This window comes from Quercus robur, chromosome 6 (genome assembly GCF_932294415.1).
Source record: "Quercus robur chromosome 6, dhQueRobu3.1, whole genome shotgun sequence".
NCBI lineage: Eukaryota > Viridiplantae > Streptophyta > Magnoliopsida > Fagales > Fagaceae > Quercus > Quercus robur.
This window is the reverse complement of record NC_065539.1, coordinates 45,352,012-45,473,907: the sequence shown is the minus strand read 5'-3', so window position 1 is coordinate 45,473,907 and position 121,896 is coordinate 45,352,012. Positions and strand designations below refer to the sequence as shown.

Below are 121,896 nucleotides of genomic sequence, written 5' to 3'. Positions count from 1 at the left end.
AAAATCTCAAAACGTGACACTCTATCTTTTTACATTAAAATAGCAAAACTTGATCTATTGAGATGTTATTTTTCATTTGGGTCCAATTGAACTTTCTGTTAAGTTAAAGAATATTACAAAAAACTAAGATCGTTTAGGATTATCAGAATCGTACGATCTTACCGATCTTGAACGATCGCAAAGATTCTTAAAAGACCCGAATCATTTTGAACATATAGATTTATAAGATCGTAAGATCTAAATCGAGATTTTGACAATAATGAGTGTATCAATTCAGCATTCAAGTCCGATTGGATCCAAGATTAATCATTGAGTTGGTTTGGGTCTGTCTTAGTCTAATCGAGTCAAATAAGTCAGGTAAGGGCTACTGATTGATATGTCATAGGCAGTACTCCAATTAAGGTTAGCATGGTGACATGGCATAATGCTAATGTCACTGTTAACATATGTGGGGCTGAGTCGGCTGACCCAAAAAAGTGATATGTGGCACTAGCAAAAGTGCCAAAATCCAACATAAAAATAAATGGGGAAGGATATCATCAAAACGCATCTAGAGACCTTTTAATTGGTATACTGCTAGCTACCTCCTACTTTGGGGGGTAGAAGAGTTTTATGGCACATTTAGCAGTTGTGTACCTGTAGGTTAATCTAGTCAGCTATGAACTCATTTTTCTTTTCTTAATGTATGATCCTTTATGAAGATTTTTTTTGGGTGATAGTTCATGATAATAGTTCTTTCTCAAAAAAAAAAAAAAAAAATGATAATAGTTTTGAACAACATTTATGAACAACAAATTAGGTTTGGCTAGCTCACAACATAGAATGCCACTTTTTTTATTATTATTATTATTATTATTATTCTTATTTTTTAATCCCATAGATATCATCTGCATAGCTATTGATTTGGCTGAGCTCAATTAAGTCACAGTCTAACCTTAGGAACATAACTCTGCCATCCATTATATTGTTTTGATAAGAAGGCTAAGTGTGGAAAGATGGATAAGGGTATAAGGAAATTGCGGATGAATTGTATGTTTTTTCTGATCCCATGAGGAGGAGAAGGACTTGCCTTTTGGGTTGAAAATGATGACTTTGATTCCAGATCCATATTAGGCTTTGAGAACTGCCAGATCCATGTCAAATACCTTGACTAGGGTTTAGACCCTAAGATTTGAGAAGGGACACCGCCTTTGTTGCTGAAGGAAGTAGAAACTTAAAAGAAAAAAACAAAAATAAATGAAGCTATTTTGAGTTTTGAAGCAAATGCATGAAAATGCTGAAGAAAGTAAAGCTTGCTTTTATTAATACTAGTCCCCGACCCGCGCGTTAAGCGTGATAATATTATTATTTTAGTTATTATTTATTAATAGTTGGTTTTTCATTATCTTTTAAGTTAATAAAAACCATACATATACTTTTTCTTAAACCTTTATATATATGTTCTCCCCCCTCCCAAAAAAAAAAAAACCTTTAAATATATATTATTTATTTTATGTGAATCTTTACATATATAAACTCTATATATTCCATTTCTTTATATACATAAAACCATAGATGTGTGTGTATAAATATATATTATTTACTTAATGTGAATGTTTACATATATAAACTCTATATATTCCATTTTTTTATATACGTAAAACCATAAACTACTACTTCATAATGATAGTGACTAATTAGTTTTATCATTTTTTATAATGCAATATGTTGAATAAAATAATATGAGAAAAAAAAAGTAAAAATAAAATATATAACAATAACACCAAATTAATTATCTCTATTAATTATATTACAATTTTATTTATTTGAATTCAAACAAAATATTATATGTCTAATTTTTTGAAATAAAAAAATAAGAAAGCATAAATAATTTAATTATATAGAGGATGTGGCTGAGTTTAAATATTGAATAAAATAACATGAAAAAAAATGTAAAAAAATATATAAAAATAAACACTAAATTACCCAAATCATGTTATGTAATAGAATAATATCTATTTTATTCATATATATTATCTTTAATTTTTTATAACGCAATAGGATAACATTTAACAATGAAAGAGAACAAAAAAACTTAAAACACAAAACTAAATCACATCAACCCAAAGTAGAGTTATAATGAACACAAAAATTTATCAACTTGAAGTAAAGATGTAGGAAAAGTAAATAAAAAATACTCCAAAAAATATTGAGAGAGAGAGAGAGAGAGAGAGAGATAACATTTTTTTTAGGGAAAATTATGCAAAGAATGGAAGAAAGAAGGACAAATTTATAGTAAGATGATGCGAATATGAAGAGACAAAATAAAGGAAGATGAAGGGAAAGATGAATAGTGATATTAAGGTTGAGGGTAGTGGGGAGATGAAAAGGTAAGGGAGGGAAAGATGAATGGTGATATTAAGGTTGAGGGTAGTGGGGACTAGGGAGATGAAAAGGTAAAATAAGGAGAAATATTGGAGAAAGTGTAATTAATAATATAAAAAAAGTAAACGTTAAAAAAAATTATAGAAAAATTGGAAAGAAAAATGATAATGATGTGGATGCTGATGTGGCTCAATTGGAGCCCAACAACGATAAATGCTACGGTTCAACTTTTAGATATTATTATTATTATTATTATTATTATTATCTAAAAATACCCAAAACAAACAAGCAAAAAACCATAATTGTGTTTAAAGTTGAAGACTTTTTGTGGATAAAAAACAGTTACCTGCCTGTGAGAAGAGGAAGACACAAGAAGAAGTAAGTGAAAGCTAGGCAAGCCATGCTCTGTGTAAAGTTGTGATATTCAATTATGTTTTGTTGGCTTTAATTCTGTTTCAAATTTGATTGTAATTCATCAATCATTTCCCTATATATTTATGAGATTCAATGTAATGGGTTTAGTGTGTGTCGACATTGGTGAAGAACTGTGAAGACAAATCATCTCACGACTGGCTTGTGACTGACTCGCGAGTGGAGCAATCAGTGAAAGGTCACATGAGGAGCACATGCTATAAGTTGAAACGTTTTGTGCTTGATGGCATCTCGCGAGTGGCTCGCGACTTGGCCAACTCGCCACCTGACTCGCGAGATGCATTGCTAATTCTTTTGTGTGCCTTTTCTCATTGCTTTACCCATACTATAAAAGTCCACATTACCCACGAAATTGTAAAGAAAATTTCAGAGAGAAAACCCTAGAAATCCATTGGAGAGTTAGAGATTGCTTACCTACAATCCTCTACACATTTCTCTTAGTTTTCCTCATACTCATACCTCTCTAATTCCATATCATTTAAAAGGTTCTTAGTCCAAACACATATTTCACCCATTCTGAGTGTTGTGAGTTGTTTTGGAGCTCTTGGGAAGGTGGATGCAATTGTTGATAATTGTGAGATTTGGAAAGCTAGTGAAGACAAGATTTGGTGAATCTCGTTGGTAGTTGGGACTTGGAAGGTCTAAGTATAGAGGGTAGTCTAAGCTTAGAGGGTCTAAATTGTAATTCTTATACTCCAACTTATTCACTAGTAGATTGATTTGGCTTGAAGGGCCGTGGAGAGGTTTTTATGCTAAGCACTTCAGTTTTCCTCTTCGATAACACATCGCTGTGTTATCTTGTGTTTGCATCTCTCTTCCCTTACTTCTTGTGTTTTATACTTAATTGTTAATTATGTATGTCCATGCACTAGGTAGTAGTCCTGGTTAATTGCGCATTGATTACTTTTATTCCGCATCTAGTTGAGTAGATTAAAAGAAATTAAGTCGTAATTTTAAAATTCGGGCTCTTAATCAGCTCTAGTAGTTTTACTATTGAGCTTTCACTTTGGTTTTCAAAGAAACATTTGATCAAATCAGCTATGGGGTTTATGATGGGGAAAATTAATTTTATAATATTTTAATTAAAAGAATGCTACATTAGTTAAATATATGTCATGTCTTGTTAGTCACATAAATATTAACACTAATCGGAGTTAACAAAAGGATTAATAGTACTTATTTTTATACTTGAGGGACCATTGCACTCAGAGTGTGAACTTCAGGAACCAATAATTTAGTTTTGCCTAAAAAAATTACTAATGAAGTGATGGTGTACATTAGTTGCAGAGGCAATTATGTAATTAAATTTTTTTTCTTTGGTTTTTTTTTTTTTATTCTTTTGTTATCCATAATTTTTTTTTCTTTATTAGATCTTATAAAAATCAATAATTAAAAAAATATAACTTTTGTGAAATTATACTAGCGGTAACTTGAACCAATCTCAAAATTAACCATCAATTTTTAAGATTATAATAAGAGTAATGTGTATTTAAATAATGTGAAAATAAAGGTATAATGGAGGAAGGTTTAGAAGTCAAAGATATAGGCTGAACTACACCTGGAAGAGGAGAAAATATATCATATGTTAGATACCGCCTCCGGATGGAGGAGGGCTTAGAAGTCAAAGATATAGGCTGAATTTGTCGATTTGAGCATCCTTTTAAATGCTAGTAACGTGAAGGCGCGCACAGATATAAAAATAAAATAAAGGACATTAACACAAAACTAAGCTAGAGTACAGGCGGAAAAACAAGACAAAAAATGAAAAAATAACAAAGAAGCAGAGGATGAAAGAAGAAGAGGCAGACAAAGAAGACAAAAAATAAAAAGAAGAAGACCTGCTGCAACGTGGTGCTGACCTGATGGGTCGAGATCGTTCAACTTGAAAACACTGGTATGCTTCATTTCTATTACTTCTCATTTTAGCTCAAACAAGATTACTTATATATATATATATATATATATATATAAGTAAGAGAAGTTGATGATCAATTCAAATGATTCAACAGCGATTCTTACCCTTGACCACCTGGGAAAGTTGATGATCAATTCCAGCGGATTTGGAGGTGATCCTTTTGTAATATATTCTGGCGGTCCAACTGAAAACACAATTAGTGCTACTCTACTAGATACAGGAAACTTAGTAGTAAGAGAAGTGAACTCCAATGGCTCTATTGGAAGGTGGTTGTGGGAAAGCTTTGATCATCCCACTGACACACTTCTGCCTGGGATGAAATTAGGTGTCAATCACAAAACTGGGCGTAATTGTTCTCTTACTTCATGGTTGGCATCAGATGATCCTGCATCAAGAGCCTTCACACTTGAGTGGGAACCCAAGACAAGCCGATTGATTATCAAGCTGCGAGGGGTGCCTTATTGGAGCAGTGGTCTGATTGTGAAATGGAATAATGTATTATTGTTTGATCATATGGACTACAGTAAAACTCAATATTACATTATCAATAATGTTACAGATGCGGAAGGGGAGTACTTCACTTATTCCATTGACGCTAAATATGAAACGCTTCTATACCTGCAGAGCGGAGGAAGATCGACATGGCAGTTACAATACTGGGGCCCAATAATGGATAGAAATGTAGGAATTATGAACTTTGGTTTTTGTTATGGTTACGGTATGGAAGATGAAGGATGCGAGAGATAGAATCAACCAAAGTGCAGGAGTCACAAACAAAATTTTCAATTAAGGTCTGGAGGCTATGCAAATTCTCAGGAAGAATATGCTTCCAGTATGCGGGCTGATGACGACACTGCAAATCTTAGTCCTAGCGATTGCAGAGAATATTGCTGGAATGACTGTGATTGTTTGGGCTATGTTGATGATTCCTCTGGACCTGGATGCTATATTTGGAAAGGAAAATTGCAGTTTGTACAAGATAACAGTGGGAGCTCATCTCGTCAATATGTTATATTTACAGAGCCAAAAAGTAAGAAATAATGCTACTTTACATGGAACTGCAATTGTCTCATTTAAATCTATAATGTTTGTATATTCATTTCAATTGCTTAAAAAAAGCACAGTAAAGATTAGGCACCATTAGTCCAAACATAATTATGTTAGCAGTTGACACAAAATTATCACCGTCACAAATAAAGGGAAGCTAAGAGACAAATTCATATGAAGATAAAATTATTACTGACTACTTAGCGGTAAATGTAGACTTATAGTCCTCCACTTTCTTTCTTTCTTTTTTCTGCTGAATGTAGACCTATATTCCTTTGTTAGCCTTTTACCACTTCATGCATTGCTTGAAAAGTTGACTCAAGGAAAGAGGTTAGCCACATCTACATTATACCCCAAACAAACTAGTGGTCACAATCCACGCTCATTGTATATGCCTGATGTAGGACAGAACATACTCATACAAATATCCAATCAATTTGGGGCATCACAAATATGAAGACAGATCACCTTTGCTTATCTCTAGCTAGATCTAAAATTGCTTCATGTTACCTGTTTAAATTAATTTTCTCTATATAATACAAATGTTGTTACATGGAGAGATAGACCTGCCATACATGAGCTAATTCAAGGGCCAAACCTCCTTGAGCCAAAGAGGTCCAAATTCCTCTCCTATAAGTGTTTCTCTCAGTGAGATCTTTTTAGAATTTTGAGAGTTTCTTGCCTTGATCCTAAATTGTTGATCCCTTAAAACCACAAAGGTTTCAGTGAGTCGCTGTTGTTGATCATCAAAGTTTCGGGTTATTGCGGATGAGGTTCATTCATAGAGAAAGTTTGTGTGGAAGAATTTCATAATTATAGCCTTATAGGGCCAATGCGGTGGAAAGGCAAGTGGTGCATTTGTTGATATTATACGTAGGTTGTTGATGTTATATACAAAGTCTAGTGAATTTTGTAATCAAGTCTTTGAATCTTCTATAATCCTTTGATCATTTTCTTTCTTTTTTCTGTTGAATGACTATAACTTTTTGTCCAAACAATGTGAAAGGAGATGCATAAGGCTTGACTTTTACCATGATGTGAAAGAAAAAAAGAAGATGATTTCATTTATACATAGATAAATACAAACACATAAACAGATGCTATTTTCAAATTGAATGCAGAAAGAAAGAAATGGATTGCACCAGTTATCGCAACTGCTATACTTGTGCTTATCTTCAGCGCCTTCTACTGTTTATGGAGGATATATCGACTGCGAGGTATATCATCACAAATATTATAGATATATATATATATTTATATATTTTGCATTGTGTTCAAAACTTTAAGCATAATTTTATGAATGACTAGTATACTTCGGTATTACCAAACAAAATAGGTGATGTTAAAAGAAGGGAGGAAAAACACCTACTTGAACTCACAACACCGGATAGATTATTAGATGCAAATGAGCTTGAAAATGACCGAAATACAGGAAATAACATAAAAGTGTTCAGCTTTGCAAGTATCGCAGCAGCTACAAATAACTTTGCACCTGGAAGTAAGCTTGGAGAAGGTGGTTTTGGACCAGTATATAAGGTATGTTTCCAAAAAAACAAAAAATTATAAGATGTTTATTAGCTTATTATTCAAATGCTGAATACATCGCTGTTGAATTAAATTAAAGGGAATATCACTTGAGGGGCGAGAAATAGCAATAAAACGATTATCAAGAAATTCAGGACAAGGATTAGTGGAGTTCAAAAATGAGCTTATACTTATAGCTAAACTCCAACACACGAATCTTGTCAAACTCCTAGGGTGCTGCTTTCAAGGAGAGGAGAAGATGTTGATCTATGAGTACATGCCCAACAAAAGTTTGGATTCCTTTCTCTTTGGTTAGCAGTACTCTCACTCTAGTCCTATGTGATTTCAAATATTGTGCATTGAATAAATTATCAAACTATTTCTGAATATAATGAAATAATCAAAAAAAAAAAAAAAAAAAAAGAATATAATGAAATAATCATACTTCACTATTCCTCGCAAGACAGATCCAACTAAAAATGCTCAATTGGATTGGAAAAACCGAGTCAACATCATTGAAGGGATTGCCCAAGGATTACTTTACCTTCATAGATTCTCAAGGTTAAAAGTAATACATAGAGATTTGAAAGCTAGTAACATTTTGCTAGACGAAAACATGTGTGCAAAAATATCTGATTTTGGTATGGCAAGAATTTTCAAGCGTAATGGAAAGGAAGCAAATACTAATAGAATAGTCGGGACATAGTAAGTTAGAACATGTATTTAGTAGTTAGATGAATTATCTATTTTACAACTCCTTTAATCCATTGGTTTTTATATTAGTGGTTACTGTCCCCTGAGTATGCAGTGAATGGCATTTTCTCTGAAAAATCTGATGTCTTCGGCTTTGGTGTTCTAATGCTTGAAATTGTGAGTGGAAGGAAGAACAACAACTTCTATCATGTCAACGGCCCACTAAACCTTGTAGGATATGTAAGTTTTTGAAACTTATTACAGATTTAGCTATCTTCTTTACCATTCATTTTTATCTATTACCAAAATTTTAATACAAATGATGCCTATTTAAGGCATGGGAGTTGTGGCAAAGAGATGCTGGGCAAGACCTAATGGATCCAACTTTAAAAGATTCATGTCCTATGCATCAATTGCTGAGATTCATTTGTGTGGCTCTCTCATGTTTAGAAGATAGTGCGGCAGACAGACCTACAATTCTAGAAGTTATTTCTATGCTTAAAAATGAAATTGTGCCACTTCCTATTCTAAAAAAACCAGCATTTTTCACGGGAAGCAATGTCATTAATGAAGATTTACTGGGAAAAGGGTCAGAAAACTATACATTAAATGGCTTGTCCATTTCTAGAATGGATGCAAGATAGAGGTACGGCCTTCCATAACTATGCATTTCTATTGAGTTACACTTTTTTCCCCTTTTAAAATATGATAAAAAAAATGAAATATTACAAAAATAATTCAAAGGAAATGCAAACTAGTCCTTACATTCCCCCTCGGGACAATTAATTTGTACCCTTGAAGTATAACAAGATGGTGCTCTTTCCTTTCACATGAATGGTGGATCTTATAATGAATTTAATTAGTATGACCCACTCTTCATGTAAGAAGAGTATCACATCATTTTACTACACAAGGAAACCCCGCCCCAAATTTCCTTTGACTTTAAATATTAAGTTATTATTTAAACCATTTATAGAATAATCATATTCAAATTTCTAAAATTTAAATTTTGAACTTTTATTGACCCATTTTTATTTATACCAAAGCCATATTAAATTTTATTTATTAATTGTAAATGAAAATATTAATAATATTACTCTACAACTTAAGTTACATTTCTTAAATATAAATATTTTTGTTATTAGATTTACAACTAAAATAAAGTAGTTTTCCATAAGTTTATTATAGATTCTTTTCCGCAATTTATTATTTTTCATTACCTATCACGTTATATTTTATTCTTAAAACTTTTATATTTGATTTAATTTTATTCATATTTTATATATGACAGGTGCTTTTGAGGATGATTTTTGGACCACGGTATCCAATTTTTATTTTATTCTCTTTTGTGAAATTATTAGAGCAATAAATTGTTAAAATTACTAATTTTGTGTTTTGTTTGTTGTATTGAAAGAAATTCAAAAAGAATTTGTTCAACTTTCTTATTTATTGTTTGTATGTGAAAAATAAAATGTGAATCATACCGGAATATCCGGCCAGTAAAGGAATGGGTATTTATACCTCTCGTTGGCACATGCTAGCAAATTCCCTATGACCATTTATGCTCATTTCAAATTGAGTTAAAAATAAATAAAAAATAAAAAACCTAAAAAAAACTAAAATTTCAAATCAAAGCGTAACTAGAAAATGTATTAAAAAAATAAAAATAAAAATAAAAGGAAAGAAGAAGATGAATTATATATGTACACATACATACATGTACATTGAAGGCAAGGCAATCGAATAAGCTATTTCCCATCTTATGCTCATTTTGGGAGAAAAACTCATGTGAGACGAAACAAGATAGGATGGGTCTAGCTAGTGGGACATTATTACCAACTGGAACATCCCTAAGTCAAAATTGAATTTAAACTTCGCTTACCTGCAACAAAACAAGATTGGAAAGCTAATTTTCTACATAAAATTTCAAAATTCATTGAAGTTATATTACTTACCAAAAAAATTATTTAAAAAGAAAATTCAATGAAGTTATGTGGTCCTATCTGAGTAAAGAATATTTGCTAATAATGAAAATCGAAAACTTGAGAAAATAGAGTTGAAGAATGATAAAATTATGGATCAAAAAAAAAAAAGAATGATAAAATTAAAATTAAAACTATAAAGAAAAATAAATCAAAACCGAAGTTAACACGACAATTCAATTTAGAGCTGTAATGTTCTTGGACTAGCAAATTTCACTATTCGAATATTCAAACTTCACCATTCTATGTCTAGTATGAAAAGTGTTAGAATTGGTAATTTAACATGTCTAGAGCAAGAGAGGGAGTAAGAGTTATGATTAAGTTATTAAATTCATTATTTTCTAATGGCTTAAACTTTAGTAAAAACTGATAATTTAACAAGAAACTCAATATATTAGTTTGAGTTGTCTTTGGAAATGGGTTTTTGAAGCTTGAAGTGGATGGAGTCTATGGATCTTGTAGTTTCACGCTTGTGCTTCCTTGCTTCTTCTAAGACCTCGTGTTTTTACGAGGACACAGCAAGCGAGTCAGACTCCAAAATTCCTTGAGGGTTATGGCATGCAGCTATTCTATTCTGCCATTGATTACAAAGAAATTAAATGCATCTCATGATTCTCATGTTCGACCTGCTTGTTTTCACTTTTAGTATTGAATCCTTAGCTGAGTTCTTAAGCTTGATGTTCCTAAGATAAACCCTTAACGAACTTACATATTTGGTAGTGATCTTATGGCTTCACCTGTGTCTGCTGCTCATTAGAAATTTTGAATCTTTGATATATATGTTTGTCATTGAATCACTTTTTTTGTTTCTTTTGTCAGGTTGAATGACATGATTGAATTGATGTTATTCTTCGTTCTTGGTTTGATAACTTCATTTGGGGAGGGAGGAAAGGCCGGAGAGATCACTACCGAAGTTTAGATTGTTTTATGTTAGTAAAGACCACATGTTCTTCCATGCCAAAGAATTATTGTAGATTTATATATTTTTGGATACGTTTAGAAACTTTAACATTTATCATGTTCAGCAGCGACTTGAATGATTCAAATTTTGTTTTGAAGGGAAATATTTTTGCTTGGGTATATATCTTATTCGTTACACTTTGGCTTCAACTTGCATTTGTTAGGTTCTATATCATAGCTTCAATGAAACTTATTTTGTGCCGAAATTCCTTGCAAGTGGCTGGACTATCAGATTTATGAATATAGAAAGTAAGCAATTCTAGATATTCAAGTAATCAACTCTCATGTTAGATGTTACCTAGAGCTATGCATTTTGGAGGGAGGCGGAATAATAAAAATGAGACGAGCTTGCTCAATTATGGGTTAGAGTAGATCAATTTAATTGCCATGTTTGCACGTTCCTATATGAATCTTTTTCAAGGACTTTAAATTGGATTAAAATTTATCCAAATTTTAAGGTATTTATCAAATATATTTTTGCTGCCCGTGTATATTTTATAAGAGCTCCTGTTCTTGTCATCCAAGGTTACATTTCAATAGCGCTTTCTTTCATTTTTGGATCAATTTTTTTCTTGTTTATCTTTCCTATCTTTGGCATAAATTTGTGATTGTAATGCAACATCAAAATTGTTCAACTTGGAGTAATACAAGAGATTAGAAATAAAAAGCATATAGTCAATTACATTCTCAAACCAATATCAAGAAAAGAAAAATAAATATTTTTACATTCTTCTTGGTTTGTACTCTACATCCTTGTAAGAGGTTTTGTATGAATGAATGGGGAAACTCAACTGTCAAAATTAGCCTTGTTTACTTCAAGATACATGGCCTCAATACATCAAGAAATGCTTCAAAACCTTTTTTAGCAAGATAAAGTGAACTTTTTGGATGGCAAAGGCTAATATTTTTTCCTGTAAACAAGACAACAAGAGATATAGTCATTGCTCCATATAACAGCCTCTGTAAATGAAAAAAGAAAAAAGAAATGCATAAAACAAACTCTTCTGTTCATAAGCTCAATTGTGGCAACCTCAGTGGCAATTTCTGCATTATCCTATAAATCAGTACCATATCTATATAACATAGAAATGCCCAAGTAGAATTAAAGTTCATCTAGAATATTTTGGGGAGGCCATAACATATACTACTTAAAAATTTTGGGTTAAACTTAGTAATCATTCAAGCAAGAAAAAAATGTCCCCACAAGCTCACCCATCAAGAGCCACAGTTTGGATCTTTAAAATGAACTACAACACATTGAAATATATCATCCACCAGCAAAATACACATCTACATAATCCATCCAAATTTAAGAAAAGAACAAGTACCTAAGGAAAATTAAATACGCATAAAGAAAAAGGTCATAAGGAATTTTTAGCATACCTCATGACCAAGCAACAAAATTTCACACACGGTAAAGAAGTTAAAGAAAAAACACCCCTACTCTTGGAACACAAATTTTACACACACACACAATGACATTTTTTGAGTCTTTAGTCTTGACACATTAAAATACGTACTCACATCTAAATCCATTTTGAAATCAACCCAATTCTTAAAAAGCCCATCCAACCACCATTCATTTGAAACCCCAAAATTCAAACAAAATGTATACCCATAAGGCCATAACATGGATTTACAGTAAGGACACATACACAAGCTCACCATCAAACAGAAAATACTCACTCTCAGTTAATTCCAAAGCCAAGAGACCTATACACATAGCAAATACAAGCAGGCCACTTTCCATTCAATCACAGCAAATTCGACCTTAACCAAAAAGACCCATTTTTTATACCCAAGAAAATAATCAAGCTTTACACTGAACAAAGAACATTCCAGTCAATGCAGTCATCAAACTAATTAAATTTGAAACAAAATAAAAGCCAAGAGTTTTTGTCATTTCTAAAAGGCGAGTATAAAGAGAAAAGACAGTAGAGAGAGATGAGGGGGACCTGGCAGCCACTACTGGTGGTGACACAGTAGTAATCACTGCCAATGGCAGTAGTGAGGGTTCAAGAAGAAGCTCTGCCAGAGGTGAGCTTTAGAGAATGAGAAAACAGAGAGAGAAACTGATATGAGAGAGAGACAGAGTAACTTTAACAGAGGAGGACCACACCGGCAAGCACTGCCGATGGTGATGGTGAAGGACATGGTGGCTGCTAGATGTCCATGGGTATCCCGGGAAAATATCTAATGGAAGAGATTGTGAGGGAGTTTTTGAAATATTGGGGGAAACTGAAGAGATATGAGGTAGATTTGGGGTACCTTATTATTATAATAATAGAAAAAAAAATATTTGAAGAATGAACAGTAGCTCATCTGTTGGAGTGTCATTTTGTGGGTTTACTCTCTATAATAGAGAGTATCTCATGTTTAGAGAGCCTATTGGAGATGCTCTAAGTCAAGTAATACAACTAATTCCACAATTTTGCTACAACTTTATCATATGGCGACTTATGAGTGGTGAAATCATGAACCCAAATGGACTTACTATTTTAGTTCCACCACTTACAACTCTCCACGTAGACAAGTTGTGGCAAAAATAGTAGAAATTGTCATGGCACTAGACTTACTCTAAAAGCAACTATTGAGATTGAAATGCAATACCCTAGTATACTCTATTTGTACAAGATTTGAATCCGTAACAAATAACCATCAAAGATCATATGATAAGAGAAATGTTATGTATACAACACTTTCACAACAAATTATAAGTGACAAATTGTTACGAATTGTTATTGGTGGGACAAAAAAGTAATTTCAGTGATAGGTTTAAATTAAAACTAATGATAACTAATCACCTATGATTTATTGTAAAAAAACTGTGGACATAACACTTCTCGTGTGATAAAGTGCACACCTTTTTTATTTATTTATATAAGTCTAAAATTTTTATGTCTATTTTAGCTTTTTTTTTATTTAACACAATCACTTCTCAAAAATACTCACATCAGATTATGTATTATACACTCTATATTATGTAAATAATCATTTTTTATTATTTTATTATTATTATTTTCATTTAAAATCTCTTTTCCTCCTTTTAGATCTAAATCTCTCGCCTCTCACCTCTCTCTCAGTTGTTGCCATTGTCACTAATCTGATAGAACGCATTGAGATTGTATAGCATTATATCGAATACATTAGCATGTGATTGGAATTGCATTGTATGAGGCATAAGCATATGTTGAATAGGTGCTGAACTGATATGCATGCGCTGAATTGTAATTAGACATGTGCTAAGTTGTATTAGGTCATGTGCTGAATTGTTTTGGCAGTTAGTTAGTGTTAGTTAGTTAGAGAGCAGGGGAGTATAAAAGGGGATTGTAATGTGAAGAAAGGGGAATGCATGAATAGTATCAGAATCATTTCACTAGTTCCTAATTCCATTCCTAATCTTCCATCTTTCGTGAGGAGGCCCGGTTGTCCTTGAATTCAACCAGAAATACTTTTCCTTGTGCTAGCCACAGATTGCCTTAGTGAGTCTTAACAATTGGTATTAGAGCAGTAAGTGATCCATGGCAAAGATAAGATCCACCACTAATTGCGAGAAGATTGCAGCATTGGCTGCCAAGTTTGAGGGACATGATTAAACCTTGATCGAGATGAAGCAGTAATTAAGTGTAATTGCCCAGTTTATGCAGAAGGTTGATCAACGATTGAGTGACACAAAATACGAGTTCAAGAAGAAAACCAGAAAGGAACTCAGAATATGGAAACCTCCATTGTTGTGCGGCTTGTGCCAGGTGCCAAGCTCTTGAGATTAGAGTTTCCTCGTTTTTCAGGGGTAGATTCAGCTTCATGGATTTACAAGTCCAATCAGTTCTTTGCTTATTACAATACCCCAGAACACCAAAAGGTTTTGATGGCATCTTATCACATGGAAAGGGAAGCCTTAATTTGGTTTCAAGATACTAAGAATTTTGGGTCGTTCACTAATTGGGAGGCATTTGTTAAGGTAGTGCACGTGAGATTTGGTGCAACTTCTTATGATGATCCTATGAAGTCACTCACTAGATTGAAGCAGACCTTTCGTCTGTTCTTGCTTTTAAGGGGCAATTTGAAGCTATTTCTAATAGAGTTCGAAGGTTGTCTGAGCCTCACAAACTGAGCTGTTTACTTAGTGGGCTTAAGCATGAGGTGAGGCTCCCAGTGAAGATGTTGAGTCCCAAGACTCTCGATGAAGCCTTTGGACTTGCTAAGATGCAAGAAGAGTACCTCTAGAGTTGCATGAAGTATAGCAAAATCTCCTATAATGGTTTAAGACCATCCATTCTTGGAACTTCTAAGCCTGAGAATAACAACTCCACACCAGAATCAAGAACAAGGGTGCCTTTGTAGAGATTGACAATTGCTCAAATGGAGAAAAGGAGGAAGAAGTGTCTTTGTTATCATTGTGATGTGAAGTGGTAGAGTGGACATCATTGTAAAAGAGCAAAGATTTTCCTTTTAGAGGGAGTACCATTTTTCCATGAATTACCTTCCTTTGGTCCAAAACTTGCGGAGTTAGATGCAAATTGGTTTGTTATATTTCCAAAAGTTCAAGAATTTCTACAAGACACACCTGAGATAACATTGTATGAATTAGTGGGCAGCCCTTCCCCAAGTACAATAAGAATTGAAGGTCGAATTTATGGGCAATGCTTGGTGTAGACACCTTATTTTGTACCCATTTAATAAACTTTAGTCTCCGGTCCCAATGATAAGCTTGACATGTCTACAAAAGGTAATTGAAGTTATTTTGATAGTTTGGAAGTAATCACAACTCAAAAGTGCTCAAATCGCTTTAAAAATGATGCTGAAAAATGACCTTTGCTCACTATTTTGGCCATAACTTTTGATATACAAAATTTTTGAGTGATATTTGTTTTATTGGAAAGTAGACACATCCTGGGCTTCAATTTGAACACAAATTTTGCCTAATTTGGACTTAAATTGAGTGAGTTATGACTTTTTGAAGTTTGGCCAATTGGGCTGTCCGATTTTCTAGGTTTTAAAACTTCACTTTAAGGGCCCAAAACATATTGTTTTGATGTGGGCCAGCCCATGGACCCTTAAGAATATCCAAAGATCATTAAAAAGTTTGAAAACCCTAATTTTAACTTATAAATACTCACCTTATGCCTCCAATCAAAACCTTAGCTAGACAGAGTCATTTTTTAGCCTCCATCTTCTCTAAAACCCTAATTCTCTTTTCTAAAACACACACACACAATACCTTTGCACATTTTTAACAAATAAAAAATCTCTCTTTAGTTAGTTCTAAGGCAGAGACTATTTTCGTAATTTGATTTCTCAAAACCCCTTTTAAAACTAATCTTGTTTTTGAGTTGTGATTGCCTATAAACTATTGAAATCTTCTTTTACCTTGATATCTCATTGAATCTTGTTGTATAGGCACAAAGGGGCTAGTTAAATATCTATCAAGTTTGTATTCCATAACAAGATGAGTCTCTCTTCATGGCTTTTCCTTGATTTGGTTCTTTTATAATTTGTGTTTTTGTTATTCTTAGTTAATTTATATGTTATTCATGCTTTGAAATATGTTTTGTTTTGTTTTGTTTTATTTTGTTTTATCTCATCATTTTTTGATTAGGAAGTTGATATGATTTGATATATTGATAAGTATGTTTTGATATGTTAAGTGTTGCTCTTGTTTGTTGTTAGATCCAATGCATGTCTAGGAATAGATTTTTGTTTTGTTTATCTTTGATATCTTTGTTGTTAGTTTAGGTTGTTTAGTTTTATATTAGAAGCATGTTAGGTTTGGTTTGATTTGATTGTTATTTTGTTGCTTGCTTTAAAATTGTGTTTCTGGGCGTGTATACGTGTGCATACTTATGTATGCGTACGTATACTAGAGGCTTGCATACGCATACTCGTGCCAAGAAATGCAAATTTAGAGTTCTTGCAATTTTGATTTTTTTTCTTAGTTCTAATCCTCTATTTAAGTCTTGTTGAGTCTAATTTTCACATGTTTAGGCCTAGGGTTAGTAGAATAACATGCTTCACATGCTTTGATTGTTGAATTGATAATTAGGGTTTTATCTTGGTTGAATCACATGAACATGTATTGATGCATAAATGTTGTGGTGTTATGAGGTAAGTGAGGTAAGTTGTGCATAATTACATGAACATGCATTTGATTGGGATGATGAGCATGATATGGCTTATGAACATGATGAATATGCTTGGCTAATACCATGATGCTATGCTTGGATGTTTGGAATATGCTTAATGTTAATGCCTTGTTGATGCTACCGTATTGTGATATGCTTGCTACCTTGGATGAGATGAGATAGATGTATGCTTGGGTTGTGATATGCCATGATAGATGAGTGATTAGGTTTTGGGATGATTGATGCCATGCTGATTGTTAGATGTATGCTAGCGTGTGTGTGAGTATAGATACAATGTTGAATGTACCTTTAATAGGGTTAAGACATAAGACACAATGGGAGGAAGCCAACCTTAGGGTTGGGCGGTTTTGGGTGCCTAACACCTTCCCAAGACTGTACCTTAACTCCGAACCCATATCTCTAGTAGTAAGATCAATGGTCCTTCCTTGAGAGGACACTATATATATGGTTCCTAGACCATTACAAAAACTAGGTGGCGACTCCCCTTTATGTCCACACTTGGTGATTCTTATTGACACTGGCAGTACCCACAATTTTCTGGATTATGGTTTATGCTCAAGCTTGAAGTTGGCAATTGATCCCGCCTTAGCCTTTGATGTCAAAATAGCCAATGGAGCCACAGTGAGGACACTTGGTGCTTGTTAAGACCGGCAAGTTCAAGTGCAGGGTCATGACTTTTGTACGGATCTCAATGTGTTTCCTTTAGGAGGGTGTGATTTGGTTTTGCGCACTCAATGGCTCAAAACATTGGGATTAATACAGTGGGATTTCAATCTTCTCACTATGGCATTTCATTGGCAAGGAAAATCAGTGCTTCTTAAGGGATTGAAGCCAAATCATTCTTCCTTTCAAGATGCAAACCAGTTCTTCAAGAAACCCGCTAAGAGAGGCTTGTTGTTGCAGATCACAGTCCAACTCTTTACTGCAGAGCCCAGCCAACCTGTACCTGAAATGGAATCCTTATTGGAAGAATTTGTAGCTATGTTTGAGATTCCTCAAGGTTTGCCTCCATCTTAAGGACATGAGCACAACATTACTCTCATGGAGGGCACTCAACCAATGTGTGGAAGGCCTTACAAGTACCCTTATTTCCAGAAAATTAAGATTGAAAAAATTGTTAAGGAGCTTTTGGAAGTTGGTTCTATTAGACCAAGCCAAAATCTTTTCTTATCACCTGTTTTGTTAGTTAGGAAAGCTGATGGATCTTGGCGAATGTAAATAGATTATAGGGCTCTAAACCAAGTTACTATTAATGATAAGTTTCCCATTTCAGTAGTGGATGAACTTCTTGATGAATTATGTGGTTCTATGATCTTTTCTAAGCTAGATTTAAGGTCTAGTTATCATCAAATTAGAATAAAAGCTAAGGATGTTCCCAAAACTGCATTTAGGACTCAAGAAGGTCACTATGAATTCCTAATTATGCCCTTTGGTCTTACAAATGCTCCTTCCACCTTCCAAGCTCTTATGAATGACATTTTCAAACCTTTTTTAAGGAAGTTTGTTCTGGTTTTTTTATTTTATTTTATTTTATTTTTTTATGATATCTTGGTCTATAGCAAGTCCTTAGCAGATCATTTGAATCACTTGAAGGCTGTGCTTAGTGTTTTGCTTCAAAACCAGCTCTATGCTAAGAGGAGCAAGTGTACCTTTGGCTGTTCTGAGGTGACGTATTTGGGGCATATTGTGTCAAGTGAGGGTGTTAAAACTAATTCTAAGAAAGTCTTGGCAATGCAGCAATGGCCTACTACTAGTGTGAAAGCTTTAAGGGGATTTTTAGGCCTCACTGGTTACAATAGGAAGTTTGTCAGAAATTATGGTCTCATTGCTGCACCTTTGACTTATTTGCTCAAGAAGGATTCCTTTAGGTGGACTGCTGAAGCTGATTCTGCCTTTTATCATCTCAATGCTGCTGTGATGCACCCTCATGTCCTAGCCTTACTAGACTTCTCTAAAACCTTTGTTATTAAGTCTGATGCTTCAGGTGTGGGTATAGGTGCTGTTCTAATGCAAGGGCAGAGGCCTATAGTCTTCCACTGTAGTGACCCAAAAAAAGGGGTCTTGCAATGCATGGAATCTCACATCGCCTAGGAAAGCACATGGGGATGTGCTTATAAGGAGTGACCTCCCTTCAATGTGTAGAGGCCTTTTCCCCAGCGCAACCTGAGGAAGAACAAAACCATGAGGTGTATGGGCCCCAAAGTGGACAATATTTACACAGTTGGGATGGGGTCGTTATAAATGGTATCAGAGCCATGCCCAGGGACGGACCCAGTTACAAGGCAAAGGGGGCCCGAGCCCCCCTTGGGCCCAAAAAAAAAAATTTTTAGCAAGTAAAATTTTTCCAAAATAAAAAAATAGGGGCTTGGGCCCCCCTGACATTTTTGCTCCGGCCCCCCTTCCCCTAGCCCATCATCCGGCATGAACCCCCCTTCCCCTAGCCCATCATCCGGCCAGCTCAGAGCAAAGCAGAGCCCATAAGGCCATAACCCATGTCAATCCACAACAAAAAAAAAAAAAAAAAAAAAAAAAAAAAAAAAAAAAGAAGAGAAAAAATCTCAGCCTCAGCAGTCCAAAACCAAACGGAGAAAGCAAAAACCAAAGGAAAAAAAAGAAAAAAAAAAAGAAAAGAAAGGAAAGTTGGAGACCTAGAGGCGAGAGCTACGAGCGAGAGTGCGAGACGGAGAGAGACAGAGAGGCAGCGGTGTCGCCGTGACGCCGTGACTGAGAGAGACAGAGAGCGAGACGAGAGCGAGACGAGAGCGAGAGAGTCCCTGAGTGCGAACCCAGCTGCTTCGAGCGAGACCCACGCCGCCACGCGAGACGAGATCCACTTGCCGCTGCTGCCGCCGGTTGCCATTTCCCGATCTGCCCAGCCCAGATTCGAGCCTTCACAGAATCACAGTTCACAGAATCACAGGTATTTACTCTTTAACTCTTATCTTTTCCTTCAAATTTCAAAACCTTGTGAATCTGTGATCTGAGATTCTGAGAATCAAAGAAACTGTGCAGTTGTGCTTGTGGTGTTTGAGTGTTTCTTGTTTGTGTTTTTAGTTTTTACTGATAACTGATTTGGTGATTTGGTGCTTGTGTTGTGCTGCGGCTGAACTGAACTGTTTTTTTTTTTTTTTTTGTTTTTGTTTTGGGTTTTTGGCTTTGTGACTGTGTTTGTGGCTCTTGCTGCCTTGCATTATATAGATAAAAGAAATAGAATGATAGATAGAGTTAGATGCTTTGTTGACCGGTAGTTGGAGTGTTGGACATTAGTTGGACATAATAATAGGGGATAGGGAAAAGTGGTGTGGAGTTGCTGTTGGGCAAAGACAAGCGACAGGGGAGAAAACAAAAAAAAAAAAAAAAGAAAAAAAAAAAAGGGGTAAAGTTAAGAAAAGTTTTTGTTAGTAGTGCTTGACTGTCTGTAGTGGGATTAATTGGATATTTGGGTTAGTGGGTCAGAATTAGGAAGATGAAGACAAGAGACAATACAAAGATACAAAAAACATAAAAGATATAAATAAAGGAAGAGACAACACAGAGACATAAATAAAGGCAGTTTAAACACAAAGATATTAAAGGCAGACAAAAGACAAAAAGAAAAAAAATAAATCATATAATATAAGAAATTATCACACAAATTTAAAAAAAATAACGGTAATTCTTATATAATTTTTATTTTATTTGTAGATCATGAAAAAATCAACTACAATGCTTGATTTTTTCAAAAGAAAAGGTTCAACTTCAAATTCTTCTGAAGTCAACGTGGAATTGCCAACAACTAATGTTGCTATTCCAATTCCGGAAAATGCGGATGTTCCAATTCCGGAAAATGCGGATGTTCCAATCTCTCAATCACAATTTCAAAGAATTGACCTTGATTCTTTGGATTATGATCCCGGAACACGCAAACAAATATGGGAATATCATGTTAATCAACGTGATGAAATTTGACGGGCTTACATTAAAAAAGGTCCGCACCAACCTCCTCTAGAGACATTCAAAAAAAGTGGAAAGCAGAATCGTAGTTTTCAAGCTTCTTGGTATAGAAATAATTCAAAATGGCTTGAATATTCTCCTACAACAGATGCAGCTTATTGTCTACCCTGCTTTGTCTTTCATAATCCAAATGTGGTTGTGGGACAAAATACATTTATTGTTGGTGGATTTAGAAATTGGAAAAAGGTTGGGGGCAAAGATTGTTCTTTTCAAGTTCATATAGGAAAAGATCCTAACTCAGCTCATAGAGTTGCTGAGCAAATGTGTAAGGATTTGATAAACCAATCGCAGCATTTGCAAAGAGTAGTTGATCATTTCACTACTGAACAAATTGCAAATAATCGGTTGCAATTGAAGGCCACAATTTTTATTGTGCGATATCTTGCCTTTCAAGCTATAGCTTTTAGAGGTCGAGATGAAAGTTTTAGTTCATTAAATCGTGGGAACTTTCATGAATCATTGGGTATTGTGACTTTTTGGAATGAGAAGGTTGCTGAAATAATAGAAAAAGCTCCAAAAAATACAACCTACACATAACCTAGGATTCAAAAGGAAATTCTACATGTTTTCTCAGCCAAAGTGAAGAAGGCCATTCAGGAAGAAATTGGTGATGCAAAGTTTTGCATAATGGTTGATGAAGCTCGTGATGAGTCCATGAAAGAGCAAATGGCTGTGGTGTTTAGATATGTTGATGCAGAAGGCTTTGTGAAAGAACGCTTTTTTGGGCTTATTCATGTTGTTGACACTGCAGCTTTGACTCTAAAGAAGGGGATATATTCTTTGTTATCTCAATATTGCTTAGATATACAAAATATTCGAGGGCAAGGATATGATGGAGCAAGCAACATGCGAGGTATGTGGAATGGATTACAAGCTTTGATTTTGAATGATTGCCCATATGCTTACTATATCCATTGTTTTGCACATCGTTTACAATTGGCATTAGTAAAAGCATCAAAACAAGTTGTTCCCATTAGTCATTTTTTTCTTACATTGCTTTTTCTGATCAAAATTGTTAGTGCTTCATGCAAGCGCAATGAGCAATTGAAAGTTGCCAATGCTAATGAAATAGCACGTTTGATTGATCTTGAAGAGCTTGAGACTGGAAGTGGACTTAATCAAATTGGCACTTTACAACGACCTGGAGAAACACGTTGGAGTTCACATTTTAGATCAGTTTCTAGCTTATTAAGGATGTTTAGTTCAACTGTTGAAGTTTTACAAAATATAATTGATGGTGCAATTGATGGAGAAAATCGGGCAGAAGGAGAGTCAGCTTATGAAGGTTTAACTTCATTTGAATTTGTTTTCATCTTGCATCTTGAGAAGGAAACTATGGAGATCACTGATAAACTTTGTCAAGCTTTGCAAAGCCAATCTCAAGACATTTTAAATGCTATGCATTTAGTTTCATCTACTAAAGCACTTATCCAAAAATTTAGAGATGATGGATGGGATGGCTTACTCACCACTGTGATATCATTTTGTGAGAAGCATCGCATTGATGTCCTGGATATGAATGCTCGTTATGTTGCGAGGCGAGGTCGAGCTCGTAATCAACCAGATAACGTTACAAATGAGCATCATTATCGAGTAAATATTTTTTATGCTACAATAGATTCTCAACTACAGGAACTAAATTATCGGTTTAATGAAGATGCAATGGAGTTGCTTAGGCTTAGCTCAGCTTTAGAACATCGAGAGGCATTAAAATCTTTTAGAATTAGTGATCTTTGTTTGTTGGTAAAGAATTTCTATCCACAAGATTTCACAGATTATGACAAACAAGTGTTGGAGAAGGAGCTTTATCATTTTGAGCATAATGTAGTCCAAGATCCAGAGTTCAAAAAATTGAAAAGTTTATTTGAGTTGTCTCAATGGTTAGTGAGAACTGAAAATTCAGAACAATACAAACTTGTTTATAGAATGGTGATACTTGTGCTTACTCTTCCAGTTTCTACTGCTACTACAGAGCGAGCATTTTCAGCTATGAAACTTGTCAAAACTGAACTTCGAAACAAAATGAAAGATGACTTTTTGAATGACTCTTTGATGTTATACATTGAAAAGGATATAGCTTCGACATTTAGTTTGGATTCAATAGTAGATGATTTTGAAGATTTGAAAGAGCGTCGAATTCCCTTTTCATAGATGATTGTATAAAGAAACAATAGTGTTTCACATCTTTTGTTTTTGTTAGTAGATTGTATCTTAATATATTAAGAAACAATAGTGTTTCGCATCTTTTGTTTTTGTTAGTAGATTGTATCTTAATATACTAAGAAACAATGATTTTTGGGTATTTGTCTTGGTTGATAATTTATTAATACTATATGGATACGTATTTGAAAAAAAAAAAAATTTTGCTTATCTCTAGCCCCCCCCGGCTTAAAATCCTGCATTCGTCCCTGGCCATGCCCTAGCTGAAAGTATGAGCCCCACATGCGAGGACGCGTGTGCCCGTAAGGGGGGTGGATTGTAGTGACCCAAAAAAAGGGATCTTGCAATTCTTGGAATCCCACATCGCCTAGGGAAGCACATGGGGATGTGCTTATAAGGAGTGACCTCCCTTCAATATGCAGAGGCCTTTTCCCCAACGCAACCTGGGGAAGAACAAAACCATGAGGTGCCCTATTTGTTCAACATGTGTTCAAGTTGCATGGTATGCCCAATTCTATTATAAGTGATCGAGATCCTATTTTCGCATCACTTTTCTGGTCTGAGCTTATAAAGTTGCAGGGTGTTCAATTGACCATGTCTTCCTTCTATCACCCACAGACTGATGGCCAAATTGAGGTGGTAAATAGTCTAGAGTAGTACCTCAAGTCCTTTACTAGTGACAGACCTGCTGAATGGGTTGAGTGGTTGCCATTGTGTTAGTTTTGGTTCATTACTAACTATCACACCTCAACCGAGTGCACTCCCTTTAAAGCACTTTATGGTGTTCCTCCTCCAAAACTCCTTGACTACATCCCTAGTACCACTAAGGTTGAGGCTGTGGATAGGTAGCTGCATTCTAGATAGGAGCTACTTGCTCTTCTGAAGCACAATTTGGTGCAGGCTCAAAATGCAATGAAGCTACAAGCTAACCAACATCGATCAGATAGGGTTTTTGAAGTTGGTGACTGGGTTTACTTAAGGTTGCAACCATATAAATAGCAATCCATTGCGCACATAGCCTCTCACAAGTTGTCTCTTAGGTATTTTGGTCCCTTCCAAGTCATCCAGAAAATTGGAATTGAATTGTATGAGGTATAAGCATGTGCTAAATAGGTGCTAAATTGAAAAGCATGTGCTGAATTGTAATTAGACATGTGCTAAGTTGTAGTCATGTGCTGAATTGTTTTGGCAGTTAGTTAGTTACTTGGTAGTGAGTTAGTTAGAGAGCATGAGAGTATAAAAGGGGATTGTAATGTGAAGAAAGAGGAATGCATGAACAATATCAGAATCATTTCACTAGTTCCTAATTCCATTCCTAATCTTCCATCTTTCTTGAGGAGGCCTAGCTGTCCTTGAATTCAACCAGAAATACTTTTCCTTGTGCTAGCCATAAATTGGCTTAGTGAGTCTTAACATGCTCTGCTTCTTCTTTGTTGCCGCTACTTCTTCTTTTGTGCAATTTGGGTTTCATGACTCGTATGAATTTTTATATATGAGTTTGATGAGTTTGGAATCAAAATTTAGGATGGTTTTTGACAAGTAGCATATAAATGCTTGTCCGTATTTGTAAACTATCCATGATAATGACGAGTAAGAGTATGAACGAGCGTAAGTGGATTAATTCCAGACAACATTCAATGATTGAGTGATAAATGATTGTGAAACCGTTACTACCATCTAATAATGTGTATTTAAATAACCATTATGGACAGTAAAAAGCTGGGATTAAGTGGTCATCACCGAGCCATAACTCCCTCAGTTGTAGTGCAACATTACACAAAGCATTAATACGCGCAGAAGCTATAAAAAGCCAAGAAAGCCAGGTAAATGGGACACACAAAAACACATACACACTTAGATTGCTCTACAAATTACTTATATCTAAAGAGTTTAAACTAATTTAAGCATCAGAGGGTCCTTGGCAGGCCCCAAACTGGTGTCATTATCCACTTAGTATTTTTTCTAAAACAGGATCTTCAGATCGTCCATCATACTGATGAGGTGAAATCGTGCTTCATCAGTTTTGATGAATTTGCAAAGCTTGATGGGCTTCACTGAGTTTGATGATTCATATGAAATTTGTATATGGGCTTGATGAGTTTGGGATCTAAATAAAATATTGTTTTGACAAATTTGCAAAGGTTGTTGGGCTTTCTCTTCTTTGTAATCTGGGTTTGAGATTTAAATTTAGGATGGTTTTGAAGAATTTGCAGAGTTTGCTGGGATTCAAGAGGAAATAGTTTAGGAATAGAGTTAGGGGAAGAGAGATAATCTAATGGGAGAGAGAGAATATGATGGGAGAGGCATGTGGTAATGTGGTATGTGGATGCGAAAGTAGTTCATGATTTTAATTGAAGATGGGGGAGAGAAGAAGTTAAAAAAAAAAAAAAAAATAGTGACTTCACATCATTAAAAAGCCTGAAACAATGAGTGTCAACACCAATCTAGAGAATAATAATGAGTATTATGGGGTGTAGAGTTTATTGGTTATGAAAGGAGATCTTTATTCAAAAGAACATAAAGAAGATCCATTTGGTAAAACTTTTTCCAAATCATGATAATTAATTGCTCTACCAATTAATTCGCACCAAAGAGGGATTAACTTCATTTGATCCATGTAAGGACTTTTGCAAAACACTTAGGATACAAGAATAAAAGGTCTAAAAAGGCAATCAAAGAAATCCGTCCATTCAAAACTCTCAAACCATATACATTCAACCCAAATCTTAAAAAAAAAAAAAAATTTGTCACATCATTGGAACATTTGTACTACTTCAAGAACAATTTATTAAAAGAGTTCGAGTCACAATAGCTAGGGGTGTCCAGATCCGACTAGTGCCCGAAAAACCGACCAACCCGCCCGATGTTGGCCCGATTTCAGCCCGAACCGAAGCTCCAGTCGGTCGGTGGGGGGTTTCCCTTCCAAGAACCGATATCAATGGGTTGAGTGGCGGGTTTGCTTCTCCAAAACCCAACCAACCCGAACCCAACTGAGCTATATAAAAACCGAGAAAAATCTGATAGAATCAAGCTAGATCCAGTGAGATCTTGACCAAATTTGGTTGGATTTAGCCAGATCCGACCAAATCCTAGCAATTTTTAACGAAATTTGTAGAATCTGGTGAAAAAAATGCAGAATCAGGCCAAAAAAATGCAAAATCCGATGACATTTTGCAAATTCCAGCAACATTTTACAGATTCTAGCAACTTTTTTGCAGATCCCAATGATGTTTTTTCAAATCCCCGCGACCGACCAAACCACCGACACTCACCCTCACCCGAAACCGATTGATGCCGCCGGTCAGTTTCGAGTTCCTCCGCCCTCCACCCGACGTCAGCATGTCAAGTCCGAGTTGGGTCCAAAACCGAGCCAGCTAAACCCGTGGATAGGCCTGACTGTGGCTACAAGTAAGCATCACTAAGGATAAGAGGTCATTTTTGTAATTACCTTCATCCCATGCCAAAGAGAATATAAGGATTCTATGTTGCTCATTTTACTCTTATTAGTTGTTAATTTCATCTCCTACTTAATCCTTATATTGTGGGTTTTCTTCCCATAATCTATAAATTAATTGTGACAATCATTGCTATTATTCCTTATATTTTTTACTCACATTATAATAAATCATATCAAGTTTGTGCCAAAGAGATCACTTATGCGCCGATCTTCTCATATAATCTAAATAAAATCCAGAATCATTAATCAAGTTCAATTCTCTTTTTTGTTTTTGTTTTTTCTGTTTTCAATTGAAAAGTGACAATACTCACATTCTCTTAAGATGGTTTTTAATTATATATTTGCTATCTATGCAAAATAATTTTTTTTAAAAAAAAAAAAAAAATGCATTCACCTATTATTTTACTCAAAAAGAAATGTATTAAGCAAAGAAACAAAGAAATGCATTTGCTTATATTCTACATGCTTACAAAATTTTTAAAAAATAAATAACTATTATTTCAATCAAATGTTTAAATTTTAACTTTTTGTAGTGTAAAATTATACATAAAAAATAAGTTTATAATTCGAATAGTAAATAAAATCTGATTGGTTTAAGCCTAAAAAACATGCAATTTAATAATTAAATTTTCCAAATATCCAATAATGCTAATTTTTTTAGTGAGTGTTGTATTAATTGGAACTAAAATTTATACTTTAATTTTTCAAACACCATATTATTCCAACAATAACAAAAACACATTCCATTTCATGACAGATATAGCAAGCTACAGTCTCATCAGGGTGATACTGCCAAAACTCTCTTTCTGCTTTATAAACCGTTTTTAAGGAAAACAAGTACCACAACAAACTTGTAAATCTAAAAAAAAGTTGAAAGAGAGTTATAAAATTAAAAAAAAAAAAAAAAAAAAAAAAATTTTGAATAAGAATATCTTAAGTCTGAACTGAAACAAACCCAATTTACAACATGCACTTTTTATGTATATATGTCTAAAAAACAAACCAAGCACTCAATGTACATTAATAACAGTACCATTAGAATACCCAAAAGCAAAGAGGGTTTGGAGATGTAATACATACGTGTAAAGGGGGCCGACTAGGAGGAGGACCATGAGAAGAAAGAGCGGGAGAATTTTTTGAACTTTGACCAAGATGTTGTCCTCTTTGAAGAAGAACCCAAATGAAACCCATCACCGATGGTTGAGCCTAATGCTGAATCTGTCTCGTCCAAGCCGAAGTCAGACTCACGCTCTCCTGCTTCTGACTCATTTTCTAACGAGCTTAAATCACTCCCATCATTAAGAGGTATAAATGCTGGTAGCTCAGAGACGTTAGGGACCGATAATGACAGATTCAAATCACCATGAAAGCCCTCCAAACCAGATTCAAACCCAGCATTTGTTGTTTCCATTGAATGCCCTAAATATCCTTCCTTGCTGGAAACGCTGTGATCCATATCTGAGCAACAAGTCAGAGTTAGTAAAAGTTGGGGACTCAATGTTATCCATAGCACTCAGAAAGGGCAACTTAGGAAGGAATACCAGATATATGAGGACAACAGATGCATTCTACATGGACCCACATCCTTTGTATTAAACCCTTAGGATTTATTGGCTCATAAGAAGAAGATATTTTATTCCACTTCTCGATTTTACATATAACCTTAACTTCATTCTGTTCAGATAAATTTGAGTCTCTCAAATGCTTTTGCAATTTCCGATGAGATAAAGTAAATAACCACAAATATTTACACCCGAGGATGGAATCATAACGACGCCAAAGGTAGAGAGTTTCACAACAATTGATGGAAAGATAAATCAGGTAGCGACATGGCCGTATTGGCGAAAAAGAAACACAGACAGCAAAAGGTTTTGGAAATTTCCGACCGACCAAAAATGATATGGAATTTCCAAAACTTTGGTGGTTGAATTCCATTGAAATCTCAAATGCTGGTAGTACAAATACACAATCAAAGATCACAGTTTCAGATTCCAAGTCATCAGAGAGCGAGGGAGATGGAGAGACAAAAGGCAGCTGATGCGATAATCCGGTTGAGGACTGTGGATCCGTTAAAATGCCTTGAATCCCCATTCGCTTGAAATTAACAATATTTTCAATAGCCTGTAGTTTACCAAATCTAGTTATATATGTATTTGGGGAAAGGTAATAAAATTGTTTCTTTATAACTGAGAGATAGAGTGAGAGAGACAGATCTGACTCAACATTTTGCCTGATGATTGTTGATCCCACGAACTGCAGTCTATTGCCTCCAAAAGTCTTAAAGATTGTGGAAGCCCTTGAATTTCCCGAAGATGCTTGCAATGCAATACACTAAGTCGCCTTAATCTAGTTAATCTGCTAAAGCTTTTAGGGATGGTAACAATATTTTCGGCTGTTACATGTAGAATTTCCAATGCCGGAAAGTACTGACACTCCACAAAATCTAATTCAATTATATTGTGACTGATGAGTTGAAGACTCTTTAAATTCACAAACCCATATCCGAAAGAGTCATCAAAAGAATTGGAAATTGGTTTAAATATGTTACTAGCAAGACCAAATGATTCAAGTTTTTGCAATTTATAGATGCTACCTGGAACTCGCCTAAGGTTACGACAATCCATAAGGTTTAACTTTTGAAGCTGAGTGAGATACCCAATTGATGAAGGCAATTCTTCGATACCACACTGAAACATTAATAGTGATTTTAAACATTTCATTTCTGGATGAATATCAGGGAACTTCTTAAGCCTTAAGCAGTGTCTAAGATCAAAATGTTCAAGGGAATTCAACTTGAGTCTTCTTGGAAGAGTCTGAAGTTTGCGACAATTACTAAGATTCCAAGTTTTCAGCTTATTGAGAAGTCCAACGGATTCATGAATCTCAACTAAATTTTCACAATATAAAAGATCTAATTTCTCCAAATTTGGAGTCCACAACTCAGGTAATTTTTGAATGGATTTACAGCTACTGAAATTGATTTCTTTCAATATTTCGAATGGGAACTCCTGTAGAAAAAAAAAAAAGTTTTACTTCAAAAAAATTAAAATTAAAATTGAAAAAATCATTATTAAGAAAATTATAATCATACCTGCTTGAATAGCTGCTCCATATTATTGTAACTATGAGGCATGTTGAGGCAGACAAGTTGTCGAGGACAAAAATTGGATGGCAAGGAAAAGGAATAGAAAGGCCAATCAAGAAATCTAATTCCATTTGGGAGATATTCAAGTCGATTACCAACGTAAACATTTTTAAATATAAGAAATTTGATATTTTCCATTCTTCTGAAAGCTTGAGGATGAAGTTGCAACTGTACCGGTACTAGCTCAAGTGACTGCAACATTATGCCTCGAATTTTTTCCGATCCCTAATTGAACAAAATATTGAGTGAACCACACTACAAAATAAAATATTCTAAAATATAACAATCTTGTGATTGTAAAGAAATAATATATTGAGAAACTTATATTTTCTTCTACCTTAATAAAAAAAAAAAATTATTTTTCTTCTACCTTGTTAAAAAGAGGAAAAAAAGTGAAAAGGAAGGAATTGTACCGTATTTCCAATTAGAACATTACAAGCATCCTCATAACGCCATATCCTAGTAAGTTCTCCAGGCACTTGTGATTCTTGAAGAGCAATTTCCTTTCCCATTTGTTCTACCAAGTCGTGCATCGATAAGATGTCATTCCAATCAACAGTTATGAGACACTTATCAATAAGTTTTGCAATACCAAAATTTGGATATAAATCACAAGCCTTTAATATATCTAGAACAAAATCTTTTTTTCGCCCCTTCAAGAAACATGCAATATCGAGAAAAATATCTCGTTCAATTTGGTCCAATCCTTCATAACTTATTTTGAGTCTATTTAGAATTTTTTTGTTTGGAATCTTTTTATACTTCTCTAATGCACTTTCCCATTCAAGTAAACTTCTTCCACGCAAATCAGAACCTATTATTTTTAGAGCTAATGGAAGACCATAAGCAAAACGTATAATCTTCTCTGCCAATTGCAAATAAGTTGTCTCAGGTTTGTTTGTTTCAAAAGCATATCGAATGAAAAGTTCCTTAGCATCATCTGGACCCATTTTGTTAACCTTATACATTAAAGTTCCTTTCCCAAAAGCAGTTAGCACATGTTTGTCTCTTGTTGTTATTATAATTCTACTTCCAGGAGCAAACCAATCACATTTTTCAAGCAAAAAATCTATTTGGCTTGATTCATCCACATCATCAAGGATTAAAAGAACCCTTTTAGGTTAAAGTCTATCAATTATCACATTAATTCCTTTGGATATGCAACTCACTTCCAATTTTCTATCTCCTGAGATGTCATGAAGAAGTGTCTTTTGTAGTTGAATTATTCCTTCGTTTGTCCTTGACCTTTCTCTAATATTTTCTAGAAAACTGCTTCCTTCAAAACAATAAGCAATTCGATTATAAACAGCTTTTGCAATTGTAGTTTTACCTATCCCTCCCATTCCATGAATCCCTACTATGAGAACATCATTTGAGTTTGTATCTAAAAGCAATTCTACGGCCTCTGCATGAGAATTTACTCCAACTGGACATTTAGCAACAAATAACTGCGTATGACTTAATTTAATACTTGATATCTTTTCAATAATTTTTCAGATAAATTGAGGTTCAGGGTAGCTGCAAATCAGATAACATAAGAACCATTTGTATTAGCTACAAATATAAGTATGAAGATTCAAGATAAATTCAAGGTATATAATTTTGTGCATTACAACTACTAGTAACACAATTTTAAAGACAAATTAAAGATGTATAATTTTGTGCATTACTATTAAGTATTAACACAATTTTAATCTAAGTGAAATTCATGTAAGTTATAAATTTGAGAATTGTCATTAATTTAAAGGTTTTTTTTTTTTTTTTAATATAAGAAATCAGTTTTAGCCGTTTGGCAAGAAGTTGAATGGAACTCCCTTGGGTGGGCAAGGAAGCATTTTGCATGCCCACATGTACTACTTGAATAATTTGTAGATGTTATGACTTTGTAGACTAATTACCTTAATAGTTGAAAATATACTTTGTAGCCTAATCTATATATATCTAAAAGTTGAAACATAGTGTTTAATGTTGCTGCACTCCTGTTGAGCTACATTAGCACCACATCATCAACGAATTTTCAATAGTTTCTTTCTCCTTTTAAATTATTTTTCTCCTTATTAATTTCCCACCATATAATTACACATTCTTCAACATTTCCTTACTTCTACCTTTTTATCTCCCCACTACTCTATACCTTAACCTTATAATTTCTCTATCTCCTCATCTTCTTTATATATATATATATATATATATATTGTTTCTTTTTTTTGGTGGATTTTTAATTCTTTATTACACCTCTAATTTAGATTGATGAATTTGTTTAACTCTACTTTAGGTTGACATGATTTGGTTATATTCTAATTTTTTATCCTTTTTATTTTATTTTCTTTGTTTGATACATGTTATCCTATGAAATTACATAATGATTTAATGTTATTCTATTACATAGCATGACTTGTAAAATTTTGTATTTACAACTATATATTTTCTTTTGAATATTCTTCTACTCATCTTCTTTTATACCATTTTTTTTATTTGTCTCACATTCTCTTCCAAAAAAAAAAAAAAAAGATGATTGCTCTCTCTCTCTCTCTCTTTCTCCCTTATTAATTCTTTCTTGCAACTCTACTTTAGATTGATGAATTTTTTGTTTTATTTTTTGTGTCTCTACTTTTGGATGATACACTTTGGTGGTGTATTCTTTGAGTTATTTATCACATGTACTCTCTACCACTCTTATAGTTTTGGTTTGAGTTAATTTTTAGATATTTTAAAAGTGAAAATTTGAGTTTATATCAAAATATAATCTTCATGATTATGTATTTGAATGTGTTTATATATTATTTGAGTAATATCAATTGTAAATTTGTGATGAGGTTTGGTTATCATGATGATAATCTTCTTAAGAGAATAAAAATTCAAATAATTAATTTTGGAACTTAAAAATTTTAGTTATAGGAAAAAAAAAAAAAAAAAAACCATAACACACTATACAAAAACTTGAATTATATAGATCACTTAAAAAAGAATATTATTTTTATCTTTTATCTTAAAAAAAAAATGGAATGATATCAATCAAATGCACCTAAATTTTTCCAAAAAAAAAAAAAAACCTCAGAATAATAGAATGATATATTTGTAGAAAAAAATAATTTTAGAAATAGTTTAACTTTTAAAGAGAACAAATTATCCCTAATACATTTTAGAGAATAAATTATACATTATACCATATTACAAAATAGTTACATATTTCCATACATTGGGTGAGTTTGCGACTAGTTACCCTAATAGTCGAAAATATTAATATTATCAGGAAAAAATACTAGCACAATTTGGCATATGGCAGTTATACAAACCATTAATGTATAGAACTAATTAAAGCATAAGGCTCATTATTAGATGCATACCTATCCTCCTCGTAATGAAATCCAGACAGGTTAGCCGCTTCAGTTAGAGCTGTTCTCCACTTCTTTACCTTCTCCTTGAATTTTTCTTCATATTCAATCAACGCATGTTTACGTACTACTGATGGATCCACTTTGTAAAAAACTGGTAAAATCACCTGCCCAATTTTCTTACACTCAAGAATCTTGACAAGTTCATCTAAACACCATTTGGAAGATGCAAAGCTTTTAGAAAATACAATAATTGAAATCATTGACAATTCGATGGTTTGGCAAAGTTCTTCGGATATATTTTCTCCCTTCGGAAGGTTATAATCGATGAAAGTTTTAAAACCCTCCCGACATAAAGCCTCATACAAATAGCCCGTAAAACTATTACGAGTATCTTCACCTCGAAAACTTAAGAAAACATCGTATTCCCATCGGGGAGTAGAAGAAGAAGAGGGGTCTCTATTGGTAGGGAAAGCCATAAGATCTATGAGCAGAAGTTGTGAATATCTCAATGAGGAGATGAGAAGCAACTAAAGAAGTGTTAGAAATGGGAATGGTAGTTGGTAAGAGTTGAGGAAGTTGTGTAGTGGGTACTAGACGGGAGAAGGTATATGAAAATAGGAATGAGTCAAGTCAACACACGCAAATAGCACTTCAAAAATTACGAGTGGATTGGTTTTAAAACAGAAAGTAGGGAGATCCCTCTTCCACGAAGTTTCCATGGTGCGATCCTTCGAGCAGACTCTTCACTCTTCCGCTTATCTTTTCAAGAAATTTGAGGGGAAAAGGAAATGACAAAACAATAAGCTTAAGGCCCTGTTTGGTTTGGAGGTCACTCATCACTCAAATCTCCACACTCAATTCTTATAACTCTGACTCAAATATACCCATAACTCTGCTTGGTGGGTCGTTTGGGTGGAATATCTCAATGGGTTTTCCAATTCAAAAACTCAGCTTTATGTCACTCACTGGATCCCACAAAAATTTTTGCAGAACAGGTGTAGAAGATCGATGAATATGAAGCAGATCTGAAAAATAAATCAACAACAAAGGGTAAGAAACATTTGTTAGAAATTCCCTTATGTGAAGTAGTAGAGAGAGATATGATCAAACTTATAAAATGAGAACCAGCTTCGAAAAAAAAAAAAAAAAAAACCAGACCCAGATGCGTGAAGAACAGAGCAGATGATTTGAGAAAACTTTTCTTACCTTTCGGTACATGAACAGAGCAATATGCGAAAGTGAAAAGAGAAAATGAGAATGAATGAGGTGATTGCAGCTGAAATTGAGACTTGACCTTCGGCTGGGACCCACTTTCCTTTAGTTATTTACAACTTTACCACCATCACCCGTAACTCATGATCCCTGGTGCGATCCTTCGAGAAGACTCTTCACTCTTCCGCTTATCTTTTCAAGAAATTTGAGGGGAAAAGGAAATGACAAAACAATGAGCTAAATATTCTTACTTTTTTCACAACGCGCAATTGACCAAAGACTTCGTCTATATAACTATATTCCATCACCGTTCACGCGTAATTACTACCGTGTCTAGTGACATAATTTTTTTTAACTTACATGTATTTTTAAAAATAATTGTTTGTCTTGGTTTCAAAAAAAAAAAAATAATAATAATAATAATTGTTTGTCTTTCGCTTTGATGGGTATATTCTACATAATAATAGTATTAATCGATGATGTATAAGAAAAATAATACTTAAATACAACCATTAATTAACTGGATTCGGCCCATCACGTGAAAAGATACACCCACTAAAAACTAAGGGGCTGTTTGGATTGGCAATTTCCATAACTCAATTCTCAGTTTCCAAAACTCATAACTCATAACTCAAAAATGGTGGGACCCATAGCAAAAAAGTTATTTGGCAAACGATAACTCTGTTTCCATAACTCTGTTTCTATCATTCAATTCTCTGATTTTTGAGTTATGAGTTATGGAAACTGAAAACAACCAAATCTGTTTTCAGTTTCCATAACTCATAACTCAATGGCAATATTGTAATTAAACACACATAAGGGACCCACAGCCGTAACTTTTGACCACCTTTTGACTTTTTTTTTCTTTTCCTGTGTTGGCTGTTCGGTTCTTTTTTTTTTTTTCCTGGGTTGGTTGTTCGGTTCTTTTTTTCTTTTTCTTTTTTTTCTTTTTTTTTCTTTTCCTGGGTTGGCTGTTCGGTTCTTTTTTTTTTTTCCTGGGTTGGTTGTTTGGTTCTTTTTTTCTTTTTCTTTTTTTTTCTTTTTTTTTCTTTTCCTGGGTTGGCTATTCGGTTCTCTTTTTCTTTTTCTTTTTTCTTTTTTTTCACTGGGTTTAATGAGTTTGGGTACTGAAAAAAAAAAATGAAAAAGCTGCACCGGTGACAGTTATGGGGCCCACAAATAGTGTGAAAAATATTGAGTGATGGGAAGTGAGTGATGGTGCCAAACAAACATGGTATTTTAGAGTGATGAGTGATGGAAATTGAGTGACCAAAAAAATGAATCCAAACAGCCCCTAAAGAATTGATGTTATAGAGGCCAACCTAATTAGACAACACGCCTCATTCCTGAACGAGGTCCAGTATGTAATGTAACACTAAACTTCTTATAAACTTTGAAACAATGACACAAAGTTTCTGATTGTGGGTCAATCATCATATTATTATGTAGTTTAAATTTCTCTAATAATATTAACTAATATTTTATCGGAGTGTGAAGAAAACCTTAGAAAAAAAGGAGACAGAAAGCGAGTTATTAACATGATTTGGCACTTGAGGCCTACATCAGTAGTTTTAGTATTTTTTTTTTTTTTAATGACTTAAACTTTGAGAAGAATTTGTAATTTGTCATAAACAAAATTATACGAAAAATGGGAGAAATTCAAGAATTGAACACACCAAAGTCATTATTATGTGGGTGTATCAAATCCCACTGGTCAGATATTGATGATTTTTAAGCTGCTCCCAATTTTGGTTACCAGTATCTCAATCTAGATCTTAGGATCTTAAATCCTACATCCTTAAAATGTCATGGATCTCACTATGATCTTTACTAAAGTGGGATCTATGTGGGATTCTGATTCGGATCTTAAGATCTTATAGGATTGATTCCATAGCAATATTAAAAATCTTGTGCTATAAAAGAAAAATTCAAAAATTTTTTTTTTTTGCTGATTTGGGTCTCTAGATGGAGCTCAAAGGCCCCAAACTGATTTTTTTTTTTTTTTTTTTTTTTTAAAGTAATAAACATATCAACCTAGTGGCTCCAGCCCAAATTTTTTTATAAAAAAATTGCAACAAAAAAAAAAAAAAAAAAAACCAAGTCTCACATCACCTTAATGGCTTAATCTAATCAACAAAATCAAAGAAGATAAAAGAGAAGAGAAAAGACCAGAGAGTAGAGAGCGAGTTTGAGCATGGTGGGGCTGCTATGAAAAAGACTATTGACACCGATAGTGAGTTTTTTTTTTTTTTTTTTTTTTTTTGGGGGGGTAATTTTGGTGTGGATTAGTTACTTAATTTCCTAACATTAGGGTTGACAAAATTTGACACAACACGAAATTAGCAGATTATGAGTTGAGACTTAACGGGTTCATGTCATTGTAAACACAAAATTTCTCAAGTTTGACTATCAAACAATCGAAAGTGCTTCACAAATATAAATTTGTGTCGAATGAATAATGAATACAATTTTATATTTTTGATCCTTTTACAAAAGACTTATCATCTAATTCTATCTTCTTGTGATCTTAACTCAAACACAAAATCTTCTCTACTTTGGTTGGAAGATTGATTGAATAGTCATTACAACAAATCTATGGCTATAAGCTTGTGTACGGCACCGTGGTACCCAGATCCAGTTGGGCCTTGGATTCAGGCCCAGCAGCATGGCCCACATCTCCAATCTCTTTCTACTCAACTTGCACAAACTACAAGCCCGAGTTTCATCACCTGACCATTGCTCGGCAAAACGTTCTTGAATAATAAAGAAAGACTAACGTCCGAACACACCATAGCATGCTCAGCAGTTCCTAGGAAACATCACTACCGAGCATTCCTACTTGAGTTGGAACCAAGTTCCAAAGCCACATTCGCCACATTCCACCCCCACCTAAACACCCACTTACAACTGATGATATTGGACCCCCAATTGCACTAACTATGGCTGTAATCATGGTTTCTCCACTAATCCAGAGCTATAAATATGAGAAGATGGAAAGGGAAAATGTTGTTGAAAGGTTCTCAAAAAATAGAGAGTAGAGAAAAAGAGTGATTCAGAGAGAGAGAGAGAGAGAGAAACTACGTTGAGTCTCTGTGCCGAGAACGACCCAAAGTATGAAATCCTAAGCCCACTTTACAAGTAAGTTGTGAGCCCAAGTAAGGTCAGGCCCAACAATCTCACTTCCGAGACGCACAACTTGTTAGAGATTTGTTGTTCTTTAAGTTCTTCAAGTTCTTTGAAGATTCTTCAAATGTGATTTTTGGGTAAAAGTTTTTCAGGACTTTAGAGGCTTGATCTATTGAGATTCAATTATCCATTAATTCTTAATAGAAAATTTATCTTTATAATTTAGGGCTCAAATGACATATGGCAAATTTTAATTCACCAATGTGATGTCAATTTAAATAACACATGTCAACACACATATAGCATAATGCCTTGAATGAATTTTAAGTAGCGTATATATAGGAGTTAGGCAAACCTTAACGAGGCTTATAATATACATGGGCTTCTTTGGCCATTACATTAACACACATAAACCTAATGTCTTTAACATTTCTCCTCAAACTTAAGATAGCATGTTTGATAATGCCTTGAGTTTGTAATATAAACTCATGAAGATGCCTTAAGTGATGCATTGGTAGTGACTATGAATGACCGGATTGAATGAATGATAAATCGTGTTCAATGGAGAAAAAATTGTGCACAGTGCTAATTATAGCGATAGGGAACGATAAAAAATGAATTTTGGAAGACAACTTCAATGAGGGCTTGGAAAAAGACAACTTCAATGAGGACTTGGAAAATATTGACAAAGGATGACTTTGTGATGAAGCACATATGAGCGAGTTGACAAATTTACAAAGACAATACCCAAAAAGAATGAGAGACGATCAAATTTGTATAACTTGGGAACATCATTTAGTGCAAAACGGTCCTGTTTAGTGGATCTGTTCAGCGATCTAGTCTAATTGGATCCACTATTAATCAATAGGTTGGTTTGAGTCTCGACCGATTTAAGTCAAGTAAGCCAGTGAAGGGCTGGTGATATGCTGTTAGCGCACCCTGAAAGGCTAGGGATTGAGATCAGGTGAGCAGTTGCACGTGCAATTCACACTCATCCTCTCACAATATTAATTTTACTTTTCACTTTTACTCATTTTTTATATTCAGCCAGCCGATATCCTGCACGTTGCATTTTAATAAATTTTGTATAAGAAATTATTTATAACCCATTAGTTTCATGAATACTATTATTATTAGTCACATTTAAATTGGGGGAACATTTCTTTAATTTATGCAACCAAAAAATGTCAAACTGAAAATGGATGTCAACCAAGACATTTATGCATCATACAGAAAACCAAAAATATAAATTGGCACATAATATGAAAAAGTAAGACTAAACACATTACAATGCTACATAATTAAAAACTTATACATAAAATCTAAACAAAATATTTAAGACAAACATAATATTTTGAAAATTAACATACCTCTCAGAAATAAAAACAAAGATATTGTAAGAAAAATAATGGAAGTTTAATTTTTAAGTCCAATAGAAATGAGGATTTATATTGGACAAATGTGGAGACAAATAATATTTACCTAATTCATTGAAAAGTTTTTTTAATTTCTACATTTTCCATGACATTTTAGATCCATCCGTATTTATTCAAAGCATGTAAAGTTATAAATATATATAAATTGAAAGTTCAATTAATGTATAAAACACTATGAACGTTTAGACCCTCGATTAAGAAATTACCAATTCAAGCTTAATATCAAACAATTAATGTGCGGAATATGAACATAAGCTTAATACAGAATTGATAAACAATCTAAACCAAATAAAATCACATCCACAGTAGAAATTAAATGACAAAGATTAAGGGAAAAGAGATGCAAACACAATAACAACACAACGATGTGTTATCAAAGAGGAAACTAAAGCTCTCGGCGTAAAACCTCTCCGCCGCCCTCCAAGCGATAAATAATCCACTAAAGAATATAATTGGGATACATGAACAACAGAAGACCCTCCAAACCTAATCTACCCAATGTATCTAAGCTCTTCAAACTCCTACTCCAACGAGGTTCCGCCGAACCTATTTCTTCTTTAACTTACCGGATTCCGCTACTTGACCATAGCATCTACTAATATGAAATTGGTCCCTTCTTAACTACTTCCCAAAGTACCAAACAGCCTTCTCACAAATATGGGTATGGTGAGAAAAGATTTTGGTAATATACCTCTCGAGGATTTAACAATGGAGAGGAAGAGAGTAGAGGAATTTGAAGAGTCTCTATGTGAAGATTGTGGATGAATCAACCTTATTTTTCTCTAGGATTTCTCTCTCAAAATTCTCTCTAGAAGCTCTCTACATTTTGTGGGTATAAGGGTCTATATATAGTAGGGTGAGAAGGAATATGAAAAATCAGTTTTTCCTAAACAGAGTGGTCTGGCGACTTGGTCTCGAGACTGGGCTGAGTCGCGAGTTTAAGCCGCGAGCTAACGGCATGGCCAGCCTGGGACTTTTGTCCTGTAGTGCAATAGCTGACATGACTCTTCAGCTCCCCTGCATGCTCCACACGTGTGCCAACTTTGACGGCTTGCCAGTCGCGAGTCACCTGCGAGTCTAGCCGCGGGTCTCTGCATCCTTGCACAATTTTGAGCATTTCTTCACGCTCTCTCAATCACTACCCTTACATGATTCCCACCTAAATACAGGGTTACTAATTGCTAAAATACAAGCAAATTTGGTACGGAATAAAGCCAACAAGATGGTTGATAAAATTCAACCTTACACAAATTATTTGAATTTCATTAATACATTGAAATAAATGCATTTATCATTACTTAATAGTTTGACATAAATGCTAAATTTAGATGAGGTGGAAGTCTAAATGAAAAGAATGTCATATAATGTGCCACTTAGTAGAACCTCATGGTTTCTCACATGAGGTCTCTACTTTTATATATATTAGCTTTTAACCCGCGCAATGCACGAGAATTTTTTATTTTATTTATTTGTTATGTTTTATCTTTAAATGTATTCCTTACAAAGCAACTTATATTGCACTTTCAATTTTTATTTTTCTTATGTTACTTTTCATCTTTAAATATTTTTCTAAAAAAATAATAGAAAAAAGAGAATAATAATAAATTTGATTTAATTAAATGTATTATACAATGTGCAGAAAGAAAAAAAAAAAAAAAAAGAATCATTTCACACCTCTTGTAAATTTAAAATACTTATTAAACTTGCATGGTTTTAATATAGAAATCCAAATGTTCAAAACTTCTACACATTCACGTTGTCACATTTTTAACCTATAGTACTAACAAAAGCATAAAGTACCAGACATAGAATTTCATAAAGCTATAGAACACAAAAAAAATAGACAGACTTGAAAGAGTATGTCTTATCCTTCATATCAATGCATATAGATTGAAACAAAGGTTCCTCATATTTTTTACTCTAGCCAACATTTTTTGTGATTTGTAACAACTGTTTAACTACCACTAATTAAATATGTTAATTTTTTGCTATTGAGTAACTAAAATATAATATAGACTCTGCTAACGATAAAATTCCTCGTATTCTTTAAAATGTCATTTGCTAGAGGAGGAATATTAAGACACATAAAATACTCCCAAGACCTAGAAATGTGACGCAACTCAAGATCTTTTTTGCAATTGCTATAACAGCTATTATTTTGTCTAAATTTTTTAAAAACATTTCTTTGACTTTCCTTTATTTTGCCTTTATTTCATATTTTTTGGGCAAATTTTCACTTAATTAATAATCAAAGGCTTGAAATTTAATTATGACCTTAGAATAAAATCATATAACCGATTGCTCCACAAAAATAAAAGTGGTAATGTCATTTTCATCTAACACATTAGATAACCTCAATACGATGCTTCATCACACCTGGCAATCATATACATCAATAAAAGTGTTAATAATGACAATCATATACAATGCTGGCAAAAGAATGAAATAAAAAAATAAAATAAAAAACAGGAAAAATAATTTAGTAAAAGAAAACAAACCTGAAAGAGAAAGAAGTTGAAGTATTTGATATCACAGTTACAGTAAATCCCTTTTTTTTTCTTTTAAATATTTATGTAAGTTGGTATATATATTGTTATACTGACACAATAAATTTTACAATATTTTCACAATTATTGACGTGTCAATTTCTTACAAATCGAAATAAAATAATAAAATATAAGACTGTGACCAACCACAACTAAAAATAAATGTTTATAATAAAAGTGCGAATGCGCGCACAGTGTCTTGGCACTATACATCCAGTGTTTTTGCACTGTGCAGCACTGTAGCTACAACAGTGCTTTAGTTTAGTTAGTCTTTTTTTTTTTTCTTTTTTTTTTTCAGTAATCAGTTTGTGTTTTTTTTTTTCTTTTAAATATTGATGTAAGCTGACATTTATATTGTTATACTGACACAACAAATTTCACAATATTTTCATAATTATTGACGTGTCAATTTCTTACAAATCGAAATAAAATAATAAAATATGAGGCTGTAGCCAACCACATCTGGAAATAAATATTAAAAAAAAATGTTACAACACTTATTGTTATCACAATATTTTCACAATTGTTGAAATCTCAGTTTCTTATATATCAAATAAAAAAATGCTAAATCCACAACATTTTAACATTAATTTCACAACAAATCATAGGTAAGCTATTATTGATGGATAACACTGGAGCTATAGTGCTTTTGGTTTATTCAACTAGCACTATAACTACAATGCCTTAAGTTTTCAGTGACTAACTACAACTGAAAATAAATGTTTTGAGAATAACAATAACAATGTTATCAGTTTAAAGCCAATAATAACTTGTCATTTAGAATTTGTCTAAAAATGTTATGAATGTAGCATTTCTCTCAAAAAAAAAAAAAATCTATTCAAATCCTAAAAATGAAGATATTGTGAAAATATTGTGATATTTTGTTGTATTTTTAAACTTCTTTTTTAATATAATCAAATTAGGTGAGCCAAAATTCACAATTTCACACACAAAATTTATATTAATTTTCTCACTACTGGAACGGCACGTGCCTTGCACTTGCAGCCAACGCTAGTCTATATAAAAAGCGTGAATGCCTCTACAGTAATTTTTTGGTTTCGCCAATCCCTGCCCAAAACTCACCGTTTCATCCCATGCCTCTACAGTAACTTTCGTTTAGTCAATTTTTGTCGGCTTGTTGAGGCCTAAACTACGCATTCTGTGGACACAGCCGTTTCACTTCAAAACACAAACAAAATGTTCTGGATCTCTCTCCATGTCTCTTCTGTCTCTTCTCTCTTTTTTATTTTAGGATCTTCTTTCTCTCTTCCTCTTTTCTCTCTCTGGAACAGATCGGCTTTAGGCTCAAATCAAATTTCTATGGGAGATAGTGAGGGAAGAAAGATTGACTCTTCATTTTTGCAATAAGTATCTCTTCTTCTTCTTTTATTTCTCCGTTTCTTCAAATTTTTTTTTTCTTAAGATCTGTGTTTGTATTTGTTTCCTTGTGGGTTACAATCTTTGATTGTTTGCTACTTTGGGTCTTTTAGGTTTATGGTATTGTGGGTATTTTGGGTGTCTTTGGCTTCTTTTTCTTCGTAACTTTTACTTGGGTTTCTAATTTTTTAGGTTAGAAGAGATTGAAAGAGGAATAGAGAAATAGATAATAAAGAAAGGGGGATATCTCTTCTTCTTCTTTTATTTCTCCATTTCATCAAAATTTATTTATTTATTCTTAAGATCTGTGTTTGTATTTGTTTCCTTGTGAGTTTCAATATTTGATTGTTTGCTAATTTGGGTCTTTTAGGTTTATGTATTGATCTTAGGTGGGTATTTTTGGTGTCTTTTGCTCTTTTTTCTTCTTAACTTTTACCTGGGTTTCTAATTTTTTAGGTTAGAAGAGATTGAAAGGGGAATAGAGAAATAGGGCCAAAATGGCCAAATAGCCATAAAATTGTAAGTATATAGTTAGCAGGCTTAGTTTGCAAACATTATAGTTTTCTAGCATCTCGAGTCTAAAAGACTCGATTTTGGTCTATAAATCGAGTCTTAAAGACTCGATTTTCATCCTCTGATCTGGCAATATTTTCCTAGTTGGAAATCGAGTCTCTAAGACTCGATTTACAAACCAAAAACCTCTCGTGCAAGCCTAGATACACAAATTTTTTTTTTTTAAGAAATCCAAAAACATAGCAATCAGATCAAAAGAGAAAGAATCAGATCTGCCCAGAACATATCAAGAACCCAGAGAAAAAAAAAAACAGAAAGAGAAAAAGAGAAGAACCCAGAACAGAAGAACCTGGATCGGTCGGAGAAGAACCCAGGCCGCACGGCAGACCGCGCTGCCTGGCCTGGGTCGCGCACCTGCGCGCGCGGCCTAGCCTGGGTTCTTCTCCATCTCTTTCTGGATTTTTTTTTTTTTCCTATGGGTTCTTCTGGATCTGGCGCGCGCGACCCAGGCCAGGCCGCGAGCGCCGGTGCGCGACCCAGGCCAGGCAGCGCTGTCCGCCGTGCGGCCTAGGTTCTTCTCCATCTGTTTCTGGTTTTTTTTTTTTTTCTCTGAGTTCTTCTGGATCTGGGTTCTGTTGAGTTATATAAGATTTGAAAATCGAGTCTTAGAGACTCGATTTTTGTGTAACCACGTGGAAAATAATGCCACATCGGAAATGATTAGACAATGAAAATCAAGTCTCTAAAACTTGATTTATAGACCAAAATCGAGTCTTTTAGACTCGAGATGCTAGAAAACTATAATGTTTGCAAACTAAGCCTACTAACTATATACTTACAATTTTATGGCTATTTGGCCATTTTGGCCGAGAAATAGATATAAAGAAAGGGGGATTTGGTTCCATTTTTGGTATTTTTGGCTATCACAAGACAGGTAACATCCGTTTCTCTCTCTAAAATTTCCAGTTTAATTTGGTTCATTTTTGTTCGTTTTTGCCTAATTTCATGCCATTCTCTCTATTTTTACGAATATATAATCTCTCTCTCTCTCTCTCTCTCTCTTTTTTGGTTTAAATAAAATTTTTGGGTGCTAATTAGTTATATTGGATTTATAGCCACCAAGCTGAGCTATGCGATTAAAAAGAAAGGACTGATCTTTTGTATATCAAAAAGGTATGCTTTTGAATTTTGGCAAAAGTTTATTTATTTTTTTTTTTTTTGTGTAAATATTTAATACATTGATGTATAACATGGGTGATTTGTAATCAAATTAAATAGTGGGTGAAGAAAGTTTTTTTTTTTTTTTTTTTTTTTGAGTAATGGATCAAGATGAGGTTAAGGTAGTGAGTCAGTTTGGTCCGGGATAAGTTAGAATCTTATAATTTTGGGTTATAGAGTGGTGTTTCACCTTTCGTTTTTTTTTTTGGCGAAATCAGAAAAATGGGATATTATGTGTGGCTGTGATGAAAATACACATGATATATTATAATACAATACAACTGAAAATTTAAAAGAGCAATGAAATCCAAGAAAGAATTTACAATGCATGAGGACTAATATTCAGGTTCATAATCTTAGTTTCAATTTTTCTTCATTAAAATTTGGAGTTCAAGTAAGGTTCATATACAGCCACCTCAAGCATGATAAGACTTAACATCACAATACTTGCATATATTCCCTTCGTTGTTATCTTCATTTGAATAAATATTCAAACTTGGAATTATATACAACAATTTGTAAGCAAGAAGTTAATATTATAACAGAGCATTGGAGACATAAACTCAAGCTTGGATCTTTGAGTTTCTTGGCATTTTGTTCATTGAAGATTAAGTTCCTGTCTCTACTAGATTTTATTTATGCTCATAAGATTTTTGCAATTTTCCTTTTCCCATAAAAACACACGTACACACTTATAAATTTGCAAAATTTAGTAATTTTTAGTATCCATGTTGTAAAATATTTTTGTATAGAAAATTGATTGATTAGATTAATTTATTTTTAAATCATGTTATTGCATCATAAATTCTTAACTATTGATGAGAATATATATTTTTATATATGCAAAATGTTTTGTATGGTACAATAAATTCATATAAAACTCAATTTGGTTGCTGAAGAACCCATTAGGTCTTACTAATATAGTTGTGTGGTTTAACATTTTGACTTGTAGATAGGACAAGAGGGTACTGGATGGCTATTTGATATATAATAGCATTTTGGTGCTGAGATTTGGGAGTGAGTTTTTTGGGCTTTTTTCACTTTTCACTTGAGAGTATTGGCAGAGTATATGCTTCCCATGATTTTGTTGTCGTACCATGTGCTTTAGCTAATTTAATTGGAGATATTTTTATATTCTTTTATAGGAAGGCGAACGTCAAAACACATGTAGTTGTTGATGAACCAAATGAGAATATTTGTAAAGTTGTTGGGAATCAGCTTTAGCAAGTGGATTTACTTGTGATGGGATTTATAGTCTATTGTTGGAGACTAATGCATAAGGTTGTTATTTATATTGGCAATCTATTTACACTTTAGAAAGTGTGAGAGTGCCTTTTTCGGGATACTCAAGCCCAAGGATCCCGGGCCTGAATGAAAAGGAAGGATTTGGTGGACCGGGCCTTGATTCACCGCAGCTAACGAGCTGTTTAAGAATCAAGTGAATGCAGAGAATACTCCTGACAATATACAGAAAAATGACAAACAAGGATATCGAAGAGTGCCAAAAATTAACGACGTAAGCTCAGAAGGAAAGAAAACAGGATTAGCAAGACGATAAAAAAAAAGTGCTGTGGGGATCCTGGGAATTATGAAGCAGTGTTTCATTAATAAATTATCTGTTTGATTACAGAAAGCTCACTAGGACGTGATACAAGGTCCAATCAAGCTCAAAAATTGCAGTCTTGAATGGCTATTTCAGCCTTCAAAACTTGCAAAGTTTGATTCTCGTTGAATCCGAGTATGTGCAATAGTGGCCTTTACAGGATATCGGGAAGCAGTATTTGTTCTTCCCTTAGTATTTTTCTTTCTGCATAGATTTTTCTGATAGTTCTTCCTAGAGAATTTCTTCTTTCTTGTGTTTCTTTCTTTTTTTCTCGCTGCTTTCTTCACAACCCATCCCCTCCTTTTATAATGGAGTTTTTTGGGCGTCCCGGGGAACCGTTGGTTCCCCTGTTTTGCTCTTTTGCAAACAGAGCATGTTCTGTCCCCATCGTCTCGGTAAGTCCCTTTTCCGTTTTCTCTCATTCTTTCCTTCTCTTGGTTCTGATTCCTTCGAAAGCTTCTGGTTGGCCATCCTCTTTGGGACGTGCTGAGGTATGCCCTTCTCGGCATCCCCATTTCTGGCGTCTTCCTCTTTTCTCTTTCTTTCCTATTTGGGTGGAATCCTGTTCTGCCATTTTTGAAAGTCGTTTGTTACCATTCTTCTTCCCTGTCCTGGTTCCCCGAGGCCCCCTTTTTCTGTCTTTTGCTTTTATTTCTTGTTTTTCTCCTTCTGTCTTCTTTCTATCGATCTGTCCCAGTCTTCCTTTTTATTTGTGCTTGAAGGGATCTGCGCTTATTGAGGATCCTTGCTTCTTTATACTTTGCCGTGGTCTCTTTTTGTGGATGCTTCTTTCTTTTCTGGGCTTCAGGATCCTCTGGGCCTTTCTTTTATTCCCCCATGGGTCTTCCGTATCTATTACTTTGGGCTTAGCCTGAATTTTTCCTTTTGGGCTTGACTTGTTCTTCTGTTTTGGGCTTATTTCATTATGACCCTTTTTAGACCTCAACAGAAAGTATTAGAATTGGAAGTTACTAGGTGTTTCTTCTATAATTTCAATCAAACTGGTGGCACCTAATAGGTTCTAAGCCTTGAACTTAGTTCACAGCGTTTATCAAAGTGCTATTATTTATGAATTAGCTATATTTATCTTGATCTTGCTGTTTATGCCCTTTTAAGATATGTTTATCTCACTTAGAGTTAGCTTCTTCATAATTGGTTCATCTTTTTTTTTTTTTTTTTTTGGACAGAAAGATAAGAAAATGTGGATTATTACTTTCTTTCTATCTGATATGTTTCAATTCCTTACATAGTCATGTTATATATATGTGTATATATATATATATATATATATTTTTTTTTTTTTTTTCATCCTAACTTGAAAGTTGATTGTGCTAAGAATATTACGTCACTCAACTATAGAAGAATGAGAAGGTTATGATGATACAAAAGAGTTGAATTTTGGGATGGTTTGGTTGCGTTTTGATAGGGACATTGGCCAAAGTTCAAGTTTTTGGTGGTTTGAGAGAAGGAATTGGGTTTTGTATTTCTGATTGTAGCTTACTTTGTTGGTTGGGTTTGAGACCTTTGTGGGATAGGGCTTGGTTGTTGTCCTTGAGGGCAATGAAGTTGGTTTTGGAAAATTTTTATTTAATTTTTTTTTTGTTTAATGTTTTCATTTTTTTATTCATTAGTATTTTGGAATAAAAATTTTAAATTTAAATGTAGAAGTGTAAGTTTGATTGATAACTAATGGTTTAATCATATAATGTTGCACGCACAAGAATTACATAAAATGTTATGCATTTTGGTGAATCTTAGATGGGTTTAGGGAACTATAAAGGATTACAATATATAACTGTTGGAACATTTTAATATTAAATAATTAAAATGAGTAAATGTTATAACATAAATGTAAAGATGTGGGAGTGAATATGGAAGATGAAGAGTTGTGAAAATGTTTAATCCCACATTGAAAAAGAGAGAGACTATTTTATTCTTTTTAATTGTGGTGATTAATGGGCTAACATGAATTGTCTCAGATATTGGGCTAGATACGTGCGCAAGGGGGAGGTGAAGAGTGGAGGTATAAAAAATGGAAATGAATCAGCCCCTTGGATCCTCCTACTTGACAGCCCATTCAGAGTAATTACCATATCCGTTGGTGAGTAAATGGCCCGAATTAATACTCCATTTTTATTATGGACAATGAAGAGCCATTAACCCACTTAATGGACTATCCGTTTGGACCTATTCATTCTTCAGAAACTCCTCATCTCACCATTAATTGTGTAACTCCAACCCATCAGATTAATATCCAACAATTAATCTTGTAACACCCACTACATCAGAATAATTGGACCTAATTAATCAGAATAAATTGGGTAGTAATTTCGTAAGGCCCATTGAGCCTATAAATAGACTCATTCAGACCCAATCCACGTTACTGCAACTTACAACACACACATTAAAAAAATAGAGAGATTATTGGCAAGGAAGGGTGTTCTTTCTGGTGGAGCTTTGGGCTTGAACACTTTGTGCAGAGGTTGTTCTAGCCATACGACACTTGTTGGGCTGTTGTATCCTGGGGGAGACAAGTCAGAGAAGGTCTGCACCGGTTACAAGAATTAGCCAACCAAGGGCTTGAATCTCCTTAAAGAGAGCGAGTGCCGCGCCTCAGTCCAAATAGTGTTGTGTATTTCTTTTCTTACATCAATAATATTCACAAGTATTATTCAGTTTCTCTTTGTGTATTATTTCCATTATTATTGTGTTTGCACCAACAATAACTAATTGTGTGATTTGCATATATTTAGATATAAGTTATATTGGTAGAATATAATCCTCTAATAGATCAAGCACGTGCCTATTGTTGGAGACCAAGCACGTGTTATTTCTACTAACTATATAAAAAGAGCGAATAGCTCTATCTACAGTATTTTGGTTTATTCAAGTTTTGGTGAGTAAAATGGTGCGTTTGGGTGAGGTTTTAGTGGGAGACCAAACAAAGACAAAACTGAGAGAGAAATAAATTATCTTCTGGCTCAGGGAGTGGGGTATGTACTGTTTGAAGAAGAGAGGCCAGCAGAGAGAGAGAGGCTTGGTGAGAAAATACAGAAAGAGTGATCTCACTCTTTTCTTTGGACAAATCTGAGAGATGGAGAGTGGGGTGGGTTTGGTTTTACTCAAATCACACTTCAGGTATTTTTTTTTTCTCTCTAAAAAATTTATCTTTCTCTATGGTTTGCTTCTTTTCTTCTTTCCATTCTTTTTGGTTTCATTTCTTAAAATTTTAACAACTAAATTTTTGGATGAAGAAGATGTAGCGGTTGTTTTTTGTTTTTGGTGTATTGTATTGGGGGCATGATTTCTAAATAAAGGTCTCTCTCCCTATGGTTGTATATATATAGAAAGAGTATTGTATCAACACAGGAAGATCTGACTGCAAATGATGAGACCCATAAATGTTTTTGTTTCTGGTTTTGTTTTTTTTTTTTTCTATTGTTATTGTGAATTTCTAGGAGTTTTCAAAGGTTATGAAGTTAAATTGTTCAATTCTGATTTGGATTTTCAAGATCTTTATTTTTAGAAATACAATTTTGCCAAGTGATCAATTTTTATGCTTTGTATCACTTACTGGTTCATTCTTGATCTTTGTATGATTCATTTTTTTCTTTTCTTTTCTTTTCTCTTAATGGATTTGTAGAAACTTTAATTCTTGATGTGAATAACATACTCAAGTGCCAAGCTCTGAACAGTTCTTGGTTTTTTTCTTTGTTTTTGAGGCCTTAGTAGAATTCTAATGGTATTTGGAACTTTGAATGCAGTTAGAAGAACATTCATGGATGCAGACGGATTGAGATGGGTACTTACACTTTATTCTTTCCTCCTTTAGTTCTATTAACTAAATCTTACAATACATTAATTTAAAAAAAGTTTTAATTAATATTTAACAAATTTATGAATTTTAGTATTCTATACCTCTCTAAATTTTTCTTTGGTTTATTCATTTCGCAAATCACTGGTAAGTCTTTTACATGAAACAAATCCTTTGTATTTTGTCTTTTTAACTAGAAACCTCTAATTGTTTCAGGACCTACATTGTGCTTTATATTATTATTATTTTTTTTGGGCTGATTTTGCTATTTTATAGTTGCCTTAGTGTCTTCTCTTCTACTTTTAGCTTGGGATCTGTGATATGTTTGGTTCTACTGTCTCATAGGACTATTTATTTGTATATAGCTTTGTTTTGTTCAGTGAAAATTTACTGATTTAACAAAGAGCAATCACCTATATTTTTATTTATTTTAATTTTAGAGGATACTGTCATCTGTGCTCTAACATTGGATGTGTGAATAAATTATTTTTTTATATATAATATGGAGCATATTAAGTGATGGGAACATATTAGATTAGTTACCTAAATCTATAATTCCCTTATCCTAATCAATTTTATTCATTTTACCCCTAAAACACTATCATACAATTGGATGGGTAAATCTTATTTGCATGGGGAATTTTTAGACTACACCTTGAACAATTTAAAACAGAGTTTGAAATGTTAATGAAATTGGTAGTTCTTGAATGTACCGATACTTATAGATTACTGATTGCATTCTTCTTTCATACACTTTGTACTGCTTTCATTCTTTTCTTTGGTATGACAGCCAGTTAAAGGACCTCAATCTAATGGGAGTTCAGCCTACTGAATTTAAAAATCTTTTGTCATTTGTGAGAACTATAAGAAAAACATACATGTTTTCTAGCATTATAGAAGTCATTTAACCTAATCATGTCATCATTTTTTTGCTGAATTTTTCTTAGAGATTATTGATTTTGGAGAGTTGTTAGTGAGTAGTCCATGCAAGGTCTGTTGCTTGAGTCTAGGGAAATTGTCTGATATGTGACTTGTGTGTAATAGTTTTCTGCTATTTGTGTAGGCCCTGTAAATAGCTTTTTGGAACTATTACTGTGTACTGTTAGTGTTAACTGTATAGCTGTTCCAAGTAGCTTGATGTTGGTTTTATTGACTCAAGTTGGGTTGTGGCTTAATTTGTTGATTTGATTTTTGAAAAATGAAAAATTCTATTTAAATAACCAAACTAGCTGTAGTGCTGTGTTTTGTTACTTTGGTCCTAGATATAATGTTTATTTTTTGTTTTCTTGCCCAAAGGTTTTGTTGTGGATTATTGATATGTGGATTAGCATCCGTAGCAGCTGGTGCAAAAATTATGTCATTTTGCCACATCAAATGCCTACTTTATTATTTTACCACATCATTTTACAACATCTCATTTATCAGATGTTTTATAATTCAATTCTATACATTAAAATAATATTTACTACACATTAAAATACATTATTTTGGTTTACCACATTTGTCTGCAACGGTACGGACACAAAATGGTATATGTGCCAAATATATGCAACATATGCAATATCTGCTAGGGAGCTATTTTTTGTGTTTGGTGTGGGATATGTGCCAAATATTTAGCATTTGGCACATATCCCACATCTACTGTGGGTGCTCTAATAGTTTTAGGATGCCTTAAGTAAGAGTTTGGTGGAATTATTAACTAAGAGGGGTAAAAAGAACACCTTTAATTGAGTTCATGTTTTGGTGTTTTAAATTAGGGCTGTCCATCCAATCCGACGACCCGACCCACCCGAAGATTCCGACCGTATCCGACCCAAAAACCGGCCGACCTGATCAAGTCACCGGTCGGCAGCGGGTCATTTGTTCCAAAAACTGACTCCGGCAGGTCGGTCTCGGTTTTCCTCCCCAAAACCTGAAAAAACCCGATTCGACCGATGTACTAAGATTTCCATAAAAAAATTTCCAGATTCCGGCAGAAGTTTCCAGATTCCAGCGATATTTTCCAGATTTCGGCAACAAACTTTCATATTTCAGCGACTTATCTAGATCTAGTGATATTTCGTCCAAATCTAGTGAAATCTCACCGGATCTAGCGAGATCTCACAAGATCCGTTAGATCTCCGCCGGATTTGGCATTTTTCCGCCTGAAATCAACTATTTGGCTGGATTTTTCACTGTGGACGGTTCCGACCAAACCAACCGTGTTTCCGGTGCAAGACCGACCGCACCAATCCGACTCCCTCGCCGGTCGGTGGCGGGTCAGGATTTTCTCAACCCGATTCTATCGGGTCAGTCTCGAGTTGGGCACAAACCCGACCCGGACCGACCCGTGGACACCCCTATTTTAAATCATTGGTTTTTACCTTATTTTTTAAATTTGATATTGCCCTCATGTTGGACTTTCGGTTGGTTAAGTTTTTGTTACACCATCATAAAACCAACTATGATTATGATCATTGCGTTCATTTCAGGTGGCATGACAATATCACTTGGTAAGATAAGAGATTTATGGTGGTGACAAGTTTTCTTTTGAACTTCAAGATCAAACATTCAAAATTAATCCCTTTACGAAGAAAAGATTGGATCAACTTTTGCGTGCAAGGACAACCTGGAGAGAACTATAGTGCTTTATTGTTATGGTGCTATTGCAACAATAGAAAAAGAGATATTCATTATAGCTCTTAGAAAAGCTCTTGGGGAAGGGTTTTTTTTTTTTTTTTGGAAGTTATTGGAGAGTGATTAATGATTAGGTTATACTTTTACATTGTATAGCTCTAAAAAGATAACTTAATTATATAGATAAATCCGTATCTTATATGTAATTATTCTAATCATGTAGAAAAATTTGTTAAGATTAAGAAATTAGTATTATCTATGCATTTTTTAGTACAAAACCTTGTGGTTTTGTGTTATCTATTGAAAAATATAATTTTTTTAGTAAAACAAAGGAGCAGCAGGTGCCTTGCATGTGCAGCCCTAACTAGTAATGAAGAAATATCTGATTTTCTTTTATTAATGTGAAATACCTTGATAGACATTTGCATGTATTGAAAATGGGTTTTCTGGTTATATTTTATAGACCTAGTAAGTTAGCAATAAAAATAAATTAAGCTATATTACAAATTACTATCTTCTAAAATTGATTGTTTTCAATCTTGTTGTAAAAGATTCATCTATCCCATATTTTTCATCATCATATCTTTTCTTGTTAGAAAATTGAGAATATATCCATTAAAAAAAACCATTTTTCAATAAAACAAATTTACTACCATTTTCATTATTATTTATTTATATACCAACATCTAATATATATATAAAAACATTTATGCAAAAGGACACATCTTTTTTGTTGGAATTAGTAGGGGTGTGTAAGGGTTGGGTTTGGGTATTATTCAACCTAACCCAACCTCCTTAGCTTGAGAAATCTCCTACATACCTAATCCAACCAATAATATATAGCTCTAAAAACCAACCTAACCCAACCCACAAGGGCCATGTTACGTTGGATTGTGTCATTGAATTGGGATAATTTTGTCATGCATGCCTAAAAGAATAAATCAATTTCTTTGAACTTTTTATACCATTAATTAATAAATGATTACAATATTTATACTATTGAACTTGATATATAAATTTTATCAAAATTAAATCTTAAAATACTATCAAGAGTCTTGTAACTTAGTTTCATTATTTGGTTTCCTTTATAAGGAGGGTCACAGTTCAAATCTCCCTCCCCCACTTTTTGTAACATGTGAGTTATGAATTACAATAATATAGTATATACTTATAAAATGATTAAATTGTGATATTTGCACCTAAACTTTTGAGTTTAATTTGAAAATAATATATAAAGTTTGGAGTTTATTATGTAATTATTCTTATATTTTATTAATTATATACAATTATCATGAAGAAGAATAAAGTATTGAATTAATAATTTTTAGATTATTTTATCATTTTTATCACTTTTGAATGATTATAATAATGTTTCCCCCTCCCCCTTTCTTCAACCTTTATATTCCTTTTATAGGTTTTGAACCTCTCTAAAAATAGTGAAAAAATATATAGAAAATATTTTCTTTCCCTTTTGAAATGTGATGTTTGGGTTTGACGTGTGAATTATGTGATGTTTGATGGTTGGAATGGTTTGGGTTTGAGGAAGATGGGTGGGTAGTGATGGGTGGTGCCGTGGTGGACGGTAGTTGCTAGGTCACACGATGCTTGTCGATGGATCTAGTTTTTTTTTTTCTTTTTTTTCTTTTTTATTTGGGTTTTGTTTGGGTTCAAGGTGTGAATCATGTGATATTTGATGGTTGGAATGGTTTGGGTTTGAAAACAATGGGTGGGTAGTGATGAGTGGTGCCGTGGTGAACGGTGGTTGCTAGGTCACATGATGCTCGCCAATGACTTTGGGTTTTGTTTTGAAATTTTTATTTATTTATTTATTTGGATCTGTTTGATTTGTGATGTAAATGGATCTATTTGAGGTGTGATGTTGGATGTTGGTTGGTTGAGTTGATCTATGTTTGATTGCTATGTAATACTGGATCTAATTGGGTTGACCTTGATTTGATGTAGTGAGATTTTTGTATTATTATTATTATTATAAATATATATATATATATATATATATTTCCTTTTGGAAGCTTATAATCGATGAAAGTATTAAAACCCTCTTGACATAAAGTCTTGTACAAATGGCCTATAAAACCATTACGAGTATCTTCACCTAGAAAATTTAAGAAAACATCATATTTTCATTGGGGAGTGGTAGAAGAAGAAGGGTCCTTGTTGATAGGGAAAGCCATAAGATCTATGAGCAGAAATTTGTGAATATCTCAATGAGGAGATGAGAAGGAAATAAAGAAGAGTTAGAAATGGGAATGGTAGTTGGTAATAGTTGAGGAAGTTGTGTAGCGTGTACTCGACAGGAGAAGGTATTGAAAAAAAGGAATGAGTCAGGTCAACACACGCAAATAGCACTTAAAAAATTACTAGTAAATTGGTTTTAAAACAGGAACTAGGGAAATCCCTCTTCCACAAAGTATCCATAGGGCGATCCTTCGAGCAAACTCTTCACTCTTCCGCTTATCTTTTCAAGAAATTTTTTTAGGGGAAATGACAAAACAATGAGCTTAATATTCTTATTTTTTCACTATGCGCAATTGACTAAGACTTCGTCCATATAACCATATTCCATCACTGTTCACACATAATTAGAGCATTCGCATCCCATTATTCTATCTTATTCTATTTTATCATCTCAAAAAGCTATTTTATCAATTATACTATACCATTTTACAATACTTTCAGCATCCCAACTTTTATTTTACAATACAACACATTAAAATAATATTTCTACACAATAAAATAATATATCCCAAAACCCTAATAAAACAAAAACCCAAATCACCTCTGCAACCACCTACTACCACCACCACCACGAAGAACATACCCAAACTGATTTTTATCTCCAAAACTCAGTACCCAAACTGATTTTTATCTCTAAAACTCAATACCCAAAGTTGAAAACCAAAGTCATCTTCACCACGGCAACCCCAAAAACCTCAGCCATCGAAACCCATGGCCACGCCACCACCATGAACCCACATATGACCCATAATAAAAACCCCACCCCCTTCCACCACCAACACGACAACCCCCAACTCCACCACCATGAACCCACAAAAAAAAAAAAAATCAATCCTAAAATCAAATCAAACCAATAGCAAAATCTGAATCCAAAAGATGACCCAAAAAAAAAAAAAAAAAATCAGGTCAAAATTTACACAAAACCCACCTCTGCCACAACCCATATCTGCCATGCCACACCCACCTCTGCCACAACCATCCTTTGCTCGCCTCATCCACCTCTGCCATGCCGTCGCAAACCACCATCCCACGCCGATTCGCCACAAAAAATACCCAGAAAATGGACCCAAAAATACCCAGAAAACGAACCCAGAAATTGCCACCATACCACGTTGATCTCGACTTCCCCAGTCTTACCTCCACATCGGACTCACGACCCACGCCAGAATAACCCACCGTGAGAGAGAGATGTGATGAGAGAGAGAGGTCGTTGTGGAGAGAGAAAGGAGATGAGAAACAAAGGAGAAAATAAAGTGAGAGAGAGAGAGTCAGATATGTGAATTAAAAAATATTATTTGTTTTACAATTGAGCTACAGTGCGATTCTAAATGTAGAATCACACTGTAGCACAATTGCAAATTTTTTTTACAATAGTAGCTTTTTACAAGTCCGGATGCAGATGTTGTTATGGGTTTTTATGCTAAATAAAAGCAACATATGGCATTTAGCATTCTAGATCAAGGTTTTGAAACCCGGACCGTTCAATGAACCATAAAAGGGAGAGGTTCAAGGCTTTTAAGGTTGGACCGAGGTCGAACCGTGATGATGTCATAATTGATTTAATAATTATTTAAAATATAAATAAATATATAAAATTAGTAAAAATTGAAAATTTATCTAAAAATAAAGATAAATAATTATATACATACATATATATATATATATATATGTATGTATATATTTAAAATTTTTGTTAGAGCTCTTAAGTCATGACAAAGCTCATTTGAGTACCCCAATAATTTTTATTTTTATTTTATGAGACCCAATAAAATGGTAAAGAGATAAATTAATGTCTGCCCATGGCTAAGCCCATTTGACAACCTAAACAATTTTTTTTTAATGCCCAAGCCCATTTGAATAGTCCACCATTTATGAATTAAAAAAAAAAAACTATAGGATAAATACAAAAGCTAGAGCCTAGAACTAGAAGTGGTTGACAGTTGTTTGACTTGTTTAAAAAAAAAAAGAAGTGGTTGACAGTAAAGCAAATGTTGGTGTTTGACAGTAAAGCAACAGCAGTAAAGCAATGGCAAAAAAGAGGACTTCATTTACCAAAAACAGAAGAAGACTCCGGAAGGAAAAATGAAGAAACAGCATCGTCAAAAACACAGAGAGAGAGTGCAAGCGACATAGAGAAGAAGAATAGGAAGATGGTGGTGCGATCTCAAGTCTAATAGCATCTCACGATGGTTGAAGCTTCAGCCTTCAACAATGGCTGTAAGTGTGTAAGTACTCTGAAGGGAGCATAATTTAAAGCTTGTTTTTATGTGTTCTTTTTTGTTTTTGTTTTTTTTTTTAGGTTTACATTCAAAGGGAAGTAGGGAATCGTGAGAAGCGGTCTGATCACGATTCTCAGAACCGTGCGGTTGGACCACGGTTTGAATGGTTTCCTGCTTTTTTGGCATAGACCGGTTCTTAAGACTAAAAGAACCGTGTTTGTGAAAGGTTCACGGTTAACCCGATCGGACCGTACGGTCCGGTCCGAGTTTAAAAATCTTGTTCCAGATACGAATGCTCTTATACTACCATGTCTAGTGACACAAAATATTTTTTAACTTATATTTTTCTTAAAAATAATTGTTTGTGTTTCGCTTTGATGGGTACATTCTACTTTTAGAGCATTTACAGTAGTGAAGCTAAAAAGATATATATCTATTTTAGCTTCACCAAAACACAAAAATGCAAGCTGCAGTAGTGGTGCCATAGGTAAAAATTTTTAACTTCTTGCTATAGTGCATAGCTATTTATGGTTGTGCACTGTAGCAAGAAATTAAAAAAAAAAATATATATATATATATATATATTTTATTAAACTTCTCTCTCTCCTGTCATTAAAAAAATATTTTCTCTTTTTCTTTCTTTCTCTCTCTCTCCGGCCTCCCTCATCTCCTCTCTGCTTCGCCGGCTAGCTCGCTGGCAGTGGTGCTTATAAAATCCATACAAAAACCCACCGAATCAGACACCTAGCCACCAGAAACAACACCAGATCGGACCACTGCCACCGAAGCAACGCTGATCCAACAAACCCATGGATCATTAAACCCATACCAACGACCCACCACCGCCACCAACGACAGAACGCCTACCACCACCACTTGCAATAAGCAACCCACCACAAACCAGCATATCCACAACCACCACAAAACACAAACCCACATCACAAATCACAAACCTATGGCAGATCGGTTAGAGTAGAGAGAAAGATCACAAACCCACGGCACAACCCATAAAACCACGCCGGCGTGGAAGGCAAGAGCTTCAATGAGTTCGTCTCTGGCCATGGCACAACCCACAAACCCACGCCGGTACAACCCACAACCAACAAGATCCTTGAAAGATTCAATGATTTCGTCTCCGACACTGGCGAGGAAGGTTTCGGGATGGTGGTGGGTGGGAAGGAGAGAGCGGCGACGAGATAGAGAGAAGTAAGAGTGGAGAGGGGAGAGGAGAGAAATGAGAAGTGAGAAGTGAGAGTGGAGAGTGGAGAGGCATGGCACATACAGAGATAGAGAGAAAGAAAGAAATTAATAAATAATGTAGTAGATATAATATTTTATTATAATGTTTATATTATTTTTTTGTATTAAAAGCTAAAATAGATCCATTGATATTGGATGTTTTGTAAAGTGAGTAGGTAAAATAGATAAAATAACTTTTTGTAGTATCAAATAGCTAAAAAAATAGCACTACTACTGTGGATGCTCTTATAGAGCACTCAAATTGGTGGAGCCAAAAATTTTGTAATATGGCTCCACAAAAAGCTATTTTATCTATTTTACTTTTTCACTTTTCAAAACACCTTACATCAGTGGTTTTATTTTAACTTTCAACATAATAAAATAATATAAACAACACAATAAAATAATACATCTATTACAATAAAATAATATATTCACTACAATAAATAATCTGAGCTAGGGTAGTGACACAAACTACCAACAATCACCGCGCCCAAAACCCAATCACACCCAACAGCCACCGATTGCCACTATGTACAACCAACTGCCAAAAAATCAACACACCAAATGATATTACAATAAACAACAACCACTACAATAAATAACTTGAGCTATGGTAGTGACACAAACTATCAACAACCACCGCGCCTAAAACCCAATCACACCCAACAGCCACTGATTGCCACCATGTACAACCCACTCCCAAAAAAACACCACATAAACCGATCAATGGAAAAAACCACAACCACTGCCAAAAACCCAAATTAGCCAAAAACCACCACACAAATCACCACGAACACAGCCATACCACCACTGACCCACGAAACCTAGAACTTAGCCAAACCGCCACCATGAAACCCAGCCAAGCCCACAAAATCCTGCCACACCACCATAGCCGAATTCCTTTGCCTCGCTTCTACCTTGATCGGTCTAATGGCGCTCTTGAGTTGGATGAAGGTGGTGCTGGTGGAGTTGGTTAGGAACAAGGTTTGGGCGTGGTGGGGGGTTGTGTTGTGGGCAAGATGACTTGGCGAGAGGGAGGCTAGGAGAGAGATGGGTCGGTGATGGGGCTTAGGTCGACGGTGAGATGGAGGACTAGGCTTGTCGAGCTTGGGTGATCAGTGAGATGGAGGACTGGGCTTGTAGGCGAAAGAGCATGGGTGAGCGGTGAGGACTGGGCTTGTCGATGAAAGTGGAGAAAGAGAGGGTTTGTGGGAGATATTGAAAAAAATAACTGGAATGGAGGAACAAAAGAAAGAGAGAGAAAAAAAAAGGAATATTATTTTAATGAGAGAGATAATAAAATATACTATTTGATTTGAGCTTTTGAGCTACAACAAAGCTAAAGAGATAATAAAATATATTATTTGATTTTAGCTTATGTTTGTGTACTGTAGCTGAGTAGGTAAAATTTTTACCTATACCACCACTAATATATCACACTTTTTATATATAGTAGTGCTAAAAATAGCAATTTAGCTTTTTAGCACTACCAATAATAACTCTTACTCCGCAATAATAGTATTAATCAAGGAAGTAGAAGAAAAATAATATTTAGATACAACCATTAATTAACTGGATTCAATCCATTACGAGAAAAGATATACCCACTAAAAAGTAAAGAGTTAATTAAGTTATGGAGGTCAACTTAATTGGACAACACGCCTGATTCAGGAACAAGGTCCAGTATGTAACACTAAACTTCTTTATAAACTTTGAAACAATGCCACAATGTTTCTCATTGTGGGTCGATCATATTATTATCTAGTTTAAATTTCTCTAATGATAATAACTAATGGGCAAGATTTAGGTATAGTACTTAGATGTTGTTCCTTAGGTTCCTTTCTTAAGATTTTGCTATGTGGATTTTTTCTCATAGAATGGAAGTGTATTTTTTAATTAAGTAGCCATATGGTTGAATCTTAAGATGAGAACTTAAGGAACAAACACTTAAAGTATTATACCTAAATTTTGTCCATAACTTATACTTAATTGGAGTGTGAAGAAAACCTTAGGAAAAAAAGAAAAAATGAAAAAAAAAAAGACAAAAAGCGAGTTTTTAACATTGATTTGCACTTGAGGCCTACATCCATGGTTTTAGTATTAATAAATAAAGTAATAAACATATCAATCTAGTGGCTCCATCCCAAATTGAAAAAAAAAAAAAAAAGTTTAAAAATTGCAACAAAAACAAAACTATAAGTCTCACGTTACCATAACGGCTTAATATCAACAAAATTAACGAAGATAAAAGAGAAGAGACTAGAGAATAAAGAGCGAGTGCAAGCATGGTGGCGCCATTATGAGAAAGACTATCGACACCGACAATGAGAGTTTTTTTTTTTTTTTTTTTTTTGTAATTTTGGTGCTGATTAGTTACTTAATTGCCTAACATTAAGGTTGACAAAATTTGACACAACATGAAGTTAACAGATTATGAGTTAAGACTTAACAGGTTCATGTCATTGTAAATACAAAATTTCTCAAGTTTGAATATCAAACAATTGAAAGTGCTTCACAAATATAAATTTGTATCAAATAATGAGTACAATTCTATATTTTTTATCCTTTTACAAAAGAGTTATCCTTTGATTCTATCTTCTTGTGATCTTAAGTCAAACAAAAAATCTTCTTTGCTTTAGTTGGAAGGTGGATCGAATAGTCATTGCAATGAATCTCTGGCAATACGCTTGTTAGAAATATGTTGTTCTTCAAGTTCTTTGAAGATTCTTCTAATTTGAAGACTTTTGAGTGAAAGCTTTTTGAGGCTTTAAAGGCTTGATTCATTGAGATTCAATGATTTAAGGCTTTTTGAAGTTTATAGAGGCTTTTGAGCTTGATTCCAATAGAACTTCAAGTCTTGGAAGAATGATTCAAATGAATTTCTTTGAAGGTTCTTCGGGGGTTCTTAAGGCAGAATTTCTCTAGAGCTTTGACATCTTGAAAATTTGGTGGAGAATGAGAGGGGGTGTCTTCTATTTATCGTGGTTTCAGAGGAGAAATGGGATCTCCTTGAAGATAAGTAGTAGACTCCAATTAGCTAAAATTCAAAGGGTCCTACTTGGACTTGTTTCTTTTAGATAATTATCTCTATTTATTTATTTTGATAGAGATAATAATCAACAAAAAGTCCACTATCATTTGTTACTTGTAGATAATTATCTATATTTTTATTATTTTAATAAAGATAATTTTCCATTAATTTTGAATAGAAAAGTCATCTTTATTTTGTAGGGCTCAAATGACATGTGCCAAATTTTAATTCACCAATGTGATGTCAATTTAAATGACATGTCAACACTTGATTTATTTAATGACATATAGGATAGTGCCTTAATGAATTTTAAGTAGCGTATATATAGGAGTTAGGCTAACCTTAACTAGGCTTATAATATACATGGGTCTCTTTGGCCATAACATTAACACACATAAACCAAATATCTTTGACATTTATCCTCAAACTTAAGATAGAAGGCTTGATAATCCCTTGAGTTTGGAATATAAACTCATGAAGACGCCTTATATGATGCATTGATAGTGACTATGACTAGATTAAATGAATGATGGATCGCGTTCAATGGAAAAAAAATTGTGAAAATTACTAATTATAGTGGTAGGGAACAATGAAAAATGAATGCCGGAAGACTGCTACAATGAGGGTTTGGAAAATATTGGCAAATGACAACTTTGTGATGAAGCACATATGAGCGAGTTGCCAAATTTCACAAAGATGATACCCAAAAATAATGAGAGATGATCAAATTTGTATGACTTGGGAATGTCATTTAGGAAAGCAAACCCTAAAATCTGAATCTACATAAAATAAAAGAAAAAAATAGTCAATCTTAAGCAATAGTTAAAGTCAACGGTCTTGTTTAGTGGATCTGTTCAGCGATCTAGTCCAATTGGATCCATGATTTATCAATGGGTAAGTTTGGGTCGCAGTCGATTAGGGGCGGCTCCACTTGGAGCCTAGGGGGTTCAAATGAACCCCCTGAATTGAAAAAAAAAATGATTATAATATTTTTTATTTTATTTTTCCAGTTTTCACACTTAAAATAAAAATTTGATCCCCCATCCTTAAACCCAACTGAAATAAACTTAAATATAAGCATCTTAACAATAACTTGACCTTTCTAAACACAAAGAAAAATCTCAATAACAAATCAATTTGATCTAAAATCTGGGAAAAAAATTTTAATTAGCCCAACAACAAAAGTAGAATTTGCTAATCTTAAACCTTAGAAAAAGTTCATGTAAATCTTAGGAAATTTTGAATAATTCAATCAAATGAGAAATTAGTGGATGAATGATTGCTTGACTATGTCCATTGAAACATATGTAACTTGTAGGGTTGATAATGAAGATATTATGAAATCATTTCAAAATACGAAAAATCATAAAAGACAATTGTAAAACTTTATGTATTAAAGTTTTTTTTTTTTTTTTTGGTGATGTTGATATATTTAATTTGTCTTTTATTTAAAATTTTGTATAATTTATATTTCTTATTGAATCCCCTAAAAAATAATCCGGGATCTGCTACTGCAGCTGATTTGAGTCAAGTAAGCTAACGGAGGGCTGCAGATATGCTGTCAGCACGCCATGAAAGGCTATTGTGCTAGATGATGTGGTGTTGACATGGCGTAATGCTAATGTCACTAATGATGACACATGGCACTAACAAAAGTTCCAAAATCCAACATAAAAACCAATGGGAAACCTATATCATCAAAACGCAATTTAGGCTGTGTTTGTTTTGGGTGAAAATCATTTCTGGAAATGCTTTTCCGTAAATGCGGGTGTTTGGTTGGTCCGGAAAATTCTATTTTCCGGAAATCAATTTCATTTGATCGTAAAAAATACGCTTTGACCACGAAAATTCATTTCCATTCCTATTTTCACTTTAAATGGTTTCCGGAGAGAGAGAGAGAGGGAGCCCAGATCACGCCTTCGACGTCACCGGCGAACCCCGAGCTCCAGTCTGACGATCGCACGCACCAGATCGCACCGGTCTTGTCAATCGCAGCACCGTGCCGATCGCACTACGCTGCTCGATCTCGCGAGCTCCAGTCCGATGATCGCACGCACCTAATCGCACCGGTCTTGTCGATCGCAGCATTGTGCCGATTGCACCGCGCCGCTCGATCTCGCCTTCGATCTCACCTCCGCGCAATCTCGCCTTCGACCCACCGATCTTCGACCCATCAATCTCTCTCTCTGTGTGATTTTGATTTTTGTTGTTGTTGTGGTGGTGTGGTGGTGGTGTTTTGGTGGTTGTGGCTTTTGATTGCCGGAGTTTGCTACCGTGGGTTGAATTGGAGTTTCGGTGGTGTGTGGTGTTGGGATTTGGCTGTGATTTGTTCTGTGGATTGGGATTTGGCTGTGATTTTGAAATTTTCTGGGATAAAATTTGTTTGGATGCTGAGAAAATGTAAAAATTTTGTAGGAAAATAGCATTTTCAGAATAGAACCAAACACATGAAAATATTTTCCTTTCCGGAAAATAGCATTTCCGAAAAATATTTATTTTTCAGAAAATATTTTATGGGAACCAAACACAGCCTTAGAGACCTTTTAACTTTTTGGAAGGTAGAAGAGTTTTATGGGACATTCAGCAGTTGTGTACCTGTAGATTAATCTAGTCAGTTATGTACTCATTTTTCTTTTCTTAATGTTGGATCCTTTATGAAGATTTGTTTTTTTTTTTTTTTTTTTTGGGGGTGATAGTTCATGATAGTTTTGAACCACAAATTAGGTTTGGCTACCTCATATGGAACAACGTGAGTCTTTTTTCTTTTTAATCTCTTAGAGAAACGTGTCTTCCACCGTATACGTTACGTACATACTATGTAATACTTATTTGATACGTATGTGAGAGTGTGAGACCTACATGTATAGGTTGGATTTTTTATGAACTAGAAATTTTATTCAAAAAACCAACAAAACTTACAGAGGGGGTTTGAGAATCTTTGAGAGCCTCAGCCTCAAGCCCTCAATAGCAGACTCAAAACAGGAAGGACCAAAACCCACATCAAAAGATTCAAATACATTATTCAAAAAGGACCACCTGGTCAAAGTTTGTCGCCTTATTTGCCCCCTAAGGGATCCAGATTACGCAACAACCAGAGAGTAAGCGAAATCAAATTGAAAATTTCACCACAAATATCTTTAATTCTCTAGAGAATTTTTTTTGCAAGAAGATGCTAGGGAGTCAACACAGCTTTTGAAGTCACTTTCAACAACAACAAATGTTGCTTCAAGACTTTTTGCTAAGGATAAGGCCCATTTAATAGTTTCTGCCTATGCTTAGAGAAAGAGGTTGGTATTTACCCTCTTAGCACAAGCGAATACAAATTCTCCTCTCCGATCTTTGGCAACAGCTGCAATGGAAGAACGTAAACATCTTTGAAAACAACTTTAACATTAATTTTGATTGAATCTCTAAGGGGTTTCACCCACCTTTGCACTAGTTTCGACACTTGGATGCCCGATTGATTTGCAATGGACAACCAGACATGTATATTGGATATACATATGCTCTTCTCCTATGTTTATAGGTCCTATATTCATCCCCATATATATATATATATATATATATATGTGTGTGTGTGTGGACCTAACATACATGTAAAAGTGATGTTGCATATCTTCTTTTTCTTTTTCTTTTTTTTATTTTTATTTTGTTGGTGAATGTGCATAGCTACTGATTTGGTCAAGCTCAAGTAAGTCTCAGTCTAACCTTGTTGATAGACCCATCTTAGTAACAAAATTCTGCCATCCATTATAATGTTTTGATAAGAAGGCTAAGTGTAAAGATGGATAAGGGTATAAGGAAAATTAGAAATAGGGAATGAGTTGTATGTTTTTCATTGTATTGTAAACTAAAAATATTGAAGAAAAGATAAGGAAAGGAGAGGGCTTTCTTCATTTGCACTCAACATTTTCCATTTGCCCTAATAACTTATCAAACAAAAACACGCAGTAATTACTACAAGATTTTTGTTTTCACTTTTCCATCCTTTTTATTAAACACAAGAAATGGAAAATAACAGTATTTATTTTCATTCCTTTTTACAATTTTACCTCTTCATTTCTTTTTTGACCTCCCTCCTAAATAAAATTAAAGCGGCAACGTGGAAATAAGACATTTTGATGGCAACATAGGCCATGTATAGCCGCTTATTGACCGTTTGATTCTTTTTTTACCTTAGTTGCGTCAAACTTGATATAGTTTGCAAGAAAAGTTGCATACCTTAATGGCCTATTTGGAAGTTTAGAGAGGGAGGGGAGTAGGGCCATGCATGTATAGCCGCTTATTGACCATTTGATTCTTTTTTTACCTTAGTTGCGTCAAACTTGATATAGTTTGCAAGAAAAGTTGCATACCTTAATGGCCTGTTTGGAAGTTTAGAGAGGGAGGAGAGTAGAGGGGAGTAGAGTAGTAGGGAGGAGAGTAGAGGAGAATGGTTATCTTCCACCTTATTTGGATGTTTTTAAAATTAGTAAGGGGGAATGGAGTAATTTGCCCTTCTCCCTTGTTTGGATATTTTAAAAATTAGGATGAAAAGAAGAGGAAATGATTAAATATTTTTAAATAGACAAATTTACCCCTATTTAAAAATGGACTTGCAACATTGGTCTATGATTAATTTGTTAGATTAAATAATTATGACTATTCCCTTATCTCATCCCCCTTCCCCTATATATGTGTGTGTGTGTTTCTCAAATAAAAAATAATAATAATTATGACTATAACATGCAATATTTTTTTTTGATAATTTTTTTTTAATGTGAATTAAATAATTAACATTGGTCTATGATTAAATATTTTTTCTCCTTTTTTATTATACTAAAAAAACCATCCTTACTTGATAATAATTAAAATAAGAAAAAAAAATTGGTTTGTTTGTTTACTAAAAAATTCAACAAAATATTGAATTTTGAGTGTTTCTTTCATTTATTATTATTTTTAATATTTTTTTATGCTTAATACGTGAATTTAATTTTTTGAGGATTCGGAGAAGAATTGAGACCCAAAAAAACAACAAAGTTAGGGAGAGTGACTCTATGAAAAAATAGGATTCTACTATGTAATTTAAATTCAAATGTTTGCCCACTTACTATTTAAAAAAGAAAGCAACTCAAAATTCTCAAGAGAATATCCTTGCTAAATACTAAGCAATAGCACACAAATTTAAACCAAAACAAATGACAATAATTTCTCAAAAAAATGTAGAATTTCACACCTTGAAACATTTTTTTTCATGACCATACTTATCCATTTAGGAACCAATGCCACTTTGAATCATGACCTGAGATGCTAGAATTTGCCAAACATAGGGCCCATTGAAAATGCCTTGTCCATCTAATTAATAAAAATATGATAAAAACTTTCACATCTGACTGATATGGCAAATTGTTAATAATAATAATAATAAAAATGATGTTAGTAATGGGTGTAAATAAGAATCCAAACCCGTAAAAGCTTGGATTTGAATTTTTTGTTGTTGAACTTTGTGTATTTGTAACTTTGCTCAGTCCCTAAGCAACAAATTATCTTACCTGCTGACAACTTCAATCAGTCAGGTGCCCCTAAACATTGGGACTCAATCCTTTTATCTCACAATTCCCACTTGTCAACAGAAAATTGGAAGACAACTTTAAACTTTAAACTTTTCTTTTTACCTTATCATCACACCATCACTCAAGGTCAAACCCCATTTTCTATTCCCATTTTCCACTAATCCAACGGCAGATAAACACACAAACAATTCATATTTCATCAAATACCATTAACTTTAACACATAACTGGTGCAAACGACAACATTTTATAATACAGCTCCACTTGTCTAAATAGTAACTGACACATCTATTTAGAAAAATTAATCCCAAGAGTTAACAGTTCAATGATCAATTGAAAATGTTTTTAGAAGTTGAAATTGTCTTGGAACATTTACTTGTCTAACTGTTAGAGAAATTTAAGGATCATACATAATTGTGAACAATAGCTCCTTGCACTCCTCCACTGGATAGCCAATAAAAGCTCTCAACATATCTGGATTCTTAATAGGAAAGAGATAAGCCCTCATTCGCAATCTAGAATCAATTCCTATCTCATCCAAGATATAGAACACGTCTTGCTCAGGAATGGGAAAACGTGCCAAGCTCCTCTCAAAAATTAAATTTCATTTTCTAATGCCCTGTTTGGAAGTTTAAAAAATGAGAGGGAGTAGAGTAGAGGGAGGGAGAGTAATTCAATTACCTTGTTTGAAAGTTTTTAAAGGAAGGAGGGAGAGGAGTTTGGAGGGGTTTCAACCACCTCTAACCCCTCATTTTTAATTCCCCAAAATTGGAGAGATTTGGAGGGAGAGTAGAGTAAATAAATTATCGACTAGATAAATTTTCCAATTTACCCTTTCTAAATTAATAATAGACCAATTTTGCAAGTCCATTTTCAAATAGGGGTAAATTTGTCTATTTTAATCATTTACTCTCCTCTCCATCCTAATTTTTAAAATATCCAAATAAGGGGAATGGCTAATTACTCCTTTCACCCTTACTAATTTTAAAAACATCCAAACAATGTGTAAGTACTGAATTTCCTTCTCTCATTGCTAAAGCAACATTCTGAATTGTCCCCATAATTTGTTCCATGTCCTCATTTTTTGATGTTTTTCTCTTTTTGGCTTTTAAGGAGGCTTCACTCACATTATTATCACCCAAATTATCACAGCTCTCCAAAGTAACTTCATTTTGAGCATCTAAATGATCAATATCTTCAATGTTCTCCATAGAGCCCTCTTCGGTTGAAGTAGCCCACCGTTGCCTCATCTTCGACGCAATTTCAGATTGTTCCCCAGTTGCTCTATCTTTTCCATAAAGCTAAACCAATTTGTCGTAGTTTGGAATTGGTTTGTTCTTAAGCTCTTTTGCTTTAGGTTTAGCCTATTAAAAAATGACAACAAAATAAGGTCAGATAGGAAAGGAAAATGGACCCGTGACTAAACTCCATTCTTGAAAGGAAAATGGATATATAGGAAAGAACACCTGCTCTTTGTACTCAAGATTGAGAATGTTAGAGTTGGCCACAAAATGGAGTCCAAATCTTTTGTCCCACTTTTCCTGTTTCACTCTATACTCCACCAATAAAAGCTTGCCACATGTTAACATAATTAATTAAATACTATCATTATTGACTTATTATTATTATCATTATTAATTAATGGTAGTATTTAATTAATTAGGTGAATACGTGGCAAGCTTTTATTGGTGGAGTATAGAGTGGAGTACTAGGACAGAAGATTTGGATTCCACAAAATGAAGTAGGGGTAGTGACCTTTATATGGAGATTTAGAGAACTTTATGTCAAAATAATACTTTAAGATACTCTAGATATTTTTATGTTATTATCTACTCTGGATGTGGACTAGCGTTTCAAAGTCGGTCAAAGCATGATTTAGCTATCATTTGAATCCCCACAGACAGAGCAAGATTGCTCTTTTTTATTACTGACCAACGTAGTCCAACCAATTTGATAGCTAGGATGAATTGCAATAAAACATCCAAGAGAAACCTCCCCAGCAATGGAGGGGAACACTTCTCTGACAAGAAAATAACAAAGGCAGCAGAAAGCCAAATGCTACTTTCAACCATATCAGCTGCACACATAAGCCACGTTGCCTAGCCAATAATTGAATCCATCCTACCCACTATGAAAATTATTTTTCCTAAAAGTCACCACATAGGCACATACAGAACAAAAAATTGCAGGAATCACGTTGCACCTTCACATATGCACATACAGACACAGTACAAACATTGCAGGCATCATGTTTCACCTTCAAATACAATCCAAAATCTTCTAACTCCACCCTCACGCACCAAATAAAACACACTCCATACGTTCTTTTTCTTTTTCTATTTTTGAGTAATGCTACTTATATTACAAATTTTACTCAAATTGGTAGTTGAAGTTTTAAAATACAAGTACACAAGTCCATGTTAGTAGATTTGTTACTGAAGCAAATATATACGTAATATAAATGACAAACCTGGATTAGACTTTCCCAAGCTTCCGATTCAGCACTCTGCATTTTGGTGATTGGACTCCAAGCAAAACCACTCAATCCATTCTTAAACACATCATAGCATTCGGACCATTTCTATTACCTAGATGATGTTGATGCAAGAGTGCATCAATAAGCACATCATCCATATAACAGCTGTCCAATATTCTATATCTTTCTTAACCACATCATCAATAGTCCTTTTTTCTGGCCTATTTGAACCTATAAAAAAATATTTGAGCAAATAAATATATTTAACAAAACCATCAGATTTAGCTTCTTGTCATGTGCCAGCCCATTGAATGAAAAAACTTAACAAACAAACTTGCAAAATTCAAGACAAGCTGTTTTGGGAGCAGAAATAATTTAATTTTTATGTTTCAAAAGTAAAGAACTATCAATAAGAAAATGGGAGAAAAGGCAAAGCAAGACCTTTTTTGCAGGCAGTCCACTCCCACCCAAAGTTTGTATGCCCTTATGAAAAATGTATTCACTATCAACAACTCCCGCTTTCCAAGTGCGGTCCCCCTGTAACATGCCATATTTACACAATATCCATGGTTGAAATAATGAGATTGAAATGTATTTAACAAAAATGCATTACTTAATAAGGAAGATAGCATGGTGGAACAGCACACAATGACAAGCAAAAATGCAAAAGCAGAGTGAGAAATTATGATCATAATTGAGTGCTAACAGCTAAAATATGCATATGACCTTACTTGCCAAAGAAAACTAAGCAGGCAAAACGTAAGCAAGTCGAAAACAAAAGGTTGCCAACGCAACTTAAAGGACAAAGACATAATGTAAAACAATAGAAAAAGAAAGATTACCTGCAAATTGCCACTGTCACAGTGAATGAAGTTTATTAAAATTATACTAAAAAAACTGGAACTTGCTGTGTTAGGATATGGTGAATATTAATCATTCAATTAATATTATAACACATGCTAAACACTGATTCGTCAAGAAAATCAGTAAATATCTATTTGAATCCAAATATACCCAAGTGGGTCTAGAATATTTCAAGAAAAATAGCCCCCTAAATATCCCAAATCCGAATTTATCCCAAAAAAAAAAAAAAAAAAAAAATCTCAAATCCCATTTCTCTTCCATTTGATTCATATTTCTATAGCTATTCAAATTCCAAACTACAACATCCTAAATATTCACAACCCCATTATAGATACCTAAACCAATCAGGAAAGCAACAAAACAACAAAGATAGAAACCCTTAATGCCTGCCCTAAACATATGCATCCCCACACACACAGACACATACGTTAGTTGCTAAGAAATTAAGAAACTAATCTATGAAATTACGTTGTATGTGAATTTTTACAATCTCAATTCATTTAAAAGGAATTATACAAAAAAATAAAATAAAACAAAAGGCAAAGAGGCCCAAACTTTCATTTCTTTTTCCACTTTTCGAGTTTCCTACAATTTCTAAGGAACCAAACAAGATACAAATATACCCATTTGAACTACACAAGATACAAAGAGAGAGACAACTACACAGTGAGATGTTGCACAAACTCATGTGAGTTTGATCATACACAATCAAACAAGTAATTTATCAAACACATTGTGTGAGCAACTCTTTGAAACTTTAAAATTCTAGTATTAAAAAAAATAAAAAAATAAAAAAATAATAAAAAACCCAAATCAGAAACCCATTCACAAAAAACAAGAAATTACCCAATAAAAATCACAAACCAATAATAAAAAACCTGACCATAAAATCAAACTTACACAGAATAAACAATCACAATTAATAACATGTTATTACCCCATAAAATCACAATTAATAAGAAATTACCCAATAAAATCACAATTTTAAGAACATAGTTATTTGATCCAACTCAAAAAAAACCCACGAAATAGAAATTAAAACAGAATTTACCATTGTGAGAGAATGCTAGGCATGAGAGAGAAGAGTGAAAAACAGTCCAAGAGTGAAGAAGTCGTGAGATAGAGAGAAAGAGCCAACGTGAGTTGAGAGAGCGCAAAGAGCATGAGAGAATTTTGTGGAGGGTTACAGGAATTTTTTTTTTTTTTTTTTTTTTTTTTTTTTAACGTTACAAAACATTGTAATTTTGTTAATTTAGAAATGGTAAATTAAGGAATTCATTTGGTCAATAATTTATCTACTCTACTCTTCCTCCAAATCTCTCCAATTTGGGGAAATTAAAAATGAAAGGTTAGAGGCAGTTAAAACTCCTCCCTCTCATTCCTTAAAAAACTTCCAAACAAGGTAATTGAATTACTCTCCTCCCTTTACTCTACTCCTCCTCTTTTTTAAAACATCCAAACAAAGCATAAGTTGTGCTTTGCTAATTGTTCTGAACTTGTAATGCTCTAATTGTGGACAAGCTTGCCTCTACTGAGTGTACCTCTACCTTATATGGGGAATAGGAAATTCAATGAACCAATACTGTACTTCAATAGTTCAAGTAGTCTGTTTAGAAGTTGAAACGAACCCATAAACCTCGTCTACCTTCCCATCCCTGAAAACTGAAGCAAAGGATGAATTCAATGCCTAAAATTAAAATCCCCTCTAGTGTAGAGCAAGAAACTAAACCCCATGGCTCTAGTGGGTCTAGATGTTCAAATGCAACCCCAATTTGACCTTAGGGAAAGAATTTGATTATAAACCTTGCAAATCCTGATTTTGACCCTCTCAAAATATATTTTTTGATTAACAGAATGAAGTCTGGACTAAAATTGCATACTTCCTAACAAAATGTAAATTTTCTTTTTGGATGTGTAGCTTTGTATGTTTAGAATTATTTTAAAACATGCTCAATTTTAGTGTCCATTTGGAATAACATAAATTTACTAGCTTAAAACAAATTAGAAAAACGATGTATTGAAAAATTATACATTAGCTGACACCTGACAAATAAAGCTACAACATAATACTATAATTAATTTCACAACATTCTTAAATTAGCCTACCACATCTTAAGTTCATACATGAAATGCACACAGATCAATCAGAATTAAAAAAGAAATTGTAATCACCAAAATAAGAGAAGGTTGGGCCTGGGGTTGGTGTGGTTGTGTTTGTTGTTGTTAGGCCAGACCTGATGGTTGGGATGGGCTTAAACATGTAGACTTATTGAATTTTGATAGACCGGCTCATTAACTAGCTGAAATTGATTCGAAGAACCCAAGCCTATTTAATGTGTCAAACTTCAGCAACTCATAAATCAAACACTCAAGACCATCCACCCATCCTACCCTAAAATACTAGGTCGCTCATCGTAGCCATAATCAACAAAGTGAGACAATGGATGGCAATGGAGTGAGACCGGATTGGATTATAGGTGTTTTGTCTTTGCTTTGTCACCTTTTTGGGATGGGAAAAACTGTGTTATATATATTGAGACATTTTGTTATTTTTAATAAGGTGATTTTAACACTAATTGAATAGAGATAAAAGATAAAATGGAGAGACAACTATGAAATTGTTAAGAGAAAGTCGAGTATGTTGTCTCTCCATTTTATCTTTTATCAAAACCTGACATATAAATCAAAACCTCAACAAATCCCCTATGACAATTTATGCTCATTACAAATTGAGTTTTTTTAAAAAAAAAAAAAATAAATAAATCATAACAAGAAAATGTATTAAAAAAAAAAAGATGAATTATATAATATAAATAATTTTAATATATATACACACACACATTTACATTGAAGGCAAGGCAATCTAGTCAAAACCAATTCTCATCTTATGCTAACTTTGGGGTGAGAGAAACCCATGCAAGACGAAACCAGATAAGATTGGTCTAGCTAGCAGGACATTATTACCATCCTTAAATAAGAATCGGATTTAAAATTCACTTGCCTACAACAAAGTGAGACAAAAAATCTAACTCTGTATCTAAATTTTTAATTTAAAAAAAAAATGATCGTTACAAGTTTGCAATTCACAATTAATTTAATCATTTTAAGAGTTTTTATTTTTTTGGCACATGATTGTAAAATTACATTGCTTTTTCTATTCATCAACATTATCATTGAAAATATGACAGATGAAAACTTTCTTTATACTCTTCCAATTAAACCAAGTAGAAATAAATTTCCCTTCTTACAATGTCAAAAATGCCTACGCACATAAATATGGGGGTGTGTATGAATTGGATTGGGGTTGGAATATTTTTAACCCAATTTGACTTTCTTGAATGGCAAAATCTTCAATCTAATTAACCTAACTCTAAATGTAAAAACTAAACCAACCTACAGATTTTGTTAAGCATGGTTCTTTTAAAATAAAAATTTTCATTCAACTAGGTAAGCTCATTTATTAATGACTAAAAATTATACAAAAATCATTAAAATGTTATAGCCTTGTAGGGTTTAAACTATCCAATTAATGTATGGACATTTAGTCATTTACACCAATAGGAATATAAGACGGATAATTTTAGAATATTTCGAAATTACCATGAATGCATATTCTTCCCTCTCAAATAATAGTGGATTTCACTAATTAAATTTATATGAAAACTCACAATTCTTGTAAAAGTAGGACTTGAAATATTTTATAATTTTTCGTATAAAATACAAAACTTTCATCTGGATTTAATTAAATACTAGTTAGGGCGGCATGTGCAAGGCACATGCTCGTCGTGGAAAAAAAATACTGTAGTAATTATTGTCAATTATAGATTTTATTTGTATTATAAAACAAAGATATGAATTATTTGATTTTTAAAGTATATAGAAATTTACATTAATCAAAAGATACATTAATTTTAAGAATTTTGATAATTATGTCGTAAAAATTTAATCTCATTCGTTTAAGAATTTTGATCAACCACAAAGTTAGGGTAGCTATGAAAAATTGCTTGATTTTAAAGTTTAAGGAAGAATTGTAAACTACCCCAAACATAAAGGATGAAAAATGTTTTTTCCTAAGTTTTTGTTTTTGTTTTTGTTTGCAAAACTATGTGTTTTTACTTAAAATAGTCTGTAAAGAAAAAAATATACAAAAAGTCAACCCAAGAAAATTGTATGTGGAATAGTGAATTTTGCCTCAACAAAGTTGATTAAACCAACAAAAATTTTCTAAAAACACAACAGAATGACGCAATATTTTCATAATACCTTTATAATTTTGTTATATTTTATTTTAACTTGTAAAGAATTGACAGCTCAGCAGTTTTGAAAATATTGTGACAACATCAAGATGTCTTAACATTTTTGACACAAAAAAAATGTTATGTCCATGACATTTTCACAACAAATCATAAGTAGTAGGTTACTACAAGTTATTATTGGTGGGCAAAAAAGTAGTTTCATTGGTAAGTTTAAATTAAAACTAATAACAATTTACCATATTTGATTTGTTATGAAAGTGTTGTAAAAATTATTGTGGACAAATCAAAAATCACAACAAATCATAAGTAGTAGGTTACTACAAGTTATTATTGGTGGGCAAAAAAGTAGTTTCATTGGTAAGTTTAAATTAAAACTAATAATAATTTACCATATTTGATTTGTTATGAAAGTGTTGTAAAAATTATTGTGGACAAATCAAAAATAATATAGCAAATATACTACAACTTTATGCATTCACAAAAAAAAAAAAAAAAAAAAAAAAAAAAAAAAAAAGGCCAGCAAAATAGTGAAAGTTAAATAAACCAAAACTACTGTAGCGAAATTACTATAAATTTTCTCATTCACTCTTTTTATATAATATATATATAGAGAGAGAAATATACATTGCACTTACAATGTAAATTTATATTGTAAACACATAAAAATTGGTAAATGTTGTACACATTTACAAAATTTGTACAATTTTTTTTTTTTTGCAAATGTATATAATATTTGCTACTTTTTGTGTGTATACAATGTAAGCTTACATTACAAGTAGAAAGTAAACATATAAAGATCCTTTAAAAAAAAAAAAAAAAAAACACTCAAACTAAGTTGGTGAACTTGAAGGAAAAAAAAAAAAAAAAAAAAGGGCCAAGTCTCTAAACCAAAAATACTGTTCATAATACTATTCACAAGTCTATTCGCTCTTTTTATATATAGAAAAAAAGAGCACAAATCGATAATTGGAAAAAAAAAATAATAATAATAATAAAAGTGATGAACAGTACATATTGAACAAATCAAAAGTAATGTAACTTTTACATATTCACCCAACAAGTGTCACAATATTTTCACAAAATATTTATTTTCAGTTGTGGTTGGTCACAGTTTCATATTTTATTATTTTATTTTGACTTGTAAGAAATTAACACCTTAATAATTGTGAAAATATTGTGAAATTTGTTATATCAGTATAACAATATATATGCAGGTTCTTATAAATATTTAAAAGAAAAAAAAAAGTACAGACGGAAGACTAAAAACAAAAAAAAACTTGTAGCTACTGTAGCTACAGTTCCCCTTGAACAAACCAAAGTGTTACTATAGCAATTGTTCAAAACTTAGGGGAAAAAATGTGGCTCACTACACTAAAAGGGGCACTGCAAAGGCATTGCCTTTTTTTATATAGTTAGTAGAAAAAAGAGCACAAATTAATGACTAAAAAAAAAAAAAAAGAAGGTACATACTGAACAAACCAAAAACATAGTAGTTTTTACACATTCATCTAACAAGCGTCACAACATTTTTAAAAAACATTTATTTTTAGTTGTGATTAGTCACAGTTTTATATTTTATTATTTTATTTTGACTTATAAAAAATTGACACTTTAATAATTGTGAAATTTGTTGTCTTAATATAACAATATACATAAGAAAAAAAAATTGTACAAACGGAAGACTTTTAAAAAAAGCACTGTAGCTACTGTTCCCAAAAAAAAAAAAAAAAAAAAAAAAAAAAAAAAAAAAAGAAAGAAAGAAAGAAAGAGAAGAGAGACAAAGATAATAGAAGTATTTAATAAGTTGATGAGTTGAATGGAAGCCTCTAAGTTTTATGCAACTCCCCTCTCGCCCATGCTGAATTAACCCCCACTGGCAGTCGCTCTCTAGTTGTGTCCTCCCCCAAATTGATCACTAGACCGTCTAAAGCGATATGCTATTATTGCTAGCTAACGCATTCAATGATCAATTAATTTTCTATCTCAATTCAACGTGATATCATTGCATCCACACCACCTACTCTTTTTCTTGTGACCAAAGGCAACACCACTATAGAAAGTAGAAAATTGCTTATTGGAGAATTCCTTAAAAAAAAAAAATAAAATAAAATAAATAAAAAATCCCTGGAAGTGTAAGTCCTGAAGGAAAGAGACAAAAACAAAAAATGCACTCACAAAAAGGAAAAAAAAAAAAAAAAATCCAAAAATTTGAAAGTGTTTTGAGGCAAGAAAAGCCAACGTCTGTATTTCTGCCATGACGATCAGCAGTCTTGAAGGTTAAGCCCTCAATAGATAGTGTTGCCAAATGCCAAAAAACTTCCCTCATTTTCAAATGAAAATCTTAACAATATCACAGAGATTTAGTTTTAGTTTGGTATACCTATATCCTCTCTGGGAAAGTCAACAAACACTAGATATTGGTTTAAGAAACATTTTTGAGTACTTTTTATGAGAAAAGAAAAAGTATTTGATTTTTTTTTAGTCTTTTTTTATTTTTCATAAAAATTGTGTTAAGATATTAAAAAATACCATTGTACTGTACCATACAATGAAACTTTTTTTTGTTTTTTCCTCAACTTTTTGGGTCTAGTATTTTCGTGTAATCCATATATATACACCAAGGTATCAAAATGAACCAGATGTGTAAAACTGAAATAAATACTTAACACTTTTATGTTCTACCTCGCATAAAGTAGGAAAAATCACTAATTAACTAAATCCAAAGCCAATTATCACTTAACTAAATACAAACCCAATAGAGTTGCTGTCTAGTAGTTAGGCTTTTGGCCATGTGATAGATTCTGAAATCGAACCTTTGTGAGAGGCATATTCATACCAGTTCAGCTTAAAGACTAGCATCTTCTACCATCTTAAATTATTAAATACTCTTTATTGGGATTTGTGGTTAGGCTATTATTTTTTAATCATATTGAGGAGCCATTTTACATCCCTTCATAATTCTTCTTGTAGGTCCATTAAAGCCTTCTTTTTTTAGTAAGGATGACCACCAACACACACACACACACACACACAAAGGGGCCTTCTCTCTCTCTCTTTTTTTTTTTTTTTTTTTATTTATAAGCCATTTAAGTTTTTTTAGAGTCTGTTTGGATACCACTTATTTTGCTAAAACTGAAAATAATAAAAAAAATTACTGTTCACGCGCGGGTTACTGTTCATGAGCCTAAATGCACTGTTCTGTCCCATGAACAGTGCCAGAGGCTCTGAAAAAAAAAATAATAATAATAATAATTTCTATCCAAATGTATACTTAAGCTAACATCCTTACTACAACATAAATGACCTTACTTTCAACTTTGCAAAGTCTGTGAACCCACCCACTTAAATTCTTAAGTCATAGATTACTAAAAATGTTAATTATTATTGCACACATCAAGTTGTACACACTCCAACTAAAATCAAAATGCGATTTTAACTGTGACTCGTATAGACAACGTGTAACTATCACCGATATACTAAAAATTAGAGCACCCGCAGCAGATGTGCTAAATGTGCCAAATGCCAAATTTTTGGCACATTTAGCACACCAAACACAAAAATAGAGCTTTATCAGATGTTCCAAATGGTAAAAATTATACCACATATGAACAGTACCGTTTTATATTTGCCACTGTACGGACAAAAATGGTATACTGAATAATATTTTTTTATTCTCTTCTCTCTCTCCTCTCTCTTCAGTTTATTATTTTCTGTCCTCTCTCACCTCTGTTCTCTCTCACCGATTCTGTTCTCTCTCACGTCTGTCATCGCCGATTGTCATCGCCGATCGTCATCGCCGATCCTTCATCGCCGATCGTCATCGCCGATCGTCATCGCCGATCGTCATCGCCGATCTCTCACCGGTTGCATTTTGCATCGTCATCGCCGATCTCTCCGGGCATCGTCATCGTCATCATCGATCGGAATCGACGTGGGCATCAACGTTGAGGTGAGATCGGTGTGTTCGTCACGATCGTGGGCATCGACGTTGAGGTGAGGTGAGATCTTGATCGTGGGTCGCCGGTGCTAGTGGGTTTGAGTTGATCGGAGTGTTTTCTGGGTTTGGTTTGAGTTGATCGGGGTGTTTTCTGGATTTGAGTTGATCGGAGTGCTAGTGGTTTGAGTTGATCTGTTTTTTGTTTTGCAATGGATTGTGGCTGCGGCGGCGGCGGCGGCGACGACGACAATGGCAGTAGTGTTGTGGTTGTTATTTATTGTGTTAGATATATTATTTTAATGTGTAGAAAATATTATTTTAATATATAAAATTGAAGAATAAAACATCTGATAAATGCGATGTTGTAAAATGATGTGGTAAAATAATAAAGTAGGTATTTGGTGTGGCAAAATAGCATTTTTTTTACAACATTTGCTGTGGATGCTCTAAGGCTCCCTTCATAGTTCAAATTTTTACCTCTCAAACATGATCAATGAAAGTCTTAAACAAAAGCCCAATAAATTTGGGAACATATGGTGAAAGTGTAAGTTTTGTTTTACCCTCTCCCCCAAACAGAGCTGACACAGGCACGTTATGGTGCTAAGAAACGACGTGGTGAGCAGGATTAAGTAGAAGCACTTTGCAGAGTAGACTGTATATAGCACATTGCACAAGTCACAACCAGCACATGACGCAGCCGCTCCTTTTCTTGGACCCTTGTGCTGAAACTGACCCTTCATGCGTTTTGTCTATCTTTGCTCCTTCCCATTACTCCACTTCCACATTTATTTTTGCTCGTTACACTGGAATTTCAAAGAGACATTGAACTTTGGCAACTATGTGTCCCCATCTATCCTGGGTCCTCATGCCCATCACCCTCATTTGCCAAAGCAAAAGTGCTTTTTTTTTTCTCCTTTCTATTAAGCCTATACACTTTTTTATATTTTTTCAGTAAAGCCTAGACACAATCTTTCACAAGGGCCTAAGGTAGCATTTTATTATTGCTAATGAAAATAGTTTCGAATTTTGGAAATCAATTTCTCTAAAAAAGAAAATTTGTGAGGAGTACTTATTAATCATATTTCCCATCCCACGAAAATGAGATCTTTATGGATTGGATACAATTTTTAAATAAAATTTATATAAAAATGATATTACATCAATTACAACTTACCATGTCAACAATCTTATTATTATTAATAATATCTTTTTCATTATTTGGGTTCAGACCCAAACCATGAGTTCACTGTGTAGTTAGTATTGGGTTTGCTAAAACACCAAAGATGCTATTTTAGGCTTTTAGCACACCAAAGAGCAAAAAAGCCATTCCATGTGCTAAGTTTTGTTAGCATTTGCCAGTTGCCACTGTAGTAAAGCTACACTTCTTTAATATTATTATTATTTCTCTTTCTCTTCTCTCTCCTCTCACGTTAGTTCCAAACGTCTCTCTTTCCTCGCCACCTCATGGGACCATTATATCAAAGCGTTCGTTTTTGCGACAATGGTGTGGATTTCAATCAGTGATGATATTGATCATTGGATCTCTCTCCTTACCGCCCGGCGATGGTATGGATGGGTCCCAAATGGCTATGGTATGGATCTTGGTATGTGGATTTTGCAATCATTTTGTGATGTGGGTTTGGCGGTGGTGGGTGGTGATGCATAGGTGGTTTTGTTGGAGTGTGTTATATAGTAGTAAAAAAATTATTTTAGGGTTCGTTTAAAAATAACTAATTTAGTTGAAATTAAAAACATTTTTATGAAAATATTATATATAAAAATAAAAATTAGTTGAAATAGTAGAGTGGAACTCATGAATAATATCAAAAAGTGCAGTAAGACCCATGAATAGTACCAAAAAATGAAATAAGATCCATAAATAGTAGCAAAAATAAATTGAATAGTAACAAAAATAAGTTAGATAGTAAAATAAGTTGGTAAAGCTCTAATGGCAAATACACACTTTTAGGGTCTATTTGGGATCCGCTTATTTTGCTGAAACTAAAAACTTTTTACTAAAAGTATTGTAAATAAAGGTAAAAATTAGTTGAAATAGTATCGTGAGGTACATAAATAGTATCAAGAAGTGCAATAAGATCTATAAATAATAGCAAAAATAAGTTTTTTTTTTTTTTTTAGAATACTAAGTATTTTTTAACACACATACGGAGAGAGAGGAGAAAGGTTTTTAAAGAAACTTACAATGATATATAGAAAAATAAGTTACACAAATAATTCTTGCCAAACACACCATTCTAAAAAAAAATTTAAAGCACATCAAATCCTAATACTAATATTAATGCTCTATTACAGGTTATGGAAAATGTGCTTAATTGGTCCCCTGCTATGTCCATTGACATCATAAGGATCTCCAACGTTCATATAATAGTTGAGATTCTATCTGCAACCACATCAACTGACGTCTACACCTGGCTACCTATGCCCAATTGAGATTCAACTATACACCTACAAAATTTGGACCCACACACACACTCACACACACAATAAGGCCAGGCCCACCACCTCGTACATTTTATTGGGCAATCAATCCAACAACCAATTAAGAAACTGAAATAAAAATAATAATAATACTACAAAGAATTAACTCATATAAATCCATAAAACGGATTCTCAAAAGATCACAATTTTACATAGGTATCTGCCAAAAGCTGAGCAGAACTATTAAATCCTTTTGAAGTACACTCATATGATTCTGTCAAATGCAGTTTACAATTACTATATGATATAAAATAAAGTATTCTAATATAGACAAAAGAAAGAGGTGAGGGACGACTAGTCAAACCCACGAGTTGATTAGCTTTAGAAATTAACAAAAGTGAGCAACAAACACAAATGAGGAGGATACACCCTTCCTCCAATGGATCAAACAGCTTTGCAGTTTGCAAAAACAAAAATGGGGCAAACCCAAAAAGATAAAAAGGAACACCCCACATGATACACCAAACCAAAGTTGAGAAAACCAAAAAGCACCCATTTTTGATAGGATCAAAAGGCTAAAAATGAAAAGACATTCACATTAATTAGTAGCCTTTGAAGGGCTGATTTTTCAAGTGACCAAATATATAGGCATGGCCGAGGCAGAGAACCTTTGCTGCTGTACTTGTTGTTGCTCCATGTTCAGCTCTCTGAGACTCAAATACGGTATGTCCATCTCACCTTTCGTTGCCGGAGTCAAAGTTCCGGCAAGAGGACCAGAGGAGGGACGGCTCCGACTACTTGTGCGGTACGGCGTGGAGGACCCACTTGTGCTCTCGGTGATGTACACAGGCCCTGAAATAGAGGCTCTAAAAGCTCGAGCCCTGGCTTGATGAACATCTTCACGATCATGATCATGAACATGACCATGACCATGATGGCTATGGTGGTGGTGGTGGTTAATGTGGGTCCACTTCCATTTGAAGAAAAGGAAGGCACTTCTCCACCAGCGCTTCTTCTTAACCTTGTGGGTCTTCTTCAAGTCGTCTTTGGAAATGGGTTTTTGAAGCTTGAAGTGGATGGAGTCTATGGATCTTGTCGTTTCACGCTTGTGTTTCCTTGCTTCTTCTAAGACCTTGTGTTATTACGAGGAAATAGCAAGTGGGTCAGACTCTCCAGAAAACTTTATACACAAAGAGTTAGTATAGTATTCTTACATATAAGACTATGTCAAAGAAAAACAAAAACAAAAGATGGAGTTTTTAGAGAGACCTGAAAGTAGTCAATTTGAGGATCAAAACCATAGTCACTGAAGTGTTGGGGTTCTGGCATGGGAAAGATGGGGGATTTGTTTGACATACTTTGTTTGTTTGTTGTTTTTCTTTGAAAGTGCTCTTTCTTTGTCTTTGCTTTGTGTTGTGTCAATGCAGCGTGCACGTTGTGGCAGAGGTCGAGTTGGAAAGAGTGTGGAAATTGCAGAGAAAGGAGGGGAGAGGAAAGTAAAGGTGAGTGAGTGTGACCGTGTGAGAGAGGGGGAAGTGGAAAAGGTGATTTGGCTTCGGCTTTGGGGGCTCAAGAATGAAATGGCCGTTGGCATTGGCATGCCCTATTAAATGCAATTCCCATCTTTTTGACTTCCAATGCTACCCCCCTATTTATTATAGTATTACAGTATTAATTAATTATACACGCAATAAAGGCTTTAGAGTCTCCCATAAAAAAAAAAAAAAAAAAAATTTAAGGGTTCGTTTGGATAGAACTTATTTGATTGAAACTAAAAACTGAAAATACTGTAGTAAAATAATTTTTAAATGTGTGAATAATGCCGTGGGACCCATTTTTAATGAAAAAGTTGTTGAAAAGTGGAATTTGTGGGTCGTGCATTGTTCACTGTGGAAAAGTCAACATTTTCGGTTACTGTTCATGAAACAGTGCATGAACAGTAACCACATTCCCTGAAACGCGTGAAAACCCCAAAAAAAAAAAAAAGAAAAAAAAAAGGAAAACGCAAAACGTGCAAACTAGCAAACGCAACGCGTTATCCAAACATCACCTAAGTGTCCATTTGCTTGCAGCTGAAAGTGGAAAAATTATTATGTTTTGGAGAATTATAAATGTGTATTATTTTCTTTCACATGAATAGTGGACCCCACTAATTAAATTCATGGTGAAACTTACTATTCATATAAAAAGGGAAAGTACGCATTTATGATACTCCGGAAATAATAATTTTCCCAAAAAATGTAGCTTTAATTGTTGAGTTTTTTTTTTTTTTTTTTTAATTTTTTTTATTACTTTAATGGGTTATGGAAAAATTTAACTGATGTCTTAAATCTTAACAATGACTAACGAGGATTTGTTAGTGAACTATTTTTTTTTAAAAAAAAAAATTATGAAAAAAAAAAACCATTAATTGATTTTTTGATTTTTTTTTTTTTTTTATAAAAATAGTACCAAAAAATTCTAAAAATTGTTCACTAACAAATACACTAAAGTTTTAATTAATATTTTACAATTTTAGATTTATCATAAAGAGTAAATTTTATTACTATTTTCTTAGAAGTTGAAAATTCAATTTTAATAATCTCAAAAACCTTATAACTCAATAACATAATTGTTCTATTTTATTATAATGGATGTGAAAAGTGTTCAATGTTTTGCAACTTTTGGGAGTGATTTTAGCGAAACAATTTATTTTCGTAACTAATCTAGATGATAACTTGTGGAACTAATTAAAATTAAGGGTGTTGTACTGCTCATATGGAATTTATAATTCATTCAAAGATGTAATCGGGACGTTTTCAATAATGTGCTATTCAAGTTTGTTAGGGACTTAATTGAGTAATAATATCATAACAACTTTAACAACTTTGACTTCAAATGCATTAGAATTAGGTTATGTGATGGTAATATCTTTAACAACAATTATGTAGTTAAATTGACACATTTTGGTTACATCCAAGATTTGAATTCCTAACTCCTCATAAATAAATAATAAAAAAAGAATTATTCCCAACATGGATGTTTGGTGCATCTGCAATAGAACCTGCACATTTATGAGATTTGACACAGCAGAATGAAAGCAAATTAATATCTCACCAACCAAAAAAAGAAAAAAAAGTTTGAAGACCGAAGATGGTTACTTTTGACTGAGTTTCGTTTATTTTGTTAAAATTGAAATATTTTTTATTGAAATTATTGAAATTATTGTAAATAAATGTAAAATTTAGAATAAATGTAAAAGTTAGTTGAAATAGTATAGTGGAACTCATAAATAGTATCAAAAAATACAATGAAACTCATGAATAGTACTAAAATAAATTAGCAAAAATAATTTTTGTCAAAACATATACCGTGTAATTTGAAGTGTTGAAAACTTTAAATGGCCTTTAAAGAGAACATCTGAACAATTAGAAGTTTAAACCCTCAGCATATATACATGTGACTGCATAGTCCAACCCCACGGGCCCAATCAAAAGGGTATATAATTCAATACCAATAACATGTAAACCAATATTGTAGTTAATTATTTTGTGTCGGTCATTCTCAAACTGGATTTATGCTCAAACCTTGTCAGGTGTGGAATCTAACGAGAAACTGTTAGAAGAGCATAGAATAATGCGTATAGATGTTTAATTAAAATTTTCATCAATCTCAAAGTAATTTCTTAGTCAGTCTTTACCTTGTGGAACGGGAAGTCTAACTTCCACAGTTGCACCGCGTGGAGACTATATAATAGAAAATAAAATCATCATATACATACTCCAACACATGCTATGTAGAGATTTTTACACTACTTCCCTTTATTGGTGCTTGTTACCCAATTCTTGACCCGGCAAATCTAACAAATTCATGACATTTTCAATTTTTGAACAATTGGGAAGCAACATCATATTTAGCATGTGCAACCCATGATTAGGGGTGTGCATCAAACATTCAAACTCACTAACTTGACAAAATTGGTCTAATCCAACCCAACTAGACATCTTGAATTGGTTTTCATGAATTGAAAATTTATTTTGAGTTTCAAGTCAGATGCGTTTGAATTGATTTAATTAGGTGTTTTAACTTTTTTTTTTTTCTTTTTGAGAAAGAGGTGTTTTAATTGGGAAACAACCTCATATTTAACATGTGCAACCCATAATTAGGGGTGTGCATCAAACATTCAAATTCACTAACTTGACAAAATTAGTCTAATCCAAGCCAACTAGATATCGTGAGTTGGTTTTCATGAATTGAAAATTTATTTTGAGTTTCAAGTCAGATGCGTTTGAATTGATTTAATTAGGTGTTTTAACTTTTTTTTTTTTTTTTTTTTTAGAAAGAGGTGTTTTAATTGGGAAGCAATCTCGTATTTAGCATGTGCAACCCATAACTAGGGGTGTGCATCAAATATTTCAACTCACTAACTTGATAAAATTGGTCTAACCTAACTCAACTAGACATTTCGAGTTGGTTTTCATGAGTTGAAAATTTATTTTGCGTTTAAGGTCAGACGAGTTTGGATTGATTTAATTAGGTGTTTTAACCTTCTTCTTTTTTTTTTTTTTTTTTTTTTTTGAGAAAGAGGTGTTTAAACTTTTAAGAATTAGTTTTGACAAATTTGGAAATTTGACATATAATTATGTGAATTATAATAATTTATTAAAAATGTAATTAAGTAATTAATGAAAGTTTAAACTTTTTTTTTTTTTAGCAACACTACTTCAGCAATATTTTCACAACAAATCATAGGTAACAAGTTATTATTAATTCTATTTTTTTTTTTTAAGAAACGTTATTGATTCTAATCTAAATATACTACTGCAATTACATTTTTGCCACCAATAATAATTCACCACGACATTCCACTTAAGAATTATTGAGAAACTATTGTAAACAAAACATAACATTTTTTTTTAATTAATAACATATAAAACATGTAAGTGCTGTCAACCGAATTAATTCAACCCAATGTCATGTCAATTGCGTTGAGTTGGCTTCTACATTTTAGGTTGAGACTTGAGAATTTCTCAAACTAATCCATACAGACTCTTACCCACAATGTTTGCTTACTCTTTTTTTTTTTTTAGGTAAAAGATAGAAGTATTTATTGATATAACCAAACACAGTTACAAAGTATAAGCCCTGTTTAATCAATCTTAAAACAGGGGAATAAAGGAAAACTAATACAAGCTTAAAAACTCCAGTTTTTGTTGAATTTAATACAAGCTTACTCTTACGTGTATTCCCCCTGCCCTCTCTGGCAGGAAAGAGAGTTACTAACATGAAAATGAAATACAATAGAGGGTAATAATTATGCAAATCACAAGGGTCTCGATATGGTAATAAATTCATTGACAAGGTATGGTAATGATTTAAAGAATAAAACGAGTTCAAAACTTATCTCCTCCCTTAGGGCTAAAGAAAAACCATACTATGGGCTTTAATGGAGACGATTATGGAGCCAAAAGCCAGACAGTATTTATTGTCTCGATGGCTGAGCAATGGACATGAGCTTCACGTGAATGCCACATTTTTTTATGAATTTTTGATTATTTGGAAACCAAATTCATCACTGCTCACAGTCACGGATAGAACGATAAAATAATTTATTGAATATTGAATAGGAAGATGGACACGGGCTTCATCTGCAAAATTATTAGTTAGTATTATTATTATTATCATTGCTAACCTACTATGACTATAAGTTATACTGAATACATTATCTAAAAAATAAGTTACATATGAACACGGCGAAGAGAACATACCCTCTCACATGTTTCATGCATACGATTTGTGAGAATCGGAGACAGACACTCTTAATGGAGACCAAGTTCACATGTGTAGACTATTTCACATTTGTTGAAAAAACAAGCAAATAAATAATTGAAGTCTTATGAAGTAAATCAATAAGCCTTTTTGGATTAAGGTTTTATTATTGTTGAAAGTTCAAAAACGTGTACCAATACACTTTTGAACGTTTAGACCCAAAAAATTAACTTAACCAACATAAGCAATATGTCAAACAACAAGTGTGCGGAAACTTAACATATGCTATAATGTGAAATAGGTTAAATACTATCTAAGCCATAACAGAATAAAATCCACAGCAGATAATGTAAAGGCAAAGATAGAGAGGAAGGAAGATGCAAACACAAAGACAACACGCGATGTATTATCGAAGAGGAAACCGAAGTCCTCGGCGAAAAACCTCTCCGCCGTCCTCCAAGCGGTAATCAATCCACTAGAAAATACAGTTGGGATACAAGGACAGCAATAGACCCTCCAAGCCTAATCTACCCAGTGCACCTAAGCCCTCCAAGCTTCTTGCTCCAACGAGGTTGCGCCGAACCTTTTTCTTTTCTAGCTTCTCGGATTCCGCTACTAGACCGTAGCATCAACCAATGAAGATTGGCTCCTTCCTAACTGCTTCCCAGAACTCCAAACGACTGTCTCACAGAGATGATAATGGTGAGAACCAGGTTTGGTATAATGCCTCTCAAGGATTTGACAATGGAGAGGAAGAGAGTAAGGGAATTTGAAGAGACTCTAAGGTATAGATTGTGGGTGAAACAATCTGGTTTTTCTTTAAGGTTTCTCTCTCAAAATTCTCTCTGGAAGCTCTCTTTCAATCGTGGGTTAAAGGGGTATTTATACTGGAGTGGAGAGGAATGTGAAACGTCAGGTTTTGACAAAACAGGGGTGGCTCGCGGCTTGACCTCGCGGCTTGACCAAGTCGCGAGATCCAGTCGCGAGTTAACCGTATGGTCAGTTGTCCTGTTTTGTCCTGTAGTGCTCCAGCTAGCATGACTGTTCATCTTCCAGCATGCTTGGCACGTGTGCAGCTTCTGGCGGCTTGCAGCCGCGAGTCCACCCGCGAGTCCCAGCCGCGACACTCTGTTTTCTTGCACACTCTTGAGCAATCTTCACTCTATCTCACTCACTACCCTTACAACAAACCCACCTAAATACAGGGTTACTAAATGCTGAATTACAAGCAAATTTAGCACGGAATAAAGCCAATTAGATGGTTGAATAAATTCAACTTTACAATTGTTGTTAATATAATTTATTTGTCTATATAATAAAAGTAGCTAAAAATAATGGTGAATCTATATAATACAGTAATAATGATATTGTCCAATTATAATGTACTACTTTAATGAGTTGGGAAAAAAGAGGTTGTATCCATTGTTATTAAACCCAAAATGGCTAGGCCAATCGAACGAGTAACCATGTGAATTGATACTTATGCCAGTTCGGTTGTTTAATTGGACCATTTATGCAATTGAACCGATAAAACTTAGTAAGATCCAATAATAGGTTTTTGGCAACTCATGCAAACCAGACATGTTGTTTTCAAAACCCAATTTATTTTGTTAATTTGACCAAAATTACTTTTATAGGTCCATTGTAGAATCATTTCCTGAATTTGGAGTATAATGAAAATAATGGATTTCATATTGAGGTTGATGTTGAACTTTTTAATAAAGATTTATTTTCAAGTTTTAGCTCATATCGTAATCCATGACCATATAATTAGAATAATTAGTGCGTTATGCAATTTGCAAAGATTGTAATTTTGGAATTTGAGATATGATTTTATTTCTATAATTTTGAGACATATATTGTAATAGGGTTTCATTTAAAAAACACTTGGCTACAATTCTCTAAAGTCCTTTTACTTTATATTTTATATTGTTGTTGCCTGAGAAAACTTGAGTTTGAATTATATCAGGTGGTTAAAATTTTAATTTAACTGGAAATTTAGGGGTGCTTATTTATTCTATTTACATATTTTATGATTTCTCAAATTTATTTATATATTTATTTAATTTTGCAGTTTAAACTATAGTTCATTACAGCGTGGGCATCACTCTCACTCGGTGGCCTAATAGGTGATTGATCAATGGTGTAGGAAATTGGGCCTATTGCAGTCTTTTTTTGTCTGGGCCTTATAGCAATTACGTCCATTTCGATTGGGCCCAATGAACCCGTTATATCATGCCCAAGCTAACGTAGACCAACATTATACTGCAGAGGTAGCCTTAGCAATACTTTGTAAACCAAATTCGGTCGTTTTGTGGGAAAATATGTAAAAGATTCAACTATAAGTCTATGAGTATGACCCAACCAACCTTGAGCAAAAAATACATTTCAAAAAAAAAAAACATAGGACTTTTTTTTTGTGGTTAAACCTTCAAAGAAGGATTATATTATAGAGGAATTGGAAGACATAATCTCCATCACCAGTCTTAGTCAATAGAAATGCAGTCATTTCCTGTAATACGAAAGTCTATCTATATGGTACTTATTTCAGTTCGCCAATTAATATAATTCGTTGTCAATATGTAATAATGCACCCTATTTTCTACTTCGTCATGAAGGAAATTCTGAATCCAACCCCTTTCCCACTTTATTTCTTTATCATGTCACAACATATCTAGGTAACTCTATTATAAAATTATTCTTAACCTTATCTTTCGATTTTCTAATAAGTGAATTAGCTTTCATCACATCATTTTATGTATTTAAAATATACCGACGTCAAGTCAAATAATTCTAAAAACCAATTGATATCTTTTGACTTGATGATAAAAACCGATTATCGTGGACCAAAAATCATAAATTAAAATTCTATTTTATGTATAGAAATAATGACGTTGCAGCAAACATACCAAGATCCTAAAATCTCTAAAACAAGAAGATATCTCATATATTGAATATATACATTTACATTTCTTTGTGTGGACTCTACAGTTGTGAAACTTGCAAGCTATAGAAGTATATATATTGATATAAATGATGTATTATTGGATTAGGATCTTCTAGAGTTATATTAGAATAGATTTATAATTATTGCTCCAAATTCTACCTGGATTTTGTAAATTTTTACACAAAACTATTATTATATAATTAATTAATATCAATTTTTGAAAAATTTTCTTTTTTAGAAGAAAACAAAAAGGGAAGGACATTTTAGTAAATTCAAAGGGAAACCGCGTCAAGCGTGGCGTCCGAATGAGACTTTAGGACTGCAAATAGCTGAGCAGTCAAGAGTAGCGAACCTTTTAGAGACCATAGAGCTACATTTCCCATTTTGAAACTATAACCCCGAAACCCTCAAGAACTTTCCTTCTCCTTACCAATATATAAATCTCTCTATCTCTTTTCATTTCTAAATTCTCATAAACCTAAATCCTTCTCTCTCTCTCTCTCTCTCTCTCTCAGTGTCTCTTACACAAACAAAACACAACAATGGGTGAGCCAGATCCAGCAATTAATCATTATTCAGGCCAAAGCTACAACTACGGGAGTGGCAGTGGCTACGAGTTGAGTGGGAAAATAATGCTAAGTGCGATAGTGATACTGTTATTCGTGGTGGTTCTTATGGTCTGCCTCCACCTCTACGCGCGCTGGTACTTAATCCGGGCGCGTCGTCGCCAATCCCGTCGCGTACGCCGCAGGACACGGATTGTGTTCTACGTAGACCCTTCTAATCCAAACAGCGGCAACGCCGTGACCGTCTCCGCCGCCGGCACGCGTGGGCTTGACGCGTTTGTCCTCGCGTCGTTGCCTGTTTTTGTTTACTCTGAGAAGACCCACCCGGAATTGCCCGAGTGCGCGGTTTGTTTGTCCGAATTCGAAGAGAACGAAACGGGTCGGACTTTGCCCAAGTGTAAACACAGTTTCCACATTGGGTGTATTGACATGTGGTTTCACTCTCACTCCACCTGTCCGCTCTGTCGGTCAGCGGTTGAACCGGATCAGGAGAATACAGACGAGGTCGTTATTTCGATTAACGAACCGGATTCGGGTTCGAGTTCGGAGTTGTGCTCCGATTGTCAGCATGAGGATGGACATACGGGTTCGGGTTCGGGTTCGGGTCCGGGTCAGACATCGTCTTCAGGTGGGTCGAGACTAAAAGATTTCGCGGGTGTGAGTATTGAAATCCCGAGGAGGAACGAGAATTTCAGGGACGAGTTCTCTGACTCGCCGGCGAGTCAAGGCGGGTTTAGATCGCCGATGAGTCGCATGTTGTCGTTTACGAGGATTTTAAGCAGAGACAGGAGGTCAAACATGTCGTCTCCGACAGTGGGAAACGTAGAAGTGAGTTGTGGTGGTGGTACTACTGGGTCAGTGAACGAGTCGGACGTTGAGCGAGAGACTCGGCAAACTCAGAGGGACAACTCGGAGATGACTCGGTGAGTTATAATAGTTTAAAGAAAGTGACGCGGGCGGTGTTATGTGATCGAGGTTTGAGAAAAACGACAATGGGAGACTGTGTTGATGAGTCTATGGACATCGGTACGATAAATCGGATTGAATAGTGAATACGTGGCAAATTTCGGTTTGCACTAAAATTGTCGCAGCCTTGGGTTCAGTGAGAATGTTTGACCCGTGTATATAATTTTCATGTTTGATTGATTTTTTTTTTTTTTTCTCTCTTTTGGAAATAGAAAATGAGTTATTTTATTTTATTTAAATTTTTGGATCTTGTTGTTCTCAAGTATTTACTGCCGGTTACTTTCTTGTTTGTTTTGCCTTTGGTTAAAATTGTTTCATAGTGCCTCAATGTTTCGAATTTAAACACTCCAGAGTTTAATTAATTTTCTCCTAGTCACTAAAAAATGTATTAAAAAAAAAAAAAAAAACTGTTTCATGCTCCGGGCTTTACTATTATGAGTTTGATTTGGGGAAAAAAAATCAATTTATAAATAAAGTAAAAAATTCCTTAAATTGATTTGTATGCTATTGCTTTAATTTCATTTTCTTAATATTTGAGCATAATTTGATTTTGTATTTTAAAATAATCAAATTTATACATACAAATTTTTTTATTTCATACTTTGCTAGTGTTATGTTATGAATGGTTAACATAAAAATAAAAGTAATGTTATATAGTTGGTTCATGTAAAAGTAGTTATGAATAGATAAAAATAAAAGTAATGCCATATAGTTGGTCTCATATGTAAAAATGATTATGTGCTAGAAATATCTGCCATTTTTTTTTAGAAGTTAATATCAGTCATTTTAAGTGCAGTTGCACCAAAAAAAAAGTCATTTTAAAAGGTGGAAGAAGTTGTTAGCAAAGTTATTTTGAAAAATTAATAAAATTATCATTTAATGAATATTAAATTTTCCTTGACTTATGAACACGTGCCTTTGACTAAACTTCATTCTAAAAAGAGATAGATTTGACTTACTTTCAGTATTTTTTAACTGAAATTTCATTTTGTTTTAATAAAGTATTGTCACATCACTCACTAACTAAATAAAATGTGGAGATTAAAACTCATTACCACTTGACTAACTAAATAAAACGTGAAGATTAAAACTCATTACCACTTGACATTATATATTTAAAATAATAAAAGATGTCTAGTTAAAAAAAGTACTAGAGATAAGCTAAATCTAAAAAATATATGCTACGTTCACAATAAACCATAGATGATTTGTTTGTTAAACTTATAAAAAAAAAATGACAAAGTTTAGTTACAAAATTTGTTGTAGCCTTAGGTTACATCTTTACCCAATATCTTTTTATTAGAGGTGAATTTTGATAAATCTACCATTGAATTACATCTTCTTCTTATATCTTCTACATTTGCAAAATTTCTAGAAAATTAAAGATCAATAGCTATATCATTAATAAATTTTATAAATTGCAAGTTTTTATAATTTAAAATTATGCATAATATATAAGCTTATAGATCATATAGTAAATAATATCCAATTAACATAAAATTTGATATGTGTATTAAGAGCATATAGAACATGCTATTTAGCGGTTAGATTTTCAAAATATATAGTGATATTTATTTTACTAAGTAAATAATTATTTGCTAGTAATATCTGTCATTTTTTTAGAAGATAATATCAAGCATTTTAAGTGCAGTTGGATACCTAACAAAAAAAGTCATTTCAAAAGGTGGAAGAAGTTGTTAGCAAAGTTATTTTGAAAATTTAATAAAATTATCATTTAATGAATATTAAATTCTCCTTGACTTATGAACTCAGGGCCTTTGGCTAAACTTCGTTATAAAAAGGGATAAGTTTGGCTTACTTTTAGTACTTTTTTTACTGAAATTTTATTTTATTTTAATGAGAAACTGTCACGTCATTCACTAACTAAATAAAATGTGGAAATTAAAACTCACTACCACTTGTCATTGTATATTTAAAACAACTGAAAATGTCCAGTTAAAAAAGTACCGGAGGTAAGCCAAACTCAAAAGGGATATGTTACGTCCACAATATTTTCATAACAATCCATAGGTAGTTTTAGGGCACAACCTTACTTAATATCTTTTTATTGGAGGCGAGTTTTGACAAATCCACTTTTAGATTACATCTTCTTTTTATATCATCCATGCTTGTAAAATTTCTAGAAAATTAAAGAACGATAGCCATGTCATCAATAAACTGTTTAAATTGTAAGTTTTTGTAGTTTTAAATTATGCATAATATATAAGCTTATAAATCATATAGTAAATAATATTCGATTGACACAAAATTTGATATATGTATTAAGAGCATTTAGAACATGCAATTTAACAATTAGATTTTCAAAATATGCAATGATGTTTATTTTACTAAGTAAAATTATAGTATTAGGTTATAACCAGTTTTGTAACTAAACTTTATCTAAAAAAAACTTATATATATTAAATATTACTTATAAAAAAATAAAAATAAAAAAAAAAACAAAAAAAAACTCTATTAATAAGTTCCTAAACCGTTATAAATTCAGGTGCATTTAATACGAAATTAAATATTAGACACATATAAAGTCGAATTATATATATATATTAGCATTCCCCTTACCATTGGGTTCAGGTAGCCATCTATAAACACTTGAAGAAAAGTGTATACAAACCATTACGAGTTTGTTGTACAAAATAATAAAATAAATTATTAGCAAGTGTATTTAATAAAAAAATGTCATATAACTTATAATTAAATATTTATTATCCCAAAAGCATGCCTCTTGCCCTTGGATTTGGGTAACCATCAATAAACACGTGAAGAAAAGCATATACAAAATTACAAATCATAACAAGTTTGCCGTGCAAAATAATAAAATAAATTATTAGTAAGTGTATTTTAAAAAAAAAATGTTGTATAACTTATGATAATACTTAGAAAATCAGTAAACTGGATGACACGGATTTTGATGATTTTGAGGGCCTGAAAAAGAAGAAACGAAAGATCAGAGGAGACTAGGGTCGACCGGCTACAAACCCTCCGATGATAAAGTTAATCTTTTATTCCGAAATAGGGAATTCCAAACTTTTGGGGATTGTGTCTGGAAAAACTTACATTTGTTTGTCAGAGATTCGTGCTTTTATAGGTTTAAGAAACGGTCATCCATTTAATAACTTCCCCTACCTTTACGGAGTCCGAAAAGTTTAGAGTACACCTCCATAACTGCCATAGAGGTTATATTTTATGCTCTTTTTTTCTATAATTGTCGTTAAGCTCATCATAAGCAATGATGGACAGAAGGTCATCCAAAAGCTGTAGAGTGGACGCGACGAACTCGTCTAAAAACCTCTATGGACGAGCGTGTCAAGAACGAGTAGCTCGTTTTCTATTCCTTCTCTGGACAACCACTATGGACGAGTATGGAGTTGGTTCATTTTTAGACATCACCAACTTATAATTAAATATTTATTATTTCTTTAATATATATTTGATAAGAACATATCTCATGCATTTGATATATGTATTTTCTCTTTCATGACCTGTGAACTCATATATTATGAGTAGAATGATACATATACCAAATGTATAAAATAATTATTGTTGCCTTACGTACACATTTCTTATCAAAATAAAAACATTGCTAATATCTTCAAAAGGTGCAAAATACTAGGAGTTTAGTAATTTTTATAAGCTAATAAAGAGAGAGAATGGTGGCCAGACCAAAATGCAGGGCTCAATGAGTTGTTTCATGTGGTGCACGCGGGCACTATTGGATTATATTATATATATTTTATGAGGAAGCCGAATTGAATCTTTTTCTATAGTTGACATATCACTATCTTAAATTACAGTAATGGAAATATTTTCTTTTTTGGCATAAGATTGGATATATGCTTGTGCAAAATGCAGCGTTCATAAATATTTATTTTATTGGGGTTTGAAATTTCAACAGCTGTTTCCCTGATTTCCAACAGCAATTTCCTTTAATTTAAAAAAATTTGGCTACTGTCAATTGTATTTGGTCAGTTCACTCTTTGCGACCACGTGATAGACTTATGTATTTTATTTGGTTACTCCAAAATCCAAACTAATAGTAGCCAATAGCCATCGAGACCAAAATCACATAATATACAACTACTAGTACTCTCTCCTATTACAAGCTTTCGTGTGACAGACTTTTTATTTTATTTTATTGTGTTTAATGGAAACTTTCAATATGATTGTGATGAGTTTGGTGTCCATATATTAGTTCGGTTGGCAAAACTTCTTTTCAAAAAATTGGGATCAATTCTCTCCTGCATTCAAAAAAAAAAAAATAATAATAAAAAAGAATTTAATTCATAATAATAAAATTTTAAGGTTTAGTAAACCAATGATGAACCAAAAGAAAATAAAAGAAAAAAAAATTAACATTGAACCCTTTTTCTTAACACGCAGGGTGTCATTAAACTAAAAACCTAATTAGTAAACTAACATTTTGTCTTTTTTTTTTTTTTGAGATAAAAATTCCACTCTAATCTAATATAATAAGTGTATATATATGTGTGAAGTTTAATTTGAACCCCAATCCTTATACTTATAAAGTGATTATCATGTTAATAGTGTGCTGTGGTAATTTAGTCTTAAAAGTAAGAGTTGCAAAGAATTATATCGCATTATATATGTTCTATTTTATGTTTCATTGAGTAGCAGAAGATGCAAGTTGTTGTTTGTTTATTTTATTTTAATATGTTGCTATAGTACTACTTTCTTTTTAAGTCGTATGAAAGACCAAGACTTTATAAAATAAGTGTTAGTGTGTTACTGTATAAATTAATCTTGTTAGTCTCTTATTATAAATGTTTAAAAAAAAAAAAAAAAAACATTTCTTTGAGTCACGTCGAACATTAGCTGCATGCCAAAGTTATCATCCAATAGTAATAAGGAATTGATTGGCAGTCATAGCTTGAAGCTTAATATGTTTCCCTACATGGATTTTTAGCGGATAACTTAGACGACTAATTTCTCAATTATATTTTAAACCAATCATTTCATTTCCAAACTTGCCAACCTGTTTAAATTTCAGACGCAAGCTATGTTTATAAGTTATTTTCAATAGTCTATTTGTCTAGACATGGTATTTGCAATCCTCATTTCTCAACTAACCCTCATTACTCCACATGTGAATGAAAGTATGAAGCAAGTTAGCTTGCTACGTTATTGTTGGTTGGTTGCATTATATAAGTTGATTAAATTTGACCATACCAAACACATATCACAATAATATCTAATAGAGGAAATGATTGTTTCAGATCTTTCTTCCTCACGGACCTCACCATTAACACAAGTCACTCATTAAAAGGAAAAAATATACAAAATAAAATAAGTTATAGAATAATATATCAAACAATAAATGACAAATTCGCTATTGTCAAATAATGATCTGAATCTACTCTTTTATTCTAAAAAAATTATAAAAAAGTTCCAAAATTAACAGAAAAGATTTTTTTTTTAAATTAAAAAAAAAAAAAAAAAGACAAATGATCTGCTGTCAATTTTTTTTTTTGTTTTGTTTTGTTTTGTTTTTTTTTTTGAACCTGCAATCAATAATTATTTTTCCTATGTTTCAGTTCAGTGGTCCTGTAGGAAACATAATAATTCTAGGAAGACAAAATTTCACTATGGTAATTGTGGGCCTCTCTCATATGTTTGTTTTACATAGTACACAGTGCACACGCTTTTTCGTTTTTACTCGTACATGCTACACTAATTGCCATCAGGGTAGTTTGGTAATTTCAGAATTGAGCAACTCCTGCGTCACCCTCACTGTGCTCATCTCTCTATCACTGACGGCACTGACGTTACGTAAAGATGCAAAAAATTATAGCCAATTGGGCAACTTGGAAAAAAATCTGTAACCACCGTGTGCTTTTGTGAAACTAGCACAATGTATTGCATAATTATTGCCACAATCTACTTCGTGGGCCCATATGTGCTCATTATTTTTTCTCTACCACCTTTTATTGTATAATTTTTGTTATAACTCGTCATATAGTGATGTGTGAGTAGTAAAGATAAAATGATGAGTTTATATGGGTTTACATCTCCACTATTTACAATTTGTTATGTGACGAGTTGCGGCAACAATAACTTTTAGTCCTAAATTTAGGACTCATTTGGATTAAGGGTGAAAAGAGAGAGAGTGAAGGAAAGTAAAGTAAAATTGGCAAAAAACCATCGGTTTCAAGGTTTCAACATTTAAAGATTTGATTGGTTTGACGGTGAGGAAAGGTCAGTGGAGTGATGATTTAATTGGGTAACTCCTATTGAGCTCATGTGATATTGAGCATAGGATAAACCCACCCAAACAGAATAGACTCCGTCAAACATTTAAATCCTCCAAAACCCAACGGCACGGCAAACTTGTTCCCCACACGGCAAATTTGTTTAAGTCTTTTGAATTTTTGTTTTTGTAAGACTCGGTCACATGTTCAAGATTTTATCTATAGTACATTATAAATATCCATTATATTATCTTTCAATTTTTCAATTTGTTCTTACCAATAGAAAAAGTCGCATTCGAGTTGAGCTTATTGACCATCTAACTCTAAATCTCATTTGTCCTCTTCTGAATTCTTACTTATTAGAAAGGTCACATTCAAGTTGTTTTCTCCAATATTTTATCTGGTTGATATTGAGTAGCTTATTTTTCTCTTAATTGATCTTGCAAGTCAGAGTAGGTTTTTATTTTTATTTTTATGTCTTTGTGTTAGAATATTATCTCCTCTTTCTTGTGTTGTCTATTGTGTTGCGGATTTCGTGGTATGTTTATGTGTTAGAACCCTATTTTCTCTCTTTTGTGGGTATTTGTTTCTTGAAAAAATAAAAGGAAATATTTTACATGCTAGATGATATAGGGGCTGTTTGAATTTGCTATTTCCATATTTTATAACCCTATTTCCATAACTCAACTCAAAAATGGTGGGACCTATAGTTGAGAAGTTCGTTTGGTTTTTATTTCCAGTTGTTTCCATCATTCAATTTTCTGATTTTTGAGTGATGAGTTATGGAAACTGAAAACACATTTTAAGCGTTTTCAGTTTCCATAACTCTATTTTCAATGGCATTTCCGTAATTAAAACTATATAGTGGGTTTCATGATCAGAGTCAGCCGCAACTTTTGACCCTCAATTTTCTTTTCTTTTTCTTCACTAGGTTCGGTGTCTTCATCTTTTTTTTTTTTTTTTTTTTTTTTTTTTTTTTTTTTCACACTAGGTGGCTTCTTCTTTTTCTTTTCCCTTTCACGTTGCGTCTTGGTCTTCTTCATTAAGGGTTTTTTTTTTTTTTTTTTTTTTTTCACTGGGTTCGGTGAGTACTAGGTGTTGAAGAAAAAAAAAAAGTAAAAAGTAAAAGTTGCACCAAGTTACAGGTATGGGACCCACAAATAGTTGAAAAATTTGAGTGATGACAAGTTGAGTAATGGTGCCAAACAGACTTTGTGTAAGGAATTGGGGTATTTTAAGTGATGAATGATGAGTGATGAAAATTGAGTTAGGAGTGATGACTGATGAAAAAAAAATCCAGGGCCATAATATCTCTAATCATGACATATGAAGATGACTACTGATCCTCAGCTTGCCACAAACAAAAAAATTTACGACCTCAGCTTGCCACAAGCAAAATCCACCATAGGATTCTTTGTAATTTTGTGACGTATTTTGTTTTGAAATATCATTGTCTAATTTGTATTTTTTGTTTTATTGCCAGCATATTTGTACTATGTTAGAAGGTTTTTTGTATTTTTCTATATGGATGAGAATGCTTGATTACTTATCAGGGGAAAAAAATTATTTATCTTTATCATCTATGTACAATATTTTCGCCAGAAGTATATTACTGTTGTTTGAATAAATTTCTTAAATAATAGTAATATTTATCGCGTTTGACGAATTCTATGTGATAATCTTAGGAGTCACTTATTAAAAAATTTACTACATAAATATTATAAATTCATTTGTCTAACTTTTAAACAGAAGACTGAAATGTCATTGCAAAATTTATTCATTAATTATCGTATTGGTCAAATCATATTCATTATAATGTCAATTTATAATACTTGTAGTTTTAAAAAATCTAACTTGTGCATGCCTTTTCCACTCAATACTAGGGTTGTAAGTGAACCAAATTGTTTATAAATAGCTCAAGCTCAACTTAGGAAGAAGCTTATTTGTGTTCATTTAAGCTCGACTATTAAAGAAGTCAAGTTTAAAGTTCAAATATAATAACGTGTGTGGGGCCCGATAGTTTATAGGCCAGGCCCACTTGCTCGTGGGGAGTCCGCAAGCCCATGCTGAAAAAAGTTATGGCCCAAGCTTAAAAGTATAAGGCCGAGGATGACCCAGATATGCAGCCGAGGACGGTTTAGTCCTCGGCAAGCCTAAAGCTCCCTTGACAAAAGGGGTAAAAGAGAGAGCTATAAGGACAAATCCGTAAGAAGATCTAAAATATCTCAGGGAAGTTGTCCTTAATACACTTCATTGATAAGACTCTGTACCTAACAAAACCGGATTCCTAGGCTTTATTAACCATCCCCAACAATTCCGGGATTAGATTGACGGGACAAATATCAGTCCTGGAAAAAGTTGACCCTACACGTGGACGAGGGACAGCGAACGTAGGTTAGTATAAAAGAAAAGGTAAACTAATCAGGAGGGGATCCCCATCTCACTTCCTGGGAAAAACTCCAGGGATGAGAATGACCGGACAATATAAGTACACCACCACGAAAAACCCACCGCCGGGTAACCGGAGAAAGGCATTAGTGCTCCTCGGACATGATCCGAGGAGTCCAATCCCTCAAGTTACAAAGCTGTATGGCTTGGATATCCAAGCTGAAGCCTTTTCTTATCTGAGTTTCCCTAAAGTCCGGTTTGGACCAACGCCTCGTGACCAGACGCTGGCCTTTTAAGCCCATTCTCTACAAATCTTATTGTGAGGGATCCTTCGCGTGCGAGCCCAACGTCCTTGTTGGGCCGTTTGAGAATCGTGTCCCTACAACGTGTTTGTGAACAAACTTGTGAACATGCATGCTTGAGTTAACTACGTATAATATTATATTTTTATATGTATATTTGTCTAAAAATATATTTATATAGACTTGAGAGAATGTATTGTATAAGTTCGTAACTAGGTTCATAGAATATCAATGGTGTATTAATAGTTTATTGATAATATAAAAAATTCATTCATAATAAAATTCATAGATTTGGGAAGGGAAATGAAATTTTAGTCATGGTTTTACTATATAAAAAGAGTAAATTATTCAAGTAACTTGTGAATAAGTTCAAACTTATTTAACAAAAAAATTAACCAAACTTGAATATATAATATTGTTTGATAATGAATTCAAGTTAGGCTCGCATTCAAAATAAAATTAAACAAACAAATTTATACTTTTAATGCTTGACTCAGTTTGTCTTAAGTTCGTTTAGAAACCTACCTAAAACTCCCATCAAAAGAGGAGCTCATAGCAAGGTTGGTGAGAATACACTCAAGGAAGCCTCACTCGTTGTATTCGTTGGCTAAGTAAAGTTCTAAAGTATATCCTTTGGTGGCGCAGCTACGTAAACAAAGGAGTGGAGTAAGTCAAACTAAAAGTTCGGAGTTTGACTTTAGTGACCATGATGTGTGTGTGTAACACGTCGGCAAGGAGACCACCGACTCCAATTTAACGGTTCAGATACGATGAGTAGTGTGGGCTTCACAGTTACGATTCAATAATAGAGAAAAATATCCAATGCTAAGAAAAAATTATTAAAGTGGGCCAATGTAATCCGCGTAGGTTGTTGAAAGTTGAAACCACGTTACTTTGAAAGTCTTTATAGTAATTTCCTTCATTTGTCATATTTAGGTTTGATTTGATTAAGTTTGGGACTTTTCTATCATCTTCATTACGACATTGACATGAACTTGCGTGCCCACATCTATTCTTACTTAAAATCAATAAAATTTGTTTACAACGTCCCTAAGTTATGTTGTAGATACCGTGTGCAAATGTGAATGCATTTTGGAAAGTAAAATAACTATTAAATCATTTTTTGTCATGAACGTCATGTCATACACGTAACATTTTCACTAGCATTTGAGGTAAAACTATACTTTCCTCTTACATAAATAATATTTATGGGCAAAATCTAACAGAATTCATCTTTATACGAGCGAAATGTATATTATATCAAGTGTACTAACGATTTCACCTATAATATCGCTTATATTATGTATTAGTTTACTTTAAAGTTGGGGGAAAAAAACACTCTCACATTTTATGACATTTAAAGAGGATTATCTTTTTATTTTTATTTTTTTAAAAATAACAAATGTCTTAAAGGCATTAGTTTAGGAAATATTTATTGAAATTTTTTATAAGAAAAGAAAAAAGAATTCCAAAAAAAAAAAGAACTAATTTTTTTTTAATTTTTTATATTTCTCATAAAAATTATATCAAAACTTTCCTAAATTAGTTTATTAACAAATGCCTTAAGGACACCCATTAACCGAACCTTTTTTTATTATTTTCTTTTATTGTGAAGATACTTATTTAATCTTAATCGTTAATTTAAGATATGCATATTACCTTATTTAGTAATAATTTTATAATAATAAATAAATGGTTAAGAATAGATAAATATGGTAAAAAAATCTATAATTACTAATCACATAATTCTGGATGATCTATTTTACCTAGAGGTTATTCAATTTTTGAAATCTTCTATATTTTCACAAAGAAAAAGGTATCCAAGGTAGTAGTGATGAGAATTAATAAAAGGCTCGCAAGCAGTTATACAAACATAAAAGGAGAGAAAAAGAAGGAAAGAAGGAACATATAGTATAGGGCATTACTCTCCAACAATATTCTTTAAGATTATAATGATTTAGATATCTACTCAAGCACAATTGTGATTTTTGCAAAATTATTTTACAAAGAGTCCGACACACATTAATCATTCATTTTTTAAAACATTTTATAGAGAATTGAAAAAGCCATAAAAAAAAAAAAAAGTTAACATATTTTTCATTTTTCTTTATAAAAAATTTCCTAAAAAAGTTTACTAACATATGTCTTAAGAGCACATGTTAGTAAAATCCTTTTATAAAAACTAGGCAACAACCCCATAATATCAAAGGTAGGTACCTCAATACCGACCACAATCATTACCTCAACTTTTAACATCATCAAGGCAGCATTAACAACCACTCTTGCCACCGACTTTTAACAAATTCAGAGCAGAGTGAACAACCACTCCCACATGTCGTACTAAATCATTGACTTCTACTAAGGATGATTGGCCAATCCAGAGTAAGAGCCAACCAACTCCACATTAAAAACTTTAGGAAACACAAATTGGTTACATTGCACGACAAAGTTAACTTTGCTTCATCATGGTAGCTTGATATTATTGTAAACCATGTTTGGCACAATTTGAGTTTTATATACATGAAAGCACATGTAGAGAACACTTGCACGCACGTATGCACATGCTGCTTCAAGAACAAAGCTTGTACATGTGTTGGGGGCCTGGGGCTGATCTTAGAATCCCATAATAGCTAATCAGGAACAAGATTAGGTATAAATTGAACTGGCTGTTATGGGAAACAAACCCAGTCTTTATTTTTCTTCTTTTTTTAAGTAATTAAATAAAAGAAAGAGAGGAGTGAATAAATCACATCAAGGGCAGTAGAGTTGGAATTTTATTTTATTTTTTGACGAATCAATACTGAAGGAAAATTGGTCTTTGTATATATTACAAATAGATCATTCTGCATTGATAAAAATACATGGTGTTACAGGATCTATATAGTACATCCAGGTAATAAGGTTAAACGGAAAACAATACAGGTAACACCTAATAATTGTTAGCAATCTAGAACTGCAATTACAAGGTCACTTTAATGGACCTCAGTGATTCAACAAAAGGTATTGAATTGTCATCTGACAAGAAAAAGTGGCGACTTGTTACTGATGTCTATTTCATCCTGCAGAATGTAGGTCAACTGGTTCAATTAATCTTGACCTTCGTCTCCTCTTGCCTTCAGGAGTGCAACGTACACCACTGATCTTTCCTAGCTTCACAGAAAATTTGCAATTTGGCTGTGATGACCCCTCTGTTGATTTATATTCCTTAGAAGATGAATCATTGGCGGGTGATTTATCTTTCCCAGGCTTGTTCCTATTGCTTTTAGCACATTCTTTTCCTATTGGAGATTTAGCTCTCTTTTTTGAAAATCGAAATTGTTTTTCCTCCTGTTTCTTGTCATGGCTGAGGAGACGAACGTGGAAAGGATTCACAGCAGTGTAACAGATGGACTTGCCATCGACTCCACTCCTATCTAAATCAACCTCTCCATTGTTCACCTGAAAAGAAAATGAATCACAATTCCTTATAATCTATAGGCCAAGCAGTATCTGATTCCTTGGGGATCATTTCACCACCATAAGAGATTATAGCGGAAATATAATAGCATCTTTTCAAAGTTTCATACTAGAATATAATTGACATTTTATCAAGAAGCAATTCCTTGAAATAAAAAAGGTAAATTATAAAATTTTGCTAGATGTGGAACTACCAATTGAAGAAGTGCAGAAAAGCTTCGAGCCACATTGTACTTCTCTTGTCCCTTTACCACATCAGCAAAAGACATGACATTTCCATTGTGCGCTTCAAGGGATAGTTTGTCAAGAATCCTATCGCCGTAGTCATGAATATCAAATGGAGGGCATGATTCCTATCAGACATATAGGTTGTTTTAATTCAAATTACTAGAAACAAATTTAAATGAGCAAGAATAATGTAATATGACAATTGGCTGCAATCGATAAAAAAAAATTGTGGTAGTTAAGACAAAAAGAAAGCAAAAGTGATAGTATTCACTTGCTCCTCCAAGTTGTGCTCAATCTTCTGTTTCCATGTCGAAACCCGAGCAGCCAATTCAGTCTGCTTCTCATTTTCAGCTATGCTAGCAAGGAGAGCATCCTACATGAGAAAACATGGTTAATCAACAAAGCAAAAAATAAATGATGAAAATGTGATTGCAAAGTTAAAGAGACCAGACTCCCATAATCAAACTCACAGCAATCTCTGAAATGTTAACAAATATACTCAGACATTAGACGAGAAAGTGATGGCTGCATATAGATATAAATATAAATCTTATAGGACTGTAAATAGGGAACCAAAAAAGCTGCATTTGAAGCAAGTTCATTATTTAAGATTACTGGTGTTTTAACTGTATCTAAATTAATTATGGATGCAAATATGCAAATGAGACACTTTTACATCAAACATTCCAACTTCCAGAATTAATCTTATGGTGGTATTTTGCACTCCCCGTGCTGTGAATAGTATAACTGGTTTTAATAGTTGCTGCAGGGTAAACTTTTTAACAAGAAGCTGCTTTTTAGTTTAATGTTTTTCCATTAAAAATTAGAGCCAGACTCAACCAATTTCTTGTTTTCTCAAACATGAGTATTGACTTACAACCACATGCTTTAAAATTCTTGAGACACAGATTGAATCCTAAGAGATATCAAATTAGCTCCTACAGATATAATGGTATAAACAATCTATAGTGTCTCAGTTGCAAAGTCAACAAACTCTGTGCTTACTAGGTGAGAGCGACAAAGGTCTTCCAGGCTTGCATGAGAATTGGGATCTTCATGTCCAAAGTCTTCATTGGTACCAAAGTGAGCAGCACCATCATCATGCTGTGTAAAGATCAATGAATAAAAAATCTAACAAAATTATTCTATTTTGTTGTGGATGTAATGATTAATAACATAATCATATTGCTGATCTCTCCTAACCTTTTCATTGTGAAGAGGTACATCTTCATCCATATATATATTCTCCGGAAAGTCAGAATCAGGTTCCCCAAAATGAGGATTCCCGCTATCATATGCACAGTCCTCAGTGTCATCCTCAGGGTTATTAAAGGCATTGAATGTTTCATGTCCTCCATTAGTAAGTGATTGCCGTAACTGCAGTTAGAATAACAGGAACTATAAATCATAACTACCAATTTAAATGAACAAAACCTATGAAAGAAAAAGTACCTTTTCATATAATGGAGGAGAGTGGAACTCCCTTTGTCTTTCAAAAGCTTGAGATCGCATCTCCCAGATTTCAGTGAGCTCCGGACTGATAGTACCATGCAATCTAGCAATTGGAAAAAGAGTAGATATGGAAACTCCCTTTGAAGAATTAACCTTATTCCTTCTGAAAGCTTTCGCTGCTAGGTATTAAACAAAAATAGAAAAGCAAAGTGTTACATGCATATGAAATTGAGAACAAAGTAAGCTAAAGAAAGAAATGTTTCAGCAACCTTTTTTAAAAGGCTTCACTCTCAAGTTTCCAGGTTCATGGGGATTCAAAGGCTTCCATGGATCATCATCATCATCTGAATCATCCAAATCCCTAGGTTCTGAATATCTATCGCCCATATCAAATCCACAATTGTTGTCATCAAAATTATCACGGGAAGGGGGGTTTGGCTCAACATTTCGATTATTATCAATGCTGCAACCAACCCGAGGAGATTGGACGAGGTTGGGATCCTGGCTCTTTCTAATAGATGACTTACGTGCAGTTCCCCCAGAACGTCTGGTGGGAGATAGAAAGCTCTTGCGAGCTGAGCTGCCTCTGTAAGCACTATTTTGGCCTTTACCAGCTTTATCCCCCTTGAAAAATTCATCAACTGCTGCAGCATCGCATGGATCTAATAGAATAAAATCCTGGTAAAGATCGTTCGTGGCCAACTGCAACAATAAATGATATGATTAATGAGTTGGAATACATATGCTAATAATTCCTCAATCTATTAACAAATGAAGCAACTATGGTACCAGATATGACTCTAATTCCCCGCCATCAGCAGTAGTATCTAGGCAATCACCTTCAAGAACGACTAGATTTGCAGGGGGCTTCACAAAGTGATTCAAATGAGCATCTTTGCCTGTTGGACTATCTAAGCAAGTCTTTGCTTCCACTGCAAATGGAAGAATTTTTAGTTGATGCTTGCTATATAACTTCACCATGACATAGTACAAAGTAACATGCTACCTGGGATATCATCTGAACCCCAAAACAGATCGTTTTCTTCATCAGCAACTGCATGGGAACCACTTTCTTCAGGCTGAACTGATGTGCCCTCTGACTGATCCTGCTGCCTGCTTTATAAATAAAAAATAAAACTGAAACTAATATGCGGAAGTCGGCATGATTCAATGCACAGTTGTGGTCATTTGAATTTTGGGCAGTGGAGCATACTTCCAAAGATATCATTTGTAATTATATACTACCAAGGATATCAAGTGGATGATGTTCAGTACAAGTTTCTTTTCCTCAACCATCCATGTTACCAATTATTCAGCAAGAGAAACATCCACCAGATCAAAGATCAAAAGTTTATTATAGCATTTCCTTTTTTTGATACCCCATAGTTTCCAGCTTTGATGATAGTGATGTTTCAAAGCAGTCTAATCAAGCTATTAATTACATCTATATTCGAGGCAACAAGTGGAACATCAGCCTTATATTTAATAATGTTAAGATGGAAAACTTTGGTGACTTAAACTAACCTTACCAAGAAAGGAACAAAACTTGGTTTTTTCCAGATGCATGAGTATCTTTCAACTTTCAAATCGAGCTCAAAACAATCACACAGGCACTCATATATATCTTTAAAAGAAAGAAAGAGAAAACAAAGAGACTAATAATTTACTCAAGAAGTTTGATTCCCCACATCCCTTTGAGAAAAATATATAACATAATATGATTGAAATTATGCATTTCACAAATTTGAAATACATCAGCCAAGTTTTTAATATTCGAATGTCTAGCCATTTATTTAAATTTAATTCAACAACATCATATGCAAAAGTATTTTTTCTCATAGGTATATGCAAAAGTATTGAATACATTAGCCAGGTTTTTAATATAAATCTCCAACATTTCTGCCAGGTACATCCCCAAGTAATGAAAACTCATCACTTTATGCCAAAACATTCAATTCAGTATTGGCCATCAAAATGGAAGTCAATCTCAATTCGTTTGGCATGATTACTTGCAATTACATATTAATCTTCATACTACAGCAAGTAGTTCGACAACTAAAGCAACATATTTCCAATCTAGCAAAGTCAAGATTTTTTTTTTTTTTTTTGGATTGATAATGTAGGGAACCTTTCTAAAGAAGAGCCCTTTGAACTTGCCTCTAGCCAGTAAAACCTACATGCAACTGCCCACCCACCAGAACCAGTTGTACCCAATCCAACAGCATTCACCCCTAATAGGCTAAGTAGTTAGCAAAGCCAAGAAATTCGGCTCTCAAAGACAATCTTTAACCCTTCTTGACTACCCACTAGGCCAAAGTTCAAAATCGAATAATTGAAGTTAGCCCCCAGGCATTATCCAACATAAAAAACCAAACTTTATTCAATTACACCTATCACCCGTAACCATAATGACCCGAAAGCTACAATTTCATAACATAATCATACAAAAAACCTAGAAGACCCAAATAACAATTTTAACTATTAAAAACCCAAAAAAAGAAATTTTTTTTTTGAAATTTACAAACCTCTTCTGAGAAAGGAACTCCAAAGCACGCAAAACCAAAGAGTAAAGGTATTCAACCTTGCGACTATACACCTGAACCGAACCCTGAAGGAGCAAAGCAGCTACATTTCCCACAAAAAACACCAAATTCAGAAACCTAAAAACCAAAATACACTCTTTTTTATTTAGTAAATTGAAAAGAGAAAGAGAGAGAGAAACCTTCGGCGAAATTGACTGGGGCGTGGTCGTCGTATGGGATTTCGCCGGAGCAAATCTTGAACAGGTAGTCTTCGAGTTTCTTGGCGAGGTCGACTTCCCAATTGGATTGGAGGTCACGCTCTGGCTGAACCGTGTGGTAACCACTTGCGCTTGCTTCTTCTCGAGTGTTACTCATCTTCTTGTACAGGGTTGTGCATTATGCTTATGATTGTGGTGGTGCTGCTCCAATTTCATTAGCGCAGCGAAAACGGAGGTTAGGGTTTCAGGGTGTAGAAGAAAATTCTGGAAATGGGTTGTTGGGGGGGTTTTTGTTTGTTTCCCGAGAAAATGGGAGGAATTGAAAGAGTAGTGTTCAATCTTGTGCTAACTAAGTTAGGGTTCTGGAAAATGCAGAGAGAGAGAGAGAAAGAGAGGAGCAGATTGGGAATTCAAAAAGTTTCGCTGACCGTTTTCCCGCTCGCATCTAAACATTCTTGAGTCTTGACTTCCCATCCCTATGACCCTATTTTGTATTTTGGGGAAATTATATTTTAACCCCTAAACTTTACTCATTTTACACTTATTTCCTAAATTATCAAAATGCACGCTTTACCCTTAAGTTATATTCATGGTTTAGGGGCATGTGTAAAACAATTCATAGTTTAGAGGGATAAAATGTGTATTCCCATAGTTTAGAGGGTAAGTGTAGAAAGGATATAGTTTAAGGGAGTAAAGTGTACATTTATTTAGTTTAGGGGATAAGTGTAAAAAGAATCCTAGTTTAAGGGGATAAAGTGTAATTTCTCATTGTATTTTTTTTTTTAAATCAATTAATTTCAAGGTTTTTTTTTATGAAACAAAGAAAAAAAACAGAGAAAGTTATAAATTTCTAGTTTCAAGTTAAGCCCTATAATTTCAAATTACAATGTATATTTTAAAATTCTTATTAATTAAATCTTACAATATTTTTAGTTTCAAATTATGCAATTGTATTTTAAAATCATATTAATTTAAAACTTAAAATTTTTGCCTTTGATTTTTTTAAGATTTTATTAGAGTTAATCAATACAATTTTAAAGGAATCCAAACATTTAAAAGTCCTAAACCTTAATGTTCTATTAGTCACTAAGTAGAGTATGCACACAAACAAAATGAATAAGGAATAAATTGATTGAAACTGTGAACTTTTCTGATTTGTGTATGTTTTTTTTGTTACAAAGATAAGAGTTATTAATTGAGTGTATAAAGTCTTGGAGTTCCCAAATCGTGTCACATGACACGTGTGTATTTTGGAATGGTAACAATTGTGACAAAATTTTTACTTTACTCTAATACACTTGTATAATAAGTTACCCAATTGAATTCTAGTAAAACTTAGGTCTTATTTTCGAGGGATATTGTTATATACTCCGGGAGTATTATAAATGCGTATTTCCTCCTCTCACATTAATGGTGGGTCCCATTAATTAAATTCATGGTGGGACCCACCATTCATGTGAGAGGAAGGACTACACATTTATGATATTCCAAGAGTACCTAATAATTTTCCTATTTTTGAATTGAATTCAAACACTAAGTTATTTTGAATTTAATTACTTCTTAAAAAAGATATTACTATTTATATTTTATTGGTCAAAACAATCAAGTGTTAGAATATATTAGGGAACCTAATATTGTACATAATATATTATATCTAAGTTTTATTTATTGAATTTAAAGACATGATTGTATTGAAGAATGTAATAAAAATATTATTATGTTGTTTAAAAAAAAATTAAATTATATAAATCATTGGAAATATAATCATATTGTTAAATGTTGCTAATTATTTATTTTTTGGTAAATTTGCAAATTATATCAACCCTAAATATAGGAGGAAAAGTATATTTTTCCCCTATTTAATAGTCCATCACTATACTTTGTCTATCACCAAATATTTACATTTCAAATTTATAAGAATTAAGTTAAATTTTTCTAAAAGAAAAAATTTATTAATTTAAAATTAGAATTCATATCAAAGTTTTTGAAGTATTAAAAAGGTTAATTAGAAAGAATTGGGCTCTCAAGAGTTCTTCATGTATTGGACCAAAACGGCCCAAAGACAGCCCGTTAAAGTTGGAAAAAGGGGAGCTGAATTTACTTTTGATAAAGTTCCGCGACCGGCATGAATATTCACTACCAATAATCCAACCAAAGCACACAATACAATTCTTCTAAAATTTATTAAAAAAAAATCCTATATATATATATATATATATAAAGGCACAATACAAAGATACAAAATCTCAAGTTCGTTGCACTTTGCTTAATAATAATTATAATAAAAGTGATAGGATAATTGTATCATACAAATAAAATAAAAATTACAAAAAAAAGTGATTCTATGATTGCATATATAATAATAATAAGTGATAGGATAATTCTATCAAACAAATAAAATAATAATAATTAAAAAAAAGTAATTCTATGATTGCATATATACTTATTCCAGCGATCATAAGTAAATCATTGATCCTAGGCTTAGCCAAAAAGTCGAGAAAAGTATCAATTTCTTTTTTTTTCTTTTTTCTTTTTTTGATAAGAATGCTGGTAAACTTTCATTAAACTAGGTTGAAACCCAAATCAGATACATCATTAAGAATTTGAGACGCAATTATAGGGGGAGTATCTTCCACCCAGATAGTACATTTAGAAATCTGTTTGGCGTGTTTTGCCATGAGGTAAGCTACCTTGTTCCCTTCTCTGCGCGTGAAGGATGTCTTCCAAGCTCTAAACTTCGGCACCCAAGATTTTATACCAGTAACAAGTTGTTGGATCTAAATGGGGCCCGGGTCATGGCTGGCAATGGCATTCATAACAATTTGGGAATCCCCTTCAAGAATAATCTCCCTAAGGCCCAACTCCCAGGAGAAAATTATGCCAATCTCAACAGCTTTGGCTTCAGCGTCCAGAGCTCCCAGCGGGTATGAGAGTGTTTTGCTAAGAGCTCCCATTATTTGGCCTTTATCATTTCGAACCACCACTCCAATCCCACACTAACCTCGCTCTTTGAAAACAGCCCCATCAACATTTGTCTTGTACCAACTTGGTGGAGGTGGCCTCCATAGAGTGGGGACATGGGGTTGATGGGCATTAGGAGAAATAAAGTGGGTTTGGAACTCCACCAAGTAAAGTCTTGAAGCCTCAAAAATTTGCAAGGCCGTTCTATTGGTTTCCCCATGTCGCACTGCATTTCGGTTGTTCCAAAGGAACCATGCCATTCTTGCGAAAGCTTCAAGGTCTTGGGCTGGTTTTGCCTCCATTACGCACCAAAATAGGTCCATGAAGTTTGGTGGGTTGCCCATGAGGCCAGGAGCTTTGACATTAGTCATTTGCCAAACTGCTGCTGCAATATCATAACTCTAGAATGTATGACCCGCTATTTCCACGCCTTCACACAAGTCGCATTCCACTTCCACTGGAATCTTGCGGTCTTTGAGCTTAGTTTTAGTTGGGAGGATGTCTTTACACACTCACCAAATAAAGTTTCTAATTTTGTTTGGGTAGTGGAGCTTCCAAATTGCTTTCCAAAGTGACTTCATTCTGGTGTTATTCGAACATTCCCCAACATTGATCTTGGATAGTTGTTTGTGGCTTACATGGTAGGCACTTCAGACCGAGAACACCCCTTTGGCTGTGCCAGACCATACTCTACGGTCCTCAGGGAGAGTGGAGCTCAGAGGGATAGCCAAAATAGTTGAAGCTTCATGGAGAAGAAAAATGGAATTAACCAACTCAGATTTCCACACGGCGCTTTATTTATCAATTAGAGCAGAAACTTTCTCATTATACATTAGGGGATTTATAGGAGTCAAGACCTTGTATGTTTTGGGGTTGGGGATTCACTTGTCACTCTATATCTTCACTTTGTCTCCATTTCCAATAGATCATCTAATTCCATCTTCCACCACACTCTTTGCAGTCAAAATGCTCCGCCAAGCAAAAGATGGTCTTTTGCAGAGTTGAGCTTTAAGGAAAGACCTGCCAGCAAAGTACTTGGCTTGGAAAACATGGTGGAAAAGAGAATTTGTGTTTTGGGGGAGACGCCAACCTTGCTTAGCTAGGAGAGCTAGTTTGAAGGTTTTTAGGTCTCTAAACCCCATATTGCCCGTATCTTTGGATTTACACAACTTGTCCTAAGAGACCCAAGATATTTTTCACTCATCAGATTTTTGTCCCCACCAAAATTTGCTGATCACAGAGCTGAGTTCTTTGCATAGCGAGTTAGGCAACTTGAAGCAACTCATGGTATAGGTAGGAGTAGCTTGGGCAACCACCTTGATAAGGACTTCTTTACCAGCTGAGGACAGCAGCTTCCCCTTCCAGCCAACAATTTTTTGGCCAAGCTGATCCTTAATCCAGTTAAAAGCCTTCTTTTTTCCTCGGCCAATTAAGGATGGAAGGCCTAGGTATCTTTCGTGTTGCTTGATGACTTGGGCACCAAAAAGATTTTTGATTTCAACTTGAGTAGAAGTCTTGGTGTTCTTGCTGAAGAAAAGGGAAGTTTTGTCCTTGTTGATTTTCTGCACAGATGCGGCCTCATAGTCATGGAGAACATCCCAAACTTGTTGACATTCACTCATACTTGCCTAACAAAAAATGTTGCTATCGTCCACAAAAAACAAATGAGACAAACACGGAGCACCCCGACAAATAAAGATCCCCTTAATAGTCTCCAACCTCTCTTCTCTTTGGAGCATTGTCGAAAGACCTTCTGCACATAACAAAAATAGAATTTGCAATAACGGGTCCCCTTGGCGAATACCCCGAGAAGGGATAATTTCGCCTTTCGGCTCCCCGTTGATTAGTACAAAAAAAGAGACAGAGGTTATGTACATCATGATAATAGATATCCACCGATCATGAAATCCCATTTTTTGCATTACCCTAGTCAAACATTCCCATTCTACTCTATCAAATGCTTTGCTCATGTCTAACTTGATTGCCATGAGACATTCCTTTCCCTTTCTTCTCTGTTTGACATGGTGCATTGTCTCAAAGGCAATTAATACGTTGTCTGTGATGAGTCTCTCAGGGACAGAGGCACTTTGTGCTTCACTAACAATCTCAGGTAGGATTTTTTTCAGGCGATTTGCTAGGACTTTGGCTAAGACTCTAGAAACCACATTGCATAAACTTATGGGGCGGTATTCAGTGATTTTTTTGGGATTTTTTGGTTTTTGGGATGAGGCAGATATGGATATCGTTGAATTTAGGGGGCATCACACTAGTATTCAAGATATTTAACACACACTCAGTTATATTCTGACCAACAATACTCCAATCATTTTGAAAAAAGAGTGGAGGCATACCGTCCCGGCCTGGGGACTTGGTGGGATGCATTTGAAAGAGCGCTTTCCGAACCTCATCAGGATGGAATGTCTGGAGGAGGAAATTGTTCATCTCATCTGTTATTGAGAAAAGTATCAATTTCAAATTTTGTTATAAGTGATCACTCTTCGTTTAACAATAGAAATATTGAATTTAATCCATGATCAATAGAGAAGAAAAAAAAAAAATTTTACAGGTTATTATGTCATAGATCCATAAGTCTTTTACGATGAATTCTGAGCCAACACTAACTACATTTGAAACTGTTAAATTGGAATTGATGTTCTTTACTCTTATTTTTCAGTAAAGATCACCAATCCCAATTTAACAAAACAACATTCATGCAAAGCAAACAAAAACTTTGTACTGTGTGATAGGAATAGTATTGCAAAATTCATAATAAAAAAAGAAAAAGAAAAAAAAAAGATGATATCTCATTAATCATGAATCGTACATAATTTTCTATGTTCAATCTCAAACTGGAGAGTCCCAAAGTTACAAATTTCTCTCATTTGTGTTTGATTTACTTAAACGTATAATGCTACATATATATATATATAGTCATCAAAGACTTCAAAAAAGAAAAAAGAAAAAAGAATTACTTAGATAAAAATAATTAAGTATGATGTGGTTTACTTCGGATCCTTAATTTGTATAAAGGACTGATTGACCATTAGCTGGGCGTATGAATTCCTCTTGTAATTACAGCAAGGTAGAAGTGTAGGGAACCCCAGTGGGCTTAATCCACTTATCACCTCCAATGAATCGTCCCGGTGTGAATTTCGCTGCATGGTCCAGAGTAATTTTCTTAACACCACGCCATGCAACTCTATTGGCTTGATCAGAACCAGGACCCTTGTTACCAATCTCAGCATAGAAGCAAGTGTTGAGACCAAAACTACCCATCCATGGCAACCACCCTTCAGGCTGAATAAACGCACCGATTGTTGATTGCATGATGATGGTCCTTGAGAATTCCTTCCATGGTCTACCAAGGTAAGCCCTGTTGATATCTTTCACAGCTAAGTAAGTTGGTTCAGCTGCAATGGTGCAACCTTGGAGGATAAGTGCTGAGGGCTCACGCCTATCTGTCCTGCCTTGTGCTGTGACAATGCATTGTTGGTTATCCATTGGCTTCCTCACAAACATGGTGCAGTTTTGAAACACAGTAGCTGAGTTGCCAAAGACGAAGTCAATGGTGCCGCTAATGGTGCAATCACGGTAGAATTGGCGGTGGGCATGGGCGTAGAGGGTGTCTTGGTGCCCATCCATTCGGCAGTTGAAGAAGACAGACATGTCGGAACTCACACGGAGTGCCACAGCTTGGTGCTTTTCGGCTCCTGCTGTGTTCTCGAATCCAATGTCCTTGGCAAAGAAGTAGTTTCCAACCACAGCTGCAACAACCAAATGAAAGTGATTAAGCATTAGTACCACTAAAAATAGTGAGGTATACAAGTTTAGATACACTTTTAAATTTATAATATTTAATTCAATCCATGAAATAGATACTAAATAGAAATGATAATTTAAATGTAGTGTAAAAAACTTACCAACTGTAGCAGTCTTGAATGTGGGGGTTCCATCAACAAAGTTCTTGCTTCCAGTGATCTTGGTCTTTGTAGGGCCATCACCAATAAACGTGACATGGGTCATACTCTTCTCAATCATCACATGCTCTGCATAGACACCAGCCTTGATGTGAATCACAAAGGTCTTGTTGCTCTTCAATGGAATATCCTTCAATGCTTCGTTTATAGTCTTATACTTGCCACTTCCATCCTTGGCTACAACAACATCAGCCTTGATGCTATCTACTGTGGCGGCAAGGAGTCTGCGCTGCCCTTCAGAGAACCAATGGTCTGCCGGCTCTTGGAGTCTGCGCTGGTCATCATTAGAAAGAAGCCTCCTGCTCACGCTTTCTATGTTCAAATTGGTCAAGAGCTGAGTGGTTTCAGTCACCATGGCAAGGCCATTCTTAGTGATTTCTTGTGCTGTTTTCAAAACCTGTTTCATTTTTGTACCAGCATCACCGGTTGTGTTCTCAAACCCGTCCAAGCAAGTTTGTTCATAAGTGATTGCACCACTGAGCCAAACCTTGAGGTCTGCAAGGTACTCATCCAACTTACTATATTCAAAAGCTCCAATCTTGTCGAAAGATTCTTGAAGATCATCTATGGCATATTCAATGAGCTCCTTGCAGTTCTCAAGGGCTTGGTTGGTTCTGGAATCCTTAGCAAGCTCTCTCAATGTGGTTGAGTTTGCTATTGCCTTGTTGAGTTCCTCAACCGCGACTTGGAAACCCGCCTTGATAAGTGCTTTATAGTCGCTGGTGTTTCCAGCTGCAGAGGTCAATGTCTTCTCACAGGTTTCTCTGTAATCAGTGGGCTGGCAAAGGGTTTGGATTGCCTTATTTGAAGTTGAAACATCTCCACCATTGTTAGCATTGTCATCGGTTTTGGATGAGCCATGGTTACGGGTAACACCAACAGCTACAGCAGCCACCATAGCCACAAGAAGGACAGAAGAGACACCAATGATAGCAATCTTCTTCTTTTTCTGGTGTCCAGGGTTGGGAGAATCCTTGTATCCACCAAAAGTCATTTTTGATAAATCAATTAAGACTCAAAACTAAATTCAAATTGAGTATTGTTTTTGTTTTTTTTTTTGGTTTTTTGATTTTTTTTTTTGTGCCTGTCAGAGCTGCTGGGGCTCTCTTTCTTTGACAGTTTTTTTTCTATGCCCCTTGGGCTCTGGTATTGTAGATAATTGTCAATGGAGCAAGATATATATAAGATGAATAATTTGATAGGCGGTTTCTTCTGATACCAAATGTGAGGTGAGAAATCCCCGACGAAATAGACACTACTCGTTTAGACGGTTTCTTCGTTCTAACCACTACTGTTTAGTTTGGTCCATTTTTTGCGCAAATAATTGGTGGTGACATTGGCTTCCTTCAAGGATGGCCTTTCTCCTTCTAACGACACAAATTATGTTACGATCTATAATGTACTATTGGATTGGTTGGTCTAGATAGATTTCTTATTGCATTTGATTGTGAAATGTTCAATTGGTGCTACTACATTAACGGGAATGTTATTATGGTTTCAGCCATGAAAATTGGTAAAATTAGTAAATTACTACCAACCTTCTCTTTTTGATGAGTAAAACTACCAACTTTATACTATAAAAGGCCTATGCGTTATTTTTAAATTTCTGTCATTTTAACCATATAAAACATGTCAAATAACTTTCTCAAAAAAAAAAAAAAAACATGTCAAATAATTTTTTTTTGGTTAAATTACAAATTATACCTATTAACTTTGCCTTAAATTCGATTAAGTTATGTTAACTTTGAATTTGTTCAATTCAATCCTTCAATTTTTAATTTGTTTTCTAAATAAGTCCTCTTATAAGTGTCCGTTAGGTGATATGCAGTTTGGGTCCCAAAATCACATTATGTTGTTTTTATTTTTTATTTTTTTTAAGAAAAAAAATCCAAGAAATTAATAAAAACATTTTTTTCAGGAAAAAAAAATCGATTTTTTCCATAATTGAGAGAAAACACCCAATTCCACCACGGTCACTAGCAACCCAAAAGTGAAGAAACACCACCCAAGCTAAACTGTGGCCACCATACACCACCCAACCCAAAAATCAAGTAACTTCTTTAAATTAATTGTTCATTCCAATAAAAGTTGCTTTCAATATAGGCCTACTCTATATGAACCATTTTTAATTTCTCAACTTCATATGAAGTTCTCGTCATTTTTACAATGAATTCGTGTTATTGTCTTTTTTTTTTTCTTTTTTTTTGGTAATTCAATTGTTGGGAAAATGGGGATTTGAATTGTGAATATTTCTATTGGAAACATTAAGATATGCCAATTGAACTATTAGGCTCTTGGCAGCATTATTAGCATTATTGTTATACATATTATTTGAGTTTGAAATTTAAACCTTACAACCGTTCAATGCACATTCATAATGTAGGTTTTAAAATCTGTAAATTGGCAGGAAATATGAATCTTTGAGCGCCTATTATTTGTTATCCTAGCTGTTTGTACTACTTTGTAAGATATCCTGGATTACTCTTATACAACATTTTGGTACCTAAACTTTGAAGTCACCATGTCTAATGTTGTCTAATGTACAAAGTTTAGGTAACAAAAATTGTAAATAATTTTTGAAAAATTACTCATGTCACTGTGTCGTATCTATACCCGTGTTCGTGTCCGTGCTTCCTAGATCTCATCTTTGATTATTATTATATTTGCACTGAAATTAATCTAAAGTAAATACATGAACTTGATTGATATGAGCTTCTTCTCCCAAAAAAAAAGATTGCTATGAGTCTATGACAATGACTTGAACTTTACAACCTTCCAACGCGCATTCATGATATATACGTTATAGATTTTTAAATTGGCAGGACAATAATTTTTAATTTATTTTAGGCGTAAATGCTCTTTTCGTTCTTACATTTTGGGGTCATTTTTATTTTGGTCCCCTACATTTCTATTTTACCACTTTTAGTCCCTAAACCAATTAACACGTGTTATTTAAGTCCTTACCGTCAGCCAACTAACAGAAAAAGCTGATTTGGCTAACGGCACATTAAAATAATAATTAAAAAAAAAATCTATTTTGACATTAAAAAAGACACATCAGCATCTAAATTAAAAAAATTAATTTTAACTAAATAAAAAGAATTACAAATAGAATTACAAACAAAAAATCATATTAATGGAGATCTCAGATCCTTGAACAAGAACAATAAGATTAGAAACCCATAAACTCATAAATTTCACATTCAAATTATCAAATTCCTATTCCATATTCATCTTGATCATGAACACACAAGAACAACAAACCCAGAATATTCATCCCAAGAACAAAAGAATAGAAACCCAAAATATTCCAAAATTTGTACACAAATTCTTCCACAAAAATCAATTGTACACAAACACCAACCCAGATCTAAATGGTTTTTTTTTTTCCTTTCCTTTTTTATGTTCTTATCAGGAGCAAATCTGGGTTTGGAGCAGATCCAATGGCGTCGTTTCTGGGTTTGGAGCAGATCTGGGTTTGGGTTAAAAAACTCCCAATACTTTTCTTTGCCACTTCTTTCATTTCATTTGAGCCAAAACTAAAAATGGCTGCTGTTGCTGCTTCCATTTCTTCAACGAGCTTATTCTCTCCCTACACTCTTGCTCGCCCCAAAACTCACACTCCGTCGAAGTTGCTTCCATTCCACACACCGACGACAGATTGAAGTTTCTCCACTCCACACTTCATCGAAGGTCCGACGTCCACCCACACTCCGACACAGCTCCACCCCACACTCCGACGCCACTCCGACACAGCTCCACCCCACTCTCCGAAGCCATACCCACCTCCAACATCTTTGATCTGTCGCTGGTGAAGCCAATCTATGGGTTTGGGTTTTGATTTGTGGAGAATGAGCATAACTGATTTGGGTTTGGGTTTTGAGGAGCGTGACGTGTAGGTTGCGATTTGGGTTTTGGTGGCAGTCGATCTGAGATTTTGGGTTGTCACGGTGGACATCAGCGTGGGGTTGTGGTGCTGTGGGTGGACCTGGGTTTGTGGCGCCGTAGGTAGCAGCTCGTCGTGGGTCTTGGGTTTAGTTTTTGAGTTTAGCAGCTCGCCGTGCTGTGCTGTGAGTGGTTGATTTGAGTTTAGTTTTTCTGGGTTTGAGAAGTCCTGGGATTGAGTTTAATTTTTCTGGGTCTTGGGATTGAGTTTAATTTTGTTTTTTGGTTTAAATTGTCTAAAATAACTTTTTTTTTTTTTAAATTAAAATGCTGACGTGGCATATAAAAATGCTAAATAATATTTTAATCACCACGTCAGCGTCACATCAGCTAATAAGGTGTTTTGTTAGCCACGTCAGCTTTTCTATTAATTGGCTAACGGTAAGGACTTAAATGACACGCGTTAATTGGTTTAGGGACTAAAAATGGTAAAATAGAAATGTAGGGACCAAAATAGAAATCACCCCAAAATGTAGGGATGAAAAGAGCATTTACGCCTTTATTTTATTATTTGTTATCCAAGTAGTTGATTTTTTTATTTTTTATTTATTTTTAAATTTGTTATCCTTGTAGTTTATCTGAGACTGAGAGATATGATTCATATGCATCATTTTAGTTCCTAAAAACTTGGAAGTCACTGTGGTAAAGTTCGCAGACCAAGTCAGAACTACAATATCATTGAAGTCCCGATTACTCATATGCATCATTTTGGTACCTAAATTTATCCTATCACTTCTTTAAAAATAGGAAGCTCTTTTATTGATAACTAGCCACAAACCCAAGCATTGCGCGTGATAATTATTTTTATGGTGGTTTTATTAATTTTTTTTTTTTACAATTTAAACTAATCTAATAATGAGTAATGTATTTCGTAATTATATTTTTATTTATTATAGGAACAATCATAAATGTAATATAGGAACAATCCAAAACATCAAAAAAACGTAAACTAAAAAAAATTAATAAAAGTTAACAATGATTAGTTGAACCAATATTAGGATAAAATTTAGTTTTTGATAATCTATTAAGATTATTTTCTTTGTAGAAATTATAATTTCGGCCACCCAAAACATATTATCCAATAAAAAATTATTAGCAAAATCTAAAAATTAAATTTTTATACATGCATTGTTATAAAATAATAATAATTAAAATAAAATTGCAAAAGTTAAAATTTGTCACCTATCTGATTATTTTCGTTTGGCTAACCTTTGCTTTTTTTTTTAAATAAATGGCATTATAGAGAACTTCTAATACAACTATTAAGAGTAATTTGTCTACCACAAAGAATTAGAAAATAAACAAAAATTAGTAAAGTCTCATAGTTTAACATCTAAATTGAGCACTATAAAAAATAATATTATGTAACAAAATAAATATCAAATTATCCAAATCATGCTATGTAATAGAATAATATTATATTTTTATATGCTATATTTAATTCTTTAGAACACAATAGGATAACATTTATTAAAGAGAATAAAAAAAAAAATTAAAAACAAAACTAAATTGCATTAACCCAAAATAGAGTTGTAAAGAATATAAAAAATTATCAACCTAAAGTAGAGATGCAAGAAAAAGAAAAAAATCCACCAAAAAATTTAGAGAGAGAGAGAGAGAGGGAGAAAGAGGGAACCTTTTTTTTGTGAGGGAAAACTATGCATAGAATGGAAGAGATAGTGACAAATTTATAGTAAGAGAGTGTGAATAAGAAGAGACAAAAATAAAGGAAGATAAAGGAAAAGAGGAAGAATGATATTAATATAGAGGGTAGTGGGGAGATGAAAAGGTAAGGGATGAAGACAGATTGAAGAAGTAGTGGGGAGATAAAATGGTAAGGGAGAGAGAAAGGTTGGAGAAGTGTAAATATTAAAAAACTAAATGTTAAAAACAATTATAGGAAAAAGAAAAAAAAACCAACAACAACAACAACAACAATTTAAAAAACAAAACTAAATCGCATTAACCCAAAATAGAGTTTTAAAGAATATAAAAAATTATCAACCTAAAATAAAGATGCAAGAAAAATAAAAAAAATCCACCAAAAAATTTAGAGAGGGAGAGAGAGGGAACCATTTTTTTTTTTTTTTTTTTTTTTTTGTGAGGGAAAACTATGCATAGAATATAGGAGATAGTGACAGATTTATAGTAAGAGAGTGTGAATAAGAAGAGACAAAAATAAAGGAAGATGAAGGGAAAGAGGAAGAATGATATTAATGTAGAGGGTAGTGGGGAGATGAAAAGGTATGGGAGGGAGAAAGATTGAAGAAGTAGTGGGGAGATGAAATGGTAAGGGAGAGAAAAAGGTTGGAGAAGTATAAATATTAAAAAAATAAATGTTAAAAACAATTATAGGAAAATTGGGTTGAAAAGGCTCACATATAACCATAAAGCTGAACTGAAGAGGTTTTAGGTTGGGCTTGATAGTGAAACTAAATAAATACGAGGTGAGCTGGATTAATTATATAGATTTATTATAGGGCGATAGTGGAAGCAAATAAATAAGTAGCGGGCTGGATTTATTATAGGGTGATAGTGGGAGTAAATAAATAAATAGTGGGCTACATTTTTAGGGCTGAAAATTGTAAAAACCATTTTAAAATTGTAGGACAAATTATATTTAAAAAAGAAAAAGAAAAAAAAGAATGACGTGGCAGCTGATGTGGCGCAACGTGAGAGCAGTAACATTAAACACTACGCTTCAACTTTTAGTAATATATAGATATAGATTCCTATCACTAACAATCATACTAGAGTAGCTAGACCATATGTCTCTCATAATTATCCCAAAGAGAAATGCTATGTTTTTGGTGGTAAGTTGTCACTTTTTGTTATTTGTGGTTAGAAAATCATTCCGGTAATGGGTTTAGATTAAAACTAATAAGAATTTGTTATCTAAGATTTGTTGTAAATATGTTGAAACATATTTTAGAAGTACACTCCTCTATGCAAAGATAACTCAGTTTCGACCACTTAGAGCAATCCTGTAACAATCTCATGTGCCATATTCTATCTTGACCATTCAAGCATAGCAAAAATTGTCACAAACACAAATTCGAAGAATCCAAGAGTGTTCATATAGCGGTGCTTGAACTAAGTTTCCCGTTCATT

The 121,896-nt window shown here is 33.7% G+C and overlaps 7 protein-coding genes and 2 long non-coding RNA genes across 21 annotated transcripts; 4 read left to right on the top strand and 5 right to left on the bottom strand.

Annotated features, from left to right (window-relative positions):
* Positions 1 to 4,487: 4,487 nt before the first annotated feature.
* On the top strand, positions 4,488 to 9,568 carry LOC126689013 (G-type lectin S-receptor-like serine/threonine-protein kinase CES101). 3 transcript variants are annotated; one of them, XR_007644391.1, is made up of 8 exons: positions 4,488 to 4,690; positions 4,806 to 5,741; positions 6,880 to 6,975; positions 7,095 to 7,294; positions 7,383 to 7,593; positions 7,750 to 7,987; positions 8,091 to 8,215; positions 8,311 to 8,524. XR_007644391.1 is itself a non-coding variant. In XM_050383982.1 (8 exons), the coding sequence occupies exons 2-7, from the start codon at positions 5,546 to 5,548 to the stop codon at positions 8,617 to 8,619; spliced, it is 1,137 nt and encodes a 378-aa protein (XP_050239939.1). In that variant the 5' UTR covers positions 4,490 to 4,690; positions 4,806 to 5,545; the 3' UTR covers positions 8,620 to 8,621; positions 9,267 to 9,568. The 3 variants fall into 3 exon arrangements, 2 of the variants coding, with proteins under 2 accessions (XP_050239940.1, XP_050239939.1); XM_050383982.1 differs by lacking the exon at positions 7,750 to 7,987 and adding an exon at positions 9,267 to 9,568 and having other exon boundaries at positions 4,490 to 4,690; positions 8,311 to 8,621; XM_050383983.1 differs by lacking the exons at positions 8,091 to 8,215; positions 8,311 to 8,524 and having other exon boundaries at positions 7,750 to 8,085.
* A 2,003-nt stretch (positions 9,569 to 11,571) lies between these two features.
* Positions 11,572 to 34,570, bottom strand: LOC126689008 (disease resistance protein Roq1). 5 transcript variants are annotated; one of them, XM_050383978.1, is made up of 8 exons: positions 34,360 to 34,570; positions 33,163 to 34,178; positions 30,229 to 31,333; positions 29,762 to 30,040; positions 28,212 to 29,678; positions 27,751 to 28,128; positions 12,873 to 15,637; positions 11,572 to 11,828 (listed from the first exon to the last, which is right to left on the bottom strand). In XM_050383978.1, the coding sequence occupies exons 3-5, from the start codon at positions 30,781 to 30,783 to the stop codon at positions 28,851 to 28,853; spliced, it is 1,662 nt and encodes a 553-aa protein (XP_050239935.1). In that variant the 5' UTR covers positions 30,784 to 31,333; positions 33,163 to 34,178; positions 34,360 to 34,570; the 3' UTR covers positions 11,572 to 11,828; positions 12,873 to 15,637; positions 27,751 to 28,128; positions 28,212 to 28,850. The 5 variants fall into 5 exon arrangements, with proteins under 5 accessions (XP_050239935.1, XP_050239932.1, XP_050239936.1 ...); XM_050383975.1 differs by lacking the exon at positions 12,873 to 15,637; XM_050383979.1 differs by lacking the exon at positions 12,873 to 15,637 and having other exon boundaries at positions 30,229 to 30,332.
* LOC126690255 (uncharacterized) lies at positions 17,844 to 23,204 on the top strand. The gene is made up of 5 exons (XM_050385375.1): positions 17,844 to 18,060; positions 18,634 to 19,044; positions 20,791 to 20,994; positions 21,142 to 21,516; positions 21,628 to 23,204. Exons 1-5 carry the CDS (start codon positions 17,844 to 17,846, stop codon positions 23,202 to 23,204), a joined length of 2,784 nt encoding a protein of 927 aa, XP_050241332.1.
* Positions 34,571 to 48,944: 14,374 nt separating the features above from the next.
* On the top strand, positions 48,945 to 57,425 carry LOC126689011 (uncharacterized). 3 transcript variants are annotated; one of them, XR_007644388.1, is made up of 4 exons: positions 48,945 to 49,322; positions 49,949 to 49,986; positions 56,876 to 57,087; positions 57,170 to 57,425. It is a non-coding gene; the product is annotated as an uncharacterized LOC126689011 (long non-coding RNA). The 3 variants fall into 3 exon arrangements; XR_007644386.1 differs by having other exon boundaries at positions 48,952 to 49,322; positions 56,876 to 57,425; XR_007644387.1 differs by lacking the exons at positions 56,876 to 57,087; positions 57,170 to 57,425 and adding an exon at positions 52,470 to 52,762 and having other exon boundaries at positions 48,953 to 49,322.
* A 10,504-nt stretch (positions 57,426 to 67,929) lies between these two features.
* LOC126689012 (uncharacterized) lies at positions 67,930 to 71,372 on the bottom strand. 2 transcript variants are annotated; one of them, XR_007644390.1, is made up of 4 exons: positions 71,305 to 71,372; positions 69,831 to 69,926; positions 69,384 to 69,620; positions 67,930 to 68,277 (listed from the first exon to the last, which is right to left on the bottom strand). It is a non-coding gene; the product is annotated as an uncharacterized LOC126689012 (long non-coding RNA). The 2 variants fall into 2 exon arrangements; XR_007644389.1 differs by lacking the exon at positions 71,305 to 71,372 and having other exon boundaries at positions 69,831 to 70,471.
* A 9,868-nt stretch (positions 71,373 to 81,240) lies between these two features.
* Positions 81,241 to 82,478, bottom strand: LOC126689010 (uncharacterized). Its single transcript, XM_050383980.1, has 2 exons — positions 82,155 to 82,478; positions 81,241 to 82,017 (listed from the first exon to the last, which is right to left on the bottom strand). Exons 1-2 carry the CDS (start codon positions 82,239 to 82,241, stop codon positions 81,514 to 81,516), a joined length of 591 nt encoding a protein of 196 aa, XP_050239937.1. The 5' UTR covers positions 82,242 to 82,478; the 3' UTR covers positions 81,241 to 81,513.
* Positions 82,479 to 89,959: 7,481 nt separating this feature from the next.
* Positions 89,960 to 91,353, top strand: LOC126689006 (RING-H2 finger protein ATL2). Its single transcript, XM_050383974.1, has one exon. The coding sequence runs from the start codon at positions 90,123 to 90,125 to the stop codon at positions 91,071 to 91,073; it is 951 nt and encodes a 316-aa protein (XP_050239931.1). The 5' UTR covers positions 89,960 to 90,122; the 3' UTR covers positions 91,074 to 91,353.
* An 11,424-nt stretch (positions 91,354 to 102,777) lies between these two features.
* On the bottom strand, positions 102,778 to 108,362 carry LOC126689005 (condensin-2 complex subunit H2). Of its 4 annotated transcripts, none has more exons than XM_050383970.1 (11): positions 107,885 to 108,362; positions 107,688 to 107,787; positions 106,169 to 106,278; positions 105,952 to 106,094; positions 105,432 to 105,864; positions 105,163 to 105,341; positions 104,914 to 105,087; positions 104,716 to 104,814; positions 103,982 to 104,083; positions 103,677 to 103,835; positions 102,778 to 103,464 (listed from the first exon to the last, which is right to left on the bottom strand). In XM_050383970.1, the coding sequence occupies exons 1-11, from the start codon at positions 108,057 to 108,059 to the stop codon at positions 103,081 to 103,083; spliced, it is 2,058 nt and encodes a 685-aa protein (XP_050239927.1). In that variant the 5' UTR covers positions 108,060 to 108,362; the 3' UTR covers positions 102,778 to 103,080. The 4 variants fall into 4 exon arrangements, with proteins under 4 accessions (XP_050239927.1, XP_050239928.1, XP_050239929.1 ...); XM_050383971.1 differs by having other exon boundaries at positions 105,163 to 105,338; positions 107,885 to 108,361; XM_050383972.1 differs by having other exon boundaries at positions 106,169 to 106,275; positions 107,885 to 108,361.
* Positions 108,363 to 113,765: 5,403 nt separating this feature from the next.
* On the bottom strand, positions 113,766 to 115,867 carry LOC126689743 (probable pectinesterase/pectinesterase inhibitor 21). The gene is made up of 2 exons (XM_050384929.1): positions 114,784 to 115,867; positions 113,766 to 114,627 (listed from the first exon to the last, which is right to left on the bottom strand). The coding sequence occupies exons 1-2, from the start codon at positions 115,832 to 115,834 to the stop codon at positions 113,936 to 113,938; spliced, it is 1,743 nt and encodes a 580-aa protein (XP_050240886.1). The 5' UTR covers positions 115,835 to 115,867; the 3' UTR covers positions 113,766 to 113,935.
* Between the last annotated feature and the right edge of the window lie 6,029 nt (positions 115,868 to 121,896).

Coding starts and splice junctions, on each gene's coding strand:
- LOC126689010 (XM_050383980.1), bottom strand. CDS start 82,241: ATGTCAAACAAATCCCCCATCTTTCCCATGCCAGAACCCCAACACTTC. Junction 82,018..82,154: donor CTCAAATTGACTACTTTCAG/GTCTCTCTAAAA, acceptor TAATAACACAAG/GTCTTAGAAGAAGCAAGGAA.
- LOC126689743 (XM_050384929.1), bottom strand. CDS start 115,834: ATGACTTTTGGTGGATACAAGGATTCTCCCAACCCTGGACACCAGAAA. Junction 114,628..114,783: donor ATTCAAGACTGCTACAGTTG/GTAAGTTTTTTA, acceptor TGGTTGTTGCAG/CTGTGGTTGGAAACTACTTC.
- LOC126689008 (XM_050383978.1), bottom strand. CDS start 30,783: ATGTATAAGGTTAACAAAATGGGTCCAGATGATGCTAAGGAACTTTTC. Junction 30,041..30,228: donor ATGTTCTAATTGGAAATACG/GTACAATTCCTT, acceptor TTGTTCAATTAG/GGATCGGAAAAAATTCGAGG. Junction 29,679..29,761: donor TGGAGCAGCTATTCAAGCAG/GTATGATTATAA, acceptor TTTTTTCTACAG/GAGTTCCCATTCGAAATATT.
- LOC126689005 (XM_050383970.1), bottom strand. CDS start 108,059: ATGAGTAACACTCGAGAAGAAGCAAGCGCAAGTGGTTACCACACGGTT. Junction 107,788..107,884: donor CCCAGTCAATTTCGCCGAAG/GTTTCTCTCTCT, acceptor TGGGAAATGTAG/CTGCTTTGCTCCTTCAGGGT. Junction 104,084..104,715: donor ACCTTTGTCGCTCTCACCTA/GTAAGCACAGAG, acceptor TTTCTCATGTAG/GATGCTCTCCTTGCTAGCAT.
- LOC126690255 (XM_050385375.1), top strand. CDS start 17,844: ATGGCATTTCATTGGCAAGGAAAATCAGTGCTTCTTAAGGGATTGAAG. Junction 18,061..18,633: donor TATGTTTGAGATTCCTCAAG/GTTTGCCTCCAT, acceptor AGTCCTTAGCAG/ATCATTTGAATCACTTGAAG. Junction 19,045..20,790: donor TATTAAGTCTGATGCTTCAG/GTGTGGGTATAG, acceptor TCAAAAGAAAAG/GTTCAACTTCAAATTCTTCT.
- LOC126689013 (XM_050383982.1), top strand. CDS start 5,546: ATGCGGGCTGATGACGACACTGCAAATCTTAGTCCTAGCGATTGCAGA. Junction 7,295..7,382: donor GTTTTGGACCAGTATATAAG/GTATGTTTCCAA, acceptor ATTAAATTAAAG/GGAATATCACTTGAGGGGCG. Junction 7,594..8,090: donor TTTGGATTCCTTTCTCTTTG/GTTAGCAGTACT, acceptor CTGAGTATGCAG/TGAATGGCATTTTCTCTGAA.
- LOC126689006 (XM_050383974.1), top strand. CDS start 90,123: ATGGGTGAGCCAGATCCAGCAATTAATCATTATTCAGGCCAAAGCTAC.